We start from the raw sequence: 144179 nt of genomic DNA on the forward strand, positions 1-144179 counted from the left end.
TTGCCAATCTTCCTCCTTTTTTCCTCCCCAAAGCCCCGGTAGATGGTTGTATGTCATAGTTGTACATCCTTCTAGCTGCTCTACGTGGGACACCACCTCAGCATGGCTTGATGAGCGGTGAACAGCTCCGCGCCCAGGATCCGAACCTGCAAACCCTGGGCCACCGGAGCGGAATGCACAAACTCAACTGCTACGCCACTGGGCCGGCCCCTGCCTTTTAATTTTAAACACATTTTTTTTTTTTCTGAGTGGGAAACTGTTGATGGAAGAAGAGAGACTTTCAAGCTGTGTCTGCATAGTTGAAAATCAAAAACTGTGCAATAATTTGGATTTATTTTATTAATTAACATTCATTCATGTAGCCTTCATTCCATGCCAGGCTTGGTTCTAAGGCTTTTTACAATATTAACTCATTTAATTCTTCTAAAGATTCTATGAGGTTGAGAGATGCTATTGTTATTTCTACTTTGCAGAGGAGGAAACTGAAGCCCAAAGAGCTTAAACAATTTGCCAAGGTCCTGTAGACTGTAAGTGGCAGATGTGGATTTGAACCCCTGCAGGCTCTTTCCTACTGTGCCCTGTTGTAATAGGTTGGTCCTTTTAAGGAGTTGTTTGGTCAATGATATCAGTCATGGGAAATGGGAAGGAATGTGGTGCTATTAGATGGTATTAGCTCAAGCTATGCTGTATGTTCTTGCAAACTCTCTTCTACCACCATGTCGTTATCCAGCTATGCCTTTCATTCATCCTATGATGTTGTCTTTTTCTAAGTGGATCATGAAGTGATGATCTGTTTCGTGTGGTCTGGGTCAACCATTCTAGGTCAGACCAGATCATTCAGACTTGCAGAAGTAAAGGGGTGGGTTCTGGGCCAGACATGTGAAGTCACAATGGGAAGCAGCTCCAGAATTCAGCCAGCCAAAAATCTAGAGTGAAAGCATGATCACTATCAATTATTGATATCACTGAGTGCTGAACACTGCAGTAGGAGCTTTTGTTCCACTTTCTTCCTTAACTCTTCCATAACTCTGCAACATAAAAGAAATTGTTCCAATTTTAAAGATAAAGGATCTGAGGCTGAGAGATTGACTGCCTGGTAGATGAGGTCACATAACTATTCGTGGCCCATGTGGGACTGAAACTTAGGTCTATTCAACTCCATCCTCTTTCATCTACAAAACACGACTCATCTCCATCCACCAAGGGGTGTCTGGGGCCATGTGGGCATGTCAGAAGGTCTGTAGCCTTCAGTCCCTCATGATGTGGAAGTCGCTTCTACCTCATTTCCCAAGCTCTGTTAACAATTGCCTGGAGAGACAGTAAGAGGGATAAGGACTTGGAACACCATGTCTCTGGCCTCCTTCCTTTCTCCCTGACAGTGTGATTCTTAAATACTCAAGCAGTGCATAGGGGATTATGCTCCAGAAGAAAACGAGATCCAACAGACCTTTCTTCATCATGGAACAATTAATTTTAAGCTGACTTGTCAAAAAAGGAAGGCCAGAGTGGCTTGCTTTATAACTGTTGGGAAGCTATGCACACTGTGTCATAGTAGAAATTCTGGGTTTTCTTCACATTTTAACTAATCCCTGTAGACTAACAAGCTGTCATAACCAACCCCATAAAATCTACAGGGAAAAGTACAGGTCTTTCCTAACCCCTTATCCCCACATTTAGATTATATTATTTATTAAGGCAGAAACTCGAAACACCTAACAAGAACAATCTTGAAATAGTGGCATTCCCTTTCAAGAAACTGAACCAGTAATATGCATCCATCCACAGCAAGCTGAGATTGATGCTTCTCCAGGTGCCCCAACCTGCAAGGCCTGGAGCAGCCCCTCCCTTGGACCCTTTCCCTCTAGTGCTATGATTCTGAGAATGCATGTGTGCATAACACCTTCTCCCCACTTCCAGAGTAAGGACTATGACTATTTTATGTATGAATCACAGAAACCAAACTCAAACTAGCTCAAGCACCAAAAGAAATTTAGTATGAACTAAGGATAGGAATTTGGCTCTTTGTCAAGAAAGTTCAAATGCCACCAGGACACTCTTGCTCCTTGCTCCTCTGTGCTCTCCTCTGTGGGTTTGCTTTCTTCTCTCTTTCTATCCAATAGCACTCTTAATCCACATGGCAGCAAATGGCTGCCAATATCTCCCAAATCACAAAAACTACAATCCACCATGCAAGAGAATGATTTACCATTCTATCTCTCCTCAGCCAAATGACAGATTGTCAGAGGAAGCCTCCAATTAGTTCAAATTGAATCAGTTTTCCAGTTAGCTCTGGCCAGGGGTACCTTGTAGAAACAGGGCTGTTTCCATGGCAAGCATGTAGCTAAAGATAAAGGGACAATTCCTTGAAAAGGCATTCTCAACATTTACTACAAGACACATCTCATAGGTCAGACTTACTTCTTTAAAGAGAATCAGTTATTGAAAATTGGCCAGTGGCTGAAATCTTGTGTCACCATCATGAAAAGGAAGGAGAGAAGTTGGCATTCTCCTAGCTTTGGTGCCAGACAAAACTCCATCCACCCTTGTAACCTGCTGGATTGATTTAATATTTTGGGAGACGCATGAAGTAATGGGGTCTGAATTGGACCTGGGGAACGTATAACTTCCCAGGGAATTAGTGCTCTCACTAAGATATCAAATGTACTTTACAATTCGTTTCTACATCAGTTGCTATATTTAAAACCGAATGAACTGGAAGTAGGAGAACTGACTTTGTGAACTGTACAGAACAGAGGAAAGAGCATGGACTTTGGAATTCTAGCTCTGACACTCAGTAGCTTTGTGACTAGGGACAAGTTGTTAAGTTCTCCAAGCATCAGTTCTTTTATCTAAAAATTGGTATAAAAATAGTTCCTAATCACATAGGGCTGTCGAGAGAATTAAATGAGATAATGTATGTTAAGAACTTAACTCGGTGTTTTGCTCATAGTATATGTGCAGTGAACAAAAGCCAGTCTTTCTCAACTGGAGGTGATCTTCTCCAACTCAGAGGACATGTGGCAAGGTGTGGAGACATTTTTGGTGGCTATAGCTAAGAGGGGCATCTAGTGAGTAGACTCAAGTGATGCTGCTAAGCGTCCTGCAATGCACAGGACAGTTGCCCCATAACAAAGAACTGTCTGGCTCAAAATGTCAATAGTGCCAAGATTGAGGGACTCTGATGTAATTTATTATCGTACCGTCACTATTGATGTTATGTTCTTTGGAATCTGAGGAGAGAGGATGATCTTAACAAAATCCTATATTTCCTATCCTTGCATGTTAAGGTTCTCTCTAGAAGTAGGAAGGGGAAGTTTCAGGGGACTGCAGAGGCAATTAGTAACAGTTTTCACTCAGTAGAGTAAAAACAAATGCGTAATGTAATTGAAGTGGCAGATTTGTTAGGATAGGGACTTTTGTATACAGAATAAATTAAAAGAACTGTCCAAAGTCCTGAAACTTTGGCTAACAAGTGTTCAAAATAGCATGTAAACTGAAGTCTTAAGTTGGACAACAGTCTTTGCAAAAATGTATCAAAAAGCTTTGGGAAGTATATTTTGGCTTCTATTCCCAGTCTTTCAAGATGATGAAAATTGTATCTTGGGCAGGGGATTTTTTTTTCTTTTGCAAGCTTCACGTTTGTTTTTTTTGGGGGGGAGGAGTGGTGGACTTTTTTAAATTTTATTTTTTTGTAGTAAAACACTTAATGTGAGATCTACTGTCTTAAGAAATTATTAAGTGTACAATGCATTATTGTTGGGTATATGTACAATGTTGTACAGCACATCTCTAGAGCTTACTCATCTTGCTTAACTGAAACTTTATTCCCATTAATTAATAACTCTCTTTTCCTCCTCTCCCTAGCTTCTGGCAACCACCATTTCACTCTCTGATTCTATGAATTTGACTGTTTTAGATACCTCATGTAAGTGGAATCATGCAGTATTTGTCTTTTGGTGGCTGGCTTATTTCACATAGCATAATGTCCTCAAGGTTCATCCATGTTGTCCCATATTCCAGAATTTCCTTATTTTTTAAGGTTGAGTAGTGTCCCATCATATGTATATACCACATTTTGTTTATCAATTTTTTTTTGGTGTCTGCATTGAATAACACAAACTTGTGGTCTGAGATGGAGTAAATCATTAATGTTCTCTTTCTCCTCTCCCCTTACCCACTGTCAGTGGTCTGTATTTGCCATGGCGATAGTAGTAGTTGCATATATTGAAAGCTTTTCATATATATTTTCTAATATAAACTTCACAAATGGATGGAGTTGTAAAGACATTAAATCCTCATAGAAGAGGACACTGAGGCCATGAGTGAGTGTATGGTCTTGAATTGGAAACCAGGAACTCCTTACATTCATGACATTGTTCTCCTAGACTATGGAGTAGACCTAGAGTATGCTTCCCAGCCTGGCTGGGCATCAGGATCACCTTACAGAGTTGGTGAAAACAGAGACCTGAGCCCTATTAGACCTATGGGATCAGAATCTACTGGCATGTAGGGCACCGAGCAGGAGGTTTTGGTAAACAACTTCTAGACAGAGAGACTGGGAAGAGGAACATTCTTCCCTCTCTGTATCAAACATTTTCAGGATGCTGTTTACATTATTCTGAGTTTCTTGCTAACATAAGAACCAATTAGTCACCCATTTGTGATTCATCTCCTCTTGTTAAAAAGGTTCATTTAAGTAAACAAGGAAGAGTGATCATATTTGAAATTTTCTTTGATGATTGGGAGTCTAGTACAGTCATGCGTCGCTTAACGATGGGGATATGTTCTGAGAAATGTGTCGTTAGACGATTTTGTCATTGTGTGAACATCATAGAGTGTATCTACACAAACCTGGATGGTATAGCCTACTACATATGTGGGCTATATGGTACTAATCTTATGGGACCACCATCATATATGCGGTCCAGCATCGACTTAAAGGTCATTATGTGGTGCATGACTGTATTTTACATCTCTAATCTATTTCATTCCATTCTCTTCTCAGTAACTCATTTTAATGCCATTTTTCTTGTTTAGAAAGGGAAACAGAAATATTATTCCTTACTGAAGAATTAAGGAATATCAAGTTTATTGGCTTTAATTGTGTCTATGGAAGTAAGCAGCATGTTTCAGAGAAACATAAAAATCTATATGAAGAGGAAAGGCCCAGTCAATCCATCATTCCCATTAGTTGGTGTGGTAGACAACACCAGTGCTTATCCCCATGTGGCAACAAGGTTTCCTTCCTAGTTTCAAGGAAGACCACACTTCTCAGTCCCCCTTTACAGTTAAGAGCAACCATGAGACTACTTCTGGCCAGTGGGTTGTGGGCAGTACTAATGTGTGTCACTTCTGAGACAAAGCATGGGAGAGTGGGTGTAAGATCTCCAGGCACTCTCTTCTCCCACCATAGTGTATCTGAAGTCCTATGTTGAGGTGCTGGCATCTCCATTACCGTATCTGAGATGCACAGCACATGTCAGAAATGACCTTCTGCTGTATTAAGTCACTGATGATTGTGAATTAATGTAGTACCATGGTGTAAACCAGCCTATATACTTGAGTTTTAAAAAATGGCTATAAGATATATATTTTTTTTTAAATCTTGGACTTGAATTTTGCAGACTGGATTTAAAGTCTAGGCTCACATTTCACACTAGCTTTCAGGCCTAACTTAAGTTACTTAACTGCTTTGACAACAGATACAGATGAAATTTATTAAGCATGTCGGTGTGCCAAGCGTGATACACGGGTTTTGCAGGCATCATCGCATCTAATCCTTTCAGATACTCTTGCACTTGGTAGACACTTATCACTTGGTGGATGCAGAAACAGGCATGATACAGGATGCAAAACTAGAAAATGGGAATGCTAGACTTGAACCAGCTCTGACTGATGCCTGTGACTGCATTTTGCTCATTTCTAAAGTGGAGTTGATTAAAATATCTACCTTACTGGGTAGTTTTAGGATTCTCTGAGCAGCTTACAGAAGATCTGGATGCCTAGTAGGTAAGGTTATTTGTTATTTAGGTTCTGCCAGCATTTGTTGGAGAGAACTTAAGAGTGTTTCCTCTCGGATTGTCATTCGAGTATCATTTACTAACCTTGAAATCCTTGACTTGTTTTCTTTTTTTTTTCCACGTGGTAAATATTTCATCATTATTTTTGTCTCCTGTTTGATTTGACCCTTTCTCTATCATGACATTTGGCTTCATCGTTCAGCCTCTCTCTCTCTCTCTCTCTTTTTTATGGTTCCATGTTGCTGTGAGCAGAACTCATTTTTCAAAAGACAGATGGTGGCAACCCTGTTCTCTCTAAATAAAAGAGCAAAACAGCTGTTAAGGTGCAAACTGAGTCGCGGCCAGCAAATCCTATCTGCTTCAAGTGTTGGCGAAGTTTCCCTTTAGGGAAGAGGAACTATCTAAACAAAATGTGCAGTCTCGGCTGGGCTCTGCCAAGGCCCAAGTATAGAATGATGGCAAATAATGGAAATTTATAGCATGCTATAGATCCAGCACCTTTCTATCTTGGTGGGTGCATATTTAAATGCAGTGCTAACGGAGCTGAAATTTATTGCTCTCTAATAACGATAAAATGCCATCAGAGAGTGAGATAAATCTTGGCCCCAAATTTTAGAATGCAGTTCACATGCTCACACATGCAGACATGCTTGTAAATACAGCCAGATACTGCTAACTCAGGAGTCTGAGTTTGGAAGAAGCCAACGGAACAGAGAAAGTAAAGGAAGTGTTTTATAGATGACTGCAAATTGTTGTTTTCATGAGGCTGAGGTCAAGGTACATTGTGGCCTCGGGTTGAAATGAGTGTTGCTTTGTCTTGTGGCTGATATATACTTGACCTTGGCAAGGAAAGCTTTTTCCTTTTCTGGATGCTCAATAGCTTTCTCTTCACCTTTTCGCAGCCCTGCGACAGGCCGGCTTCCAAACAAATACTGATGAATTATAACCCTCTGGGAGAGGCACATCGTCATCATTTTTTAATGTGTTTTCTTTCTTTGTTTTTTTCTTTCCTTCTTTCCTTTCTTTCTTCATTCCTTCCTCTCTCCCTCTCTCCCTCCCTCTCTCTCTCTTTCTTTCTTTCGTTTTTCTTCCTTCCTCCCTCCCTTCCTATTTTTCTCTCTTTCTCTCTTAGAATTTGGAATCTCAAAGGCTTTATAAGAAAAGAGTGAGACACAAAACAAATTTGCCAAAATGCCATGTTTGCAAATTTCCTGTGACGTGTGAATTAGGTGTGCTCCCCTCCTCTTCAGGCACATTAAGCATTCAGAGAATGAAATTTTACCAAGTACCAATCAGGAGACCGTCATTCACATCTGAAAACAGGGCCTGCTGGCTCCTGCAGTCTCCCTGCATGGGCACCCACCCATCTTTCGCTTCGGAGCATCCCGGATTCATGAAGTGAAGTCCACTTGGCAATCTGCCCAAACTCCTAGCTGGACTTCCATGAGCCACATGTGGGTGGGTCATTTCAAATCAGCAGCTACCTCAAGAAGGGAGGCTCTCTCCACTGGCCCTCATTCTAGATCTTTCCTCAGCTACTTCTTATGCAAGGAGACTTCTAACATTTCAGGCCAGATCTTTACCTTCAAATAGAAACCCAAGCTCCAGGGATAGCCTTAGGTCATCCCCATTAAGAGTTAGATTCTTCTTTCTAGATGTTTCATTGAGCATAATTGTGTGTATGTGTGTGTTCGTGTGTATGTGCATGTGTGTATTTCATGTGTGTTGTCTTAACGGATCCGGTTTTGGAGATGTGGACAATGTCTATAAATTAAAACCCACTCTTGCTCAGAACTGGAAAGACCGTTCCTGGTTTCCTAGGATTTTATAAATGTCTGTGTGTGGGGTGTGTGTGTGTGTGTGTGTGTGTGTGTGTGTGTGTGTGTTTATGGAGGGTATGAAGACTAAGAGGTAATGATACTTGCTGACCTTGGAAACCACACCCATCCTCTTCATGTGGCGTATGCCAGGAATTTCTTAGTATACTTGGTGTTATTTCAAATAAAACTGTTGTCATAAACCCCCTCTTCTTTCCTCTTTCTGTACTGAAGAAAGCTATGAAATAATATAATTTGGTGCATTTACCTCATTTAGGTTTTGTTATGTTGTTTGAGGAAAAAAGCAGGTTGATTTGGGAAATTTTGATGCTTGGGATGAAAGGGGACCTAAGATTTCATACAAAATGAATTTTCTTTGGAGCTTTTAACAGAGTTTCATGGACTTCATGAAAGTGTGTGTGCATGTGTATGTGTGTGTTTGCATATGTATGAGAGAGAGAGAGATTGAGAAAACTTATGCTATTGTGTGTGTGTATGTATGAGAGAGAGAGAGAGATTGAGAAAACTTATGCTCTTATCTGTGTGTGTGTGAGTTACTGAGAGATTTCATAGCTTTTGTTAGGTTCTCAAAAGCACCCTTTTCTGCCACACTCACCCTTGATCATCTTGCTCTTGTGATGGGTGCTGTGGATAGTCCATTACTTTACAGTTGGAATGGCATCTTCAGAGCTAACATGATCCCAGCCTAACTCATTTCTGGGAGGGCGTGACTTTGGCTAGAGAAGAAGTAGAGGGAGTGGACCTTATGCAAACGAGGGATGCCCAGTCCCAAACACCACATCTTTATGGGTTTTGTCCACTAGGTTTAGCTCATAAGAGAAAACTCCCACACCTTACTCCCCATTAATCCCGCACCACTTGAGTCTTTCCAGCTGCAGCCTCCGCCTCCCGTTCTGTGGTCCAGCAATGCTGACCTTCTCTCAGCTATTCCAAATAAACCCCTCTCTCTCACCTCCAGACTTCACACATTTTTTCTCCGCCTGGAAAAGTCTGCCCTTTCCTCTGGCTGACACTTTCTGTTTTTTCTTGTCTCTGATGAAATGTTACTTCCTCCAGGAAGCCCCATATGATGCCTTCTCGACTAGCTTAGATGAACCTTCTATATCTTCCTCTAGCATCCCTAGAGGGATGTCGTCATTTGTCACATTGTCATTTCTCAGGCCAGGAAAGGGTACATAGGAACTTGCCATGCTATCTTTACAACTCTTCTGATAATTTAAGTTTATTTCAAAATAAAATATTTTATAAAAAAGGAAAAAGGACAAAAAAGGGAACATGGGAGAATTTATCTGTGTTTTGTCAAAGCAAACGGAAGACCAGAGATGTCAACATCAAGAGTGACAAGTAGAAAAGGAAATGAAACGGGATATTGCCTATGAGATCACATTACAAAAGGAAGACGCAGAGGAGGAGGAAAACATCCTTCTCCCCCAGACCATAGCTCAATGAAGTGTCTACCTTCCTACCGCCATCATTACTGTTCCCCAGTATCTACCCTAGTACCTGATTTTAGTGAGCACCTAATAACATTTGTAGAATAAATGAATAAATGAGTACATGAATGGGCAACAGGATCTTATCTCAGCCCAGTTGGCTGCCCACTGAATTGCTGTTCTTTCTCAGCATGCACACTTTGGCTCCCATCTCTTGGTTACCACCTGGGGCCCCTTGGTTTCACTTTGACCTTGAATTTCACTCTAAAATGCCCTTGGCTAAGGCCTCACTGGCCAGGCCAGGCCACTGGTCTCTCCTCTTCCTCTGTCAGCACTGGTAGGTGACTTTCCCGGAGGCTAGTCCAGCTTCAGAGTATCCCCCAGACAGGAGGAGGAGGAGGGGGAAGGGATGAGCCTGATGAGTGAAATGAAAAGGCAAGTGAATCTGAATAAGCGTAAATGCTTCTCCCATCTCGTTCTGCCTTTTCCCTGTACTCAGGTTCCTTTAGCGTTTTGGATTTTCCTTCTAGGGCTTCAGGACCTAGAATCATAAAGCAAAATGAAAGAAAATATTTACCACTTGGTCATACTGGTTACTAACAAATATCCAAATCAGTGTGTCCATTTTTTCCCCGTAGCGCATCTTGTGGATCACACCATGGTTTGTCATGTGAATGGATGGTAGTTTTGGCCCAATGATGCAGCCTCAATAAGAATGATACCTCTGGTAATACATAATTTTTTTTTTATGGGACAGGTTCTCCCTGAGCTAACATCTGTCGCCAATCTTCCTTTCTCTCTCTTTTTTCTTTCTTTTTCCTCCCCAAAGCCCCAGGACATAGTTGTATATTCTAGTGGTAGGTCCTTGTAGTTATATGTGAGCCGCCACAGCATGGCTACTGACAGACAAGTGGTGTGGTTCCGTGCCCATGAACTGAACCCATGCCACCGAAGCAGAGTGTGTGAACTTTAACTGCTAGGCCTTCAGGGCTGGCTCTCTAATATTTTTTTTAATATTTTGAACATTTCAGGCATAGGCTAAGTGTGTTTATATTTGTAATATAATGCATAAATATAATGTAAAATTTCCATTTTAAATTATATGTGTACCACCCTTCCATGATCTTTGTAAAAAATTGAAAAGAAAAAATGAGACCTAAAGGAAGTTAAGTGTCACAATTTAAGTAAAGTCTGGTGGCTGGAAAGTGGCCAAGATGGGATTCGAACCCAGATCTTTCAGACTCCACAGCCCGTGCTCAGGAGGATGTGGAACTGCCTCGGAAACGCGGTGCCCACAGGCTCCATCACCAGAGCAGCACTGTGATTTAGAAGAGAGCTCCTTGGGACCCAGCTGGTGCACGGGTTTGTCTGGTTGTAGGGAAGAAGAAGGAAGCCTCGTGGGTGGAAGGACAGAGGAGGCAGCCAGTGGTCCCAGGCTCTCTCCCCTTCTGCCTGGCCAGGCGAGGGAAGTCTGGGAAGGGCCTGCCACCCTCTCCCAAACCCGCAGGGTCTCAGCTGCCAGGGGCGCCCAGGGGGCCCAAGATGATTCCTCTCCTCGCCCAGGGGACCCTCCAAGTGGTGATGGAACTCCAGGCAGGTAGGGTCCCTTGGGTACCAGTGGGAACCCTCCCTGAGGCTTGAACAGGCTGGCGGCAGTGCACAGCATCCTTTAGAAACCAGGGATGCTTTCCAAGGGGTCTGAGACCTTTCAGGATCCTGTGGCCGCATCTGAGTCTGATTCTTCCACTTCGAGGTACATTTTCTTCACACTGGAATCAGTGTGCACCAAGTATTTATCAAGCCTCCCATAAATAATAAAAATAACACTAAAATAAAATAATATAATAATATTATTTTATTGAGCACTTACTATGTACAGATACATTTGAAGAGCCCCCTTTATATATATATATATTTTTTTTTTCCTAATTCTTGAAGGTAGATATATTATCTCCACTCTAAAGATGAGCAAACAGAAGCCAGAGAGATGAAATAACTTGGCCAAGTCATATTCTTAGAAGCGACAGAGACAGTCTTCAAAGTCAGGTTTGCCTGACCCCAGAGGATGTCTTTGTTCACCATACCCCTCCTCTTGTTGAGCTGATGAGGTTGGATTGAAATGTTATGCTCCTCTTCCTTTCTTTATAGCCCAGATGCCCCATGAGGGCAGGAACTATGCCCTACTCATTATAACCCCAGTGAAGTCCCTGGTACAAAATTCAACTAACATTTATTGGGCAGCTGTTATGAACCAGGCACTACAGTAGGTTCTCGGTGTATAGGGCCCATGCCCCCATCGAGCTGACATTTAGCAGAAGAAAGCAGGAAAAAAAACCACAAAACATAGTTAAGTAGGCAAAATGGAAAAAAAAAAAGTGAATACTAACTATGTGCCGAGCACTTTCTTCATGCTCCTATCTGAGCTCATTTAATCCATGAGACGGGCACCGTTCTTCTTATCCCCATTTTATACCCAAGGAAGCAAAAGGGCAGAGACATTGAATAGCTGGCTCCAAAGTTCACATGGTGAGAAAGTTGCAGAACTGGGGCTTGAAGCCCACCGCCTGAATAAATACAGCCAGGACAGAGGCAAGATGGGCAGGGAAACACTTATGCTGGAGGGGGCATCTCATCTGAGGCATGAAAAATAAGAAGGAATCCCAAGCAGGAGTAAGAGAATTCTAATCAGAGACCAGCCTGTGCAAAGGCACTGAGGTGGGAAAGATCTTGGCCAGTTCAAAGAAAAGAAAAGATGCAAGGGATGACTGCAGAAGGAAGGGTATGATGACCCTCAAGAAATAAATGAGAGATTATTGGGCCACAGAAGGAAGACTTCTTGGTGCAGAGGAATAGAGAAATGGAGGATCTATTCTCTGCATCTTTCCATACATATTCTTTACAAGATTCTTTTCTCTCTTTTTTTTTCATGTAAGTGTGGATATGAGGTAACCAAAATGGAAACCAAATAATGACCTTCAGAATGGTTATCTCCCCAGCATACCTTAGAACCCCTCTGTCTAGGTTATCTCCCTTCTCCTACATCAGAGGTGGATGTTACCTGCCCTACGATGACACTTGCATATACAGTGCACACGACAGGCATCGCTAATCGGTCACTATATTCTTTTCCACTTAGTTCAAACAGAGGCTCAGAATCCTTCTCAACACAATATAGTAGGCCATTTTGGATCATCCAGAGATGAAATTTGTTATCCTGGCATGTGTTTCCTGCAAGATCTGAGCCATAGAATTTGGAAAAGGAGTTAACAACAAGAAAGACTTGCTGCTTCGGATACCCATGGGAAAGCTATGCGCCACCATCCCAGGGGATGTTTTGATCAGGCAGCCACTTAAGTTTCTATATCCTCATGATAATCGTATCGTGGAAAAGGCTTTAGGAAGAGGATCATAAAACCAGGCATTTCCTAACAGCAGGCTATGGCGTGGCTTGCTAAGAATGTGCTCCTAATGCACTTTAATGACATGCTGTATAATATCTTATTAAAGATTGTAAGAGCATCTAATAATCATTTAATAAATATTAATGAAGCATTTACAAATTGCACCTTAATTTAAAGCATTGGCACTCAGATCCTGCCCCGGACATTAACACACGGGGGCATGGTGGCTCCGACAGAGGCTGCCACAGAGAGCCTAGCTCTGTGACATTGTGCCAACCTGGTACCATAAGTGATTTTTAAAAATAATAATTCTTGGAGTGCAGTTCAGTGCAATGAAGCTTGATACCCAGAGCATTTTTAGCAATTATTATTCTGTTTGGGGAACATTAAAACATAATCTACCATGAATTTATAATCCATAGCTTCTCTCTCTCTTTTTATTAATAATAGGCAATAATTATAGGCCCTGGTGCAAAAGCTCCTGTAGATGTTGGAAGGTGCTTCCTCACCCAGTAAACACCAGGGCAGGCAGGAGATTGATTTCAAGGGGTAACTGGGGGTTGTCCATTTGGCTGCTGCCATCTTTGCTTGATGTTCAGGGAGACCCCCTACTCCTTCCCGGTGCTTGGATATGAGTGGAGGAGCCCCAGGCACAAATTCCACGGCCCCCCAGTCGCTCCCTTGTGGCTAAGCCTTTTAGGAGTGGATTCGAGATTGAGTTTAGGGCAACCCTCTGCCATTCTCTCTGGACCCTGCTGGTCTTTATCCAAAATGGTTTCCACACTGGCTCGAAGTCACACCTCACAGAAGGCCAAAGCCGAGAGGGCTCTTGGAAATGGCCCTGTCCACCTCCTCACTTTATAGAAAGGGACACTAAGGCTCAGAGAGGGGACGGGACATTCGGAGGCCACACAGTGAGCAAGCAGCAGAGATGGAACCAGATCCCAGATTTGTGATCGCATGCTTCCCAGTCTCGCAGCCTGGGTGAAGCGGGATGCGTTGGGGAGATGTTGGATAGATAGTGGCGCCTCCTCCTCCACCTCGGAGGTCCTGGGGAGTGCTTGGCGTCAGGGCCCTGGTCTCTGCCCTCTCTGACGTCCCAGCCTGGCTGGAGCCAGGAGTGTCCAGGGGCTCCTCCGTACTAAGAGGAGTTGGCCAGCAGGTGGCGCTGCAGGGATTCAAACTGGAGCCGCCACATCCCAAAGCTGCCCGGGCCAGGCTGGGATTCACAAAGCCCCGCAGCCAGGAGCTGTTTGAAAAAAGAGCTCTGGACCCCTGGACCCCTGGACCCCTGGGGCCCTGTGGGGAGCCCCAGCCTTGCTTGGGAGAGAGAGCCAGGTCTCAGGTGAACTGGGTCTTGGATCCCATCCTGGACCAAGCTGTAGAAGGAGCAAGGAGAGGGAGTCCGCTGTGTGCAGATTGGGTGCTCGCTACTTTAAGAGGACTCTTCCAGAGCTCGGGGTGGAAGTGTCAGCAGGATGCGCTCCCTCTGTGTTGGGTCTCCCTAAAACCCAACTTCTGGGGATCCCTTTAAGGAATCTTAAGACCCTCCTTTCTGGGGAGGCAAAGCCCAGCGTTTGTAAGGCTGATGTTTCTCCTTCCCCCTTCACGACTGAGATCTGTTCATTGCTGCCAGGCCACGTTACCTGTGTTTTAATTAATAATTTAGTTTGTGTGCCCAGGACAAAATGGTTTTGCAAAGGAATTTGATTTACTTTTCAAAATTGTGGAATTAAATGAATAAAGGACCATTTAGGGCAGCACTTATGTTTTTGAATATTTTGACTCTCTTTTCCTGTTCTTTCATCTTCCCCACACGCCCCACATACCTCTCATCTTCTCCCTCTCTATCTCTCTCTCTCTCACACACACACACACACACACACACACACACACACACACATTCCTCACAGCAGCACTGACATAGCTTCTCTCCCTCTCCCTCTCCTCGCAGCTATGGCATTTCTACATAGAGGTGCAGGGAGGAAGGAAAGGCCTGATCCTCTGGGCAAGGGCAGGCTGACCCGCCAAGCAGAAATACTATCCCTGTACCTCTCAGGTGGAGTGGCCCATTGTGTCGACCAATTCTCTGTTTGCCCCTCCGTTCTCAGGCTCCACCTCCCTGTTGCCAGAGGCCACTGTGCCACCTTTAAATCAGGTTTAAAGCAAGTTTACACGTGGCGCCTGCTGTTCCAGACATTAAAGTCTGCTTGCTGTGTCTTCGCATTGCAAGGGAAGGATTTGCACAGAGCGGCCTGTGCTCTGTCCAGTGACGCCGGGGCCGGCCGGGTCAGCGGCTGGGCTTTCTCTGCATCGGACATCACCTCCGGGAGTCTGAGCCCATCCCCCCTCAGAGGGAGCAGGGCCAGGGGTCTAGCTGACCTGCAGCCACAGCCCGCACACCCACACACTCCTCTTCTCTCGGGACAGCAAGACACTTGCCGAGAAAGTCTGCTGGTTGCTGGGCGTTGCTTCCCCAACTCTGTCTCCTAAACCTTATCTTTTATACCTTAGAGTGCTGAAAACAATCGGCCTTCCTTAAAAGACTCAGTGTTTCCTGAAGGCAGGAGCAGGATCTTATTTAACTCTCTGTCATGCAGTAGACACTCACACATATTTGTTCAATTAATACACAAGGAAATGAATAGAGAGGATGAATCATCTCTCTGGATGAGTTAATTACATCTGTTTTATTTAACAAGTATTATGTAATACTGTCTCTGTGCCAAGAACAGCTCAATGTGCTTTTTAGATCTAAACTCATATATGCCTAATATAAACCCTATAAGTTAGACGCCATTAATATTACTTTTTTTTTTTGTTTTGTTTATTGCAGTAACATTGGTTTATAACATTGTAAAAATTTCAGGTGTACATCATTGTACTTCTATTTCTGCATGGACTACATCATGTTCACCACCAAAATACTAATTACAACCCATCACCACACACATGTACCGAATTATCCCTTTCACCCTCCTCCCTCCCCCCTTCCCCTCTGGTAACCACCAATCCAATCTCTGTCCCTATGTGTTTGTTTATTGTTGTTATTATCTACTACTTAATGAAGGAAATCATACGGTATTTGACCTTGTCCCTCTGACTTATTTCACTTTGCATTATACCCTCAATGTCCATCCATGTTGTCACAAATGGCTGGATTTCGTCGTTTCTTATGGCTGAGTAGTATTCCATTGTGTATATATACCACAGCTTCTTTATCCATTCGTCCCTTGATGGGCACTTAGGTTGCTTCCAAGTCTTGGCTATCGTGAATAAGGCTGCAATGAACACAGGGGTGCATGTACCTTTGCAAATTGGTGTTTTCAAGTTCTTTGGATAAATACCCAACAGTGGAATAGCTGGATCATATGGTAGTTCTATCGTTGATTTTTGAGGAATCTCCATACTGTTTTCCATAGTGGCTGCACCAGTTTGCACTCCCACCAGCAGTGTATGAGAGTTCCCTTCTCTCCACAACCTCTCCAACACATGTTGTTTCCTGTCTTGTTAATTATAGCCATTCTGACAGGCGTGAGGTGATATCTCATTGTAGTTTTGATTTGCATTTCCCTGATAGTTAGTGATTTTGAACATCTTTTCATGTGTCTGTTGGCCATCTGTATATCTTCTTTGGAGAAATGTCTGTTCAGGTCTTTTGCCCATTTTTTAATTGGGTTGGTAGTTTTGTTGTTGAGATGCATGAGTTCTTTATATATTTTGGAGATTAAGCCCTTATCAGATGTATGGTTTGCAAATATCTTCTCCCAATTGTTAGGTTGTCTTTTCGTTTTGTTGATGGTTTCCTTTGCTGTGCAGAAGCTTTTTAGTTTGATGTAGTCCCATTTGTTTATTTTTTCTATTGTTTCTCTTGCCTGGTCAGATGTGGTGTTTGAAAAGATGTTGCTAAGACTGATGTGGAAGAGCGTACTGCCTATGTTTTCTTCTAGAAGTTTCACAGTTTCAGGTCTTACATTCAAGTCTTTAATCCATTTGGAGTTAATTTTTGTGTATGGTGTAAGGTAAGGGTCTACTTTCATTTTGTTGCATGTGGCTATCCAGTTTTCCCAACACCATTTGTTGAAGAGACTTTCTTTTCCCCATTGTATGTTCTTGGCTCCTTTGTCGAAGATTAGCTGTCCATAGATGTGTGGGTTTATTTCTGGGCTTTCGATTCTATTCCATTGATCTGTGTGTCTGTTTTTGTGCCAGTACCATGCTGTTTTGGTTACTATAGCTTTGTAGTATATTTTGAAATCAGGGAGTGTGATACCTCCAGCTTTGTTCTTTTTTCTCAGGATTCCTTTAGCTATTCGGGGTCTTTTGTTGTTCCATATAAATTTGAGGATTCTTTGTTCTATTTCTGTGAAAAATGTTGTTGGAACTTTGATAGGGATTGCATTGAATCTATAGATGGCTTTAGGAAGTATGGACATCTTAACTATGTTAATTCTTCCAATCCAAGAGCACGGAATATCTTTCCATTTCTTTGTGTCCTCTTCAATTTCTTTCAGCAATGTTTTATAGTTTTCGGTGTACAGATCTTTCACCTCTTTGGTTAAGTTTATTCCTAGGTATTTTATTCTTTTTGTTGCAATTGTAAATGGGATGGTATTCTTAATTTCTCTTTCTGCTACTTCGTTGTTAGTGTACAGAAATGCAACTGATTTTTGTATGTTGATTTTGTATCCTGCAACTTTACCATAGTCGTTTATTACTTCTAAAAGTTTTCTGGTGGATTCTTTAGGGTTTTCTATATATAAAATCATGTCATCTGCAAATAGTGACAGTTTCACTTCTTCCTTTCCAATTTGGATCCCTTTTATTTCTTTCTCTTGCCTGATTGCTCTGGCTAGGACTTCCAATACTATGTTAAATAGGAGTGGTGACAGTGGGCATCCTTGTCTGGTTCCTGTTCTTAGAGGGATAGCTTTCAGTTTTTCACCATTGAGGATGATATTAGCTGTGGGTTTCTCATATATGGTCTTTATTATGTTGAGGTACTTTCCTTCTATACCCATTTTATTCAGAGTTTTTATCATAAATGGATGCTGTATCTTGTCAAATGCTTTCTCTGCATCTATTGAGATGATCATGTGATTTTTATTCTTCATTTTATTAATGTGGTGTATTACGTTGATTGATTTGCGAATGTTAAACCATCCCTGCATACCTGGAATAAATCCCACTTGATCATGGTGTATAATCTTTTACAGGTATTGTTGTATGCGATTTGCTAGTATTTTGTTGAGGATTTTCGCATCGATGTTCATCAGTGATATTGGCCTGTAATTTTCTTTTTTTGTGTTGTCCTTGTCTGGTTTTGGTATCAGGGTAATGTCAGCTTCGTAGAATGAGTTAGGAAGCTTCCCCCCCTCCTCAATTGTTTGGAAGAGTTTGAGAAGGATAGGTATTAACTCTTCTTTGAATGTTTGGTAGAATTCACCAGGGAAGCCATCTGGTCCTGGACTTTTATTTTTGGGGAGGTTTTTGATTACTGTTTCGATCTCCTTACTGGTGATTGGTCTATTCAAATTCTCTACTTCTTCTTGATCCAGTTTTGGAAGGTTGTATGATTCTAAGAATTTATCCATTTCTTCCAGATTGTCGAATTGGTTGGCATATAGTTTTTCATAGTATTCTCTTATAATCTTTTGTATTTCTGAGGTGTCTGTTGTAACCTCTCCTCTTTCATTTCTGATTTTACTTATTTGTGCCTTCTCTCTTTTTTTCTTGGTGAGTCTAGCTAAAGGTTTGTCAATTTTGTTTATCTTTTCAAAGAACCAGCTCTTGGTTTTATTAATTTTACTATTGTTTTTTTGGTCTCTATTTCATTTATTTCTGCTCTGATTTTTATTATTTCCCTTCTTCTACTGATTTTGGGCTTTGTTTGTTCTTCTTTTTCCAGTTCCTTTAGGTGCATTGTTAGATTGTTTATTTGAGATTTTTCTTGTTTGTTGAGATAGGCCTGTATTGCTATAAACTTCCCTCTTAGAACTGCTTTTGCTGTATCCCATAAATTCTGGCATGTCGTATTTTCATTTTCATTTGTCTCCAGGTATTTTTTGATTTCTTCTTTGATTTCTTCGTTAACCCAATCGTTGTTCAGTAGCATTTTGTTTAATCTCCATGTATTTGTGGCTTTTCTGATTTTCTTCCTATAGTTGATTTCTAGTTTCATACCGTTGTGGTCAGAAAAGATGGTTGGTATTATTTCAATCTTCTTAAATTTATGGAGACTTGTTTTGTGGCCTAATATGTGATCAATCCTGGAGAATGTTCCATGTGCATTTGAAAAGAACGTGTATTCTTCGGTTTTTGGATGGAATGCTCTGTATATATCTACTAGGTCCATCTGTTCTAGTGTGTCGTTTAAGGCCAATGTTTCCTTATTGATCTTCTGTTTGGATGATCTATCCGTTGGTGTAAGTGGAGTGTTAAAGTCCCCTACTATTATTGTGTTACTGTCTATTTCTGTTTTTATGTCTGTTAATAATTGCTTTATATATTTAGGTGCACCTACATTGGGTGCGTAGATATTTACAAGTGTTATATCCTCTTGTTGGATTGTTCCCTTGATCATTATGTAATGCCCTTCTTTGTCTCGTTTTACAGTTTTTGTTTTAAAGTCTATTTTGTCTGATATGAATATTACTTTTTTTTTCAGATGGGGTAGTAGAAGTGCAGGGTGGCTGAGTAACTTGCCCAAGGGCAGGCAACTAGTAGACTACAGAGTCGGGATTCAAACCCAGCAGTCTGGCTCCAGAGTGTTTGCTCAAGTCTCTGCACTGTCTTTCCTCTTATCCTGAGTCTGACTCCCCTCTGACAGAGACTAACGTACTTAGACAAACCCAACCGGGGAGGGAACGAGCATGCAGACAATTTAATCCCTGAAGCCCACCTTTCAGAATTCAACTTTCAAAAGACATGAAAAAGAAGCTTTCCACATGGAGGAGGAGTAGTCAAATTATTTGATTTCACCAGGAAAGCGGATAGATTTTCTTTCCTTTTGCCTTTGAAACATACAGACTGCATTTTTGGTGTTGAAGCACAAAAAGAAAGAAGGAAAGGAAGGAAAAAAAAAAAAAAAGAAAGAAAGAAAACAAGCTTTATTTAATCTCCAGCACAGAAACGGTGTTTGCAGCTCTAAGAAACGCGGTTTCTCACTTGCCTGTTGCTTGGCACAGTTTTACCACCCAGAAGCCTGCGGAGATATTGGAAGTCAAGACTCAGTTTAATAATTGGCTTACAGATTTGAAGAAGGATAACAGACTTTTCCATTTCCAAGATTCATGGGTCCCTCTCCCCCCAGTAGACAGGCTGGCTCTGTGTGTTAAGTCATTTTCTAATCAAATTGGCCCACAGTCCGTGCCCTGACTGGGTGTAAATGGGCTGCTCTCAAATTGCTCTGCCTCTGCTTCGGGCTGGAGTTGGATGGGGTGGAATTTTTCTCGCCGATGCTTGATTATCATAAGCTCTTCGCTCAATCACAATAAGGAGCTTCCACCTTTTAAAAAATTTAACCAAACGTCATTGTGACTCCTGTTTGTAAAATACTCCGAAAGGTTGTTTGTATGCTCTTGAGTGTCTTTGAAAATGTGAACCAGTTGTGAGGTATCGTAGGACTTGAGATACCTGGAAAATCTAATGGAGTGGGGAGCTTGGTGATATCCATATGGAACACTTGGAATATCCAAAAGTGTGTGGTCAACAGACAAAGCAACATGGCCGAAGGCTTATGAGAGAAGGTGCTGGCATCAGTCAGAGCTGGGTATAGATCCCAGCTCTAACCCTTAGCCATGTGTTTGTGGGAAAGTTTGTAATCTGAGCCTCGGTTTCATCATCAACAGAATAATGAGAGTTTAAATGACCACATCAGTGAGCAAGCTGTTGGCAAGCCCAATCTCCAAATGAACCTAACTAAGAGTTGCTAATGATGCCAAGGTAGAAGAGAAAAAACCTAAAACAAAATCTAATCAAAAAGAGTCAGGCTGTTTGGGGGCTGATGGAAGACAGTTGATGCATCATGTAGAAGAAACAGAACTCCTCATTGGGTCTTTCATTCTTCTCTTCTCTGTCAAGAAAAATCCTCTTCATTCAGGATGGAATAAACTTGGGTAGGGGTGATGGAGTCAGTATTGGTGAAACAGTCTTAGGAGAGTGTTAGCTCTAAATTAGTCTATTTTATGTGGACTAATATCCCCAAAACAACAGAATAACTTGGACACAAGATCATTAAATATCATTGGGAATGTGTGGCAAAAAGCAGAGAGGTATGAGATAGGAAATGGGAAAGTATCAGATATCATTGCAATTTTCAAAACAGATGGAAGGAAGCTTGTGGGCCCAATAAAGTGCAGGCTGACATCTCATAAATCCTGCACTCAAGTCTGGGGAAGGTTGTGAGAAGCATGGTTTGTGAGTTTATTGAAGAGGAAAGCATGATAGCTAGATTCATAGCAATTCTTTTGTGATAACCTAGACCCAGTGCACATCATTTCTTCTCACTGGAATAGTAGGTTTGGAAAATGTGATAGATGCACTGTGTGTGAATTTCAGCAAGACAGTCAACAAGGACACCTTAGTTGGACACATGTGATGCCTTTGGAGCAAGGTGGAGGATAATGGGATGGATGTGCAGAAAATTAGGTGGAAAAGTAATAAGTTATTGAAAGATTGGTGCCAAAGACTCGTGATGAGTAGATTGGTCCATGATGCCTGGTGGTTTAGAATTGAGTGACTCCAATGATCTTTGTTCTCAGGTCTGTCCTCGTGGTGTTTTTCTAAATGTTTGGATAAAGATAGAGAGGGCTGCTCTTTGGTTACGGGGATAGTATACGGGAAACACTTCTGTCCATTGAGGTCCTGACTTTCATACCAATTTTACAGATGAGGAAATGAGGCACAGGAAGTGTATCAGTTTTCTAGGGCTGCTGTAATAAATTACCACAAGCTGGGTGGCTTAAAACAACAGAAATGTATTCTCTCATGGTTCTGGAGGCCAGGAGTCTGAAATCAAGGTGTCAGCAGGGCTGTGTTTTCCTGTGAAGGCTCTAGGGGAGGCTCCTTCCCTGCCTCTTCCAGCTTCTAGTAGCTCCTGGTATTCCTTGGCTTGTGACAGCATCACACTGATCTCTGCCTCTGTTGTCTCATGGTCTTTTTCCCCGTGTGTCTGTGTCCTTTTTCTGTCTCTTATGTGGACACTGTCATTGGATCTAGGGCCTGCCTCAATCTGCTGTGATTTCACCTCTATCCTTACCTTAATTACATCTGCAAAGACCCTATTTCCAAACAAGGTCACATTCTGAGGTTCCAGGTGGACATGAATTTAGGGGAACACTATTCAACCCACTGCAGGAGGTTATGGGGCATATTTAAGGTCCAGATCTAGGACTTGAACTCACCTCTGTCTGACTCTAAACCCCACATCTTAGAGAGGAGTTTCCCCTTTATCTTAGATGAAATGATCAAGATAGGGAAAGAACTCAAACTCTTGTCATTGAGGAAGAGTTGAAGAAATGTGGGTATTTATCCTGGAAAGGAAAATATTCGAGGAAGGGGATTATGGGAATGGAGCAGAGTGGTCCCGCAGAAAGAGAACTCTTTTGGTCTAGCTTGTCTGGGGCAGGAGAAGAGGGTTCACTGGGTCTTTTCCAGAGCTGTAGCCGGGGCAGTGCCATGGATGGCAAAGTGGGTGCAGAGGGAGTGACTGGCAGCCGTGCTGCAAAAATGTGGCTACAACTTTGAAGGCAGAGAGGCAGGAAGACCTAGTGGTTAAGAAGGTGGACCCGAACCCTTGCTGCCTAGCCTCAAATCCCGGCTCTGCCACTTACTCGCTATGTCAGCTTGGGCAGGGTGCTTAGCCTCTCCAAGCCACAAACTAGGGATAAAAATAATATCAGCCTCATCAGGCATATAAGATGATGAATTATGATGAGATAATGCATATAAAGCCATTAGTTCAATACATCTCACAAAGTCAGTAGTTAATAAATGCTGGTTATCATGATGACTTAAATACCCTACTTCTCTGTTCTCCCAAACAGCATCTCATGTTTTACCCGCTGCCCAGATGCCTGTGTCCTATCTGGCTGTGGTGTTCCCTGTGCACCTGCCTGACACCCACGGACCCCACTACCTCATCTGTGGTGACCTGTGATTCATTTCTTCCTCATTAGTGTTAATTAGAGAGGCTTTCCTTTTATCCAGCAGCCCTGCCAGTGGCTGGTAAGGAAAGTTTCAGCCAAGTTGACTGGACGGGCTTCCTCATTATTTAAGTGCTCATTATTGAGGTTCGCATGGCTTCTTAGATTTGCTCAAGTCTCTGGAAGGAAACTGACTCTCCTTTGTATGTACCTCAGTCTTCTGGTGGCTTCCAGCAAGTTATGAATGACCACAATGCCGCCTTCTCTTGTTTCCCTTAGAATTGGATGGTTTTACTATTTTTTTAAATCAATCCTAATTTTTTTTTTTTTTTAAAGAAAAAATTAAAACCCAAAGTCATGAGCAAATTACAAATTGGTTAGCTCCTGTTTGGGAACATCTGCCCTTCTACAGCTTTTTTTTTTTAAATATAAGATCTGCTAAAGGAGCATTATTTCCCACACCCTCCTCAACCTCTCTAAGTCCTAATTCTCAAGTTGTACATTGTTACGTAGGTCTGTCCTTGAATTTCACCAGCCATTTTGGTGATGGTGATGTATTTTCCTTTCACTCTCTCTGAGGGACCCCAGAGTGGACCCACTTGAACTGAAAATGCTTTTGATGTCTTTAGGTGCCTGGCATAGCCCCTGCACTAAACCTTCTCTGACTTCCAAAGTCTCCAGTTGCTGTGGCTGAGAGCATGCCCCTGCCTGTGGGGAAGGAGGCTCTTCGCTAGTGGGAGAGCTGCTCCAATTGGGAAGATAATGTGAGTCAGCAAGAATAACATCTAATGGCGGGAATTCAGTTCAGCAAAAAGAGCAGGAGCACCTACTGTGCACAGACTGTACACTTTCCCTGTCTTCAGAAGGTGAGAAAAGGACCCTGCCCTCTCCACTTGTCCTCCTGGGTGGGGAGAATGGGGAGTGAGCCGGCTTTTGGTGAGAAGCATCCTAAGGGAAGTAGAGTTAGAGGGTTCTGATAACATAGTGACTGTTGAACTGAGGGGTTGCAGCTAGGCCACCCTCACCCTAACTCTTCCTTGGGAACCTGAAAAGAATGGGAGATATGAACTTTCTTTAAGTCAGCATGAGGACACACGGGATCATAGTAGGTGATATGCTAAGGGCCACTGTAAAGACACAGAATGGCTCCATATGGAAAGACTTAACATAATTATAGAAAAAAAGCAGACAAAGGAGGGAGGTTGGAATGGGGCTTGCGTCAGTGTTGAGTAATAGGAAGGCACTATGGTAGACATTTAATAAATACGTTGATTTCTCTCCATTGTACAAATGAGATGGGATGGCCGGGGGTGGGGCACGCAATGGATGAGGAAGCTCTAGATTCAGGTGGGTCTGGGTTTAAGTCCTGGCTCTGCTTTTTCCTAACTCAGGGTACATAATTTAGTCTCTCTAAACCTCAGTTCTCTCGTCTGTTAAATGAGGTAATAATAATGAGAATACCTGACATGCAAGACAGTAAATATGGAATGAAGGAGGCAGAAAGCTAGGTTGTGCCTGGGAAGGACCAGTTGGTGCTGAAGGAGAGGGGTCTGAGGTTGGAAATAATCCACTAGGGGTCTAGGGGTGTGGAGGAGAGATGCTGAACCCCTCTGCCCTTCCTTCACTTCCTTGCTGGGTTCCAGCTGGTCTTAAGACTGTGATCATCTCCGGGGCACTTCAAAAAGATGGACAGAAAGAGGGAGGAGTGGATGAGGCTGCCTGGGGAGCCCTGTGGCCTTAACTTCCATGAAACATCTGGAGAAGGCCCCTGGCAGCCTTTTGGTCCCCACCACATGTGAAGACACAGGAGCACAGCTATTAGAGGGACCTCCTTATTGGGGGACAAAAGAGCAGAGGTGCCTCTAACTGGGGTGAGGACTCCTGACCTCAGTATTCTTCTAGATTTAGTGTGGATATGAATCACTTGGGGTCCTGGAAAACAGATTCTGATTCCGTTGGTCTGAGGGGGTCTGAGATACCGCATTTCTAAGGAGCTTCTGGTTGACGCCAATGCGGCCCTCGCTTTGAGTATCCAGGTCCCGGGGAAGACTGCACGTGGGACTCTGCACTTCTGTTTTCCTTCCTAACCGCGATTGCCCATTCAACTGTGGAGCTGGCCCATTTATCCTAGTTAAGGCTTCCACCACTCCTTGTGATTATCCCTCATGATACTGATTACATTATACACTTAAATTAAATAAAATGCACCCTATCGAACGCACGGCACACAAAAAGAATATTTATTTGAATATTAAGTACAGATAAGACTTCCCCTGGGATTATCTCAAGAGCGCGTTTGCAGAATTTAATTGCAAGGTTTTCGCACTCAGGTTCTTTCAGAGTGCTACTTGTGAAAATATTTTCTTTCCGAAGGTAAAGCTCTGCTCTGTTGGTTTATTATTATTATTATTATTTTAAATCTGAAGAGCTCTCTGAGCTCAGTCATTACTTCCAGTGTCTAATTAATACTGATGATGACAAAGCAAACAGCCAGATGACCTAGATTTTCCTTGTAAATTGCCTGCAATTTACATGAACGCTTCCTCATTGTTTCGGAACTTTTGTGAGCCTAGTTCTTCCAGTAAAGATTCTTTGAGTTGAGGGTTTTAAGAGCTCATTTTTCATGAAGCATATGTCTTCCAGCGCTCCTTCCATTAAGCTTTCCAGGAAGAGTGTGAACACACACACACAGCAACAATAACAACCACCACCCAGGCAACCCTTTCAGACAACTGAACTGGAAAATTAGAAAATGAATATTCCTCAAACTTCTCCAGCTACAGGATTGTTCCCATTTCTTAAATGATGACATTTTGTAAAGTCACAGAAATCAGGAATGGAAAAGACCTCTTACAGCTATGTCAAGATTTCTTTAGATGCAGAAGGCAGCGTGGCTTAGAAAGCCAGCCTGAGGATGTTCACCTGGGCTGCCTTCGACTGGAAAGTCCTTACGTCCCTATTTCCTTGTCTGGAAAATTGGCCCAATGGGACTTGGTTCATCTTGCTATTTTTTTTCTTTCTGATAGTATAGGGGTTGTTACATGATTTATTTCTGTTGACGTACTCTACGATCTGGAGACGTGAACTTAAAAGTTAAAATGTTGCAGCACAAAACTTCCAGGAGCATCGGCCACTTTTCAAAACCTTGGTTTCCTACGACCGTGGTGTTGTCCATCCAACATCTAAGCACGTAGGTGGGCAGGCCCAGTCCATTGCCAACTTATAAAAAGAACAAATAACAACAACAAATAGATTTTGGATTAAATTCATTTTCTTGCATTGAAAAGGCACTTATGTAGTGCTTTCAGTATGTCAGGTGTTCTTCTAATTGCTTTGCTGATACTAACTCATTCAAACCTTGTGATGACCCTTTGTAGTATATAGACAGGCCCAGGTGAGGAATTTGTCTCAAGTCCCTAAGCTAATAAGTAGCAGAGTTGAGATTTGAATCTTGGAATTCTGGCTTTCAGAACTTGTCCTCTTAACCACTGGTTTTAAGATGCCTCTTGAATGTCTCTCAATTAACATGATCAGGATGACTGCCCAGATAAGGCCATGGCCTGTGTGTCTCTGCTGAATCTATTTAATTGGGATGCAGATTATAAAATTATCAACTTCTGATAAAATTATCATTAGAGCTTTGCAATGTCTAACCACAAAGAAAAAAAAAAAGTCCAGTTAAAACATCTTTAACTTGAAAATGTCTTGAGAACCTATATCCCATCTAAGCAGAGATATACGGGTGGTCTGTAAATCACCCACCTCTGGATGTGGAGAGGGGGATGATGGGAAAATCTGAGTTGAGATCCCCCTGCTATATAATCAGAGTTCCCTGGCTATAGGATGATGATGGTCCCAGGAGACGGATTCAGGGAAGCACATTGAGCCTTTTTAGTTCCTAGGACATTTTGGAGGGTGTTGTTTGAATTTTCTTGGACTGAGCAAGGGGTTGGGGTGGGATTGGGGGCCAATTATAACCCTTGATTATGAAGGAAAGGAATGGTGATGGCTTCTGCACCTGAAACAAATAGAAATCATCTTCATAATAACCACAATTGTTTTCTCCCTCCTTCCTCTGCCTTGCTTCACAAAATATCATATTAAATCCGGAGAAGAAGAATGTGCCTGGGGTAATGGTTTACTATCAGGATAAATAATAGGCAATATGTTTTCCTCCACCTTACAAGTTGTCAGATGCAAAGATGTTTTCTGAGTTCACTGGTCAAGGTGCATCCATGTGTCAGAGCAGCCAGGCTCTTCGTGGCCAGGGGCTGCCCTCTCACCAGCCTCAGGCCTGAAATGAACAACTCCAAGAGACTGCATCCTTGGAGGAAGCAGATGGATGCCGGAGGCTGAAGGAGATCCTTGCCAGGTGCTGCTTGTGGCTGCCACCTCTTTTGGTCTCCAGCTATCTAATCCGTCTGCTTGGACAGCTTTGTCCCAGCCCTGGGGGACTTGTTCTGTTGCTAATGGGGTATTTAACAAGTGGGTGCATGGCAGAGCAAGTGTAAAAAGCATTTCCTCCAAAGAAAACAGCTCTTTAAAACCTGTTATTTGAGGCTTGATCAAGTTCTTCGGGCATCCTGACCTCTGACATCCCTTTAATCAGATAACCAACACTTGAGTCTCCCCAGTGACTTACATCCGGAACAGTGACTCTTGATATAAGTACCAGCATCATCCAATGATACGGTTTTACAAGGAACAGCAGGAGAAGACGTGCTCATCAAATGTTGTGTAGTGCCTGGCATACACCAAACCATAGGTCATTCAAGTGCTAAAGTATTTTGAGATTTCAGGACGTGCTCTTGAAAGTTATCCCAAGCATTGTTAGCCATCAGTTAAATATGTTAGACCTTTCATTCTTTGGGTTTATCCTTTCAAGTTTACATATAACAACAAGCCTATTTTTTTTTTTTTCAATTGGTACTTAGTCTTGGCAAGCTCTTTCCTCCTGTCCATCTCTCATCCAAAGCTGGCACCTTTACAAAATCAGACAAGATTTAAGCAGCAGATTCTGGTTCTCCTTAAGGTTAAAATGAAATTGTCAGGGGCGAGGTGAGTGGGTTCCCCAAGTAGTTTCCTCCAGTGCGTTTTCTTCATTTACACAACATGAGCCAGAATCAAGTTAATTAATCATGACTGACTTGACTCATTGTTGTGACTTTTTGATTTCATTTTTTCAATTGATTATGGCTCACTTCCTTTCCCGAATCCTAAGCACTTACTACTTTCACACACTTTTTTTCTCTCTTATACCAAAAAAACCCCACAGCCACTACAAGTAATGGCATCTATATTTGCTCATCTGACATAAACTATCCTGTTTTCTTGGAATCAGAGGACACACTTCATTGTAGGATACATTTGGAAAAAGCAATGGGTTTTGCTACAATGATATTTATAGCTGCCATTAATTAAGCACCTACTGTGTGCCAGGCCAGGGCTGCATCTGCTGCTCTACATACAGTTTCTCATTTAAGCATTACGATAACCCAAGAACTCAGCTTTTTAAGTTGCATTATTATGAGTGCTGTCCATTTGAATTTACAAAAGCAGTGCACACTCATTGCAAGAAGTTGAAATCATGCAATAGAACCCAAGATTAAAAATGAGAAATAGCCTCGTGACCTCCTCGTCCCCATTATTATTCTCATTCCCAGGACATAATTTTTGTGTTTTTGTTTGGTGTTCATCATTCCAGACTTTTTCTGTGTATAAATGGTATATGCATGGGTGTATATGTACAGCTTTTCAAACAAAAATTGGATCATATTTTAAAAATTCCTTCAACTTGCTTCGTGTTTTTCCTGCTATCATGGACACCCTTCCATGTCGGTACATTTCTAGTGAATCCATAGTGTCCCATATAGATGAAAGGTTGGCAAATTATGACCACAAGCTAAACCCAGCCCATCACATGTTTCTATAAATAAAGTTTGATTGAAACACAGCCATGGCCATTTGTTCACATATTGTTTATGGCTGCTTTCTTGCCACAAGGGCAGGGTTGAGTAGCTGTAGCAGAGACTGGGACTCTATGGCCCCCAAAGGCAAAAACAGTTTCTATTTGGCTCTTTATAGAAAACATTTTCCCACCCTTGTTATAGATGGAACACAATTTATTTAACCATTTTAGTACTGACGGACATGGATATTCTTCCATGTTCCAGATCTGTGCTAGGAGAAGCAGTGCCCTTCCTTCTCCATTCGTCCTTGCATTCTTTTAAAGAGGCTCCTTAGCATAATACCCTCAAGGTCCATCCATGTTGTCACAAATGGCACAACGTCATCTTTTTTATGGCTGAGTAGTATTCCATTGTATATATATGCCACATATTCCTTACCCATTCATCCATTGATGGGCACTTGGGTTGCTTCCAAGTCTTGGCTACTGCGAATAATGCTGTGATGAACATAGGGGTGCATAAATATTTTTGAATTAGGGTTTTCATATTCTTTGGATAAATACCCAGTAGTGGAATAGCTGGGTCATATGGTATTTCTATTTTTAATTTTTTGATAAATCTCCATGCTGTTTTCCATAGTGGCTGCACTAGTTTGCATTCCTAACAGTAGTGTATGAGAGCTGAAATATAATAATGTACACCTGAAATTCACACAATGTTGTAAGCCAATATGACCTCAATAAAATAATTTAAAAACAAACAAACGAAAAAAGAGACTCCCAGCAAAGAAACTGCTGCATGAAAAGAAATGCACATTCTGTGTTGTGTGCACATTCTGCCAACTGCCCTCTAACCAGTGGCACCAGTTTACACCCTGGTCCACGGGGTTTAGGAGTGCCTATTTATCCACTCATCTCAAAGGGATGATATCAGACCTTCCAAAATTTCAAGACAGCTATTGCCTTCATATTTTTTTTTTTTAAGAAAGGGAATCTGAGACTCAAAATGTGTCATTACTTCAGCCAAACTCACACGGCCTATGAGGAGCAAAGCCAGGATTTAAACCCAAATTGTTTGGCCTAGTGCTCCCGCTGAAAACCTCCCTGACTCTCACATTAATTTTTATAGCAATTTCTAGTATTTGTTGAATTATTTAAATCTGCCATGTACTTTGCTTATTACTTTACATGGATTATCTTCTTTTGTGCTCACAACAAAATTGGACACTAGGTAGGCACCACGTTATAGCCATTATACAGATGTGGAAATTGAGAGCAGAGAGATTACACAATGTAGCTAGTGTTCCACGGATGGTGTGCCATGATTGGACTCAGGCAGCCTGATTTCTGAGCCTCCAGTCTTCACTGGAGAGAAAATTGCACCTGCAAAAGGACCCAGTGGGTTGTTATCAGAGAAGTCTAATTTGGTGGAAATTATTCTAGTCTAAAACCAGTCTAAATCACAAGAAGCAAAGTGCAGGTCTATGCATTTATGGAGCCAGACAACACAGTTATTCCATGCTTTGTTGGCGAGACCACGAGCCTGGAAACAGTATCATGTCAGGGCAGAGCAGCAGAAGAGCACCTACAAAGGACAGATGAAGCGCAGATCGGGGGTGGTTAAAAATGCAGATGTCTGTGGTTTTTGTTGGTTTCCTTGACACTGGGAGCTGTGTACTGCAGTGATTCAGAGAGGGACTTGAGTCAAGCCGTCTGGATGGCAGTTCCCTCTTCATCCTTCCTAGCTTTGTGACTTCAGGAAGTCATTCAACCTCTGTGGCTCAGTTTCCCCATCTGTAAAGTGGAGCTAAGGATACTGCCTACTCATGAAGTGGTGGGCATTAACCGAGATCTTCCTAAAAAGCATGTAGCACATTTTCTGGCACACTGTAAACATCTGATAAATTTTAACCTCTGTTAATGTGAAATTTATTTCACTAAAAAAAATGATTAAGATAATTATTTTCCTGGCAGCATAGTTAAAATTGAGGAAAACATAAAGGTTTTGCAAAATGAATGTATTTTCCCTTGCCCCCCCCAATCCAAATCCAGTGTTCTCTCTTACTCTGTCCTACCTTCGACTGTGATGTTTGCAGTACCGTCTTCCCGAATCCTTGGGTAGGTCAGCCCACCCAACTCTCATGCACCCAGTAAGGGTCAGATCAAGGGCTCCATCTTCTAAAACACCTGACTGATACCTCCCTCCAGTATTTCCCCCACACAGCCGGCTGGGTTGGCGCCTTCCCCTTGGGTGCCTGTGGTGTCTTATGTTTTCCCTTTCTATCACACTTATGACTCTGCATTACAATCTTCATCTTATTCATCTCTCTGCCCCTCTCTGAGAGTTTTGGGAAATGCACTATGTATCATTTATATTTGCATCTCCTTCCATTAGCACAGTGCTAATCAGATAGTAGGTACTCAGCGTACATGTGTCAAATTATATAATAATCCTGAAATGCATTAAGGAAAGGGCAAACTGGGGCACTCACCTTAGATACTTTGTGGCACGGGTTTATAGGAGAATGCCTTCTTGTTTTCAGAAGAATTTATGATTATGAAAACAGGAATTGAGGAATGTACATGGCTACCAATTGATTTGATTTATTGAGTTCTATGCTGGTGGAGTTCTTTGGTGCTTTTCTTTGGGATAATTCACAATTGTTCTAAAAACTGGAATTTCCAACATTATATTATTACAAACAAGAAAACATGCATATCTATGTATCCATTTATTTATTGTGTCTGCTTATTTCTTTTGATGCCTACTTTTCCCAATTCAAGCTAATCTCTCACCAATTTCCTCTTGCACTTGACTCTTACACCATGTTGAATTACTTGCACTTCCATAATCTTGCTGGGATTTTCACACATTCCCTCCTCTCCTTGAAATAATTTTTTTTCCTTCTTTCTCTGGATACATTTTCTAACAAGCAAAAAACACTATCACTTTTTTCAACTCTCTAAGCCAAGGTTGATGTCCCTCCTATGTGCTGTCAGGACACCTTATACTTTCATGGTAGCAAACAGTTCTTTGTATTGTAACTGTCAATTTACTCATCTTTTTCCCCACTTAGACAATGAGCTCCAGAAGTCTTCTTTACTATTGTATCTCCAGTGCCCTGAACAGTGTCTGACATACAGAAGGTGTTTGATGTATATATATATTTGTTGTTGAATACATGGGCGAAGGAATGGATGGACAAATAAATGGGTACCATACATTGTCCTAGTCTCAAAAATAAGAGAAAACTGTCTAAGACTCAGTCTTTTCCCTTGCAGATCCAGTCTAATGTGTGGGAGGGGAAATCAGATGGATAATAGGGTCAACATAAAGTGGGAAGAAGTGATAAGAGAGAGCTCAAAGTCAGGAGAAGATGAAAAAGGCTGAGTCTGAGAAAGATTCTTTGGCCCTGTTGGCTAGACGAAGATAGGAGATGGGGGAAGATGAATCCCCGCTATTAAACATCCCGTTCAACCGGGAGAGCAAAGGGTCTCATGCTGAAGTTTATTGCTTCAGTTTCTAACCTTTCATAAGTGCTTACTTGGCAGCCCTATCGAGAGTGGTATTTGATTCTCTGGAAGCATCTTAAAGGAGCAGCACCAGACCTCCCACTCTCCCTTTTTTCATTTAGGCTATAAAATATATTAGTTTTGTGCATTACTGCCATGGGAGAAAAAAAGTATATCACGTATTAGTTTCCAAATGAAATGACATTTAGTAAAGTGTACATTTAAGATATTTTTCAAGGCTGGCTTTTAAAGAGTGTACCAGACGGGTGTTTCATCAGAACAGATGATAAAGAGTTGGAGGTGCCTATTTTCCCCTGAACCTCTCCCACAGTGGTTATGGGGAAAAGTTTTAAGAGCCTCATTATATCTAGCAATAACTTGGTGAGCCTTCAGAGCATCGTAACACCCTGTTTGGGGTATTGTGTGATAGGCACAGTTGCAACGGAAACACAAACTCCTGATGGGAATTGGCCATCTTGCATAACTGGCTATTTGCACTTGATCCCTAGTTGAAGAAGAAGTGGTCACTGGCCGCCTTACCCTGAAGCTTTGGGCGTTACTGAGTTGATGTCCAGCCAAAGAGGTAATGGCAGATGTAGGCTCTATTAGGCATCAGGTAGAGTGTGGTGGCGATGACATCCAATTCACAAAGAATTTATGGGATTGGGCAGCACCATGGCACAACAGGAGAAACAGGATACTGTTCTTAGAATATGGGCAAAACGCTACAGGACGCTGTGGGAAAATTTCAACACATAAAAAAACCCAAAACAAAAAAACACCACAGAATCCACTATAGAGATTACTCAAAATGTCCTTTTTTATAATCTCCAAATCTCATTTTCCTTAATTAGCTTCATTGGGAGGACAAAATAGCTATTTTTATGACGACTGTTGAATTTTGCATTTGATGTGCTTTGTAATAGGAACATTATAACGCGACTTCACATTGTTTAGGTCAGTAGGCCACTTGTTTCTTTAAATGTTATCATTGTGCTTCTGAGTCTGACAAATGCTTGTGATTTTTGAAGAGGGATGTTAAAAATATTAATCTTGTTATTAGATAAAGAATTTTATTTAATTAATGAAAATGAAAGCTATCCCTAGTACAATAACATTTTTAAAAACACCTCCTATATTTCTGCAAGGCACAGATATTAAAATATTTTCTGATTATAAATGCCCTACATGACATAAAGGATAATTTGAAAACTACAGAAAAGCATTAAGAAAAAAGTAATTGCCATCACTCCTTAATTGCATCTCCCACTTAGTTTTATGTTTCACATTTAGATATGTGGTCCATTTTGAGTTAATTTTTATATAAAGTGTGAGGTTTAATTCAAAGTATATATATATTTTTCCTGCGGAAAGAACTCCAATTATTCTAACATCATTTGTTTTTGGGTATATCACTTTTTGTAGGTTTTTTTTTTTTTTTTTGGTAGTTACTCTAGGGATTACAATACACATCTTCACTTCTCTCAGTCTACGTAGAATCAATATTTTATCATTTCAATTGGAATGTAGAAACCTTATTGCTATATATATCCCTCAGCCTCCTCTCCTTATGTTGTGTTTATCTTATGTATTGCTTATTCCTACACTAAAAACCTCGTTAGACAAGTTGGTGATTTTTTTGCTTTCAGCCATTAAACACATTTGAAAGAATTGAAGAGGAGTAGACTGGTCTGTTACATTTATATTTACACATATTTTCACCATTTCCTTTGCTCATCTTTTAGTCTTAATGTTCCAAGTTTCCTTCTGGTATTATATTCCCTTTGTCTGGAGAACTTCCTATAGTAATTCTTTTAGAGCAGGTCTGTTGGCAATGAATTTTCTTAGTTTCCTTAACATTTCACCTTCATCTCTCCAGGATATTTTCATTGGATTTAGGATTCTAGATTGACACTTCTTTTCTTTCAGCTCTTCAAAAATCATGTACCACCTTCTTCTGGCCTCCCGGGTTTTTGTTTGTTTAAATGAGAAATCTACAGTTATTTAGAAATGCTACTCCCTTACAAATCTTGGATCATTTGTCTCTGGCTGTTTTCAAAGTTTTATTTTTTTCTTCCAGTGTTAGTAATTTGATTATATCTGTATGTGAATTTCTTTGGGTTTACCTCTTTAGGGTTTGGTGAGCTTTTCGAATTTGTGGGTTTATGTCGTTTGCCAAATGTGGGGAGTTTTCAGCCATTATTTCTTCCAATAATTTTTTTTGCAGTGAACTCTATCTTTATGTGAGAATTCCAGTGACATGAATGTTATATCTTTTGCTATTATTCTACAGGTTTCTGAGTTTCTTGTTTTTTATCTTCATTCTCCATTTGAACTCATTTAGTGAATTTATTTTTTAAATTCAGGTTATTGTTTTTACAGGTCTAAAATTTCCATTTGGTTCTTCTTTATAGCTTCTATTTCTTTTCCAGCACTGTCTATTTTTTCATTTGTTTTAACTGTGTTTTCCCTTACTTATCGGAGCATTTTTATCATAGATACTTAAAATCTTTATTTGATAATTCCAGCATCCATATCATCTCAGTTTTGCTGTCTGTGACTGTCTTTTCCCATGTGAGTTTAGATTTTCCTGTTTCTTTGCATGCCAAATAATTTTGGTTGTATCCTGGGATGTTGAATATTATCTTATGAGACTCTGGTTCTTGTTTAAATCCCATGAAAGTTGTTGATATTTTTGTTTTAGCAGGCAATCAATCCAGTTGGATTCAGGCTGAAAGTTCCTACCTTCTTTCTGTGGATTTTGTTTCCAATATCAATTCTGCTGTCCAAGCCTTTGCATTAATAGTTAGATCTGTCCCATGTGTGCACATCCAGTGGACAGTCTGAGACCTGAACAGTGGTCTATCCAGTTCAGTTCTCAAAGTCTATGGTATCTGTTTAGAGTCTGCACACACATGTGGCTGACGGGTGAGTGTGGAGTTCATAAAAGTACCACATGGTGTCATTTACCCAAACTCTTTCCTTTCCAGGATCCTCAAAATATTTTTGGTTTTCTAGGGCTCTATGTGTTTGTCCTCCAGCCAGAAAGCTGGTTCTTTTTTACCCTATTCATGTGCTTCTACTACTGAGCCTGCATTTGGGGCCAAGTGGCAAGAGGACAGAGAGAGAAAAATCAACAGGGGTTTGCCCTACCTTTTGGGACCACAGCTTCTCAGATCATAGAAGAGGTTTCCCTCCCTCAGAATGTTGGGCATCTCTATCTGTGTGTGGACGCCCAATTCTGGGCTCTAGGCTGCCTTGAATCTGTGCCGGGGGATCCTGGTGAGAGGAAGGGGGGGAACTCATCACTTGTCTGTTGATTCTTTGAATTCTGGTCTTCTTCCCCACTCCCTCTGCTACTATTTACTTTTCAGAGACCTCAAATAGTTGTTCCATGCATTCTATCCCAATTTTATAGTTGCATTGAGTGGGGGAGACAGGGTGAAGTGTGCTTACTCTATCTTACCCAGAACCAGAACCCTGTCACCCACTTCATTTATTTCATTGTGAGAAAATACACATAAAATAAAACTTACCATTTTAGCCACTTTAAAGCATACAATTTAGGGGCATTAAATACATTCATAATATTTCGCAGCCATCACTGTCTAGTTGGAGAATTTTTCATCGCTCCAAATGGAAAATCCAAACCCACCAAATGATCGCTCTCCATTTCCCTTCCCCCAATCCCCTGGCAACCACCACCCTGCTTTCTGTGTCTATGGATTTCTCCCTCTTCATTTCGTAACATTTTATGGAGATATAATTTACACATCATAAAAGAGTCACCTATTTCAAGTGTATAATATTGTGTGTATGTTGTTGTGGGGTTTTATTTATTTAATTGTTTACTTATTTTTTGCATTCTTACAGCGTAGTCTCCATTTCCTTTTTAATATTTTGGAATATTTCCTCCCAGTCCTTTCCATTGTTTTTTCTCTTGTCTTTCTTCCTTTTCTTTAATGATCTATTTCACTTTATTTTTAACACAAAATGGGAATCATAACATTTGTGCACTTTTGTAGCTTCTTTTCTTACAAAATAAAAAGTGCCTTTTCAGCATTTCCCATGTCTCTGTTTTACAAAACCATGGTTCTAAATGCTGCACATTATGTCGTCGTATCAGTTTACTGTAATTTATTTTTAATTTTCCCATTATTACACATTGTAATGTTTACTGTATCTTCCTTGCATAAATGATGCTGCAGTTGATGCATAACTAAACATTTGTGTGTATCTCCACTTGTTCTCTTTGGAGCTGTTCTTAAGGGGTGATATTTCTGGGCCAAAGGGTATGGCAAAGCAGCGATTTATGGATTTTGGGCTCTGGCATATCCTAAATAAAGATTCCTGTTTTGTTTTTGTTTTAGAGAAAGTAAAAAGAAACTTTCACTACAAAATACATAAAATATACATCAAAAGTCAGTTTCTAAACCTTCTTATCCTTTAGTAAAAGTTTCAAAAACTTGCTGCCAGGGATTTATTCATTGGTTAAAAAAATACTAGAAGTACGTGGAATAAACTGTGAACACAGACCTAGATTTTATTTCAGCTTAGCTGTTTGAGTTGAAGGGAGAGTAAGCCAGTCCCCATAGAGGCAGGGTGTCCCTATGTCCCAGTTTGCCACATCAGCCCCACTTCACATCTGCTGTTCCTGCCATAATCATTATTACCATCCCACCTACTCGTTTAACTCACATATATTTTTCCTGTTAGGACAGTAAACTACATGGTCACTCTAAAGAAGCTTCCTTGATTTTAAGAAGCACATTTTCATAGGGCAAGGATAATTAAGCTTATGGCAGATATCACAAATTGATAGGCTTTCTTTCTCTGATATAGTCATTGACCTCAGAATTCTCCCTAACACAGTCCTATGGGGACTTCCTCCCATGCAATTAGAACTGGACCGCAAAATGTAACCCATTGCCAAGGCGTGTAGGTGACACTGCCAGCCCTTAACTTCAGCATAGACACTGTGTCATGTCCAGTGCCCATTCCCAACCATCTTGAGTGGCCTTTGGGGAAGAAGGCCTGCACCTGTTAGGCAGGGGAAAAGGGATTTTCATGCCAAGAGGGGATCCTTCACCCTGGACAGATCTTGCCTCCCACACCCTCTACTGCACCTCTCTCCTCATCCCTTCTAAGCTCTGGCTCATCCCAGGTGTGTTTCTGCATCACACAATTGAAACTCCATGTGAAGCTTAGCCTCTCTAGACCTAAATAAAAATTAAATACATAAATACAATTAATTAATTCTGCATCTCCTTTAAACCAAGTGATTAGAAGTAACTTTCCATTTTTCTTTCATGTTATTTTTATGCAGAAACTTCTGATTTTCCCCCCTTTTTGTTTTCTTTGTAGGTTTCAAGACAACAGATGAATTGTGAAAGAGAGCAGCTAAGGGTATGTGCACCCGCTTGTAAAATACTTCCTGGTTATCATTTCTGTGTGATAAGCAAAATTTCCTTGTTTCTCCCAAGACACAAGGATCTAAATAGCGGGCTTCATCTTAAGACTGGTAGAGTTGAAAATATTTATCCCAGCTAATTTAGTATTGATTGAGCTGGTAAATACAGTATATCTTCTTTTGAAATGCCATTGTAGTAGATATGGATTTTTTGATTTAGATTCAGCAATAAATACTTCTCTTCTGGAATTTGTTTGACATCATTGTACTCTTTTTATGTACAACACGAGGTCTAAGTAATAACAAAAGTCAAAAGGATATCTTGCTGCCTTCTTAATGTGAATACCAAGCTGTTTGCTGAGTGGCTAAAATGCTTTCTTGCTGTTAACTGAGGTGGGTAAGCCACTAATATGTCAAGGGCATTTTCTAAGAGAACCGAAGTCCTCCATAGACATTTTAGTTTTAGTGGTATTTGTGTACATAGGAGAAGGAGACAGAATTTTAAACCTCATGTGCTATTTACCTTCTTAAAAAGGAAACTCTCTCAATGCTCAAGTACATTAGTTGTAAAAAGTGTGCCCTAGTTGAAGAGAGAACAATTGCTTATAAATGGAGCTTGATGGCATTGTTCTGCTTTCATGGTGTCATGGTTGATATCCTAAGAAATATCAGGATTGCCTCCACCCCATTTGTATGTTTTAAAATTCATTCATGATTTGAGTGGATGAGTTTGAAGTCATAATTTGCCTATCTTTAATGTTGCTGATGGAAATTGGCAATTTTTACTGGACAATGTGCCTTATCATCATGTTTCCACATTATTATAAAATCTAGAGGAATCTGCAACTTTTAAAATCACAGCAGTGAGATCTGGGGTTGGGGGGACCATTGTGCTCAAAGGGATCTAATAAATCAGAATAAATTATTAAAGCAGTCTAATGCCACTTATACACTGCCTTGTAACTTTTCAGAGCGTTTACTTAATGCCGCTTCCGAGATGACAATGATTTGTAGAGTTATTTCCATTTTACAACTGCTGTTGCCATCAGGTTTGTTAAATCCCTGTGTAACAAACAACAGAATCCAGTTGCATGGAACCGAGAAAGCGAGTTGAGGTTTTTTTTCTTCTATGCATATTTATTTTGTGTGGTATCCCGGCATGGCTCTCTCTATTAACCTCTCATCTCTACCCACTTCACTCCTAAGTACTTGTGTCTACATTCGTTGCGACTCTTTCATGAAACAGCCTTCAAGATGTTTTAAGCTTTCCGGAGCTCTCTTATTGCTTTTTCCCTGCAGTCTGAATTACTGGTTCATCCTAGTAAATAATGTATCACAACTTCAGATTTCTCTCCCTGTTTGGGTTGGGACGATGGCCAGAACTGGGTCAGAGCTGGATAAAGAAGAACGCATGCTTTTGTCTCCAGGAGTCCGTGATAAATTAAGATAATATTGCAAATCTATTGCAAATAATCTCTATTGTAAATCAAACTCACCTAGCAAATTAAGGATGCAGGAGGTAATGAAGCGCTTGTGTGCGGTTTGAGAGGTTTATTATTTCTCGTTGATGATGACATTGTCAACAGAGACGTGGTTTAGGAGCAAGAATGGAGCCCTTCCCTCTCTGTTAAATAAATTCATGCAGTGGTTTGATATCATGGGTCATATAGTTTAGTCCAAAGTGTGGCTGCAATAGCTGCATATAAGACCATCTCTAACATCGTGAACAGGTGCCTTGTTTATTGTTGCTGTTGTAGTTGTTGCTTTTACATTTTAAACTAATTTGTGTTTTGAATCAATAGATAACACATTTAAATCCATGGAGTCACATTTAAGTGGTTCAAAATTTAAATGCTACCAAACGGAATACAGTGAAGATTTCCCTTCCCATTCAACTCTTAGGCACCCAGTTCCCTTTTGTGAGACGCCCAATGTTATTATGCGCTGTCTCACCTTCACCATCTATGTCTCATCTCTGGATACTTCCTCTGTCCCTTCCTTTTCTGTTCTCTGTCTCTCTTTCTTCCTGATTTCCCTCCTTTCCTCCCTCCCTCCTTTTCCTCTCCTGCATGTGTGTCAGCCCCTCTACTACTTGAAAAGGAAACATCTTCAATTAAGGTGATTGCTTTCTGTTTGTCTTTAGGAAGACATTCTTTTTTTAGCGTTTCTGAAAAAAAATTTGGTTATCATCTGAAATGCTAATACCTGGTCATCTCAGTGAATGCATTTTCCTTAATATCACTTTTTTTTCTTAGAAAGATATTTTCTTAATGTCATTTTTTTTTCTAAGTAGGAGAAAAATAGATATCTGTTTAGTTACCACCGTCATTTAAGGATGTCTGCCTGCCAGCCACACTTCTTAAAATATGTTTTAAATACAGCAATCAAACTGCATTTCCAGATTTGCTGTGCAAGATGGTTGGACTGTGGCCATGTTGTCAAGCTTATGTTCCTTCATTAGTATATTCTGTTACATTGTCCAAATTGGGGGATACAAGTGGGTAGTTATAAAATGTATTCCTTTTTCTCGGCGTCCTGGAAACAGCAGATAATGCAGAAAGATACAGCTGCTCTTTGTTCTGTTCTGTGGACACCGTGCAGGTGTCTGCATATCCCACACCTGCTCCTTCTGCTCTCCTTTCTTTTTGTCACAAATTCTAAATTAATTTTTCCAAAATGGACTCTGTGAGGTACTTGTTTTACAAGATATTACAAAGTCTAGGAAAAAGATTCTCTGGTGAATTTTAGGAAATACAAAGTTAAAGAAAGTCAAACTGCTTTGTGTTGAAACTGCAGGACTTCTCAGAGGCTTTAATGTACCAAAGTGAAATACGGAGAGATGGATATAATACACGTTTTTTTGTTAAACATCGGATCACAGAGGATTTTTGGATGGAGAACACACACTGAGAAAAATTCTTGAAAATTACATCAGTTTTTTTCAGTTAGCATGCTATTGTCTGCAAGTTATAGAAAAGCTAAGCATTTTTAAAAGATAAAATCATTTCATCACCTCCCAGTCCCAGTGTTGATTCCATGGATTTTTGGTGAGAGGGCAATGGTTTGGAATCTTTGTGCTTCTTTTGGTGTTTCTTTCCATCTTCCAGGATGGCTGCCTTGTTCCCAGCATCACTTCCTCACATGACACAATCTCATCAGGAGGGAAGGGGAAGAGGAGGGTTTTTTTTTTTTCTCAGAGCTCCTGCATTTGATTGGAGGAAAATCATTCCCAGAAGCCTTCTCTGCAGATGTTCTCTTAGAACATCTCAGTTCTAAGAGGTGGCCAATCTCTATGCCAATCACTCCTACTGACGTGGGAGCTCAGTGATTGGCTACAGCAGCCATGATTCATCCTGAGGGACAGGCACATTGTCACCTGAACAAAAACATTATTTGCTTAAACAGGAGAAAGAGGAGAATATATTATTCGGTGGAATTACCCAATAGCATCTACCACAAAAGGAATCCACATGGGCCATCTATGTCACTCGTGGTGTTGGGTTCCTGTCAACCCCTTTAATTGCTCCCTTTCATCCCACATACATGGCATGCGGGATGTCAAACTGCATATAAAGCCTCAGCAAGTGCCTGTACTCTGGCTTGTGGAATTCTACAGACATGCTTTCTCTGCCAGATCTCATCTCCCCATCCTAACCGACTTTTCTACCTAGCTTGGCACTCTCTTTGTATTTTGCGTTATGTTCTTTGGAACAGTCCTGGCTGCAGTCTTTGCTAATTTCCTCCCCGCATCGGATATCCACAGAGGACATGAGGCCCCTCACCCCAGTACCCAGCTCAGCCCCAGAGATACTGTCCATGAGCTTCCTTGCCCCTACCCTTCCCAAGAGAAGGACATCAGCCAGCTACTCCTAACTGATGATTTGCCTTCTCAGAAGGCTATTGGGATTGCCCCTGTTCCCAGTGAGGAAACTACAGAACAGAAAACCTGTTTATTCCTCCATTGCAAGTTTTCTCAGTCTAGAGTAGACCGCGCCTTCTTCTGAGCTTGTGTTTCAAATTGTTGCTGGATCCTATTGAGGAGATGGTCCACAAGAGCTCACCATGAAATCTGGACGTTAAGTGCCCCACCTCTATGGGCTGTACTTACCAGCTTGTCCTGGGATCACTGCTGACAGGTTGAGGCAGTGCTAGTTGTGTGGTCATTATAACCCAACCACCAACATTTACCTCTCTGGCATCTGGAACCAACAAATGGACAAATAAACAACTAAGAGAGAAATTTCATGGACTCAGTAACCCTTTTTCTCCCTCAGCAATCTACCAACTGGAAAGATGGTGTGGTCATAGGCTCGGGGATCCAATGACCACTTTTATTAGCATTCACTTAAAATATTTGGTTACAAAGGGATCTTTTGTGCTGTGAATATCAGATGTTGGTTTTGGGGCTGTTTCATAGATTTGGTCAGAACACTACTAGGCAGGCGAAGGTGTGGCTCCCAGGTGGGTCAGAATCTGTTCATAGACTGAAACCCTCATCAGCAATATGGCAAATGGATACCACAGGAGTCAGCATAGTATGAGGGGCGGTTAGGGGTGGCCAGGAGCTCTGCTTCTGGACTTAGGTTCATATCTCAGTTCTAAATGCTCCTTAGTCTCTCAAAGCTTAAGTTTCCCTGTGTGTAAGATGGGGATACTTTCCTCACAGGATTGTTGATTGGATGAAAGGACTTACATGAAGCACTTCAAAAAAAATATGTGCCCCATAATCAGCAATGTTAGCTCTTCTTAAAATAGTATTATTCCCAATGGTTCTTTCTCTCTTCTTCCTACTAGGAATATCAGGCCAGAGAATACCGTACAGACCATAGAGACATTGCCAGCATACCTGCTCCCACCCAACTCTCTACATTAAAAAACAATTCAAGGGGCAGTTTCCACAGTTGATGACACAGTGGTGTATTCAGAAGAAAACTGCCTCTCAGTTAGGCAAATGATAGTGACTGATTCAGGCTCCCTAAGCAGGAAAGGCAGGCAGCCAGGCCTCCTAAGGAGCTAGAATCAGAAAGCTGTCAGAACTCAGGCAGCTCTCTCTTATCTCTCATCTCTGTTTCTCCTTGTGGGCCCACTCTGGATTTTCTTTTGAAAAGGGCTCTCTTTACCTTTTTATGCACAGGACACCTTCCAGCTCCTAAGATTTATGCTGCATCAGTTCCCGCAGGTAGATGGACTAACTGTGAATGCATCCTGGTTACAAATTCCTGATTGGCCCAACCTGGGTCAGTTGTTCGTGCTGGTCCAATCAGCTGTGCCCAGGGAAGCAGTATAAATAAACCTAGTTGTCCAGGGCCAACTGCTGAGGGAGGACTTGATTATCAGGGAAAGAGAGCCATTGCCAGCAGAGTAAATACGCCCCAGGATGCCCGCTATACTCTCCAAACCTGGAATATCAGAGCTGAGCTAAGGATCCTGGGAAATAGGTGTGTTACGCCCAGCCTGGAGCTCAGCATCCCCCGAAGCGTAAGACACCTACCCTGCCGTACTCATAGCTTTCGGGTGGTGAAGGTCAAGGCAGTCAGAAAGGGTGAATCACTGAGAAAGGGATTCCTTTTCCATTTCTTTCTCAATTCTTTTCATGTCAGTGAGAAACTCTCAGTTTAAACTAAAGTTATCTTTAACAAGTTTCTAACAATTTTCAAGCTCTCTTTTTAACAGAATGGGAGCATGCCTCAGGCTTAGAGCCTGCAGCAGCCAAAGCATCTATCTAGACTTTAAAAACATTGTTTGCAAAATATAGTAGTTAAGAACTAGGGGCCTGGAGCTAGGCCTATTGAGATAAAATCTAGACTCTGCAGTTTAGTACTTGTGCGTGTTACTTAAATCCTCTGAGCCTCAAATTCCTCCTGTGTATCATGGAGATAATAATTGCACGTATTTTATAAGTTGTGTGTTTGTGTGTATAAGTGTGCGCATGCAAACAAAGATTAAAATAATTAATGCATGTGAGATTCTTACAACAGTGTCTGGTATAGAAAAAGTCCTTAATAATTGTTAGATATTAATGAGTTTTTTTGCATTAACTTTTATTTATGACTACTGATATTGGTTTTCCGTTTACAGTGGCAATACAAAGTTTCCTTGGCAAATACATCTATTTAGGTTAAAAATGAGTCACTTTAAAGATAAAGATTAACTACATAATGTTACAGATTGCCTGCGGTTATGATAAAAATTGTCACACTGGAATGCAAATGACTGAAGTTTTAGAAACACTGGAATTATGGTGCCAGCCTTGTGAAAGATGTTATAGAGCAGATCTGCATTATCAATATTTAATTTGCCAGTTACAAGCAATTTTCTCATTTCTGCTAGATACAGGAGCCATATGGATTGCAGAGTGCACATTGCTAATGATCATCTTGGCTTAAACCCATTGCCTTCATCCAGGCATCAGATAATGAAACTTCCCAACTGCCTTAGAAGTGAGCTAAGTCGAGCTCTTCCTCAGTGGTTCTTAGGGCAGCAGGGAAAGAAACGTAAGCCCCCCACTTCTTGGTGAGACCTCCCAAGATTCACGTTTCTTGGACTACAGTTGTGGGATGGCTCATTGCAGGAGTGCCTGCTTCCATTCAGTTATTTTTTCAAGACACATTTTTTGAGTATGAGCCGTATGCCAATCACTGTGCTAGGTAGTGGAGATGTAATGGTATACCAAAACCTACAGAGTTCCCGTTCTCCTGTACCTTACAGGCAAGTGGAGAAGATATGCATTTGTCAAATTACCATGACAAAATTGTACTTGTGAAACTGATAAATACCTGAAATGGGAGATGGTATATAAAAGGACATGCATGGAAGAAGCTCACCTAATCGGCCTCCACTTATCAAATTTACCAGATTAATACATAGTGTCCAGTCCATTTATAAAGCACATTGACAGATGCCCATGGCTTCCAGTGAGGTGACTTTTGCACAACCTTACCTTTCTCTTCACCCATTCAGGTGTCTGCTTGCCAAGAGTTGGTTGTATTTATTCACAGACCTGCTTCTGCCAGCTGCACTTGTTACCGTAATTACATTATTTAGTGGACTATTATGTAAACTGATGAAAAATGAGTACAATAAGAAAAAGAGCTGTTTCTATGAAAACTAAGTTAATGCTTTGGAAACATTCTATGAAAGCAAGCCTCAAAAATTATTTTGATTAGCTGTGAGTGAGAAGACTGTAAAATGTTAGTGGAAAAAGAACCCTCAGAAATCGGGAAAGATTCTGTAGTCAGAATCTTTCACATGTATGTTGTGATTCTGACTCCACTTTAAACAAAACCAGAACTGATAGTATAGATCAGAGGTTGGCAAATTTTTTCTATAAAAGGCTAGATAATGGCTATTTTAGGCTCCACGGGCCATATGGTCTCTACTGCAATTATTCAACACTACCATTGTGGCACTGAAGCAGCCATAGACAAGGCTGAGTTTCAATAAAACTTGATTTATAAGAACAGGGGGTAGGTCAAATTTGGCTCCTGGGCCATAGTTGACTGACCTCTACTGGAGACTATGAAATGTGGATGAGGTTTGTGTGGAAAGGATGAGGGATTTCGATCGACAGAGAAATCGCTCAAAGAAAAGACCTTGGACTCACATCAAAGATCAACAAATTAATGCATATTAATATGTTACATTAAAACAAAAGATTTAAGATATCTCTATATCACTTTAAAAATGATTCCTTGCTTTAAAAGGCTTCCAGTCAACTATCTTCCCTCATTCCCAGTGAGATGGCTTTGAAAGTATAGATGGCTGATACAAGGGCTTGGAACATAAAATAAAATTATGCTTATCTTTATGTGCCAACCCTAATGACTTTGAACCCCATCAGTCTAGAATAAAGAACAAATTTATCCTTTTTCTCAGGACTTCCCAGCAAGTAATTTCTGGAACTCCCCAACGAGGGTGACATTTTCCATGTACACATTCCTGTGCTTGTCCTCTGTACACTGTGGTTCAGCTGCTCCAGAATGCTCTCTTTCCTTAAGAAATGTCTGGTAGCTTGCTCGTCTAGACTGATCTGTCTTCAGAACTAGTTTTGTGGAAGGATGAGCACTATCCTCCATATTAACATTCCAAATTCTCAGCCAAATTCAGATTTTAGTGATTAGCAAAGCCTTGCTGAATGCTCAGGAGGTAACAGAAATCCAGTGTGCATGATGATTTACAAAGAGGACCCTCAAGGTATCAGCCTTAGATCCCCACTGTCAACATCCTTGCCAAATTCTATGCAGGTGCCATGTATTTTCGTGTGTGTGCACACATGCAAGAAAAAAACTGGTGGATGCTTGCTTTGATCTTATATAACTAATGGTCCCATCTTAGTGATTCTCCCCAACCAAAGGGAGTTTATCCCAAAGTAATTAGCTCTCTACTTATAGAAACTTCAGAAACTCAGACCATCAGAAAAATCTACAAGGACAGCTTCCCTACTAAAATAAGAAATTCATAAAAATATTTTAAAAGAATATTGTCTTCACAAGACCTTGTATTCCACACTCTTCCTTACAGATCTCATCTGCTCCCCAGTATTTGCAAGGCTATTGATTGATGAGCACAAAGGAGAATGGATCAAGAAACCAGCCAACTAGTTACAGATTTTAATTTCCCCAACTTTTGTGAGACCTGGTTAAAGAAGGAAATGCAGATGTAGCCTCTTTCCTACATCTTTGATACTGAATCCTATAATTCACATGCATGCTAATTATCTCTCCTCCTTTGAGTCTCCCCAGGCATTTGTTTCAACACTTTCTGTGGGGAAAACTCCAAAGTTATCCCATTTAGGACACTTGACCTAATATTCATTCTCTCTTTCCCTTGCTTTGATTTTAGCCCATTATCCCTAGTCGTCATCCCACTTTCCAGGGCAAATCCATTCCATTTCTTGTTTTATCATTAAATCACTATCAATTAGCTTCAAGCAAAACCACTAATAATGCTGACATTTCGATTTGTCATAGCTGCTCCTCATTTCTATGACTGATGCCTCAGCAAGGACTTGTCTTCCTGTTCTGTTCTTCTGAAAGCTAAACACCATTCCAGGAAAAACAAACAAACAAACAAAAAAAACAATTTGATATGGAAAGGGAGTGGGGCCAGAAGCAAAGAAATAAGGCATCTCTAGTTTCCCTTACTTGGGGGCAGAAGGAGGCAAGGTTCATTGCAAGGCCTCCTGCCTCCCTCATGGCCTGAGAGAACCCGTACTCAGGCTGTGCGTGTATGCAGATAAGTAGTGGGTGTAGTGGACACATGTTTCCTTGTTGTCAGCAGCCAGCAAACATTCCTACCCTGAGGTAGCCAGCGCTCCATTGTCCTTTTGGGGCTAGTTCCCTTCCCTCATGTGTTCAGTCTTGGAAAGACAATAAATCAAGCCAAGGGCTGTAGATACAGCCAAGGAAGCCAACTGGATTCTCTCTCCTGAGACTTTGGATGTTGTCTTAGTCCTTTTGGGCTGCTATAACAAAATACCACAGACTGGGTAGCTTATAAACAGTGGAAATTTATGTCTCACAGTTCTGGAGGCTGGAAGTCAGTGATCAGGGTGCCAGCATGGTTGGTGAGGGGCATCTTCCAGGTCAAAGACGTCTTGTTGTGTCCTCACATGGCAGAAGGGGCAAGGGAACTCTGTGGGGTATCTCTTATAAGGGCACTCATCCCGTTCACGAGGGCTCCATCCTTACGACCTAATCACCCCCCAAAGTTCCCACCTCCCAATGGCATCACATGGGGCATTAGGATTTCACTGTATGAATTTAGGAGGGACACGAACATTGAAACCATAGCAGATTTGAGTGTTGTGATACACAATAGGGAAACAAATACAATAAAAAGCTGGAGTTGACTCATTTCAGTGGTGATATCGTAGTAAGACTGAGTGAGGAGATGGCTCCTGGGGCTAGACCTCCAGATCCATCTGATTCCTCTTGTTATATTTAAGCCTGGTTCTCCATCTCTCCCTGGGGCTATCTCATATCCTTCCAGTGATCTCTTTTTCTACTGAAGTTAGTCAGAGCCCATGCCTTTTTCCTGTGATCAAAGAATCCTTACTGGTACGCTGGGGAAATATGCTAAACTTGGGAGAATTGCAGAGCCAAGAGTTTAGTTAAAGGTTTGCTAAAAGCCAACTCTTGTATCATTTCCCCAAATGCTTCCCTGATGCTTCTGTGGATTGGCACTGCCTTTTAATATTGGCAGGCCAAGGGAAGGAAACTATTGGTTTATGTCACACACAGGGCTAGATGTTTTACCTACATTTGCTCATTTCCTTGAGTCATCATGAGCCCAGGAGGCATGGGAAAAGAAGTCTATGTTTCATGGTAATTGGAGCCCTTCCTTTCTCTGCACAAGTAAGATATTCTCCCTTTCAGTCACTAGTCATCCAGATCCCTGTAGATAAGTGAGGGGAAATATGAGATCATCACACATCCCTCAGTTAATGCTTCTCAGAGTACCCTCCAAAGGCCATCTAGAGTATTTATGAAAGGAGCCGTTTTCTCTTTACCTAGGTGGTAAAACATTTTGATGTCCTAGCCTCACCAGAGAGATACTGAATTATCATGTCATTATGAGCTGACTTGTGTCCCCCAAAGTTCATATGTTGAAGTCCTAACCCCCAGTACCTCAGAATGTGACAGTGTTTGGAGGTAGGGCTTTTAAAAAGGTAATTAAAGTAAAATGAGGTCATATGGGTGGGCCCTAATCCAATATGATTGGCATCCCTATAAGAAGAGGATGTAGGGACACAGACATACACAGAGGAAAGACCATGTAAAGACACAGGGAGAAGATGGCCATCTTCAAGTCAAGAGAAGAGGCCTCAGAAGAAACCAACCCTGTGGACACCTTGATCTCAGACTTTTGGCCTCCAAAACTGTGAGAAAATAAATTTCTGTTGTTTAAGCCACCTAGTCTGTGGCACTTCATTATGGTAGCCCTAACAAATTAATATCCGTGTCTTGTGAGGCCCCAAACTAAACAAACCCAAAACTTTATAGTTGATTCTGATATGTTTGGGTACCTTTGATGTGATTACATATTTTGTACCCTATTGGTATGCAATTTAAAATCAGATATGGTGTCATATTCCTTATGTGTGCCTGTCTGCATGTGTGTATCTGTCTTATTTACTAGAAAAAAAAAAAAGTCCTCTCCTGGAGGGCAGGAATTCTTTCCGGGGCTCCTAGGCTTCTTCTGTGTGACCTCAGTGTACAAGTGTATCAGATGGACTTAGCACATCCTTGATTGTCTGATGCAGACAGAGAGATCAACAGATGACCTTGTGAATCATGGCCTTGCTATGTGGTCCTATGTCCAGATTTTACAGACTCCTGGGAAGCCACTTCTCTATGGAGACTCACTTGTAACCTTATCTAAATGAGCATGCAAGAAGTGTTTGGAAGAATGTTGGCATTCTAATCTTCCATATTTTAGTGTTTCCTGAAACTTCCTCTGCAGCGTGACTGTCTTCTGTTCTCAGACCCTGACCCTTGTGTTTTTCTCCCACAGTAGCCTGTGCAAGGCTCTGTACCCAGGGAATAATAGATAAGTATTATGGACCAATTGAAGTGGCTGTTGTTCTTTTTTAGGGAAACAAAAAACAAGGTTTCCCGAACGTCTAAAACACTTCAGAATACTCGATGGGACTTCCTCGAGAACTTTAAAGCCAGTAGTCATTGGCCACATCACATGAATTCGCAGGTGGATTCTCCTTAAATCCCCATTTACAGAGGAACAATGAGAAGTTAAATGTTAGTCCCAAGAATTACAGCTGGTGGTGGAACTGAGAATTGACCCCATGCCTGTTTTCTCATTTCAAAATTTATGTTTTTAACCACTATGGGATGCTTCTTCAATGTCCACTTGGATCATCTGAACTCAAAGTAAGCGTGCCTCCACTTTTTGGAAATGAGCAAAAATGCTCAGTGCCACTGCCAGGTTAAGATAGGAGAAGGATATGGCATTTTATCTTTTTGGAGTTAGAAAGGTTAGTCTTAGAAATGAGGCCAAGTCTTTGTAGATTCCATGTACGACAACTGGAAAATGTCTCCGGGTTAGCTAGAAATGAAAGTAGCTACCAAATGAACCAAGTATTTTATGCGCAAGAGTATTTTAAGTTCCGGGTGCTACTTTGGGTAAATTTCTTTGACAGCTGCCTTCCTGACCCTGACTTATAAAGGGGGGAAAGTTTTTGTAAAAAGTGGAGACATTTTCCAGAATAATAGCTGCAATCTTAGGAATCCATGTGTTCTAAGTCTCGGATCCCTTCCACAGTCAGAACCTCATTCATTGAGTGGACCGTTGTTGAAATTGTTTTTCTTTGTGTACCAGAGTAGTCCATGAAGAAAAGGAAATAAAATGCAAAAGCTGGGTTCAGCAAGAGGAAAATTTGTGATCAAACCTGTCTTCTGAGCTAGTTAGAGTTAAAGAAACCCTTTATCTTTAGTTGCTTACCAATTTTGAACTCAGACCACTGATTTTCTAAAAATAGACTAGTCGCATAATGCTTTCTATACTAAAGCTGTAAAATTTCCCTTTCCAAAGAGATGTGAAAACGTTCCTTCATGCCTCCAACAAACAATGACAGAATAAGCACACAGAGCATCTATTATAAGTTAATAATAAGTTAAGCTGAAGGAACACACAGAGAATCTATACCAGGCATGGTGATAGTGGAGCTCCTGTGTCATCTCTCAGCCTTCTGTGTCTCTGAGACTGGCCTGCCAGCTGACCAGGGGCTCCTTTCTCCCAGACTCAGAAGGTGACCTTAGAAGCTTAATTTAAACAGAACCCTTCTAGGAAGCCAAAATGAGTATAGTAGCCCCTCTTATCCGTGGTTTCACTTTCCGTGGTTTCAGTTACCCGTGGTCAACCACTGTCTAGAAATATTAAATGGAAAATTCCAGAAACAAACAATTCATAAATTTTAAATTGTGTGCCATTCTGAGTAGCGTGATGGAATCTCTCACTGTCCTGCTCCGTCTCGCCCTGGACATGAACCATCCCTTGGTCCAGCATATCCACACTGTACATGCTACTCGCCCATTAGTCACTTAGTAGCCGTCTCAGTTATCAGATCCACTGTCTCAGTATCGCAGTGCTTGTGTTCAAGTCACCCTTATTTTACTCAATAGTGGCTCCAAAGCAGGAGAATGGTGATGCTGGCAATTTGGATATGCCAAAGAGAAGCCATAAAGTGCTTCCTTTAAGTGAAGAGATGAAAGTTTTCGATGTAATAAGAAAAGAAAAAAATCATACATGCTGAGGTTGCTAAGATGTGTGGTAACTTTTATCACAGTGTATTGTTATAATTGTTCTATTTTATTGTCAGTTATTGTTGTTAATCTCTTACTGTGCATAATTCTTAAATTAAAGTTTATCATAGGGATGTATATATAGGAAAAAACATAGTACTGTATATATAGGGTTTGATACTATCCATGGTTTCAGGCACCCACTGGGGGTCTTGGAACTTAACCCCCATGGATAAAGGGGGACTACTGTAGATCAGAGCTGGTACTCATGTAGAAATCTGTTTGTATTAGTTTTCTGTTGCTCTCCTAACAAATGACCACAAAAATAGTGGTATATACAACCCAAATTTATTATCTTGCAGTTCTTTACATCGGAAGTCCAACATGGGGCTCACTGGGCTGAAATTAGGGCATTGGCAGGGTTGTGTTCCTTCTGGAGAATCTATTTTCCTTGCTCATTCCAATTGCTGGCAGAATTCAGCTCCCTGCAGTTGTAGACCTGAGGTCTCCGTTTCCTTGCTGGCTGTGAGCTGAGGGCCATTCCCAGTTTCTAGAGGCCACCATATTCCTTAGCTCTTGGCTGCCTTCTTTTGTATTCAAAGCCAGCCATGGCAGAGTGAGTCTCTTTCATGGGTTGAATCTCTCCTGCCTCTTCTTTCATTGCATCTCTCTCACTGATTACTCTTTTCCTTTTAAGGGTTCATGTGATTACTTTGGGTCCACCCAGATAATCCAGGATAATCTCCCTATTTATGGCTCATAATCTTAATTCCATCTGCAAAATCCCATTTGCTATGTAACATAACATATATAGGTCTAACACCAGTGGACAAGGATCACATGGTCCAAAATCCTGTCACACTATATCTGCATTATCCCCTACTCTAAGTGGACTGATTCTACTTGTGCATTTACACATTGCATACATTTTCTCTGTGATCTAGGATTAGCCACCTCCATTTTCGTGCAGAATTTCCAAAGTCAGAGGTCAGAGCATCCAAAACCACCATCCAAGATAGTCAATGGCACCTATGTCTTCCTTTTGAACCTCTTCTTTCACAGTTGTCATTGGCATTTGGTTCTTCCCCATTTAAGTCTATCAGTGTCAAATGAAGTATTGTGGCAATGTCTGTCTTTAATAGCACTGACCCTTTGATATTGTCTTATTATCTAATTGTTCTGTTGATTTCTACTCACAAAGTATATGAAGTAGGTAAGGAAAATGTAAAAATTATTTAAGCAATAATCATTTATATATGTCACCTAAGTGTTGAATAAACCACATGAATTAATGAGTGAATGAATGATTCTAAAGGCTCATGGGAATGCCTATTGCAGGTGCTTTCAGAGCCCTGATGTTTCCTCTCATCACCCATCCTTATGTCCCAAAGACAGCTTACTGAAAACACTGATGGACCTCTTTATAGGAGCTGCTGTTCTGGTTACAGGATGCATTCCACTCATGCGTAGAGCAATCCGGAAGCTTCTGGGACTTAATACACCTGGAAGAAGCCCTTGACTCAGGATGGACAGGGGTTTGGTGGATCAGTGCGCTAGCTTCCTTAGCCCTTGGGTGGAGTAACTCTGAGGTGTGTTCCACACCGTCTCCCAGGGATTAAATCTCAAAGGGATTAAGTGCCTGTTTCCCATGGTGCTCACTTGCATGTGAACATACCCTTTGGCTTCCTTCCATTCCATGTCTCACTTTCCCATTCCTCTACTGATGTTTTCTTAGATCGTCTCCCACATGTACTATTTGCACTTAAGTTTTACCCCAGCTCTGCTTCTGGGGGAATCCATCCTGGAAGAGTACCATAACCATATAACCATAATAAGAGACATCATAGCTTAACAATTCCACAAGCAAGGTTTTCTGACTAGTAGATTTTCCAACACGCTGGCCTTTATGAGATCATCCTTTTCCCCATCCCCCTCTTTTTCTTCCCTTTTATAATACATCACTGCTATTCTGGAGGGAAGTCTTAAAGTATTGGATAGATTCGGAAGCAACTGCAGCTTGATCTTTCACTCACATTGCATTTCCCAACAGTTGGGAAACTTGTTTTGAGCTGACAGGGTAACTGGGGCGCTCGATTTTGACAAGACAGTGTCCTGCTCATGTGTGAGGGGACCGATGCATTTTCTGCTACAGTGTGCACATTTATATTTGCTCCAATGTGATTTCTCATTTACGGGTTGCTTTTAAGAATATTGAAACTTTCCTGGATAGAAAACTTGGGGTCATGATTTCTGAAAGCTGGTCTGCCTAAGAGGCAGCACATGCATACATGGATATACACACTCACAGAATATTCTGCCGAAAATGACTTAGAAATTTAAATATTTTTGGCAATTTTTATAGTGTTATTTTCAATGGTTGTATACCCTTGATCTTGACTCCATATATGCTTTGACATATTTAAGCCAAAGTCATGTTTTTATGGATGTCTGAATTAAACATAGAGTGCTTTGCAAAATAGCTGAGTTAACGTTCAAGTGATTTTGATTAACCTGTTTTTGCTTATTTGCTCCTAAATATTCTAAAGCAAAGCCATCTCCTTTTGCATAAAATGATTTGGGAGCACAGCCCTAGGAAACATAATTTTCTAAATAGCTAAGAGCATCATGCCCAGAATATTTCCCGAAAGTTGCCTCAAACTAAAGATTTGAGATTTAGCCATTTTACTCCCTCAGATACTCAGGTGGTGCAGATTTGGAAATTGGAACCTAACTATACAGATACCAAATTGAGTAAGGTCAACAAAAACTAGAGCGGACAAGACTGTGGTTAAGGCGTGGTTTAGGAAGTGAGCAGGACTCAGCTCAGAATTTGGAAAATCCTTAGTGCATGCTGTTTTGCCCAGAGTGGCATGTTGTCATGTTTTCCTCTGGCTACATTTCCCGTTAAGAGAAATGAACTCATAGTGAGCAGGATAGCCCTTCATAAGCACACCTTTATCCTGAGCATGGAAAATGTGAATCCCATTTGGTTTAACACATCATAGGTTCTTCACAGGCTAAGCTAAAGCTTCCATCTCGAGAAGTGTTGGTTCCTTGGCATCATAAAGTTAATTATGTTACTCTAAAAGCTTGTATTGAGCATCTACTATATACACCACCAGGAAAGTAGATATCCTACCTTTAAAGCAAAGTAAGTAGATATCTTGCCTTACAGGGCTATGCAGTCTGCTGGAAGATGTGAAATGTAGACACAAGTAATGATAATGCAAGGCAGAAGAAAACGCCATTTGGTAGCTATGAAATGAAATATTATGAGAGCTCAGAGGAGGACATTATTATTCCTCCTAGCTGCAGGAACTGGGACAGATCTTTTAAAAGAGATTTTTTTCCCCTCAACTTTGAAATCTCTGAGCTCTAGGTGTTTATACTCCAAAAACTATTGTTTATTTCAACTTAAATATTACTTAAACATCTTAAACTCAATATACTCAAATCTACGCTCATCCCCACCTCTACCCACCATACAAAGTCATTAATCTGGTCTTCCTCCCTTCTTCTATCTCCTCGTAAGAGTTCCTAATTCATTTCCTGAGGCTGGAAACCAAGGTGTCACCCTTGACTTCTGCACCTTCATCACCTCTACCCCCTCCTTTAGATTTGAGATCCATAATGTCTCTCAAATCTGTCAATCCCTCTCCAAATCCACTCTCACAAACATAGTTGAGGACACCATGATTTCTTATCTAGATTGCCCCTACAGCTTTCAGACAATTTGACCTGTTTTCCAGTTCTTGTTCCCTCTTAGGGTAAACATGTATCCTGGCTTGCCTGGAACAGTCCCAGTTCAACGGTTGTCCTGGTGTAATTATGAATAACACTTCCATTCATCCCAATAAAATTTCAGTTTGGACAATCAATTATGATCACTCAACATTCCATTCACTCTTTTGGGCCAGAGTGACCTTTCAAACACTTAATTAATGCTACTCTTACTCTTTATTTTGTCACCATGCTTATCACTCTCATTATACTTACCCACAATCTATAATTATCTAGGTTATTTACCTGTTTACTTGTTTATGGTCTCTCTCTCCTGCCTTCCCATCCTTTTATGTGTAATCCTCCTAGGGCTGGGTCAATGCTTATCTTGCTCATTTGCTCTACTCTCTAGTGTCTATATCATAGTAGGAACTAAATAAATGTTTGAAAATACTAGATGAATATTACTATTTATTGTTAATGCAGTGAAAGAAAGCAGTATGTACACCAAACAGCATAATTTGACCCAAATGATAACCTATATCCCAGAGAGCTGCTCTAGGACTAGATATCAGAATGTATCAGGGAGGCCTCTGCTTTTGGCCACAGAACAATGACTTCTTCTTTAAACAACTTTAAAACTGGGTAAAATATGTGAGACAGCAGTTTTCAGGCATTGGGCACAAGGCAGCGTAGAGACATGATCCTTGAGAGTATAGAGACATGTGAGATGAAACTCACACTTGACCCAGCTCTATGCCTGAGGGAAGTATCTCAGCCATACATGCAGGGAAGTGGAACCCAACTACAGAGCAGAGGGTTCACTGAGCTAAAGAGGCAGAGAGCATTAGTTGGGGATAACAAGGTGGCTGGAATTTGTGGAGCAGGGTACTGGAGAGGACAGAGCTGTGTAGGAGGCAGAAGTCTCCATGCCCTGGCTTCATGGCAAGAGCCAGGCCATGTACATGAAGAGCCAGGCTCCATGAGTCCTAGCAGAGAGGAATAGCTGTGGTACTGAGGTCTGGATGGACATATTGGATGTTGTGGACATTCAGTCAAGACTCCAGAAAGATCACACTTTAGGGATAGGGAGCATGTCTTAGAGCAGAGGTCAGCAAACTATGCCTCACAGACCAAATCTAGCATGTGGACTGTTTTTGCATAGCCCATGATCTAAGAATAGGTTTAAATGTTTTTAAAGGATTTAAAAAAATAAAAATATATGACTGAGATTGTATGTCACCTTCAAAGTCTAAATTTTTACTATCTGGCCCCTTTTTTGAAAGAGTTAGCGAATTCCTGCCTATATTAAGGGCCATGTCTTAGGACTATGGGCAAATACAAAGTAGACTTGCCTTAATCAAGCATAAAAATGAGCCTGATGGGGTCAAGAGACAATGCAAATTACTTAAGTACTTCCAAAGCAAAACTCAATTATTGTTTAAAGGAAGAAAACATAATTCAGACTCCCTATAAAGTGTCAATTAAAATGTCCAACATAACAATAAAAAATACCAGATATGTGTAGAAGAGAAAATTTTGATGATAATCTAGGGCAAAGATTGGCAAACTGCAGCCTGTGGGACAGCCACTTGCTTTTGTACATAAAGTTTCATTGGGATACAGCCATTCCCATTTGTTTACATATTGCCTATGACTACTTTTGTGCTACAATGGCAGAGCTGTGTAGTTTCAACAGAGACCAGATGGCCCACAAAGCCTAAAGTATTTATTTTCTGGCCCTTTAAGAAAATGTTTGCTGACTACTGATTAGGAGAAAAAATAGTCAATAAAAAAAGACTACAAGGTGACTCAAATTTTGGAATTAGTAGATATGTTATTTTGTAAATAACTATTATAAACATTGAAGGATTTAAAGGAAAAGATGTACACAATGATTTTATGGATGGGAAATCTCGGGCATGAAATGAAAACTATAAATAAGAACCAAGTTGAGATTCTAGAACTGAGATATATGGTATCTGAAATGTAAACAGAAGATTAGAAAATGCTAAAATAAAGAAATCCTTAAACTTAAAGATAGAATAGAACAATAGGACTGAGGAACAGAGACAAGAAAAATATTGAAAAAGAATTGAACAAGGCCTCAGTAATCTGTGGGAAATATCAAGCATTTAAATACATGTAACTGTAGTTTCAAATGAAAAGGAGAGACAGAAAATGGGACAGAAAAGTATTAGAAGAAATAATGGCCAAAATTTTTCCAAAATTTGCTGAAAATATCAACCTATACTTCCTGAGAGTGCAGGAAAAAACAAACAGTCTAAATACAAAGAAAAGCTATGCCTAGGGACATTATAAAGAAAAGCTCAAAATCAAATATACACAAGCGCATCTGCTTTTGGAAAGAACGTCTATATTTGTCTATTGTGCAACATCTCATCTTTGCAATCTAAATATAGATGACTGAGACCCATAAAGCCAACCACCAGTGAAACACTGTGCAAACTTCTGGTATTGGAAATGCTGAGAGCAGCGAAAGGTAGAATGAGGACTCATTGATAGCAGCATCAAAAGGAAGTCAAAGAGGGAGAATTAAGGAAAAAGAAACAAAAGAGACAAGGGACTCACCAAGAGGGAGCATATGGCAAACTCTATGGTAGTCAAGATGTAGTCCCAACATTATTGGAAGCATATCACTAATGGGGCTGAAGCTTTGGGGTTGATCTCACTACAGATAGTCTTGTTCTGTTGTATAAGTGCATATATAGGGAGTAGCTGGGATTGGCTAAATAGTGGGAACAGTTGTTACATAACCCCTGTCCTGGACACACCAACAGTAAAAGTGCCTCATTGCTTGGTGATGACCAAAGTCTTCAAATGCTAACAGTATTTAGTTTAGTTAGTTTAATTTAGTTTAGTTTTAGTTAACAGTTTTTTATATAGCATTGAAGGTTGCCAAAGAGAACTCTAGAAGAGGATTGTGGAGTGGAAGACTTTTGGCTGTTTTGTTGCTTTGGGAAAATATTTTAGCATACATAATCACTGAAAAAAAAATAAAATGTTTGCCAATATTTAAAAATCTGGACATTTCACACACATATCCAGATTTCTGGCTTCTCTTTAAAAGACCAAAATTTTTTTTAAAAAAATAAATAAAAATCTGGGAAGTTTTGTGCTTGCATTCCCACATGAAAACAATTTGTTGAGCCTGAATAACTGTTGCTTCATTTAGATGGCATATACACTATAGTTTGCCAATTGCTATTTATTTTAACTCTCATGCTGTTTTTTTTTTTCTTTGTAGAGAGTTAAATGGAATGGAAAAAGTTGCCTTTACTCAAGTCTTTGTTAAAAATGGAAAATTAAAATATAGACCAAAAAAGAATCACATGGCCCATAAAAAAATAAAATAGGATATATAAAATTTCCTTGTGAAAATGTAGAATATTTTCAAATGTTTAACATGCAAAAACTGTGTAATATACCCTTCCAGCTTCACTCAAATGCATCAAATATGTGACCCCCTGCAAACATTTGAATTTCTTCAATGCTCCCAGTAGAAGTAACAACACAGAAAGTGTAAACACTTCTAAATGCCACCTTCTCATTGCCAACCAAGATACTCACTTGTAACAGTTTATATACACATTATGGATTCACTACTTTAAATTCCCATTCCAATGTCACGGTTGATATGCCCACTCATATACCTCTTATGAGCCCTAGGGATAATGACAGTTTCTTGTACAGCTTTAATGATGTCACCTCTCTTGAGACCAGAGAACAGACTGCTGGTTGTTGTCTTAGTTAAACACTTACTTTCTAATAATTTTCTAACATTGCATTTCTAGAACAGCGTAGAAGTGTGTGCTATTAGTGGGTGTGGGTGAGAGGGGTAGGCAATACATCAGTCTGATGTCTTGGGGCAGGGCTGTTTAGTGGGTAAGACCCCAGAGGTTTTCCTTGTGCCGACTTCTCCTGATGCACCTATAATTTTCTGCCCAGAAATCTCTTCAGTGCCTGCAGAGTTTTAGCTCTGGGGGCATTATTCCTCTGAGCAGGCAGCTTCCAAGTGGCACACATGGCACTCCAATCAGGCTAGTCCTTGTTCAGACAATGCAATGAGGGGATATCTTGGCATTGGGTGGCAAAGTACCGCCAGCTCCATAGCTTCAAAATATATCGATGATCCCCATGTTTAACTGACCAAAGTAAATGCTGTTTTGCAAACTGTGATGAGTTTTACATGATGAATTTTCTTAAGAAAGCCAAAATGAGAATTTTAGATTCATGTAGGCGGCAAAGCCAGTGCATTTATTAGCATCAAGGGTGCAAAGTCTCAGAGATTAACTAATCTGTGAATAACTGTGCCATTTGTAACATCATAAACACAGGCTAATGGGGAGATGGTGCAGTGGAATGCAAGTATTTGCAACCTGTCATCATATTAGTACAAGGATCAAATTTGCTACTGAGTTCCTCAGCAAATATTCAGTATCATGTTTGTGCCTTCTTGTTATAATTTGTACTATATTAGTAGCATCTCACCATATTAGTGACATTAAAATGTTTTTAAAATTATATCTCTTGGGTGGATGGAAATGGAATGTTCTGAGGTTGTGTGAGGATTAGTCATATTAAACTTGCCCTGTTAGCAGCTTTCCCTTGAACTGACACTTAAATGAGGTTTTAATATAAACAAAATGTACTTTTGGAAAGTGCTTCCAGCTATAACCAATTTCTCCCTGTCCATTAGCTACTTTGCATCCCTTTTAAGAAACTTGAGATTGTGCTTGTATTGAGGAGCCAAAGTGGTTGCTCAACTCATTAAGTCAAGTCGTGAGAAAGTGAACACAAGGGCTAGGATGTTTCCTGAGTTCCTCTGGGTCCCATGGTTGTGTCATTACCGCCACTGCAACTAAGATAGGCAAGCATCTCATGAGATTTTCCTGCCTGCACCTTCTGTACCACTTCACCCCTTCCCTTTGACTCACGCAAGAGGTTGGTAACTCTACTGTTGTCGCTTTCACATCTTCATGCTCTTTGGATTTTAGCAGTTACAGTTTTCTTGCAGAAAAAGGGGAAAGGAGCACTCAGAGCTTTATGTCAAAGCACTTCATGTCCTTTACACAAGGTTTTATGGTATCAGTGAAGCCAGTTTAGCAATCACCTTAGGAAACAACCTAATCCGGGTATGGTTTGGCTTTGTGAAATGGCTTTTTCTGTTGTTTATAACCAACCACAAGGACATTCTTGTTACGGAGCTTTAGAACCCCATAGAGAGCCATTGTATCCGTTTTCTAGGGCTGCCTTAACAAAGTACCAAAACTGGGTAGCTTAAAACAACAGATATTTGTTGTCTCGCAGTTCTGGAGCTAGAAGTCTGAAATCAAGGTGTCACCAGGCACATCCTCCCTCTGAAGGTTCTAGGGGAGAATCCTTCCTTGCTTCTCCTAGTTTCTGATGTATGCCCCCAATCGTTGGTGTTCCTTGGCTTGTAGATGCCTCACTTCGGTCAGATGGCCGTCTTCTTGCTGTATATCTTTGCATCATTTTCCTTCTGGGCATGTCTGTTTCTGTGTCCAAATTTCCTCTTTTTATAAGGACATCAGTCATATTGGATTAGGGCCCACCCTACTGACTTCATTTTAACTTGATTACCTCTGCAAAGACCCTATTTTGAAATAAGTCACATTCTGAGATGTTGGGCATTAGGATTCCAATGTATCTTTTGAGGGGGATACAATTCAACCCATAATAGCCAGACTTCTCTCTTCTTGTATGTTTCTGCCATATAGTGCCTTAGTCACAGCAGCAGGGGCCCTGCAGTGTAAGTTGCTGCCACCTAGGATGCTTAGCTATCATTGGTCCTTAGGGAACATGAACATTTGTTAGGAAACCCAGGCCTCTGAATTCCAGAGATCTTCAGACCACTTCTTGGGTAGCATCGTGGCGGGAGCAAGGGGTGATCTGAATTCTAAATCATGACATTGTTTACTTTGTTTATAGAAAACAAATATATCTATTGAGAAAAGAATGAGAAGAAATAAGAGGAAGAAATGGGAGCAGGATCAAAATTTAAAAACAGGAATTACATGGTTATGTAATTTTTAGTTTTGTTTACTAAGGATCCATAATGTGTCAGATACTGGAAATATAGAAATAAATAAGACAGAATTCTTGTCTTCAAGGATCTCACAGGCAAGAGGGGTATCATTTTAGTCCACTTTAATATAAAAAATAAAAATGATTAGTTTTATGCTAGGATGAATACTGATGCATACAATTTATTGAGTACATACACTATGCTACGTGACATGCTCATGATTTTACTTTTGTTATCTTGTTAAGCCTCGCTACAGTTCATAATGTGGGAATTGTCTCCCCCATTTTACCACTGTTGTCCAGTGGGGTTCTCTAACACATCCAAGATTGCACAGCTCTTGGAGGTCAGATGTAGGATCAAAACCAACTTCACTGACACCTCTTCCCATCTTTACAGCAACCCCCATGGCCGGAGGCTGCCTATGTTCATTGGGCCAAGCCCAGTTTCACTTGCCCACCCGTGCATCTGGCTCAGCCATGACTGGGTCACGCACACTGAAGGTTGTTCAGAGGAGGTATCCTAAGGGAAGACCAGCATCCGCTCCTAGAAGCAGGGTGGGTGTGGACAGTGGGTAGGCACACTTAAAACAACACACACGCACTTCATATGGAAAGTTCTGCATGAGCAGAACTATACTTTATACTTTGTACTCCTGCATTTCCTCATGCAGCACAAGTGCCAGGCACAGAAGGAAACATTAAGCAACTCAAAGTCTTTCCTTGTCAAAGTCAGGTTGTAAATTCTTGGAGAATGTAGAGATGGTGTCACATCTGTTTCTCTCCTTCTGTATAAAGAAAAATAAAATGCCATAGTGAATAAGCACCTCATAAAGCCTTTTGCATTATGATGGAGAGAGAACCAGGAAGATGAGCGAGAAATATAAACATTGCCAAGTTTAAGAGGGAGACTTCTGGGCTGCTTGATATGTTCAGACTCTTGATCTGGGTGGTGGTCACACAGGTGTGTGTTGTGTGGGAAACTATACTCTTAAGGTTACTGCACTTTTATGGTTGGCACAGGCTGGAAGAAGAGGGGAATGGGGAGTTATTGTTTAATGGGTACAGAGTGTCAGGTCTGCAAGATGAAAAAGTTTTGTGGATGGATGGTGATAATGTTGATATGCCGATAATTCACAACAACGTGAACGTACTTAATGCAGCTGAACTGTACACTTCAAAATGGTTAAAACGGTAAATTTTGTGTTATATATTTTTCCACAATTAAAAAAAATTAGTGTACTTTGTTGTATCAATGTTATTCCTTAATGAAAAAGTAAAACTGAAGTAAATAAAACAAAACATTCCATTTCCATTTAATTTTGGGAGGCACCGGAAGGGTTGCATTGATCTCTGATAATTTCATGCAGAGTGGACAAGCAATTGCAGAAATCCTGATTGCAACATTTCAGCAGACTGTTGAACACTGGTATAAATAGATTGTTTCCCTCCAATGCCATGCCCCTCTTCCTGTAGTTTCTTCTGCCGCCCAAGTCCTCGTAATGAGTAACCTGTCTTTATCCCGGCAAAACTGCCTTCACTATGATTTCAATGCCAAGGAAATGACTCTTTGTATTGAACAAATTTAACAGAGCTTTAGTCCCCAGGAAATGTGTATTTTTCTCCTTCATGTTTGTTATAAAGTTTGCAGATCACTATCCCTCTGGTTATCCAAGCTTTCCGGCCAATTCAGAGACTCTTCAGTGATATCCTGTCTCAATGTCCTCTCATCCTGGTCCATGTTCCTTTGGGGTTCACTCACAATTTCATTTTGTCCAGCTGCATGTCAACATTTTGGAATTGCAAACCACAGGTGTTAGGGTATGTTTTGCATCACTGTTTACGCTGTGTAGTTCAACTCTCTCCATCGCCACCTGGCCCAGGCCACCATTGTTTGTTGCCCAGAGAACTGCAACAAACTCCTAACTGGTCTTCTCACTCTCACTTGGCCTCAACACCACGGTCCTTTTTCAGTGGCCAGGGGCACCTTGGAAATAAGTCATTCCCCAGTTGAATTCTCGGGTGGCTTCTCATTGCTCTTGGAGCAGAACCTAAGCCCCACCCTGTGATGACGAAGGCTCTTTGTTAAACTGATCCTGGCCTCCCTCTCCAACCTCGGTTCTTGCCAGTCGCTGGCTCCAGCCACACTAGCCTTATTAAGGTACAGAACATGGGTATAATTTCCATTCTATTACTAAAGTGTGTGTCCTAAACCTTGGCCAGTATAACACTGGCTGTTCCTTGTGAGGAAACCAAAGGGAGGATGTGCCTGGCTTTAGAGAAATTCATCTCCAAGGCTGGAAAAATAAAAGCACTCATTTTTCACTAATTATGGGAATAGAAGTAGTGCAGCTTTTAAATGGAGGGCAATATTTATGAAGTTATTAATTAATTGTTCATTCATTCAATACATATTGAGCGCTTCACTACACCCAGGTTCTATATCCGAAGCAAGGAGATGGGTAATTAAGTGCTGGCTTTATTATTGTTCATATTTCATAATGATTATGTATTTTAAATATTTCATAATAAATAATTTTAAAAAAATCATACCGGTGACCTTGGCCTCATTCACATGGATGATTTGAGGAATACCTACTGGAGAATCCAGGAATAGGACCGTCCTTATTGATGAACTAAGATATGTCTAACCATCTCCTTGTCAAGGTCAGTCTTTTTGGTGGCCTAAATATCCCTTGAAGGCACTAGACTTTGGGATAATATAGTAGGAATTGCTGGAACTTCTATTGAAGGGAAAGAATCTACTTTTGCCCATGTGGCCAGAGAGATCAGAATTGGACATGAGCAATTTTAAGGGGAAGGAGAAGTGATCAGATTCTTCTCGCCTTATCTGGTTAATAGTGATGGTGGTTACGTGTCTCTAAAGGATGCTGAAGATCTACTCTGGGGTCATCCATTGGTGTCCTAATGCTCTGTGGACTATCTTAGCGGCACACTGGCCTTATGGCAGGATATCGTAGTTTCTACAAAAATGAACACTTCTGGCTCAGAATGGATCTACCTACTCGGGACTTCCATTCTTGCAGAAAATAGCGTTAAATAAAGGCATCGTAAAACCTTGTTAAGTAAAGGTTCCAGCACTGATTAAGTTGGGTTTCTCAAATCATTTTTTACATTCAGTTTAGTGTTTAGTGATTCAGCTTTTTAATGAAGACTTTCACAAAGTTGAAAGTCCAGTGCTGATTGTCCTATATCATCTGGTATTTCACAGTAGTATTCAATTTCTGTAGCAGATTAGAAAACACTTAAACAGATAGGCCACTGGTAGCTTAATCAGTGTTACTTTTAAGCTATTGCTTTGCTATTGATTAATTTTGGTGTTGAGCTGATTATTGATAACTGGATTGATTATTTAAAAATCATTTCTATTTGAGCGTGAGAACAAGGAGCTTTTAATGTATCCACCATAAAAGCAGCTTCTGGCCTACCAGCCAGGTTGCAAATAGGGGAAAAATTGGTTTTGAGTTGAATATTTGAGTATGTTTACTTTGTTATTAAAATGATTTAAAATGGAAGTTTTGAGAGTGGCAGTAAATAGAAGATGTCAGTCTGCTCATTTCAAGGAATAATGTTTGAAGAATTGATTGAATAATCAATTTGGTTATGAGCAGAATTTTAAGCATAAAAATAATTTGCTGACACCCCCTGAGGGGCGGCCCACTGAATGTTATGTTCCGTCTGTTTAACCTCTGGACTTCAGAGTAGAAGAATTGTAGCACCTCCCAAACTTGATTTGTGGGAAACAGCTGTCTCCTGCTTGTGTCACAGTGATAAAATGTTTCACCATCTTGGGTGAATTGCATTCTTTGCAGAGGTGCCACATGTTCAAGCAGGTAGGAGAATGAATGGGTGCAAGCCGAGAAGAGGGAGAGAAAGCACAATTAGGGGAGTCCTTTATTCTAACAGAAGCTGAAGACTAAATGTAAAAAAAAAAAAGAGACATAATAGATACCAATTCCTTGATCTGTTATAAGCTACCAAGTCTAGACTGCGTATGCACCTTTCCACAGTTCAGATGTGTTTCTTTGTTAGCTTTTTTAGAGCTTGTATGATAAATCAGTTCATTAACTCAGATGTGCAATAAATAACTTATTTCATGATTTATCTTGAATCAACTTAATTTTGAATCCAGTCTCTTATCTCACCCGTGAGGCAAAACTTTCACTTACAGCTGTGTCACGGCCCTCCCTTTTCATAGGCATGTGCAAAGGTCCGGGAGTTACAAATTGCAATACCAAGAATGCATTGGGCATGGGTCATAGACCATCAGTTGAGAGTGGTTACCATGGTAACATCTGGTCTCTGATACCCATGGTTTCCTTTGGCATGGTAGCTCAGTTGCTTCTCCATCATCCTTCAGAGTGACAGCTCTGTAGTCAAGCTGGGAAATCTGGCACTTAGAATCCAGCCTGCTTAGGGGCACTGTGCAACCACCTTCTTCTTAGGACCCAGAGATGTCTGCCCCACTTGCAGTCTTCAGAGCTCCTTCTCCCCATCCCATTACCTCTCAAAGGCACTCTCACTCTCCCAGTCACTTTTCAAGTCACCTGTTTTAATCTCTTCTGTGGGCTTCTGAACCAAATGTCATTAACTCAAATACCTACAACACTTAGGCAAGTGAATGAACAAGGTCCACCTGGTGTAATATAATCAAGACACATGGGGACTATAGTGAGCAGGAGAGCATAATTCAAATATAAAGATATTCAGATACAATTAAATAAAACACAACACTCTACTAGTCAAATAGACCACCAATACATATTACTTGACTTAGCCTTTAGCTAAGGAAAGGAAAAAAACATTAATCTCAGATTATGTCTTTGTGTTGCTATGAAAGGGAGTTGGGGGATAGCATACGTGGAGGGAAGAAAGAAAAAATGTGGAGAGAAAAAATATATTCATATTTGAACAACTTATCTTGCTATGCACACCTTGAAGAGGAAAAAGGAAGCGTGAATTTGCATGAATCTATCACCTCTAACTTAAAGAGACCCATCGTTTCCGTTAGTTGATTGCAGTGGAGCCGCTTGTATGAAATAGAGCTCCATGTGATGATTACCTGACTTCAGGGACCGTGTGAGAAGCCAGGGGATTTTGGAGGTGACGATACGTTTCTACAAGTTGGGGGTTCAAAGACCAGAGCACTACTGGTCTCCAGAGCTCACTTGTCCTAAGTGAAATGAGGTTTCTCCCGAATGTAGGATAGATAGGTGCCCTGTAACTCATTGTGGAAAATGAGCATTAAGTGAATATAAAATATAAACACACCATAATATATTCTCTCTCTCCAATCTGTCTGTCTTTCTATCTAATCTATGTACCTATTATGTATCTATTTATTTATGTACCTCTGTATTTATCTATGTATTTATCTATGTATGTATCTATGTATCTAATTTTCCACTAATGTACCAATATCTTAATTCAGATTAGGAAATATTGAAGAAAAAATAAGTATTAGATTTAATTGTTAATGTTCTATATGAACTGTATACCTGAAGTGTAGTGTGTGTGTGTGTGTGTGTGTGTGTGTGTGTTTGTTCTCACATCCCAGATTAGATCAAGAGACATGTACAAAGTTAAATGCCTACAAGGGCCAGGCCCATAAGGCAAATTTGTGAATCCACTTGCCAAGTAATGTCTGATCCCAGGGATAATGGGGAATGGTGGAGACTGTGGAGAATTTGTCATTAGCCCACTGTTATCCTTGTGAAAATGTCACTCACGCTTACACTGCTGGATCATTCAATATTTCCAAAAAAGTTTTCTAAGTTTTCATTATAAATCTCCTGGTTTTTAAATACTGGCAAATAAATTACATTAAAAAGTATTTTGGCCCAGTGAAGTGCATCTTCAGGCTATTTGCTGTCCACCGATTTGAAGCATCTGCATCACACATTCACCTCCCCTGCATTCAAAGTACCTACATGGAGATTGATACAGAGCAGGTGTTCAGGAGAATATCTGTGGAATGAATGAATAAGCACACATGTAAATATTAAAGATATTTCCCACCCAAGTTTTGCTATCAGGAGGAGCATATTTTGTCCTGTGCAAATCTAGAATCAGTGGAGATCATGCATAGAGATGATCTCCATCATCAAAGATAATGAGGAAAATGGATTCCCTATTTTTCTTAACTGTAGTGACAAAGTGTGTCCAGGACTTCTCCCAAGTAGGGTGATCAACCCTTCTGGTTTGCTTGGGGCTGTCCTGGTTTTAGCATTAAAATCCTGCATCCCAGTAAACCGCCTGGCCTCTGTCAAACCAGCACAGTTGGCCACCCTACTCCCGATCTTATTTGCTGTGACGCAGGGGTCTCTAAAATGCCGTAAGCAAATTGGTCAATGTGCATGCATGACTGACGTTTTACCGGTTGGTGGCTGTATGGTTAATTTCTTGCCACTTGGAGGTGGCCAGCTCTGAGGATCTCTCTCCATCACTGTTTGTTTAATGGCATGGCTTGGCATTGGTTCTCCCCAAACTGCTTGGCCATTATGCATCTTGATGGGACTGTCTATGGGTCATTTTAACAGGTACCTTGTCACCTGCTCAGGGCTACAGATGATTCCACAATTTAGCTAACGCATTTTCATTATTTAGGTGACATTTTGCCTTGTGCAGCTTTAGGTAGAAATGTAAATCACCTAGGGGCTCAGTTAGCAGTTTCTCTGTGTGATGTGTAAATATATAACTAATGGTCAAAACTCAGACCCGAAAAAGAGATCGTTTTTTTCTCCTTCTCCCATAATGTACAAGATGTATTTGAATATTAATTCCTCCTTTATCCATATATCAATAATTGAGCACTGCATCAATTAACATGCCGAGCAAATTGCATTCCCCATCCTCTTGTTCACGATGTATTTCAGTAATGGAGATAATTTTCAAGATAAAGTGTACAATTTAAAATGGATTAAAAAGAACAACTAATAAAGGAGAATTGATTCAGGGAAGAAAAAAAATGTGGATAATTTCAGGAAGTCTTAGCTGTACATCCAAGCCTGTGGATTTTTGTAAGGAGAGCCCATCGAAATGATCAAGTTTTATGCACACTGCAAAATTGCCCAGGTCTGCAATTGCAAAGGATGAGGGAGAAGGAAAAAGAAACACATGCACACTCACACACACACGCACTCACAGGCACACACACATCTGGTCTCCTAATGAGGGCATATGTATAATCTCCATCCGTAGGTTAGGAAGGCGAAACATTTGTGCTAGCAAGTCTTTTTGAAGCTTTCCATTTGCTCGGTTTAGTTGGTGGGGTTTGGTTTTGCTTTTGATTTGCTGAATTGGCACAGAAGCCTCAAGAGCCCATCCCCCTTCCCCTCTTACTTCCCGGCACACACACTGGCTGAGAGCCCTGCACGGGGAAGCGGCCGCCCCTGCACGGCGATGGGCAGGCGGCAGCTGCAGCGCAGGCAGCAGGCAGCACTCTGAGCCCGCAATGACACGGCGGAGTCGGTAGATGGCTGTAGACAAGTGTGCTGAGCCGCGCGGTATAAAGAGCAATGCGTCTGGGGAGGCCTTGGCTGACTGGATGCTGCTTTTATCTGAAGTACATTTAAAGAGATAAAGGGGAAGCCGGCTTGCTGCACATGTTCCTTTCTCTGCGGCTGGAGCTTTACTTTGAGTTTTTTTAAAAAAATTCTCAGATGCTGGCCTCTCAGAGTTAGATGTGCCTCAAGAGGATCGGCCGCCTTCTTGTAAATTCCACCAGTGGGGACTTCCGTGAACCTCCCACCGGCCATCAGGAAATGGTGTAGCGCCCGCCTGTTTATGATTACACCATCGCTATTATTACTCATACTACCAGTGTCCACAGTGTTTGTTTCTGCCACTGTTGCTGGCTGCCTAAACTGTCTGGATTTGCTCATTAAGCAGCCACACCAAGAATTTGTTACCTAAGCAGCCTTGACAGGAAAGAGAGGAAAGGCAAGAGTTAGGAAGGAAAAGAAGAGAGAGAGAGAGAGAGAGGCAGCCTGAAGCAAGTCACATCACACACAGTGCCACTGAAGGAATGCTGTCCTCATAAACTCATAAACAAGCACACCAAAACTTGTTGTAAGGAAAGAAGAGGGACTCTAAGGACTTGACAGGAAAAGGCAAGATTTTCTACCCTACTGGTTTCAGTTTTTCTTCCAGATACTCTTGGTGAAGTAAGGAGACTTCTGTTGGCTGACAGAGAGCCCTTGGTTTCTCTTTCAAGATGATGATGTATTTGTGGGTAGGTAGCCTCTCCTCTCTCTCTCTCTTTCTCTCTCTCTCTCTTTCTCTCTGATTAATAAATTGACTTTGGGGATAAAGATTGCAGCCCAGAGTAATCGCATTTTGTGTAAGGTGATTATGCTTGTGGCAGAATAATCTTGCACTGCTACAGAACATGTGCTTGTGTTTCCAGTGGGAGTTTAGGCAGGACCTGGTTCATTAGCATTAAGCTGCAATTTTATTTTCAGTTGCAAAAGGGAAACGAAAAAAAAAAAAACGTGTGAGGGAATGTATGGCTTTCTTTTTTCTTGAAACACTGTGATGGTGAATTCAGAAAAAATAAATAAATGAAAGGTCTGGAAAAGCCCGTGCAGGCATGAAGCAAATCCTGCCTCACTTGTAGCTGTGCGGGATTTCATTTAATTACCAGGAACGAACTGCTTGGAGTCGTGACGGCTTTTTTTGTGTGTTGGCTTTGTTTTGTTCTGTTTTCTCTCACAAGTGACTACTTATTTGTCATTTTGGGGCTGAGTGGGGTCGATGGGAGTAGCGTGTTTTATTTGCTTTAACCAGGTGTGTGGTGTGTGTGTGTATTTTACAAGGTTGCTCTTGCAAAAGGTGGATTTCTACGTACTTGTTCTGCCTTACTGATACATATTATATAGTTATTGGCTGGTTTGTTTTTTTCAGGAGATGGAATTAAAATAAAAGCATCGAAGTGGTAACCTGTAGTTATCAATTATAATATTTAACTGTTGAGGCAATTAAAAAAAATAGTCATCTAGCATGAAAGGCTTAGAAAAATTCCTTAATCATGTTTGTGGTGGGGGGGTGGCAAATATATGTCCTAGTTTAGTTTGTCCACTGAAGGACCTGTATGCATTTATCACCCCAGTAACCATAGACATAGCTCTGTGATTTCGTGTTAAAGATGGAGTGTTCTCTGCTTTTCCAAGGGAGGGAGGCATTTGCGAGGTAAAACTCTACCTGTCTTTTTCATCAGCATCATCATCATTGTTGTTTTGTGTTGTTCAGCATACTTAGAAAAACCTCTCTTTATTCTCCTCCCTCCCATCACTGTTCTAGTTCGACTCAGATCCATGAACTTGTCTTGGCTGTAAAAGAGAAAGCCTCTTTGTTGAATTCTTTGTTAATCACATCAGTTCTTTGACCTCTGCCGGTGTCTCAGTGTGCCTTACCCCTCAGTGAGCTTTGCGATTTAGACTTTTTCTTTTTTCCCCCTTCTTTTCTTTTGACCATTTTCCTTTGTAGTGACTTTAGCTCTGTTTCTACCTGGCTTATTTTTGCACAATTCAGTGCAATGAATTCTGCCAGTTGGGGACAGTCTCTGTTATTATTTTGTTTTCATCTTACAGCAAGTTTCCTCTTTAAACTTGCCTGTCATTAAAGAGGTGTTTGGAAATATAAAATCACTAAACAGCATAAACTTAACAGAGATAGTGTTACCTAAAAACACTGAATTTTCATACCATTTATTTTTGACGGAGGAGTTTGAAACCATTAAAATTTTGACTGTTTACAAATGTTAATTTTTGAGCACTAAGAAAATTTGTCACATGGTATCACAGTCTCACTTATTAAGGAAATAACTATGCTAGTATTTCAGGGAAAGGAGTCTATTTTGGTTTTTATTTTGTGAGTGGATTCTGGTTAATTGTAAACAAATTTCAATTCCTTTAGGCCGCGGTGAGTAACAGTTTATTGGCCACACTTTTTCTCTGACTCGCTAAGCAGTGTTGTTGATTTTATATATGAAGTTTGCTGGCTCTTACACACATACGTGTTTGCAACTCAAAGCAGGCAGAAAAGCATCTCATGTCCCAGGCCCTCTCCCAGGTCCTAAAAGCTTGCTAACCTGATTCCTAGTAATTAGTCCTCGACTTTTAAAAGCTGTGTCCCTCAATTCCAATTTTCCTCTTTCTGACCAATGCTTTTCAGAGCTACATGTTTTTATTAGCTGCATTTATCAAATTGAAAAATGGTTACTGCCTTCCTGCCCCATGCTCAAGTATTCTATTTACATCTTTAATTCAAATTTTTTGTTCTGCATTCAAAATATGGCAGGACTTTAAATGAGAACAGCTGGATCCATGCTGTTTGAGGAGATATGAATTAGCAAGCTAGCATTAATGCTGTGAGGTTGGAGGGTTTTTCCATTCTTTTCTTCTTTTTTAATGCAGAGGCTCTGCTGTTGCCTTCTAGTCTGTAAATAAAGATACTCTAAATGTGGCTGATATCTCTTTTAAGAGCTCGTCTTGCTTTAGGAAAATGAGGCTCAGCTACATCCATGTATGAAAATAGTGTTTGCTGCTCTCTCATGGATATAAAAATGAAAATGAAGAGACATGGAGATACAGTAAAACAGATTCCGTGTTCAGTTTATTCCTTTCTTTGTTTCTTAAATTTGTTAAGTAGGCTCTTTATATGCACCTGCCTGTGTTAATGGCACATGCTTTCAGAGGAGTATATTTTTATTAAGATTGAAAACTTTTTGTTGGGGGGAGGTGTGAGAGCAGGCGGGGTAGAGTCTTTCTTTCCCTCTGTGCCCACTCAGTCATTTCAGGGTATCGAGATTGTCTTCTCAGGCAATGGGATGCTTTGGAATAGGAACAATTAAAAATATGGTGTACTTCCTGTAAGCCAGTCTGATAATATCATTGCAGACGTGCAAGATTAAAATCTTTCAGCCCCATCTAACATTTGTATATTCTTCCCTTAAATTTCTTTAAGAAGTTTTTCCTATAAAAAAAATAAGATTGCTAGTTTTCATGGTAGTTCATTTCCGCTGGCTGAGGACAGGGCGGTGTACGGGGAAAAGACAGTTGAGCTCTCTAGCACTGACTGTTTGTTAACTTCTGGGCAGTTTTGATTCACCCAACTCAGGTACAGTGGAAGACAGAAACAACTTTTCCTGGGGACTTCCAGAAAAAGAAGGGAGTCATTTTTACTTTTACGTGCCCTAGAAAGCTCTTTTGGCCAGCACAGCCTCCAACTCAACTGTGGTTGTTTAATTTCACAAGCATTAGTCTTTCTTGGAATACATTTGAGCTGTGTCTTCCCAGGGCTGGGCAGAACAAGCTGGCAATTGACACTTGCTCATCTAATTCAGAGATAAGATACTATCATCCCTAATCCCTTAGGTCCTGGACCCAATGGTCCCCAACTTAAACTCCACTGCGATGGGTGTTCTTTTTTGACTTTGGAACCTTTTCATTTCTCTTTAGTTCTTATCTCTCTGATAATAGAGAACCATTCTACTTTATTATTTCTACTCAAATTTCTTCATTTATGTACCAAGAGCTCTTCTTCTATTCTTTTTATTTGTAGTTAAAAGACTGCAATTTTTATTTTAGCTTTCTTATCATTTTCTAATTTTCCCCTATCTTGTTATACACAGAGTTTTATACATATATATCTGGGCTTAAAATGGGTGGAGAGGAGCAACAAGTAGAGAATTTCTGAGTGGTGTCGTAAGGACAGGGGAGAGAGAGTTAACCCGGTAGGCAACATTGCTGCTTTTGCCAATGCACTTCAATTACTGTAAGAAAAGGAATAAATAAAAACTCACCATTCTTTCCACAGGATCCTGGGAGTCCTATATCTCCCATTGTGCATTACCTTTGGCAGAAACTCCACCAACCAGAATATTCTATTCTCAGCCTGCTCCTAGCAAACTGAAGAAGTAGCCGAACTTACCTGCAGCCAATCTCCTGCGTTTTTATCCCATCCCGGGTATTTGGGGAACCTCCTCTGAATTCTCCATGTTCTTTCCTGAATGCCTAAAGCTTTTTCTGTCCTATGCTCCACATTCTAGCACTTCGTAATAAACTGATTATAGATCACTTGATTTATAGATTCTGTATAGATCAGAGATGATGCATAAATTACAGATGCAGACTATAGTCGTTTTATATTCTAGGGTCATCATGCCAATTTAATTTAGAGTCCTTTAGGACGGAAGAAACATCTCTTCCTTTTATTTTAACATTTGCCTTCCTCCTTTATTTCAAACAAATAATACGCATGCCCCTTGTAGTAAAATTAGTCAACGAGAAGAAAATAAATAGCGCTAACTCTTCTAGCTCCTCAGATATATACCTAAATATTAACACTAGTTAATTTCTTGTATTTTTCTAACACACACACATATATACACACACATTTATTTTCTCAGTTTGGAAGCAACATTGATTATAAGGATTGTGAGGCCATTGACTTATTAAGAGGGTTTGTTGTTTGTTTCTGCTGTGTGTGTGTGGCAGCCAAAATGCTATCACATTAAAAGGCCATATCAATTGTAAAATATATCTCCAGTTCAGAATCTCCAGTTCATATCTCCAGCTTCAGAAAGCCTCTGAGAGGGAATATTCTGTTTGAAAAAATGAGATCATACAGTTTTACAACTTACTGTTTTGTAACCTGCTTTTATCACTTAACATTTTGTGCCGTGAACTATTTTCCACAACAGCATTTTTAGTGCTTGCATAATGGTGTTCCAGTGTATGAATATTCTATGATTCAACCAATTCTTTAATTGTTGGTTGTTTCTGCTTTTTAAAGTCTTTCCTAGCACCTAGCATGATGTTAATATATTCATTAAGCATACATACATTCAGTTTGTTGATTATTTATTAAGCCTTTTTTGAGCACAAACTGTATGCCCGTCCTTATACTGGTCCCTGGGGAATATACAGTTAAGTAAAAGACATGCTGAGACTTAGGAAGAGCTGAAAATGGAAGTTTTATTGTTAACATTAATCACCTGTTGATTACAATTCACAAATTTGCTAATTATTTGTTCCTGCTTCAGATATTTGCTCCCCTTTGCCAAATCCAACCCTAGGACGTCCTCCTTTTCAGTGTGATTCCTACCTCCACTTTGGTGCACCAGAGGCCTGAGTATGGTCTACTTTTTTCAAGTTAGTTGACCTGTTAATTGAAGGGTTCTTTTTGTGGAAACATGTGCTAGAGATTGCAGGTGGCAACCAAAGAAAATATTTATTTTGTTGTGGGAAGAAAGATTTCAGTGCTTTATCCCAAACTGAGAATTTCTATGTTTTCTACGACTGGACTGCTTTGTAGAAACGCCTCAGGAATACAAAGATGACTCCTTTTCCGCCAAGGAATTCTGATTCGGAAATTCATTTCTATTGACCTGGCAAGTTCATTTAGTACTCATACTGGTCCCTTATATCTTGGTTAGGGGCTGAGATAAACGGACCCAGTGACTCTGATTACTGTGATGAAGATGCACAGCTTTACTCATCTCTTACCTTTCTATTTTTTTTTTCTTTTGTGAGGAAGATCAGCCCTGAGCTAACATCCATGCCAATCCTCCTCTTTTTGCTAAGGAAGACTGGCCCTGGGCTAACATCCATGCCCATCTTCCTCCAGTTTATATGGGACCTGCCACAGCATGGCCAGACAAGTGGTGCGGCGGTGCGCGCCCGGGATCCGAGCCCGGGCCTCCAGCAGCGGAACTCGCGCACTTAACCGCTTCGCCACGGCCGGCCCGATCTCTTACCTTTCTTGACTGTAATTTATGCTGAAATCCCCTCTATTGTCTCTACAGGGGCAGCTCAGAGCCCCAAACACGCTTTGTTCTTTCAAACACTTCAACCAACATTCTCTTACTCCATACCCGGCACCTCCTCTTCTGCGTTCCAACGAGGGAACATCTGTAAGGTTGCTTAAAGATATTTTTAAACATTTGGACAGGACTAGTTTCCCAGCATCTTTAAGTCAGAGGTACCCATTTGTTCAGATACTCTTCAGGTAGAAGAAGGGCGATTGGCCTTCATGAGCAACTCAACCTTCTGGTTGATGAGAGGAAAATTGATGGACTGAAATTTAATGAATGGGAGCTCATTTATGAGTTACATCTTCTCCCCCTCTGGCTTAACCATTCATGGCCTCTACTCTCTGCAGACTCTCTCTGGCAGAGGGAGTAATACGTTATTTTCCGCTTGAGCACCCAGAAGCCATTGATGTAAATTGATTGGTACTTTTTTTGTATTTTTCTGAAATTCTGTTTACATGCACATTCCTTTTTGTCTGTAAAGTGATTTGTATCATAAAGCCCCATCCATTTTTCTTTCCAATCTAATCACAACGCTAAACTCATGGAATTCTTGTGTCTAAAGATTCTCGCAAAAATAATGGTTCAACTATATAGGGCAGCAAATACATAGCATTGCATCAAAGGAAACAAAATAAAAAAATGGGCCAATGCTTTCTCTCAGTAGGAAATTCTAGGCTCTAGGTTTGTATTCCTTCCTGATATATTTCTTTAAGGCAAAATCTGGTGAGTATTAATATAAGTGTTACGGAGGCTTTATGTTTAAGTTTTAAATGTAGACGTTGGCCAACTCTGCAGGTTCTTCAGCTCTGGAGAATTGTAAAAAGCTAACTTAATGGAAAACGTTCCTTCTGTTCTTCATTTTACATTTTGAGTAGTGTTTTGTATACCTTTAGAAAATTACACAAACCTCAGACAAATACTTATCAAACGATGCAGGTTTGAACGACATAAGCAAATTAGTTTCTGTACAAACCGTGTGTCCCCATTCAGAGAAGAACAAATTGAAAAATTGATATTCAATACCAACAAGATAATTTCGGGAAGCAATAGAGCATTGTTTTGACAACTAAGGAACATGAAGCTTTTAGGACAAGTAGAGAGAGAAATGCACATTGCGCTTTCCATTTATTATCTGAAGACATCTTAGGTGGAAATTCAAGAAAACAATTGGGAAGAAGAGGAAGGTATAGGAAGAGGAAGATTAGGAGATGATTGGGAGAAATTTAATGCCATTTCAAGTGGGATTGGATAGAATACACCATGGCAGTCTTTGCCTTCTGAATCTCTTGTTGCGCATAGTTTTATTGCTTAGAGTCAGACTTTCAAATTTTATATGTTGGATTGACACTCCTAGGTACCTTGATGAGGGGATTTCTGTATTGCTTTTGCAGTTTTTATTATTGATATATTGTTCATCCTACTCCAATGTCTTGCCAGTGGATTAGGTGGTATGGCTCAGATGGGAGGTGGCCTTAGATAAGTGCAGAACATAAAAAAGTATGTGTGTGTGTCCATGTGTTGAGAGAGATTGAGACAGAGAGCAAGACAAAGAGAGCTCTCTGCTTACATTTAAATAACTTGCTATGGATAACATTTGGTTTATCTGCTCTCTTTGATAACCCAAAGTTTTACCTGTATCTCTTAATACCTACAGAACAGACTTTGCTTTTCCAGTACATCAAAGACAAATGTTCAGGGCCGGCCCCGTGGCTTAGTGGTTAAGTGTGCACGCTCTGCTACTGGTGGCCCCGGGTTCGGATCCTGGGTGCACACCGACGCACCACTTCTCGGGCCATGCTGAGGCCGCGTTCCACATACAACAACTAGAAGGATGTGCAACTATGACATACAACTATCTATTGGGGCTTTGGGGAAAAAAAAGGAGGAGGATTGGCAACAGATGTTAGCTCAGAGCCGGTCTTCCTCAGCAAAAAGAGGAGGATTGGCATGGATGTTAGCTCAGGGCTGATCTTCCTCACAAAACAAAACAAAAAAAAAGACAAATGTTCGTTGCAGAATAATCTTTTTACTACTAAAGAGTGTCCTGCAATTCTGTTATTTGAAAATCTGTTTTTATTTTATTGACAAAGTTCATAATTTGTTCTGGCTAGAATATTCTGTCTTAATAGAACCCATGACAAAATGAAAATTTGGCTAAATTTTTATCAGTAATGTGGACTTGCTTCCTCTCTTATATTTGGCTGTTTCTTTTCTATGTCTCTGAATTACATTGTGAGTCTTTTCACATGAGGAAGTGCCTGAGGCTTCTCTATCCTTGGATGTCATGATATATACCAGGTGGGTGCTCAAAGTATGTTTATCGATGACGGTCATGTTTACAAGTTCTCAGTGCATCGCCAGACAAATAGAAATTTGTCTTTTAATCCATTTATTTGTTCAAAAATAATTACTGAGAGTTTCCAAATGTGTCAGATGCTGTGTGTGCTGAGTGTTGGGGACTCAGGGAGAATGATCCTCATGGAACCGGTATGTAGTTGAGGAGACAAATAAAACAAAACAAAGCAAAGGGGGTCAAGATGGAGTAAAACCAGTAGATGAAGGGTTTTAGCTAAGACTCATGGTTGCAGGACTAAGTCGAGTTGAGGGGGGATATATGGGCTCACATGTCTGAGAAGCCAAAGATAGACTTTCAAGGCCAGTGGATGCAGGTAGTCAAGACAGGTCGTTGGGACTCTGACTCAGTTTCTCAGATCTACTTTCCTTATGTTCTCCCCACGAGGTGGCTGAGGTGGCCACTTGTGGCTCTGAGCTGATATCCACTATGATGGAAGCCAACTGGATGGACCACACTCATCCAGGAAGCAGCAGGTTCTGAGAAAAGTTCTGAGACCAATTCTGTCGCACCTGCATTGGGTCACCTACCTACCCCAAACCAATTCCTGAGACTGAGCGTGTACATCTTGGTAAAATACTCACTGTTCAGAACCTGAGAGTAGGCTCAGCTCCAAAAACACACAAACTGAGAGGAGAGGAGAGGTGGTTTCCCAGGAAATATTAGCTGTTACCAAAAGGTGAAATGAATGCCGGTTAGGTAAGAACAACAGATGCCTACTATGCAAATCAATACACATTATGATTACAGCTTGAATGAGGTCTAAGACAGAAACAGAAAGAGTGCTTGTTTAATAGAATAATGGGAGAGGTGTTAGGAATGTGACATCAGGCAAGACTTTTCCAAGATGGAGTCTTCTCAGCTGGGACCAGAGGGCTAGGGGGCTGCTATCGGGGAGGAAGCTGCTAGGTACACATGGTAGTGAGGAGGACATTGTGTGCAAGGAAGTTCCAGAAGGCCAGGTTGGCCACAGCTCAGAGTGTGAGGGTTCGTGGCCAGAGAGAGTTCTGAGGTGGGCAGGAACCAGGCCGTGTTGTGAGAGCTGAATTGCACTTCGCCCACTATCAGAGATCCACATCCATCATGCAACACCCCAGAAGTAAAGCAAAGGAGGGAGACCCTACTGAGAGTGGCAGAGAAGGCTAATGGAGTAAGCTTCTTTCTTTCCTATTCTGATTGAGAAGTGTTAGAGAACCAAGTAGTTATTTTCCTCCTAGGATTTTAAGCACCTCTCCATCTGCTACAAATAACCAAATTCCAACCAATTTGACTTTGCTATCATTCATAAAAGGCGAGTACCCATATGTACGAAACCCACTGCCTCTCTGCATCCAGCTCTGATCCATGTTTTCAAAGAAACCTGATGCTCAGACCTCTACAGTGACTCCTTCACATGTGCTGAATCAGCAGCCTTCTCGTGCTTATTCACCAAAAAACTCTGATGAGAGAGGAGGGGAGTAAAGGATAAACTGAAAAAAAGGGAAATTGAAATGTATTGAAACTCCGAGGTCTCCTGCAGAGCTGGAGGGAAAAGGATGGGAAATCCTTGAATAAATCCCAGTGCTTTACACAAGGGCCTGCTCTGTCCAGTCCCTGAGGACTTTTGGTTGGTGATCAGAAATACAAAACAGTTTAATAATAGTGAGGGTTGTTAGGAATTTCAAGTATCTTCAAGGGCATTTGACTTAAATGAGCTCAGTGATGGAGTATTCAAGTAGAGTGTTGTTAATGTGCTAAATTAAAAGGCTAATCAAAGAGGCAAGTGCTACAAAGGAGAACAGAACACAATTAGTTAATGGAGGATTGAGAGTAAAATGGGCGAGAGGGATTTTTTTTCCCCATAGGCGTGATAGCTTTACATTTTCCCTGAAGCCTTCAATGTTTTAAACCAATGAAAGAGAGAAAAACTCTTATGCCGTGCTTTCATTTGTAAAATTAAGCCAAAGGTAGCAACTTTATTAAGAGATACAAACTTCTTGTTATAAAATAAATAAGCCATGGGGATATAATATACAGCATAGGGAATGTAGTCAATAATATTTAACAACTTCATAGGGGGACAGATGGTAACCAGACTTACCATGATGATCATTTTATAATGTTTATAAATATTGAATCACTATGTTGTACACCTGAAACTAACATAATGTGGTATGTCAATAATACTTCAATAAAAAAGTAGCATACTTTATGAAAGAAAAGAAATTTCACATACACACACACTCATGTGGGCATTCTTAAATATATATATGTTAACATTTTTCTTATGAGGATATAGGGCATTATAGACGGTTAAGATCACGGACTTTGTAGTGAGGGAGAAATGTATTCAAAATCAAGCCCTTCCACGATTACCTGCATGTAACCGTCAGTTTCTCCATCTTTAAAATGGGGCTAATACTAGTGCATGAGGTTTCTATTCAGCCGGTATTGGTGAGTGCCACACCAGTTGCTTACAGCCAGCAGCCTTTTTGATTAATTGCTGCTTCCTTCTGGTGGGTCATTGCCCAAACTATATCATTTGTTTAATATTTTGCACAGCACCCTTGCATAGCGTAGCACTTTTCTTAAAACATTGTGGTGAAGATCAAATGATGTATTACAGGAAAGGTACATAGCATCATACATGGCAGGTAGTAGGCGTTTGGTAAAAGTTAATTATAACCACTATTATCATTATTATTATAACAAACAACATCTCCTGCATGTATGTAGGTGAAGGATGAGGGAGGGTATGCCAGTAAAGGGGTGACCCCTCCATCTAGCCGCAGTGGGAGATAGTTCAAAGAGCGAGGGGTTTGGAGCCAGCCAGGCGTAGGTTCAAACTCACTTTGTACCAGGTTCTTACTGGGAGGCCTTGGGCATCTTATTAACCTCTCTTTAAAATGGGGGTAATACATGAAGAGGCATAAGGATGAAGTGACAGGACCGTCTTTAGTCATTTTTTGGTGAGACTCTATGCTCTTTTTTTCCCTATTACTAAATAAAACTCTCAAGTGGAGGAAAAAAAGCTTCAGAGAGGGATGAAAAGAAAAGAAAATAGAAAATGAAAGCAGTTTTTAAATTTGGGCCCTAAAGGAAAGAATTAATGGAGTCCTGGTATCAGCGTTCTGAAAAATGCGTACAAGAAAATGCCCATGAAAAGTGTACTTTTAAAGAGAATAATGATTACTTTTTTTGTGTGAGGAAGATTAGCCTTGAGCTAACAACCGATGCCAATCCTCCTCTTTTTGCTGAGGAGGATTGGCCCTGGGCTAACACCCATGCCCATCTTCCTCTACTTCATATGGGACGCCAGCACAGCATGGCCTGACAAGCGGTGCCTCAGTGTGCGCCCGGGATCCGGACCTTCGAACCCCTGGCTGCTGAAGCGGAGTACGCAAACTTAACCGCTAAGCCACTGGGCCAGCCCCATGATTACTTTCTTTATGAAAATAAAAATAATATTTTGAAATTATAAAAAATTGGAAATATGAATAAGAACATTAATCCTCCCAACCTATCACTCACTGTTAATATTTTAATATATTTCTCCATCTTTTAAAATATCAATATATCTGAATTTTCTTGGGTATCCTTTCCCCTCCAAAACTGGCATCATACTGGAAATATATTTTCATACAGATAACTTTAGAAATATTTTCTGATGTTACTACATTTTTTTGAAAACATGAGTTTCTAAAGTTGGTATCACTTTTTAGCATTTGAATGTACCATCATTTTGTTACCCATTTCCTTATTGTTGGACATGAGGTTTTATTATTTTTTAATTTTTACATAGCTCATGGTAAATATTAATGAAATGAACAACAATAACTTAAAAATGTACAAAGTGGGCAGAAGAGAGTGAACAGATAATTCAGACGGAAAAAATAAAATGGACATAAATATAGGACATTATGTTCATACTCCCCAATGTCAAATAAGTGCAAACTAAAACAAATGTTTTGTCAAATGGAGACCAATTTTTAAAAGGATAATATACTAAGTGCTTGCCGGAGTTTGGAAATACTGATTCTCGTACAATTTTGGTAGAAATCTAAGCTGCTAAACATTTTTTGAGGCTAGTTTGCAAGTATAAAGATTTTTGAAAAGAGAGAGGCTGTAATTGATGACCTGACAAAGGATTATTTCCCAAGGAAATAATCATTGACACACAAAAAAAATATTATGGACAAGGGTATCTGATACTAAGTATTTAAATATATGAAATATTTTCTCAAGTTTTCGTTTGGAAGAGAATAAAAGCCAATAACCTCATGATACAGTATTTTTTAGAGAATAAATGATGACTTCAGTGTGTCTCCAGTATTAAGATGGTGTATAAAGACATTCCTCGGCCCATGTAGGACCCATTCCCGTGGCTAGGCATTTGTTCTTTCTGCACCAGCATGACACAGATAGAAACTAAGCCAGCGCTGCGCCAGCTCTTCTTTAGCCTGGAGAAATTTATGATGTACCATTGTGCATGAAGAATGTACTATTCATGAAGGTAGGAGGGAATTCAGGAAAAAATTAATACTCCTATGCGATGGCAAGAAATTGCTGAGTTACATTCCCGAGTAGTGGTAATAGTAATCATAGAATATAGCAGTGCATATATATATGAGTGACATCAGAGAATTTTAGATGGAGAAAGGGGTTCAGAGAGAGAAATGATGTACCCAAGTTTGTACAGTCTAAAGCAGGTGTGGAAAGGAAGCAGATTGCATATTGAAAAGTGACAGTTTTTGAAAAGATCATATGACAGTTGTTAAGATTAAGATGAAAGTTGATTGTAAGGTTATTAGAAGATGCATCTTGTGAGAGCAACACTTTAAGCTATATAGAGTAGGCATTGTGTATGACATATATTTTTAAATGAATTTGCTTCTCACCAAAGACAAATGCAGATTTTGCTCCCAAGCCTGTCCCTGTCCCCAGCCCTCCTTGATGTCAGAACTTGGCTAATGCCCAGCAATCAAGGGGTTGAAATTTCTGACTTCTAAACCAGTACTGTTTGGCTCTAGTCTGTCTGCATCCCAGGTGCAGGGATTGTACAGTTGAGACAAGGGTGAAACCCAGTCTTTGCTCTGCTCGCCAACCCATGAGCCATAGTTGCAAGCTGCATCCACCTAGAGGCAAAGTTGCCTCTTTCACAAAGACTATATAAGCTGCCCATTCTTGCACTCTGGGTTGGGCCTGCTCAGAATAGTGTGCCTTTTTTTGTGTGTGAGGAAGATCAGCCCTGAGCTAACATCCATGCTAATCCTCCTCTTTTTGCTGAGGAAGACCGGCTCTGAGCTAACATCTATTGCCAATCCTCCTCCTTTTTTTTCCCCAAAGCCCCAGTAGATAGTTGTATGTCATAGTTGCACCTCCTTCTAGTTGCTGTATGTGGGACGCGGCCTCAGCATGGCCAGAGAAGTGGTGCCTCGGTGCGCGCCCGGGATCCGAACCAGGGCCGCCAGTAGTGGAATGCGCGCACTTAACCGCTAAGCCACAGGCCCGGCCCAGTGTGACTTTTTTAAAACTCACAACAAAACAGTGTAGGCAGGCAAAGGCCTGCCAGAGTCTACTCTTTCCCTCCTCAAAAAGAAACACTCCTCTCACTGTTGGCCGTTGGATCCCAGTTCAGCTGCTTTCCCCTGAAAATTCAAATTTGAGCAGGGAGATGAAAATATCTACCTTGATTCTAACTTTGTGGAGGAATTCTATTCTGTATATTTCCATAGACTATTGGATTCCTTTAGCCTAAATGTGAAGAGGGATCCAATGTTGAGCCTAAATCTTACTGAAAGCCTTAGAATTGTCTTTAGTGAAGTGTTAAATAGTGGTCTTCACGCATTCACTTTTTTAGGTGTCTTCACAGGATTTAAAGGAAGAATAAAACATGCCAAGATATTTATGAATCATGAGATTTAATAGAGACCAAAGTAGATCTTATTATTGATGTGCTTACTGCTTCATTAAATTCCCCTTAAGGTTTGCAGCATGGATATGGATCATTTGCAATAATAATTATGCAGTGATCGATTGATTGGGTCTGACATTGCACTTGTCACCTTGAAATGCAAAATCCATCTATTTTCAACAGTGTGAACATTCCTCGCTAATCTTGCACACCAGCATGCAATAGTTTATTTTATGGAGAAAGTACAATTTATAAAGTTTAGAGACTTAACATTAACCTTTTGCTAAAAAATGAAGTATCACTTGTCATTTCACAAAGAAATGAAAATCATCCAACCAGCAATTTTTTTGAGATTAGAAAACACATTCTAATTTCAAAAGAACTTTTCAAACCAAAATGTGCATATACTTCAGTTGAGTGCTACAAGTATATAGTGAGTATTGGAGTTGACTGAGCCTTCACATGGAGCACAGATGATACAATTGCAAATTTGAGCCTAACTCTGCTTGTCTGTACACACACACACACACACACACACACACACACCTATTTATCTATCTATCTACTTAGTTATTTATTTTCACGTCTAATTCTCTAATTCTCTCTGCACCTGAAAAAATAATGCAAAACTGTTTTTGAAAAGTGTGGGTGTTTTCCAAGCCTTCTGCACAAGATATCACTGCATTTTATACCATTTGAGGATTCACCCATTTCTTTCTAAGTTGTGATTTCTAAAGAGAGGGTGGACAACCAACGACCTCATTCTCCTGCATTTGTATAAACTTTGGTTTCCGGAGCTTGAACTGTCTTGAGTTTATGACACGCCCAGTCGCAAGTTAGTTTAGCAGTGAAGAATCATTTATAGAGTTGCTTGTTAAGGGCCAGGCATTGGGCCTGATGCTGGAGATAAAACAGCAAATGAAACTGACGTGGCCCTTTACCACATGGAACTTAGATTCTAACAAGGAGGCAGTAGCTTGTCTTCAGTCCTACTGAATTTAGAAATGCAGTATAATAATTAGTGTGAAAGATATTCACAACATTTGGTAAGTTAATAAATAGTGGATTAAAAAAGTACAATAAGGTCCTATTTGAAATATATTAAAAATAATATCAGTGTGAAAGAAGGTGTGATTATTATCCCCACAATGCGTGTTATAACACTGAGGACTCCAGAGGTTAAAGTTCCTAAAATTTGTAAGTTAATAAGTGGCAGAGAGCCAGGGTTTGAACCCAGAACGTCAGTCTTCAGAGGCTATGTTTTGCAAAAATTCATTTCTAAAGTGTGTATAAATACAAAGATGGTAACAGTGGTTGGCATAGCTGATTGCTCCTTTCTTCTTTCTGCCTCTCTGCAGTTTCTAATTTTATCTATTGTGTATTTGTGGTAGTTACATAATAAAAGTAATTTAAAGAAATATAACTAAATAAACAAATATGCCCCATACAGGACATACTAACTAGCAAGCATGATAGTATCAGAATTCATATAAAAAGACCTCCAAGGTGCTGAAGAATGCTTTAGGAGTCTCCAGTCCTGTGACCTAGAATGCATTTAACTCTAAGCCATGAGAAACGACCAGTACCTAATGACATCATTTGCAAAAGCTCTTCACAAGTGTGAGAACACTCAAACAGCTGTTTCTATTTGCTGACCTGTGTCTCTCTTTCAGACATGTGTGGATGCTTAGAATCTGCCAACCATCTGCTGGTTAGGAAAACTTTGCCCCCTATTATATAATAACAACAAGAGGAAAAACAGAATTTAACCTTTTCTTTTGTGTTTTTCACATAAAATCTAAAATCATTTGTTAAACAAAGCAATCCCATATGTTGACAGAATAGCAATTTTAGGATGTCTATATATATATATATATATACTAAATTTGTATATAAATAAAGCCCAAGTTAAATAATCAAAACAGCATTCATATATTGATTGTCAGGTGCTATATTGCAGGCTTCGCATTATTAACCTCTAAACTCTGTCCCCATCTCCCTCCCACACCCTCCAACAGAATTAAGGGTATAACACAGTACCAATAATTACTATGGCTTCTCATGGGAGAGAAGCAGTGTAGTTTGAAAAAGCTTCTAAATGAATCTGGCAGCTTGCCTCATCCCCATCAGGAGATTTTGCCCCTCTGATTACGATAGACTGTTCTAATCCTGAGATGGAGGGAAAGTGTACCTAAGTCATAGACGAGGAAAGTGAGCTTTAGAAAAGTAAAATAACTTGCCCAAGGTCTGGTTTGCCTGGATTTAAAATTAATGGTAAAAGGAGGATGAGAATTTTGGGCTTCTATAGTCAAGTCAGGAACTCTTTCTACTAGATTGCTGACTCCTTAGTGTGGATATTTAAACTAGGACACCAAAGACAAGTGTTTTTCACATTGGTTACTTGTTCATGGTTAATGGAGATAAGAACAATAAACCAAGGAAATCTAATATTCACTTTTTCCAACCACTTGCTCTTTTATTGAGTACCTCTCTGCCTTCTTTCAGTTGTGAGTGGCAGGAATAACCAACTCAAATAGGCTTAGGCAAAAGCACACATAAATGGGGAATCTACTGGGATACAAAATGGAAAAGTCCAAGAGGTAGATCTCAGACACACCTGCACCCAGAAATTCAGAAAATATTCTCAGAAATCTCTCTCTCTTTCTCAGCTCTATTTTCTTTGATGTGGGCTTCAGTCACAGACACGCCCGTCTTCCAGGTGGCCACTAGCAGCTCCAAGCTAATGTTCTTCTAGGTGAAAGAGAGCATTGTTGTCCCCAAAGTCTTTACGTGAAAGTCACAGGACTGCCTCTCATTGGTTCAGCTTAGGGTATATGCCCATCCATTAGCCAATCACCTTGGTCTGACAGTATACGGTGATTGGCCAGGTCTGAGTCTCATGACCACCCATGGAGGCCAGAGCTTCCATCTTCTCCTCTACAGTCATGGAAGAGATGTGGTTCCACTCAAGACAAGTGAATGTGGGCAATTGATGCTTGGCAAGGCATGTCTTTGCCTTTGCTAGTGACAGCTCTCTGAAATGACTCTGCCTGGTAGGATTTCTTACTACACAAATCCCTAGTATTCAAGGGACTAACAGAAAGTTCAAGAATATTTAGAACTATTTAGTATCCCCCTGTTGAATTCCTCCTCACTCCATGAACTCCTTTGCTGAGGAGCTAGTGCACATGAGGTGGTCGGAGAACAAGGTGGCGGCCTTCCTTCAGGGACTGAAAGACCTTCCAAGTGCAGACAGATAGGATGTATAAAAGCTTAGCACATTCTGGAGATATTAGCTCAGAAAGAGTTGGGAAGGCGGCCACTCCAGGGTAAGAGCTACGCCTCACCTTAGAACTTCTCGGTTCTTGTACATTATCCTCCTTCTTCAGGAGAGCTATTATTTTTTAAAACAGTTTTATTGAGAAATAATTAACATATCATAGACTGCACATATTTAATGTGTGCACTTTGGTAAGTTTTGATGTATGACACACCCGTGAAGCAATCACTACAATCCAGACAGCGAATGTCTCCACCCCCAGAAAGTTCCCTCCCACCGCTTTGCCGTCTCTCCCTCCATCTCTTCTCTTGCCTTCCCCAAGGCAACTGCCGATCTGCTTTCTGTCCATATACGTTAGTTTGTCTTTTCTAGAGTTTTATATAAATGGAATCATAGAGTAGGTGGGGTTACTTTTTATAGCCGTTAAGCCCACACAGAATTCGAGTCTTCTAATCTTTTTTCCATATGTCTTTTGTGTCTGAAAAGGATCTTAAGAGTCATTTAAGAATAATCTCTGTTTCTATAGTTAAGTCCAGCACATGTGTTTGCTTGACTTTGAAGAGTTGAGGGATTTTCTAGCTTGAAAGTGTGGAGTTTACCTCCCCTTTTCTTCTCTTCTGTATTATTTTGGAATATACAGTTGACCTAGAAAAGATAAAGGGGGATGAAAATGACAAAAGATCAGGAAAGTGGGGGCAGAGTGATGAAGAGGCAAAACAAAGGAAGACGCTGTTTAATCATTCTGATCCCAGAAACAAGATGTGAGGATGACCAATTTGCAGCTAATTAGAATGAAATATAAAACACATTTCACTAAAGTTGTGCTGGACATAATTTAATCTCTGATGATTCAGAACAGCCCCGGGGTCATCGGGAACATCAACTCTGGAATCAGAATCATGGGGAAGAGGGATTAACAGATAACTCACGTTTAGGGACCACGAGTGTGTGTGCTTACACAGATATGCTCACAGTCTCCTCTAGTAACCGTAAAGAGCTCTGTATTCATATCTTATTTGTATACAATTGTTCTTTGCTTGCTTCCCAAAGAATTTGAAAGCACTCACAAGTTGCAGAGCAATGTAATATATGACTTTTAGATGTTAAACTATACATAGGCCGGGTATAAAATATATTTATCCATCCATTTATCTAGTAAACACTTAGTAAGCACCTATTATCTCCAAGATATTTTTCTAGGTATTGGGTATCTGGTGGTGAACAAGATAATTTCTTCATTCTATGTATTTTCCTGTATATGTTTGTGTGTTGAGCAGTGTTCACTGGGAGTTGCTAAATATAATATTAATGAAGTATAAAATATGAAAGCCGACCCTGTGCATAGGATAGGAGTTTACGTTAATACAACAGTTTGGCAACAGCCATTGCAATTACAAAAAGCTCGTACTCTTTGATCGTCTAATTGCACTGGTAGAAATTTATCTTAGAGATATACTCACCCATGTGTACAAAGATACATGTATAATGAGGCTCATGTCACCTTGTTTGTTTTTTCTAAATGCCCATCAAGGTAGGACTGGTTAAGCAAGTCATGATACATGCTTATGATGGAATACTATGTATTTATGAAAAGAATGAGGTTGATTCATCTGTGCTGACGTTGAACAAACTCAGACAAATGGGTAAGTGGGAAAAAAGCAAGAAGCACAATAGCTTGTGTGGTAGGCTTCCATTTGTCAATAGGATGGAAAAGGGGCAGTATATGTGCTGTGTAAAGAAACACAAGACACTGTTAACTTTTGAAAAGTTGCTGCTGATCAGGGGAGCTAGGATGGGCAAAGAGTGACCTCTTTGAATTATTTTAAATATAAAAAAAAGTCCATGCATTGGATTTTCAGTTTTTTAAAAGTAGACAAATAGACAAAATAAGTAAAGGATACACATAGGTTTTCTAATATTTAGCTTGGGGCATCTTATAATTATTTTATGCAAAATTCTCCTCAGGTTGCTATTCTGTCTCGCTTCCCTCTTTACCATGCCCTGAAACAAGCAAACAGAAGGGAGTGTCCCTGGAAACAAACCCTCCCATCAGATTTCTCTACTGCCAATGAAGTTAATGGTTCACTAACTGCTTCTCAGAACCCTAAAGCAATGTGGAACCCTGAAGGAAGGTGGTGCCTGCAGGTAGATACACTCCACCCGGAAGGTGATGCTCCTTGGGCCTCTGAGGGTGGGCATCTGTGCACCAGGTGTGGGACGGGGTGACTCAGTTCAGAAGAGGAGGGTCTCTGTGATTAGAGGCTGGAAGAGGGTGGAACTTTGCACAACTCAGAGATCTCCAGCCCAGACTTAGGAGAAAAGACTTTAAGAATAGAGACAGCCATATAGGGGCAGAACTTCCTCCTCTCTTTCATAATGCTAGCAGGTTCAAGGAACGAAGGGTCTTTAGGTAGAAAAAAGAAGAGGGGGTGATTCCAAACAGAAAAAATTGAGATAAGCCCCTTGGGCAATTTCATTCATTCATTCATTCATTCATTCATTTAACACATATGAATGGATATCTTCTTTGGACAAACACTTTCTTGGCTACATGCTGGGCATGTCATGGGGGAACATTAAGACCAAGCCACTGCCTTCACTGAATCTTCCATTTCATGCTAGGGAGAGAGCCATGTGTCAAATAATCTCACAGACAAATATATAATTATAAATTGTCATAGGGATTATTGAGGAATCTTGGAGAGTGAAAGATATGGCCCTGATCATGTCACAAGATCAGAGGAATTCTCATTAACCTGTTTATTTAGAAGCCTGCTAATATTAATATTTAATGCATCATACTAACTTTACAGCTGAGGACATTGAGGGAGAGAGAAATGAAGCTGCTTGCCCATCACAGCAAGTATGGGTGGAGTTAAGATTTGAACAAATTAACACAGGGCTCGGGCTTAAAGAGAGGCTGAGTATGGCCACTTGGCTATTTTAACTATAAAATCCAAGACCTTCACATGTTCAGTGGTTAATAGTGAGCACAGATCTCTAGGCAAGAAGATTAGTCTAGTTGCTTTGGTGACATTTGGAGTGTTAATTTGAGACATGAAGGACACTAGACCATGTCTTCTCCCCATAGTTAAATGAGGCAGATGCCCAATGAAATAGATACTGGCGTTAATAGTCTAGACACAAGACTCAAGATTTTTTTTTTGTCATTATAATAATAAGGTAACAAAATGATAGTGTCACAGGAGAAAAATTAGTGACTAAAGACTGAAATATCTGTCTGTATTTATTCTAGCCCCCAAAGCAGTAATGGTTGGTAAAGAATGTGTGTTTTTCCCTGGGGGCACTGGTGATATAAAATTAGGTTTATTGACCTTTGATTGCGGATGGACATGAGGGTATTGATGTACCCTTGAGATGGGGTAGTGAACAATATTCCTGGGGGAAAGTCTTCATTCCCTTCTTATTCTTCTAAAAAGGAATGGTACAACAACAACAAAAAAAGGTTAAGAAAAACTGCTCTTCTCAAAAAGCCAAGGAACTGTAGTTCCCTATCTTGAGACATTTGGCAAATCTCATTTTCCTACAGATGTTGTTGGACATAAATTGATGATTTCAAGAAGAAAATAGAATATTCTGCAATGCTCAGTATTAAGGAGTTCAACGTGATCAGATGGGGCTTTGTCAAATTGAAGTATTTGAATTAACTTACACTGTAAAAGTGAAAGTGTATGGCTTTGCTTTTTTTCCAAGCTAATCAATGAAGATTAATATTCTACGGGAACCTGATTTTGCAGATGGAGCTGAGCTGCACTATTTCCCTACCATTTTTTTCCTCATAGTAAATAAATCATTTTTATTATACTGTATGAATTTACTTAGCTCTTTTAATAGCCTTTGTAAGAATAATGCTTCCTTTGATTATATTACATTTTTAAATGTGTGCAGTGTGTAATACAATTCTGCTGTTGGGGGGAGGGGTAGTGAGGGATGGGAGAGTTGCTGAATAGATCAGCTTTGCTGGCTTATCCCCTGTGTTTTAAACCAGGTGAAGAATTGTCTGGGTATCCTGGGAGTTTTAGGAGTAAATTACTAAGTATTTGCTTGGATAAAAATGGTTCATACCTGTGCCTCGTATAAAACTTCTTCTGTTGGGGGAGATTAGATTAATGTGAAAGGACTTGGTCTTTAGAAAACTCTTCTGGTTGTTTTTTTGTTCCTTTTTTATCTTCAAGGTGCTGGCAAATTTATTTGATTTTTTTTTTTTTTTTTTTTTTTGTCCCTGAAGGAGGGAAATAAACTTTATAATTTCAGGGCTCATAGCCACATGTAGAAATTGATCAGCTGAATTAAAAACCTGCTAATGGGTTGCCTTAGCATGTCCTGCAAGTAGTCTCATTCACAATTGGTAAGCTGACTTCTCACCCTGCACTCTTGGAGGTTTAACCCTTGAAGGACAGATACAGCTTGACCTGTACAAATTGTACTTCACACGAGACAAGAGAAGAGAGAAAGGCAGGGAGTGAGGGAGGGAGAGAGAGGCCAAAAAAAAAAAAAAAAAAAGAGAGAGAGAGAGATTTCATTAGAGGTAAAAACACAGTATGATTTTATGCATTAGACGAAATCTTAAATTGTTAAAGTTTCTGATGAGAATAAATCAGAACCACCCAAACTTTACCTTGTCTTTATGTGCCATTTATCTTCGACAGTCAAAAAATTCATCTTCTTAACGTGTTTTGTCCATCAGTTCACTTTCATGTTCAGAACCTTTAATAGCTCCACACACAGTTATGGGATTAAAGAAAATGCTGGAGTCTGATCACTTCAGGTTCTCTTATATCTAGCCTCAATACATAAACTCTGTGCGTGTGTGTATGTACATGTGTCAAATGAGCTCATGAGACTTTGATTCAGAAGACCCAGGTTTGAGCTCTGTTTCTGCAATTTGTTAGCTGTGTCACAAAGATTGCTCATCTTTTCTAGGTCTCTATTTTATTATTTTTATTACAGGAATAATAGTAATAATAGCGATAATAGTGATGATAGCAATTCTAACACCACTTAATTGATTTAACTGATGTTTTTTGGGAAAGAATCTAATCAGAGACCGTATCTACTAGTGATTCCACCCTCTAAGGGGTTGCCAATGTTGTTGGTTGTCATTACATGAATCAAACTAATCTAACCCAGTAAAGAGTAGGCTTGGAGAGCCTGACAGGATGGATGAGTAAATGTCTCTACTGCTTGTGGCACATGCCAGACCACAGTCAATGCAAAATTGAGCTCTCTGAGGAGACCTCGGGTCCTGATATTCTATGGAGTTGATTGGAATGGAGATCCAAGAGCATAGCTTCCAATCTTTTTGGATAAGAGTAACATTCCATAGCCCCCTACCTTTTTTGGACTTTGGTGGCTTCTTTTATCACATAGTTAAGTGGAAAAGACCGTGGTAAAATATCTAAATAGTAAGGATGCTTACAAAGCAAATGGTAAAAGTCCTTCTTTCCTCACCCCCAACTCCTTTCCATTCCTGTTGACAGTGTACCACCAATACACTATCTAGATATGTATTAGCTATCTATCAATATCTATCTAGATATATATTAGGTGTGACGATATGTCATCACTGATATTTGACCATTCAGAACTATAAAAACAGCTAAGTGTTATGCTTCAACTGAATACACACCCACATTATGAATGTATAAATGCATATTGCTTTAGCCTAGAAGAACATCCTATACATCTTTTCTGACTCAACATCCTTCCACTTAAGGAATCCATTCTGGAGATCTTTGCATTTCAAAATGTGTAGATCTTTTTTGTTCTTTTTAAGGCTACATTCTCCTCCATGTTATGGATGTGTCCTTGTTTATTTGCATATTTATTCCCTTATTGATGAATATTAAGTTTTTCTCCCCCCAAATGTTCACTGTTATCAGCAATGCTATGTGACCATCTAAGGACATGCACCTCTGTGTGCACGGTTGAATTCTTTATAGGATATATTCCTAGAAGTAGAGCCTTGAGCCTTTTAAAAAAATCACCCATTATGCCTTTTGCATGATGAGAGCTTAATAAATTTGTAATTATATGACCAATAATGAATGTACTCTGAGCTTTATGAGCAAAAAACTCTCACCTCAATTTTGGCAAAATGGTCTCTGCCCTCAGACTTGGGCTACCTTAAGAAAAAAAAAAGGAAAATCCTTTGAGTTTTAAACTCTTAATTATACTTAAGAAATTAGTTTTTAGAGGCAAAGCATTCCTTTTTGGGCATTCAAAGAGTTGCAAAATTGGGAAAGTGATGTGTGTGCATATATGCATACACACATTTTGGATATTTTATGTCCAAGTCATTGTGAAAAAATATGAATGCTCTGGGGAGCTGCCATTTTGCTATTGAGGTCCAAGGTCATATATCTAACAGCTCTAAATTTCTACCCATGGTAAGGAAGTATATGCTCACTGTCCCCTTTAATAAAGGCGTAGAAATGGATCATGCAGTCTGCATCAAAGCATGAGTGAGTGCCATTCATTTTAAGAAGCACTCAAGCACATGAAAATTAGCACTGGAACATGGTTCCAAATGCAAGCGACGCTGTGAGCCTAACAAGAAGCTGAATACCATATATTCATCTCCTCTAGCCCAAGATCTTTCTCTTCTGTCGTTTGAATGGTTCTGAAACGCCTTCTCCTCCTGGGCACAGTCTCTTCAAGGCTGAGATGCATCTCTCACTTCCTTCTCCTGCCTGGCTGGAAATGAGAGCCCCAGTAGCTTTTTCCTTTCCACTCTCCACCCCAATTTGGGGTTTAGCTACATGGAACGCCCTGATATTTGCTTCCTTTCTGTTTATGGGCCCATTTCTATCTTTCTTTACTGTTGTCTTTAGTTTTTTTTGTATTAAATATTGCGGTTTGCAAAGAGACAATGCTGACTGATGAATACACCCAGTTTGTTCGTTGGTTTGCTTTTGAGCAAACCCAAATTTGGCAAATTGTCTGGGTAGAAAAATGTCACTTGGCCATGAAGCTAATGCTGTTAGGAACTGGAGAAGGGGTTTGAGGTTGCAAACAGGATGAGGGTTTGAAGACTGGACCAAAGCATTCACTTAAAAACCATGTGTTACATAATGTTCCTCAAATAAGGCTCCAACAGAAATTTTCTTTTTAGCATTTGGGGCCATGCCTTCCATAAAGAAAACTGGTATTCTTCCTTTACATTACTGATGGAAAGCTCCAGATGAGGGCTGGGCATTCCCATGTTAATGAATCTTTAGAATGGCCCCCAATCCTTCATGGAAGAATATTTTTTGAACACTTGCTATGTGCCAGGAAGCTTGATAGATGTTAGATATATGGCGGTGAATAAAATGGAAAAACGTCCTACTCATGAAGCTTTCGTTCTAATGGAAAATAAAAGCTAATACTAGTCTAATAGTTATCTATTGCTGCATAACAAAGTACACTAAAACTTAGGGGCTAGAAACAGCCCACATTATTAACTCATAGTTTCTGTGGGTTAGGAATATGGGAGTGCCTTGAGTAGTTTTGGTAGACATTGGCTGGGGCAAAAATCGTGTCAACGCTCTACTAGGGGAAGATCCCCCTCTGAGCTGTCTCAGGTGGCTGTTGGTGGGCCTCAGAAGGTCTGCTGCCCAACTCACTGACATGGAACTTTCTAGAAGGCTGCCTCATAGAAGGTTTCCGGTTCCCCCAGAGTGAGCAATTCAAGGGAGAGTCAGAGAACACCAAGATGGAAAACAGTCGTTTTATTACATCATCGTGGAAATGACATCCCATCACTCCTGCTTTATTCTCTTCATTAGAAATGTGTCAATTAATCTAGCCCACCCTCATCGGGAGGAAGTCATACAAGGACGAGGATAACTGGAGACCATCTTAGAGGCTTCCTACCACATTTGTTAAATGTCTACCCTGGGAAACACTGAGAAAAGCATAAAACAACAATGATGGTAATAATGGCCAAGGACATTTATTGAGAACTTAATATTGTAATAGCTTTGTGTTAAGGATAATGATAATAAAAACTCACATTTATTGAGCAACCACTGAGTGCCACACACAGTGCTAAGTGCTTCATGTGCCTCTTTTCGTTTGATCCTCACAACGACCCTCAGTCCGTGGGTACTATTATATGCCCATTTTACAGACGAAGATACTGAGGCACAGGCAGCAAATCTAAAATTCCCTTATCCGTGTGATACACCATAGGTCCACATTTTTGTCCCATTCACCAACTACATATTAGGTCTAAATTCATTTTCACCCCTTTGAATATCTGGACAGAGAGAAAACTCAGACAGCCAAGCAATGGAGTCCTCACTATCCCCACTGCTCTCTCTGCCTCTGAAAGCCTAGGGGTAAGGGATAATTGCCCCGAGCAGGTCACGAGGAGTCATCCAAAGTGCTTTTGAAGCAAAGATATTATATTTCGTGGACATGGGTCACATGCACCAATGTCTCTGCTTGCCCCAACCTCTCCTCCCAAGCACTTTACAAGCAAATAAATAGTCAATAAATAGTCAAGCCCTGGATTTGTTGCTGCTCTCGCCCACTGTAAAATTCCATTCAATGAGTCCATTAATGCTTAAAAGTTAACCTTTTAGAAAAGAAAATGAAAACCCACAACACCAGTCAAGGGCTGTGGGAATTAGAAATGCAATTCATGTGACTTGGTGGAATGCCAGTGAAGCTGCTGTTGGAGGATTCATTAAGCAGCACTACTCGCTTTTAAGGAAAATGGAGACCAGAGAGGGCTCCAGAGATGCCCAGGGTGCATTTGGCTGGTGGTTATGACCTCCTCCTATGTACCAGGCACTGTGCTAGGCATTGACATATGATGGCACACAGGACATAGACCATCTCCTCAAGGCTTTTACAGTCTGCTGGGAGTAGTCGACAGATGATTTAAATAACATGTGGTATGTGTTAGGCAGAGGAAGTTTAGGATTCCATGGGAACACATAGTCTTGAGAGGAGTAAAGCAGAGAAGGCTTCCTGGAGGAGAGATTGTCTAACCTGAGAGCTGTAGGCCAAAAAAGTATTAGATAAGTGAGGGCAAAGGAGAGGACAGTTGGCCAAACATTAAGTAAAACTACCCAAAGTCAATTGAAATCATGATACAACTGCAAGTAGTTCAGTATATTGAAGGAAAGACAGCAAAGTGAGGGCTTGAAAGAGAAGACAGAGAGGTGACAGGTTGGAAAAGTAGCCAGGGTTCAGATCATGATGGGGCTTTTACGCCTCACTAAGTATTTTGGGTTTGTAGCAAGTGCATTGATGTATTTTAAACCAGTGGGATAAAGCTATCCTCTTAACAGCCTAGCCCTTTTTTTTTCCTTTTTTTTTATTAGAGAGTTTGGGGAATAATTTGAACCAATGGTAATGAGTTAACGGCCCTAATATTCTTTGTTTCCATAAGCCGTGGGGACATGGAGGGAGGCAGTATGACGCGGTTTCTGGAATCAGGGATATATAAGTTGGAATTCTAGCTCAATCCTTTGCTTAATGTATAGGTTTGTGAAAATTGCTTAGCCTCTACGAATCTCCATTATCCCATCTGAAAAATGGGGATAATAATAATACTTACCTTGTAGAGCTTTTGTAAGGATTGTATTCATTTTCTATGCTGCATAACAAATTACCACAACTTAGAGGCTTAGAACAACACACATTGATTATCCCACAGTTTCTGTGGGTCAGGAATTTGGACATAGCTGAGTTGGGTCCTCTGCTCAGAATCTCACAGATTGCAGTCAGGGTATCAGCCAGGACTGGGTTCTCATCAGAGGCTTGCCTGGAGCAGGATCTCTTCCAAACTCCCTTAGGTGGTTGGCAGAATTCATTTCCTAGTGGCTGTAGAATTCATGGCAGCTCGCTTCTTCAAAGCCAGAAATGGAAAGAATGATGTACAGAGAGAAAGAATGAAAGAGTTGAGCCTGAGGCCTGGTACACAGAAAACTGACTCATATCTATTAACTTTTGTTATAGTTACCATATGATGTGAGGACGATGTGATGGACTGTTTCTGTGTCTTGGATAACAAACAGGTATTGGATGTACTAGATTGTTCGGGTCCTGTTGGCCAAATACCAGTGAGAGAGAGGTCAAGGTTACCTTTCTCAGGTGGGGCATTTTGTGGATGAATAAAACCCACTTTCTGTAAGAGTAAGCCACACCAGGAAGATAGCTTATACATCATTATACTCTGGCTCTGAGGATATAGTGGTAAAATGTATACTAGAAAATGAAGAGTAAAGCAGATGGAATAAAGCAAACAGAAAGAAGGAAGTACTAAATATAAAAACATAAATCAGTGAAACTTAAAATGGAAGAGTGGTAGAGAAAATTGATCTAACAGTAAACCAATTCTTTCAAAGTATAAAAAATTGGTAAATCTCTAGTAAGATTGATAAAAATATGAGATGACAAAAATTATAAACGTTACAATATTAATAAGATAATAAGGAAATACTACAAATAATCTATGTATTTATCTGACAACTTAGAACAGACTAATCCACTAAAAATCATTATCAAAACTAACCCTAGAAGAACTAGATAGCCTACATAGTCCAAAAGCTTTTAAAGAAATTTAATTTACTTAAAATATCCCTTTAAAACAGAAATTTATAGATTCAGATGGTATTGCTCGCTATTCTAACAAACATTGAATGTTGAAAAAACACCACCTATACATGATTTCTTCTAAAAATAGAAAAGGAGGTGGGCCAGCCCGTGGCAGAGTGCTTAAGTGCACATGCTCTGCTGCGGTGGCCCGGGATTCGGTTCCTGATTGGAAACCAACGCACTAAGCCATGCTGTGGCGGTGTCCCATATAAAGGGGAGGAAGATGGGCATGGATGTTAGCCCAGGGCCAGTCTTCCTCAGCAAAAAGAGGAGGATTGGTGACAGATGTTAGCTCAGGGCTAATCTTCCTCACACACACACACAAAAAAAAAAAAAAATAGAAAAGGAGGGAATACATTCCAACTCATCTTATGAAGCCAGCACTAACCTGATACCAAAAACAGGCAAAGGACATATAAGAAAAAGAAACTATCCTTCACAAAGACAGACAAAAAAATCCCCAACAAAATTTAATAAATCAAGTCCAGCAATATATAAAAAGAATAATATAGCACAACCAAGTGGAGTTTACCCCAGGAATGCAATTTTAATATTGTTTATATTAAATATTAAAATGCTGGTTTAATATTTGAAAAATAAATGTAATTAACCATATTAACATAATAAAGAAGAAAAATAACACATGACTCTATAAACTAGTGCTAAAAAAATATTTGAAGAAAATGGGGCCGGCCCCAAGACATAATGGTTAAATTTGCATTCTCTGCTTTGGTGGCCTGTGGTTCACTGGTTCGGATCCTGGGCACGAACCTATGCACCGCACATAAAGCCATGCTGTGGCAGCATCCCACGTACAAAGTAGAGGAAGATTTGCACAGATGTTAGCTCAGAGACAATCTTCCTCAAGCAAAAATACAAAGATGGGCAACAGATGCTAGCTCAGGGCCAATCTTCCTCACCAAAAAAAATATATATATTTGAAGAAAGTGAATATACAGTGACGGCAAAAAATCTCAACTAACTGTGGATAGAAGGAAATTTCCTCAACCTGGTAAAGGTCATCTATAAGAAACCCTACGGGTAACATCATACCTAATGGTGAAAGACTGAATGTTTTCTCCCTTAGAGCAGGAACATGAAAATGAGCTTCACCCTCACCACTCCTCTGCAACACTGTCCTGGAAATCTTACTCACTGCAATAAAGTGAGAAAAAGAAATAAAGGGTATACTGATTAGAACAGAAGAAATAAAAGTGTACGCATTCGCAGACAATATGATTATCTATTTAGAGAATCCCAAGAAAGCCCTAAAACCATCTTAGAACTAATAAGTGAGTTTAGTAGGTTTGTAGGATACAAGGTCAAAACACAAACATCAATCATATATCTGTATATTAGCAGAGAACATTCGGAATCCAAAACTTAAAAACAAATTGGTTACAATAGTTTCAAAAAAATGAAATGCTTGAGCATAAATCAACAAACATGTAAAGGATCTTTCTGCTGAAAACTATAAACTGTTCATGATATTAATTAAAGCAGATCTAAATAAATAGAGAGACATACCGTGTTCTTGAATTAGAAGCCTCAACATAGTAAAAATATTCTCTGCAAACTGACCTAACAGTTTAACACAACACAAAACAAAATCCCAGGAGTTGGTTTTTTTTTTTTTTTTTTGGTGAGGAAGATCAGCCCTGAGCTAACATCCAATGCCAATCCTCCTCTTTTTGCTGAGGAAGACTGGCCCTGGGCTAACATCCGTGCCCATCTTCCTCTACTTTATATGTGGGATGCCGCCACAGCATGGCTTGATGAGCAGTGTGTAGGTCTGCGCCTGGGATCCAAACCTGTGAAACCTAGGCCACAGAAGCAGAGTGTGCGCACTTAACCACTACGCCACCAGACCGGACCCCAGGAGATTTTCTGCAGGTATAAACATAAGGATTCTAAAACTTATATGGAAAGACAAAGGAAGTAGAATATCCAAAATAAAGAAGAATAAAGTTAGGTGAATATTTTATATATATATATATATAATTTTATATAAATATATATATTTTATATAAATATTTTATTTAATATAATCTTAGAGCAAACAAGGTAGTGTGGTATTGGCAAAGGATAGACATGTGGATCAATGGAACAGTATAGAGAATCTAGAAATAGACTCAGACCAGTATAGTTAATGGAATCTTGAAAAAAGTGCAAAATCAAGGGAGAAATGATTTTCTTTTCAACAAATGTTATTGGAACAATTGGAAATCTATATGCAAAATGTATCAACCTCACCCTAGATCTCATACCTTATGTAAAAATTAATTCAATATGGATTATAGAATGTAGAACTATAAAATTTTAGGAAAAAACACAGGGGAAAATATTGATGTCCTAGGGAGTTAAAAAAGTGTTTTTAGACATGACACCAAAAGCACAACTGAAAAAAAAGGATCAATTTAACTTAATAATTTTTTTAAAATAACTTATCTGCAAAAGATCTGTTAAAAGAAGGAAAAGACAAGGGAGAAATTGGGAGGAAATATTTGCAAATCACCTTTCTGACAAAGGAATGGTATCTAGAATATATAATGAACTCTCAAAACTCAAAAGTAAGAAAAGAAACAACCCGATTAAAAAAATAGGGAAAAATTTTAAATGAACAATTCACCAAAGAAGATATTCATAAGACAAATAAGTTCATGAAAAGATAGTTGATATTAAAAGCTATTTGGAAAATGAAAATTAAAACTGGGATGGGATACCACTAAAACATCTAATAGAGTGCATAAAATTAAAAATACTGACAATATCTAGTGCTGGCAAGGATTTGGAAAAATTGGATTTGTCATATATTGCTGGTAGGGTTGTAAAATGGTACAGTCACTTTGGGAACACTTGGCAGTTTATTATAAAGTTAAACATGCACTTATCATGTAGCCTAGCAATCTATATCCTGAGTTTTTACCTAGAGAAAAGAAAAATTCCGTTCATACAAAAACCTTTAAATGACTGTTTATAGCAGCTCCATTAATAATAGTCAAAAGGTGGAAACAACCCAGATGTATTCAAATAAGTGAATGGGTAAACAAAACATGGCACATCCATATAATGGAATATTACTCAGCAATGAAAAGGAACAAACTATTGGTACGTATAACAAGATGAATCTATTTCAAAGGCAATATGCTGAGTGAAAGAAGCCAGTCTCAAAAGATTACATACTACACAAATTCATCAAATGACATCTTGAAAAAACAAAACTGTAGGGACAGAGAACAGATCAGTGGTTGCCAGGGGTTAGGGGTGGTGGAGAGTGACTACAAAGAATTAGCACAAGGGAGTTTTTTGGGTGATGGAATTGCAGCCATGCACTGCATAACAACGTTTCGGTCAACGACAGGCTACATATACAATTGCGTTCCATAAGATTAGTACCATATAGCTTAGGTGTGTGGTAGGCTATACCACCTAGATTTGTGTAAGTACACTCTTATGATGTTCACACAATGACAAAATTGCCTAACGATGCATTTCTCAGAACATATCCACGCCGTTAAGTGACACATGACTGTATTCTGTTTCCTAATTGTGGTAGCAATTACAAAAATCTATATGTTGTGTCCAAATTTACAGAACTGTACACTAAAATGTTGTTTATATTAACTTAAACAATAATGTAAATATAAGCCCCCAATCAATAAACTATATGAGAATAGAGTCTTTATGTGTTTTTTATTGTTGTATCACCAGCCCCTAGCATAGTTCCTGGCAAAAATTACACACTTAAAAATACACATGGATTGAATAAATGAAAGAATGAAGAATTATTATTATTATTATTTTTAGGAAGATTAGCCCTGAGCTAAAATGCATTGCTAATCCTCCTCCTTTTCTCTTCCCTTATGGGACCCTGCCACAGCATGGGGGGTCCGCACAGATAAGCGGTGCCTAGGTCTGTGCCTGGGATCTGAACCTGCGAACCCTGGGCCACCGAATTGGAGTGCACGAACTTAACTTCTCGCCCCATAAAAAATTATTTTTAAAAAGCCGTATGTTAGGAGGTAGTCTGGGGAAATAGAGTGCCTACTTGGGCATATATATTTATATTTATGTAATATTACTTTGCAGCAATAGAGTGCTTATCGTTAAGAAGGTGCGCTGTTTTATATTTAGAATTTGCAATATAAGGAGGCCACTGATGGGTTTTACACAGGGGCAGTGGGGTGGTCACTTGGTGCGGTCTCTGTTTAAGATTGCATAGCCTGCAGTGGAGAATGCAAAGGAGAGGGGCAAGAATGGAAGCTACATGTTTTAATCAATGCTACATCAGTGAATATTCTTCTACATACATCTTCGTGCATATGTTATGTGTCTATCGCTCAATCTAATTCTAAAAATGGAATTACTAGGTGAAAAGACATGCATAGTTAGAAATGTTATACATACAACCACATGACCCTTCAAAATGGCTATAATGTTTTATACTTTTACCAAGTATCAAGAGATTTTTTTATTAGACTTGTAGACATGTTGTTACAACATCTGTAATTTGAAATATGACTGTATACTTCCGTATTGCTTCTTTCTTTCTTTCTTGTAATAATAATAACTTGTGGATTTTTAAAGACTTCTAATAATGTCTTCTCCAACAGGGTAGAATATTATATCCCTGACTTCCCAGCACCCCATCCCAAAAGCTTAACATCAAAATGATCCAAAAGCCCCCATAAGAAACAAACAAACAAACTCCCTTCTGCATAAAGAGACGGCAGCTGGCTTTAGTGCAAAGGTTGCCAATGGGGAAGCTGCATTTTCCAATAAAAATAGCCAGTGTAGAAACAGTCCGTACCCCATTTCTACTGTATGTCTCTGATTCATAAATTACTAAAGGGTATTCCTGAGAAATAAATATTTCACCAGCCAGTGACAGACTTATGAGCTAATTAAAATCTGAGCCCTGGAAGAAGTGGTGCCATTAGCTCGATTCACAGGACTGGAAAGTGTGCGGCTGCTCCTTGCCTCAGAGGTAGATGTTTACATATGGAAAGGAGGGGGCTGGATTATTAAGAACAACATTTGGTTTTGGATGAAGGGAGCTCTCCGTTGAAGCTGAGATGTTTAAAGGAAACCAGAAGTGACAACACCAAGGTTTTCTGCTCATGGGAAGAAGGACGCATAACTGCATAGTGGTTAAGTGCATGGGCTTGGAGGTCAGATTGCCTGTGTTCAAATCCCAGCTCTGCCACTTAACAGATGTAGGAATTTGGGCTAGTTGCTCAGCTTTCCTAAACCTTAGCATCCTCATCCATACAATGAGCATAGAAATACCATCTTCCTCATAGGGGCGTGAGTATTGACTAAGATAATGTATTTAGATCATTAGCAGTGTGCCAAGCAAATAGTTGCTCAATAAATTTTGGATTACTGTCACCAACTGTTTTATTCATGAGAAGTCATGTTTAAATGTTCAGTTTTCTGTTAAAAATTCACAACCCCTTGGATCATAAGCACTTTTCCAGTACAAAGTGTTTCGTTCTCTTGGAAAGTAACACAGTTTTGAGTACTTATGATGTGCCAAGTTGGGGATGGTTCTAAGCACTTTATGTGCACTCTCTCATTCACTCCTCACAATGGAAATCATTAATTCCACTTTACAGAGGAAACAGACGTAGAATGGTGATAGATTATTTGCTCCAACGTTCAACCTAAGTTGGTCTTTTAAAATTTTTATTTATTACAGTTCCAGACTCAAACAATTATAAGAAGTGGCCTTGGATTTTAATTCCTAATTCCTGGGAGAGAGAATCTGATTGTTCCTTCCTGGACTCCTTTGGTTTAAATAGTTATAAGCAAGGAGAGTGGTTCATGTGGTCATATATGGTGACCAGTGTCCCACCCCTCTAAGTGGGATTGCAATTTCAGAGAATGAAAATCTCTGTGAACTGGGGACAGATGTCTCCCAAAAGCATAAAATCATTATTCAGCATTTTCCACATTTTCTTTTATTCATGGTGTTGTCAGCAATATGTAATATTCTCTATAGTACATATCACACTGTGCTTGTTTGGTTGCAAGAAAGGAGATAGGGTTAAAAATAACAGTAACAACAGTAATATTAAGAGTAGCTCATACTGTTTCCTGGATGTCAGGTTCAGTTTTAAGCATTTTATGAATAATATCTTATTTGATACTTACTGTATGGGATTCAATACTATTATCATCCCCATTTTATAGATACAGTAATACCAAGGTATGGAAAAGTAAATATTTTCTTATTAAGAAATAAACAGAGCAGTTTTTGATGACAGGGTTTTATTTACCAGTATTCTAGGGTATAGTATATACTGGTGTGTGTGTGTGTGTGTCTATGTGTGTGTCTTGGGGATGGACGAATCAGCACTTGACCAGAGTTTGGATAAGGTGAGGTGAGAGTCGGGAATGAGTGAAATGACAATTCTGGTGTGCTGATGGTTTCAGGTAGGTGCATAACTAAGGAATGTATGACCTTTTTTTTCAGTGGACTTTGGGTTGTATACTCTTCATGAATGGGTCCTGGTCTTATATATTCTTCTTTGTAGCCCCACGGAGACTAGCTAAAGCCTCAACGCATCTTGTTAAGATGACCTGACTTAAAAGAAAGGTAGTTTGCAAGAATATAAGGACTTTATTAAGCAGCATGTTAATCAGGACACTTTTGGTTGCAAGTGACAGAATCACAACTCAAACAGGCTTAAGCAGAAGAGAGAATTCATTGGCTTACATATCTGCAAAGACCAGGAAGAGACTGGGTTCAGGTGTACAAATATATCACCTAAAATCTGTATCTTTTCTGTTATTTTGCTCAGCTTTTCTCTGTTGACATTATTCGTGGGGGCTCAAGAAGTACAGTAGTTCCAGGCTTCTTTTCCACCAAATAGGTAGCACTAGTGGAAAACAAATGCTTACTTCCTAAAGATTCTCACTAAAAAAATGAGAATTTTCTTTGAAAGAAATATAGCATCTATTAAAGGCCAGTCAGTTTTCTAAGCACTTTATATATAACTGTATTACCACCTTTAGTCTTCACAACAATCCTGTAAACTAGGCACTCTTATTAACCCCATTTTAAGATGATAAAATTAGGTTGTGTCAGTTTGTTATCATTGTGTAACAAACTAGCCCCAAACTCAGTGGCTTTAAAAGGTGACCACTTGTTGTTTCTCATGAGTTTTCAAATGGTAGTTCTGGTCCCAGCTCTGCTTGCTCATGAGTCTGCAGCTGTCAGGGCAAGTGGGACCTGGATCCTCTAGTGTGCCCTTGGCTGAGATGGCTCAGTTCTGCTCCACGTGTGTCTCACATGCCCTCGGCAGGTTAGCCGGGTTCTCATAGTAGGTATAGAAGCCACAGTGAGCTAGCACAATTGTACAAGAAAAAAGGGCAGAAGTGCTCAAGGCTCCCCCCACGAGCTTGATTGAGATCTAATTGACATATAACATTGTGTAAGTTTAAGGTGTACATCATGATGATTTGATGCATGTATGTATTATGAAATGATTACCACAATAAGTTTAGTTAACACATCCATCACCTGACATGACTACTATTTGTGTGAGTGTGAGAGAGAGAACATTTAAGATCTACTCTCTTAGAAATGTTCAACTATGTAATACAGTACTGTTAACTATATTTACCATGCTGTATATTAGATCCTTAGAACTTATTCACCTTGTAACTGGAAGTTTGTACCCTTTGAACAACATCTTCCCATTCAATAATGAATAATGCTTCAATAAACATTGAGGTGCACGAATCTCTTTGAGATAGTGATTTCATTTCCTTTGGATGTACACCTAGAACTGAGATTGCTAGCTCATATGGTAGTTCTATTTTTAATTTTTGAGGAAACCTCCATGCTGTTTTCCATAGTGGCTGTACCAATTTACATTCCCATCAAGGGTGCACAAGGGTTCCCTTTTCTCCACATCTTCACCAACACTTGTTATCTCTTGCCTTTTTGATAATAGCCATTTTAACAGCTGTGAGATGATATCACATTGTGGTTTTAATTTTCATTTTCCTTATGATTAGTGATATTCAGCATCTCCTCCTGCACCTGTTGGCCATTTGTATGTCTTTTTTGGAAAAACATCTATTCAGTTCCTCTGCCTATTTTTAAATTGGATTATTAATCTTTTTGCTATTGAGTTGTATGAGTTCTTTATATAATTTAGGTACTAATCCCTATCTGATATATGGTTTTCAAATATTTTCTCCCATTCTGTATGGTGCATCTTCATTTTGTTGATTATTCCTTTTGCTGTGCAGAAGCTTTTTAGTTTGCGGTAGTCCCACTTGTTTATTTTGGCTTTTGTTGCTTGTGCTTTGGTGTCATATCCAAAAAATCATTGCCAAGACCAATATCAAGGAGATTTCTCCTTATGTTTTCTTCTAGGAGTTTTACAGTTTCAGATCTTACACTTAAGCCTTTAATCCATTTCAAGTTAATTTTTGTGAGTAGTGTAATATAGGAGTCCAATTTCATTCTTTTGCATGTGGATATCCAGTTTTCCCACCACCATTTATTGAAAGGACTATCCTTTCCCAACTAAGTATTCTTGGCTCCCTTGTAAAATATTAGTTGACTATATATGCATGGGTTTATTTCTGGGCTCTTGATTCTGTTCCATTGGTCTTTGTGTTTGTCTTTATGCCAGTACTGTACTTTTTTGATTACTGTAGCTTTGTAGTATAGTATGAAATCAGGAAGTGTGATGCCTACAGCTTTGTGTTTCTTTTTCAAGATTGCTTGGGTATTTGGGGTCTTTTGTGGTTCCACATCAACTTTAAGATTGTTTTTTTCTATTTCTATTAAAAATGCCCTTAGAATTTTGATAGAGATTGCATTGAATCCATAGATGGCTTTGGGTGGTATAGACAATTTAACAATATCAATTCTTCTAATCCATGAACATAGATTGTCTTTCCATTTATTTGTTTCTTCAATTTCTTCATTATCTTATAGTTTTCAGTGTTCAGATCTTTCTCCTCCTTGTTCAGTTTATTCCTAATTATTTTATTGTTTTTGATGATATTGTAAATATCTTATTGTTATACTTATTTCTTTTTCAGATAGTTTGTTTTTAGTATAGAAATGCAACCTATTTTTGTATGTTGGTTTTGTATCCATCAACTTTACTGCATTTGTTTATTAGTTCTAAGGGTTTTTCTTGGTGGAATCTTTAGGGCTTTCTCTACATAAGATCATGTCATCTGCAAACAGAGACAGTTTCACTTCTTCCTTTCCTGCGTGGATGCCTTTTTTATTTCTTTTTCTTGCCTAATTGTTCAAGTCCTTTTGAGGCTTATGCTTGGAACTGAAACACTGTCACTTCTGCCACATTTCTTTTTTTTTTTTTTTTTTTTGCCAGAGTAAGCCACAAGTCCAGTCCAGATTCAAAGAGTGGGAAAATAGATTATCACTCCATGGGAGGATATTGATAGTCATATAGAAAAATGGCATTGATAGATAATAGGGTGAAGAATTGGAGTCGTTTCTGTAATCAGTCTATCATAGCGATTATGAAACATGCCCAAAGTTACACCTCTAGAAGGAATCAAACCAAGTTTGTCTGGCTCCAGAGTCCATGTTCTTAACTATTACAATGTTCTTTATTTTTATATTGTTTTGATTGACTTAGCTTTGGATAATGGCCCCACAGCTGAACCAATCATTTTGGCCAAGACAGTGAAATATTCTCATCGATTAGGTGTGGGTCCCGTCTGCACCCCTGAGGTGAGGGGGAGAAGTCGACCACACCTGAACCACAGGTACTAGAAGTAGGAAAGGGCAGTTGCTTAATGGAAAATCATCTTCAGAAGGAGAAATGGATAGAGGTCAGGACACAAAAATAATGACCCCCACAGAGAGGGATGTGATAGTTGCTACTAGGGGTAAAGTTTGAGGGGAAAGTCATGACTTAAATTATAAGTGGAGATGACTCTTAGATTATAAGTGGAGAGATGTTGCATTTGCTCTATTTACTAGGGGAAAAGATTGAGGAGTTTCAGTGAACTTTAAGTTTATGCATCTCGTGGATAGCTGAATGAAGATAAGGATGATATGGGAATTAGGAAGAGATGTTTTGCAGGAATGGGGTAGAAATACCAAATTTCAAGTGTCTTGAAGAGTCCAAATGGAGTTGTCTGCACTGCTTTTGAATTCCCAAGGGCTAACACAACTCCTGGCTTAAAAGAGATACTTACCGTGCTTTGAAAAAAGGGGTGGATGGTTAGATGGATAATGGATGTATAGATTAATGGCTAGATGGTAGATAGCTAGATGGATGGATGGTTGGATGAATGGATAGATGATAGACAACAGATGAATAAATCAGCAATGAATGAATCTCTAGATGATAAGTTGAACCCTATATTGCTTTCCACTTTTTGCCTAGAATTCTGTTTGTCATAAATACCAAATTGGATATACATTCCTTTACTTCCACCTATACCCGGCCTCTATGCCTTAGCCCATATGGTTCCTTCTGTATGGAATCTGTACTTTGCATGGTCTAATCTTCTCATTTTTCGAAGGGTCATAATTTTGAAGCTAGCTGAATGGGTTAGGTGCCTTTCCCTTGTGCTCCTGTAATTTTCTGAGTATATTTATATTACTACACAATACTTTTTATGATAATTATCTTTGAAAGCACTTATGAGCGCCTCAAAGTCTGCATCGTTGTCTTAATCATTGCCACACCCCAGTGCCTAACATAGAGGCTGACCAGAGAGAATGCATAGTAAGCGTATTTTGCATGATTAATGAAAGGATTGTTAGTCAATGTACAAATAATGTGCACTGATAAGAATATGTAGGACCTAGGATAGATATGTAGATTTTTATGGTCAATGACATTTCCTGTGCTCTTTTCCTTGATAAATATAAGACTGATTTAAAAGCAAAAAAAAAAAAAGCAATATTCTGGAAGCCCATCCTCATCAAAATTCTCCCCTTTGAATATTGTGCTCAAATATTGTCAGTGCATCTAAAAAGAGTAGGAGAAAGCTAGAGTGGAGACCAAGAACAATGCCAGTCTTCTCGCCTTACTAATCACCTGTCAGAAATTCTGCGAGGTCATCAGGAAGAGATTGTTAGAGGACAGTGGTACAGCAATGACTGTCTTCAGTTTTAGGATCGGTCCTCTATGGGGAAGACACATTGCCTATAAATGGGAGTGATCAATTCTTTTATTTCTAATCAGATGGATATTTTAAAGGTTAGAAATTCATGACTTTAAATTGTCTTTTTTTATCATAAGAATAATAGCTTCTGCTTAGACAGTGTCTACTTATGTGTCAAGTACTGCTGGCTACTTTCTGTTTATCACTTCTGCTCAGGTAGGTTTTATAATATCCCTTTTATAGCTGAGGAAGCTGATGTGGAGAAGGTTGAAGAAACTCACTGGAAGTCACATGACTGGCAAGTGATTGGAGCTGAGATTGGAACCCAGGTTCACTTGACTCTGAATGCTGCAATCTTCCCTGTGTACCGTACCACCAGCAGAGAGCTGGGCCCAGTTGAGATGGGCAGAGCATCCTTCAGATCAGATCAGTCTTTTCTTTCTGGCAGGAAGTAAGCCAGGCAGTCCCTCCTACATCTGACCCGAGGATCTTGTACAAATCAGCTACTCAGCCTCTTGGAAGGAGTTTTATTTGGGGTCTGTTAATGGTCCTGTGAATGTTGGGATACACAAAATTTAAATAATCCCTATTTCTAAGCTTCCAAATGGCATAACTTTCCCAGGGCCACATCTTACTACTAGGGGTGAGGGGCTTCCTATATCTTAGAACAGTAGTTCTTAACCCTACCTGCCTATGAGTCACCTGAGGGTCTTTAAAAATACTAATACCCAGCATGCCTGTATTCATTGCAGCATTATTCACAATAGCTAAAAGGAGGAAGCAGCCTAAGTGAGCGTGGATAGATGAATGGATAAAGCAAACGTGGTATACACATACAATGGAATATTATTTGGCCTTAAAAAAAGAAAGATATTCTATTATATGCTACAACATGGATAAATCTTGAGGACATTATGCTAAGTGAAATAAGCCAGTCACAAAAAGACAAATATGACATGATTCCACTTATAGGAGGCACTTAGAATAGTCAAACTCATAGAAACAGAAAGTAGAAGGGTGGTTGTCAGGGGCCAGGGGAGGGGGAAATGAGGAGTTATTGTTTAATAGGTGTAGAGTTTCAGATTTGTAAGAAGAAAAAGTACTAGAGATATGTTGCACAACAATGTCCATATAGTTAACACTACTGTACTGTACACTTAAAAATGATTAAGATGGTAAATTTTATGTTTTGTGTTTTTTACCACAGTAAAAAAATACTGGTGCCAGGCCCCTCACCAGACCAATTAAATGAAAATCCTTCGATATGGTACCTGGACTCACCCCATTAGTAAAAGGTCTGTTAATGAAATAAGCATCCTGAGCTAAGAACCACCACCTTAGAGCAGTTCTCCATTAGATCAGCTGATCCTCAGAATCTCTTGGGTGCATACAAAACATTTGGATTCCTGAACTCCACTTAATCTTGGGGTGAGTCCTGGAATCTCCATTTTTAACAAGAGACTTTTATTCCTTTCTGATTCTGATGAATTTGCAGACTAGAGTCAGAAAATAAACCATTTAGTTCTCACGTGCCCTGGCATTTTCTCGGCTCTCGGGAGAGACCTCATTATTGCAAAACTAGGTTTTGATATTACGATTTGTATGCAGGAAGTAGGCAGATTTTAATACCAGAATTTATGACCTAGAAGAGGGTTTAGTATCATATTCCCAAGGTATGGGGGATAGAGGGCAAGAAAGAACATATAATTAAAAAATCATATTCAATATCATGAAAGAAATGTATATTTTGGTCAAAATATTATTTTATGTATAAGCCATGGAGGGTAAACTTGACAAGTTTTGCATGTTGGGATGTTCAGCCCAACATGTAAATCTGTAAATTTCAATGTGGGAAGAGACTGCTGGGTAAAGATCGTTGCAATACTCATGGTTTTCAAAAGAGAAGTGGTTAAAATGCTTGAGTGCTATTGGAATGAAAGCAAGATTGTTAAAGGAAATTCAGTAATTTTGGTAGCTTTTGTTGCAATAAGCAAAGATTCACTGACAGGAGAGGGAGAAGAGAGAAAACAACTCTTGTCTTAATTTAAACCCAGAAGAGATACACATGATTAATGCCAAAGAAACCTTCCATTTTACTCACGGAATAAAAATATAATTTTAAAAATTATTTACATTGGCGGAAGGCAAAAGGCAAAAATAAACTGTTTCTTTTAAAAATGACATTTTCCTGAGTTGTGCTCACATTTTCATTACACCTGTAATAGCACATCATTAAGAAAAGTAATAATTGATCTGCCGTGAAAGAAAAATAATGACCAACACAGCTTCTCTGCTGTCAGTCCTCTTGTACTCCGAAACATAATGTTCATTTTGAAATATCAGAGCTAATCCAAAAAAAATACAGCTAAACAGAAAAACAACATCAGTTCCAAATGTGAATACATGATCTGCTACTTAATATGTCAGTGTATTTGTCAGGTTGATAACATTAGGCTCCGCGGCATTCAATTCTAAGCCTTGCAATATTTGAAGTCTGATATTGTGCTTCACTAAATTTAATACATGGGCCTCAGTAATGGAGGGAATCGCGTTAGCACTTGGCAGTTTGTTATGCTGTATAAAATTGACTGCCCTGCAAATACAATAGCGATCATACAAACAGTGGTCAGCAGAGGGGGTGTAATGCATTTTTGAGGCTTCAGTAAAGGTCCAGATGAAATTTATTGAGATTTTTGCCATTTGGGTGATGATCAATAGAGCTGTGCTAATAATTTGTTGTGAGGGTGTTCTCCGGGGATGTGACATTTTGCTGTGAAACTTTGGAAATTCAGAAAGTAGACTAAATGATGATACTGCCCCAGTATATATAACCGTCAAAGACTTGAACATCACTCTGAGAGAGGATTCACAGTGACGGTGATTACTTCTCCGGGCGTGGAGGATGCGATGCGCTCAATTATTGATACATTCTCATGCATTTCCCAGTTTGAACTCACAATCATTTGATTGCATTGCTGTTTCAGCCCCGGCTTTTGTGGTAGGTTTGCTTTTAATTTCATTCACAGTTTCCAAATTGCTAGCCTATTTTCTTAATTATGTCATTGATTTCCACCCCCCTCTTCTTCCTGGCCAGAAAATGATCTTCTTTGAAGAAAAGAATTCCAGTTAGCTAGCTTCATTGACATCAACAGAGCCTACTTAGAAATCCCGTGTATTAAAACGACTTTTCTTGCCGTGTTGCGATGACTGGCATACACGGCTCGTATGCTGGGCTAAATTTGCAAATGGGGCTTCTGAGTTAAACGGAATACGTGACATGCAGGTAGTGTTTGTGATCATTACAGTTTTAATGCACGTATGTCAGGGGACCTGTTAAATCACCATGAGGCAGCATTCTCTTGCTTTACGGTGGTTGCGTTGGGTTTATCTTTTTTTCCATTTTGATTAGCTGCGTTCCAAGAGAGATGAATGATCTGATCTTTATCAGGTTAGATTCCTCTGCTGACGATGCAGAGATATCATTCTGAGAAAAAAAAAATAAAAATAAAGATTTTAAAGGTTTGCATTTGTAATATAGGCTTCCTCTATGCCCGTTTTAATGTCTGTACAGTGAGTATGTTAGAAAAAGAAGTTTCAGTTTGAGGTTTTGTTTATTTCCCTAACTGCCACATTGTTCTATTTCCTTATGGTATTTCATTAACCTGACCAATTAGGTTTCAGCCGGTTCTCCTAAGGAATTTTGTCATTGTTGCTCTTGGATTAACATGATAAAGTAACTCACCGCTTACATAGGTTTACAGACACGCCGATTGCTTGCAGAGAAGTGGAAATTTGTCAGCACTTGGTGGAATGAACACTAAGACTAGGCGCAGCAGAAGAATTTATTTTCAATGAGCATGCACAAAGTAAGATTTATGACTTTGCATCATCGATGACATTTCTCACATTGTTACTGAGCTACAGCAAATTAAAGGGATCTGTGAATACTAAGGGGTGTGTTTTTGTAATGAGAGAAAGGAGACAGAGCAATAAGAAGATAATTAAGGTAACAACTTGTGAAAAATTAAAGCATTTCTCTCTTTCATTTTTGAATCTCTGAGCATAAACTTTGTAGTTGTTAATGTAATTGCTGCTGTTCGCTGCATCCCTAAAGAATATTGAGGATTAATCATCTGGTTCATTCCAACAAGAGATAAGCCCTAAGTGAATTGAAATTTTACCAATTTAACCCTGTCTTCCTCCTAATATGACATGATTAACATTTTTCAATTAACAACGTGTAATTATTCTGAAGGCCTCATTCCCCTTATTTCAGTCTTTTTGACTGTAAATTTGCCTTTTCAGGTAAAAGGCAGGTACGGACCTAGAGGAACGCAAAGAAAGCTCTGTTTGTTCTGTTTGGTATCTGGCACACATATCCATCTGCATTAGGGCTTTAGAATTGCCTTTTGATCTAGAAATAAGCATCCATAACAGTTGCATGCATTTTTGCTTATGTGCACTTTCTGTAAATTGTAGTGCTGCCCATTTGAAGCCCGGAGAAGTAACACGATATTGTTGGAGCAATATTTGTGACTGAGTGAGTGAGTGACTGAATGCCTTCAAGGTGAGAGTTTCAAAGGTAGAGGCTGGCTGAAGATGGTTTTCCATAGCAGGTGGAAAGACCTCAGGATTCGGGAGAGCTTGGCTTTTTCAAGGAACAGAATAAAGTCTAGCTGTGCTGAGCTGGCCAGGGTGGTAGCTATTTACATCTAAATTAATTAAAATTAAATAAACTTTAAAATTCAGTTTCTCAGTAACACTAGCCACATTTCAATGGCCGCATGTGACCAGTGGCTGCCATATTGGACAGTGCAGATGTAGAGCATTTCCATCCTCACAGAAAGTTCTGTTGGACAGCACTGGACAAGAGGATAGCCATCAAGTGGGTGAGTGGTTAGTATTAGTCAGGATGTACTACATTCTGAAACGGCAACAGCAGTCCCTGGACTACATGGTTAGCGCTGCAAAGGTTTATTTCTCTCTCACACAAAGTCCACTGGGGCCCTGGACAGCAGGAGAAGAGGCAGCAGAAGGGCCCAGCTATGGTCCTTTTTGCTTCTTCTCATGGTCCATTGGCCAGAACTGGTCACAACAGCCCCACTCCCTGCCAAAGGGCTTATATTATAATTCAGTCTTCTGTGTGCAACTGGCCACTGACTTACAATTTTTACTTCCACAGGCTATTATTATCCCTATTTTTACAAATGAGAAGCTGAGGCCCACAGAGGTTAAGTAATGTGTCCAAGATTGATGAGTGATGGAGCAGGATTCCAGGCACATCTGAGTCCAGCTGCAAAGTCTCATCTTTACTCAGCTATGCTGACTCCTCTGGTGTGTACTGGGAAGTCATCAGAGGGTTTCTGGCTTTGGAAAGCCTATTCTGACCACCACAAAGAACCTGGAGGAAGCTCAGGGACAGGCTGCTTGGCTAAAAGCTTGATATATGAGAACAGTGTCTTAACCCAAAGGGATAACAGTAGGAAACTAAGACAGGTAACATGGTAGACAGTATCCTGCAAGGACCTTAAAGAGTTAGGATCTATTTCGTCTTCACATTAATGTGCACAGGCTCAAAAGATATTTTGGATAGGCAACACTGGCTAATTTTTATTGAGCATCTATTATTTTCCAGATCATGTTCTAAATTTTAGCTTTCTACGTATTGGCTATTTTAATGCTCAAAACGTCTCAATGAGATAGCTTCTCTTTTCGTGGTTTTAAAGATGAGGAAATGGAAGCAGGGAGAGGTTAAGTAACTTGCCCAAGGTCACACAGTGGGAGAGCTGGGATTTTAATCAGGTAGTCAGTCTCCAAAGCCAACAGTCTTCCTCAAGAAGAAAGCAGTGTTTGGAGAGAGGGATGACTCAGAAGTTTGAAGTACAGCCTCCAACGGAAGAAGCACTATTCACTCAAACAGGGTAACCAGATAATGTACTTCGAAAGATTAGGATGTAAGGATCAGACTTGGCAAGGAGGATCGAGAAATGGACACCCGAAGTCATGAGACATAGTAAGATTGCTAAGAGACAGAGAGAACACAAATGGAAAAAAAATAAGAGGTTGTCCATGGGGTCTTTGGCAATGTGACTTAGCAAGTGAGGTCAAGGGTTTTGCTGTTAGACAATCTTCTTTACCTCTTGGTTTTGCCACTTTGTGGCATGGGCAAGTCAGGTCACCTTTCTAGGACAACATTCTCTTATTGGTGACCTGCAGGCAAGGATGCCAACAGCACAGGATGCTGTAAGGATTAAAGGAGAGAATGCACGTGTGCATCCATGCCCACAAACTCAATTGTGCAAGAAGGAGCTCATTTCTGTATTATTTTAAAACCAGGTTAATTTTATCCTCATTCCCAATTCCACTTCATGGGTGGGAAGTATAACCCCCATTATGCAAACGATCCAGACTCTCACCTGGTGCCTAGATTGCTGAGGGGCAGAGGGAGAACATCGCCTGACCATCACCTTGGTTGTCTCCCAGATACATAGGCTGCATTTCTTCAGGCAGTAAGCTTGAGGCTCGAATGTTTGGTGGAAGCTAGGGCCACATACCCATTTCTCTTTGGAGGTTTCCGCTGCTTGTGAAACCTGTAAACTGTGATCCTGATACCAGTGTCTGAGAATCTCTGTTATAATCTGGATGAACTCTCTCTCTCTCCCTCCCTCTTTCCCTCTCCCTCCCTCTCTCTCTCCTCCTCTCTCCATCTGCCTCTCTAAATCTCAGTCTCTGTCTCTCTCTCTCCCCTTCCCTCCTTCCCTTTTCTCTTTCTCTTCCTATCTTTCTGTTTCCATCAGAGGTACCCCTCAGTCTCCATGCAGAACCTTCAGCATAAGCACCCCGAAAGGCTTTTGGAAAGCAAAAGGTTCTTACAGGCAGCATTGCCTTTCTGCCACGGTTGGGTCCATCCCTCCTCTGACTCCTTCCCTTTCCCCTCATTTCCTCATCTTGAGACCAGAGACAAAGAGTGTCCTTCCTACCTGAGTGATGAAAGTCAGAGGAGAAAATACAGGGAGAAAAATCCTAAACAGCTCCAAATAGTTTGCAGCCAGATTCATAAAATACTCAACACAGCGCCCGGCATGTTGTAGGGACTGAATAAAGAGTAAGAGTAACTTCTACTGCCTCTGTTTTTATCGGCAGTTGAGTTTGGGTTGCTGACTAGATACCCAAGTGGAGATGGCAATGGGGCACAGAATAAGATGCCTGCCTGATGGAATAAAATGACTGCCAGATGGAATAAGATAACTGCCTGATGGAATAAGATAACTGCCTGGACATTAGGGGATTGGAAATGTTAGCCAGAGGAAGCTCTTCCCTGCCTTAGTCTTTCCTCATGCCCTTCCCTCTGCCTAGAACTCTCTATCTCTCTCTGCTTCTCTCTCTCTCATTCACTGAATGGTAGGTTCCTTCTCATTTTTATAACTTAGTTTAAATGCCATCTCCTCTCCACCTTGTCTTAGTCATCTTTCCTGACCATCTAATCAAGTGCTTACCACCCCCCAACTGTGTTTTAGGACCCTCATCATTTTCTATATGCCACTTACTGCAATTTGCAGTTATATGTTATTGCTCTATCGTCTATCTTCCCAACTAGATAGTTTTGTGAGGAGAGGGCCCTTGTCTGTTTAATTCATTGATGAATACTGGACCAGGCACATAGTATGAATTTAATAAATTTTTTTTTAATGTATGAATCGATAGATCAGTGAATTTGGGGACATCTTTCTATTTTTTAATGAATGAATGAATTTTGTGGCGTCTTTCTATGTAGTCTTTTGTAGATATCTGGATCAATAGTTCTCCTCCAAAAACTTTAGAGCAGAATTTCTCACAGTGGTACTCCATGCAATAGTTATTAAAATTAGGAGTGGACAACGGAGACCCGGACCACAGATATTTATGGGAAAAGTAGCATTGAACTCGCCGGCATGTTTCCTTTGTGCGTTCATAATGGAGTCCTTTTGTGAAATGCTCTCCTAAGGAACTGGCATTTCCAAAAAGTGTTTGAGTATGGTTTCTAAGTGTCTCAAAGCCTAAGGTGGAAGTGGGAGAGAGGAGGGATCGAGGATGAACTCCAGTTGGAAGGAACTGCTTCTGCTTTGTAGAGCTCCGCAGGAAGTCACCCTAAGCAAACCCTGGAAACTCTCAATGATTATCTGTGGTGGTTCCATGAGTCATTGTGTTCACTGTGGCTCTGGCTTTATGGGAATGGTGTGTCTAGACTTGCAGTCGGCTGGAGAGGGAGTGGGAAGATCCGTGTGAGGGGACTGGGAAACAGTCGGTGGATGTTAGTACTGGGCTTAGATTGCTTCCTGTCCTTCATCTTCTGGCCACTCAGAGAGTTAATTTCAGGGCATCTCTTCACATCCAATATTTATTCGTTTCACTGAGCCCACGGGATGCCAGATACAGTGCTTGGTTTTGGGAATATAATGCTGACCAAGACAGATATGAGCCCTGCTCTGATGGACCTCAGAATACAGCTTGGGAGACAGCTGGTATACCTTATCAGATGATTATTTTATGAAAGTTGCGAGAAACGATGTAAGGGAGAAGTATGCAGGCTTCAATGCAAACATAAAGCATGGAAATATGATTTTGTTAGAGGAAGTCAAGGATCATTTTTTGGGGGAGGGGAGATTTGTGACTTCCTGATTTGATAAAGGACCACATCTTAATAAACATATTAAGGCCACTTTGGATGAGTTAAACTGATCTAACTAGCGTTTCCAAGTGTTTAAAAGAGATGGGCTACTATAGTCTTCCTGGATCCCTCCTTCTCCTTTAACTTGACATCCAATTCACCAGCAAGTCCTAAGGCAGCTTCCCCTCTCCATCCTCACTGTCACCAGCCTAGTCAGAGCCACCATCAACTCTCACCTGGAGGACTGTGCTAGCCACCTGACTAGACACTTTGCTTCCACTCTTGTTCCCTCCTTGCTATTCTTCACGCAGCAGCCAGAGTGACCTTTTAAAGTAATAAATCCCATTGTGTCATCTCCCACCCCATCCTTAAAATGCTTCAATGGATTTCCATTTCTCTTAGGAAAAAAATCCAGACTTGTCACCATGACGGCGAGGCAGGATCCAGCTCCTGGACTCCTCTTTGACTCATTTCCTGTGTCTCTTCCACCAGCTCCCATACTCCACTCTTGCTTTCTGACAGTTCCTGGAACTTGGCAAGATTTTTTCTACCTCCATGTATTTGTGCTTGTTCTTCCCAATGCTATTCTCCGTGTGCTGGCTCTTTCGTAGCCTTGGTCTCTACATCAATATGATTTCCTCATTGGGACATTCCTACATCTGATCACCTTCTCTACTATCAATAAAAACGCATTGATTCCTAAACCATAATCAGCTATTTTCTTGTTTACGTATGTGTGTCTTATTATCTGTCTCCCTCACTTACGCTATTGCATTTGGGCAGCGACCACCTCTATTCTTTTATATGTTGTATGCCAACAACTAATACCATTTGGAGCACACAGGGTTGCTTTAAAAAGTGTTTAATGAATGAATGAGTGAAAGAAAATGGTCAGCCCTGAGTAATTTTCTTTTATTTTTCTTCTCTCTTCCTTAAAATCATCTCTTGACACGTTTGGAGAGTATTTTTTCGATGAGAATCCATCTCTACTATGGATATAGCTGGTTTCTGACCCTTGAGATAAAACTCCAAAATTGGAACTGGGTGGCAGAGAGTGCTTTAGGAGAGGTAAAATTTGTCATTAGTATTATTGTTTATGTGTCCAGTGTCCTTCATATTTTTCCTTTTATATAGCATTTGACATTTGCAAAATGTTTTCCATTTATTTTTATGTAGGGGAAAGAAAAAAGCTCTTTTTTTTTTAAGTGAACATAAAGGCAAGGCATCTGATTCAGGGTACTATTTGTATTTTGATGGGGGCAAATTAAAAGAAAGAGAGACAGACAGAAAGAGAGATGGAGACAGAGAGAAACAATGACCAAGAGAAAGAGAGAGAGAGAGATGATAATGCCTCAAGGTGCCTTTCAACCCCCATCCCACCTGACCAAGCTCTCAGGGAAAGAAGTGAGCCACTGTAGAAGGGTGGGGACATTAAACAACCAAAGAAAATGTGAAATGGTGTGGGGTGTGAGATTTCTTTATTAGTCAGTTTAAAATAAAATGTAGCTCAGTAATTTAGAGTGTGTCTGGAGTCAAGCAGAAAATTAGCCATATTCTCATATGCTCTCCCCTCCCCTGAAGGCATTAGAAGCACCAATAAAAGTAAAAATAACAATACCTTGTATTTATGGGGTAGCTTTCTCCCAGTACTTCTTCTCACTCACCCTTTTATCTCTTCTGTGCCCTTGGAGGCGAGAAAGGACCTGGACCCTGGGAATACAGCTCTGCAAATATTATCCTGATCATTAAAACTTCTTAGAAGACCTTCATTTGACCATTCATTCATTCATTCATTCATTTATTCATTCATTTATATTATTCAACAGGGTTTATTGAGCATCTGTTGTGTATCGGCACTGTGATAAGTCTGGGGAGATGGTGTGTAACATGTGAACCATTTAGTAATAGCACCTTGCCTCTAGGATCTTACAGAATAATGTTTTTTTTTGTAAACTTTAGAACAATTTTGTTAGGTCTTCCTAAAAATCACTCGTGACTTCCTTTAAAGCATGATATTATCTTCAGAACGTTCCTTTGTATTTTGGTTCCTGTGTGCCCTTGAATGGCTTTCAAGTCTGAGTTCAGGGTTGATATATCTGTAAAGTTTCTCCTTTGGGGGAAAAAATCTGCCCCTCTGGAGATAGCGCATGAATGTCTCTCTAATTTGCTAAGATAATTGTTTTAAGAAGGGCGAGGATAGACTCCTTTCCCGATCTTGAAGATATCCTCATTTTGGGAGTGTTAGAATCTAACGAAAGTGAATAAACTTTTCCCCAGAGAAGTGGATATGTGCATAAACGCAGCATTTTGCACCATTAGTTAGTGTTCTCAAGTGCTGATGCCCATCCTTGATCCACAGTTACCAGGTTAAAAGCTCCTGATATAGAGGAATGGAGACGTATTTGGAAATTCCACATGTAGGCATTTAGAGGTGCAATGGAGAGCCCTTCCCTTGAGTGCCCCTTAAATGACGGCGCCACTCTGCTCAGCAGCCTCACCCCACTTTCCTCTGATAAACTCCCTCCCACTTACATCTGAGAAAATAAAATGTTTTTCTGCATCACTATGTAAAAGAGGCTTAAATCAATTGCAAATCAAGCCACAAAATAAAAGAGTCTTTATGGCCCGAGAAGGTGATTTCTGAAGGTTGTCATTTAGCAGCATTGGGTTTGTGTCTCCCTGGGGGTCTCCAGCAGTGCAACGTCTCTGATCTGAGGTGCCTTTGCCTACACAAAAGTCACCCACTTCCTACCTCCCCCAGTGGAGGGCAAGGAGATAAGCTTTCTGGATGGCTCAGCTGGCATCTTCTCCTTTAAGTTTTTCTTCTCGGCAAACCCTGGGTCAGATCAGGCTTGTTAGTTCATTTGACAGTGATCCCTTTCCAAATGTGAGTGTGTGCAGGTCTCAGAAGGATTTTCCTATAGCCAGGGACTCTGCTCCCTGCACCCCAATTCCCCTTCTGCCGTGTACCTTTTTTTTTTTTGCACTTAAAGGGTGTTCAGATCCTCATCTTATGACCTGTAAGAAACTGTCATGTTTCAATTTTCCTGGGTTATGTTAGGGAGAATATTTAGGAGCCATGTTCATTTTGTGGATACTTCATTGCTAAGTGTGGCTTCATGTAGATGCTCGTGCAGATCTTGGAATAAACAAGCAAAAACGTGTCTTCAAGCTTGACGTATCCCAGTGGCGTGGCCCCATACTGGGAAGACATAGGAGCATGTCTGCATCTCTCTCTCTATCTTTCTCTCTCCATCCCCACCAATGCCTCTCCATAGCTTATGCATATGGCCAGTCTTCTTCATTCACATATAGCTGGGTTCTCGGAGGTGCCTGTCTCCTCAGGTCTACAACCCCCATGTGGAGCAGCGGCAGTGGCCACGTGCTCGCCTCCATCGCTATTTGGCAGCCACTTCTTTCTTCATTCCTCCTATGCAACCACCCACCCCATCTGTTCTGCTGCTGTTTGATTACCTGGCTGGGGGCTAAGTGTGCTGTGATTAAAACTGCTAGCTCCTCTATTATTCTGATGGTTCCAAAGGGGGTAAAAATGAGTTTTAAAATGAGACTTGAATGTTTAAGCATATCTAGATTGGGGAGAGGAATGGCATAGCGTATGTACCTGAAAAGATGAACTGCTGGTCCTAGTTCAAGGTCCTTCTCCATTTCCCCTGTGACTGTGCCTAAGACCCCTTGTAGTAACTGCAAATGTCATGTATTGAAATTCCAAGTTTCTCTGGCACTAAAAATGATAGCTCTGCTTGCTTGTAATATATCGTGCCTTTGAAAACGTACTTGCAGTAATGGTCTTTCCCAGGCAAAGGCAGAGAGGGAATTGCAGTGTCCACATACCTAGCTGAACCAGCTGAACCTCTCGCCTACCCACCACCTCTTTCACCCCCACAAAGGCTGACTTGCTAGTGATTATGAGCAAAAGTGGTCCTCAGCTCTCTGAAACTAGAGAAGGCTACACTACATAGGCCATTGGGGTTAACTTTTGTATTTCTTTCAGCTCTTCTTGAGCTCCTCGTGGAAACAAAGCAAGAGCAACATGCCTGTGACACAAAGCTTGTTCCCCAGTGCTCCAGAAACTCTGAAACTGGCAGAGAGCATAAAGGGAACAATGCCTTCATTCCACAGTTGGTTCTAGTGTATATTTGCATTCTACTTTCTCCTGGATCTTCACTTTATTTGAAAGCCTGCCCTGAGATTTCCACTGTGGTGGGTGTGATGTTTATCATATACAACCCATTATTCTATTAATTCACCAGCCAAGAGCCATAAAGTTGAAGCCAAAGTGCTCCCGCTCTTTGCCTTAGGTTTTACTCTTTATTCATCTCATTGCCTCTACTTTGCCATTGATGCCGTTGCTGTGGGTGGTTACATAGTTTGTTCCTCAGGAGAAATCTGATCAAATAGCATGTTGAGTTTGACAGCCAACAAGAAGGACCATGCAGTCAGTGACTTGTTATAGGACATCCATGGAAGCCATTATTGGAATAAGGCTGAAGTGTGACCAGGAGCACAAACAATGCGGATATTTTTCTGAGTGGCTTTCCCAGGAATGATTTCCTATCCGGCACCTCTAGTCATGTGGGAGGTTTACAAAGATAAAAACTGTCCCTATAAGATCAGAGGCCAAGTGAAAAGGTTGCTCTTTAGCAGATGGCCAAAGATGGATGGGCAAACCTGATCACAGCCAGTCTCAAGGAAACAAGTCACAATCAACTTAGAGAAATCAAAAATTGCTACTTCTCAGCCCTAACTCATAGGATCCAGATCTTTAGAGCTTGCAGTGCCTGGGCTCTGTCAGACCAACAGTTATGATGACAAGAAAATGTTACTAGAAATGGATGAGATTTAAAGGCACCAGGGATATTGTCTATAGAGGAATTTCCCCTTTAATGCTCATTACAGATAAACCCCAAGAAGCTGGATTTCAGCAACTATACAAGCTATTACAGGATGAATTGCTTGCATTCACTTATACCGTCCCCTTCTTTTATTTTCATCTTGTCTCAAGTTCTTCCTTTCTATATTTTCACACCTGTTTTGCTATATGCATCTCTATCTCAGATCCTTTTCACACACCAAGAGGAGGCTGTGTATATTTAATGTTTTAAGGCTGCAGTGCCTAGTCTCCAGAGCAGAAAACAGCTGTTTGATCGAGAGTGGAGATTTTCCAAGTTTGATTTTCTAAGGACTCATCCTTCCCTTCGTTCTTGTGATAAATTCCAGTTGTATAGTTTAAATGGTCATTGAATAGATGTGCTGCTCTGCTGTCTACAGTTTTAACATGCTTGAATGATCTCAAAATGAGGCAATCGTTTGAGCAGAAACCCAAAGCCTGGGAGGCAGAGCCTGCCTGAGACTGATCCTGAATTCTGCAGCCCCAGGCACTTGCCTGCAGACAGGCTCTGAGTATGTTTGTAGCAGAGTGACCCACAGGTCACAGTTTTCATTCCCCCTCCTGCTCACTCTACTCAGCCAGATGACTCTGCATGTGCCTAAAATCTGTTCAGCCTGATGCCTTTTTGTTGGAGGAGGCATCAAGAAGTAATACCTGGAGCCACCAGTTGTGTTACTTTCCTTGTTTGTAAATTTCTTCAAGGTAAGAGGCCTTCTGGTCTACCTACCCTACACTTGTTCTTGATCTTTCTTTCTAAAAGATTCCCTTCCTCACAGTGGGAGATGGTCTCTGAAGACCCAGGTTTATAGAGATGGAAGAGAGAAACCCAAGTATTAGAAATTATCTCCTGCAGCCTACTTTTCCCAAGTCTCTACTTTTCTATTTTTGAGTCAGAGCCAAGGTTGCTGGACTTCCTGGTGCTGTTTCAATCCGGTGGCAGTAGCAGTTGCAATATGGCCTGTTAAGGAGTTGGCAGTAGTAACATCACTTAAGACACAGGGTAAAGAGTCTAGTTTCTTGGTTTTACCTCCCAGTGATCCCAAAAATACATCCATTGATTCCCCGTGTGTTCTCACTGCTGAGTCTTTGGTTAAGACCACTGTCATCCCTTTCATGGATTGGCACAAACTCCCTGTGGTTCTTTTCACCCCTCACCACACCTCCTCTCCACTCCATCTGCCAACTGCAGCCCTAGTGACCTCTTCATAAGTAAAGTCTCACTACATCACTTCCTACTGAAGACTCCTCAAAGGCTGCCCATCACTCTCAGAAGAAAGCACCTATTCCTTAACCAAGCCCCTCTCATCTGGTCCCTACTCACTATCTCATCTATACGCCAACAGCATCAGGTGCCTTGTTGTTCCAAGAATATTCCCTGTGTTTCTCCCACCCAGACCTGGGACCCTTCTCCACCTCGGTTCTGCCTCACCACTTTTTTTTGTCATTATAGAATCCAGCAGAGATTTTAAATCTCGTGGGAAGCTGTCTGTGAACCTCCTGCCCCAGGCTGGGATGCCTGCCCTTCTCCGCATCTTCCCATGTGTTTATTCTAATCATAGGGCTTTTATAATCTATTGATGTTTCCTATCCGCTAGCCTCCTTCTGTTAGAACACGCACACCTTAAAGACAAGGAGTATGCTTCATTTACCTAGTGGCTGGCACCGAGACACCCTAACCTGTTTATGCAACCTTGACTATGTCCCTTACTCTTTCTGGATCTCTTGTTTTTTGTCTTCTTTATCATATACTTATTAGATTAGGCCCACCCTGTGTTAATGCCCTATGATTGGAGGAGATTATTTATGAACATCATAAACCTAAATTTGTCCCTGGGCTACATTTGAGAATTGCTGATTCACACTCTACTGTATAAAGTAACAGCCATAACAACTTCTACCATTCCTAGCACTTAATGATAATAACAATTCCATAACTGATTACACCATGAAGAAAGTAAGGAATGAGGCTGTTGTTTGATCAACTCCTAAAGACGGTCTCTCTATTAGCTTACATTGCTCACTTCTAGGATGTTTCTGTCTCTGTTCAGGACTTACTTCTTTACAACTGTCATCTCCTCCAGAAAGAATTATTTAAAAGTACAGTAATGTGGTGAAAGAGATAAATCAAAAATTGTTTGGATATCAGCTGTTAACTTTTTGCTTCTTACTTGAGAAAAAAAATAGAGCCAGCAGTGTGCATTGGAGCATGTGTGGGTTATTAATAATTTACTCAATCTATTGATGCTCGTTAATTGCAGTAGCTGAGAAAAGTTAGTTAATGATGTGCCTGCTTGCACCACATTATAATTATGATGGTAGTTCCCCTATTATTAGGGCTGAGTAGGTGTTCCCATTAGAAACCTTAATTTTCGAGCTGATTGTCTTAGCCATTTTAAATTACATCAGGTCACATCTTGGCAGACACTTGCTGAAAGCAGATGCACTTCTTTCCAAAATTATTTTTATGGTGGCACAGGAGTTCTCTCCCTCAAATGAAAGAGGCTGTAAAGTGTGTTGTTCCATTTTCAGGAACTATTTTGTTAAGCCCTAACCAGCGTTCCAGCATTGTCATGTATGAAGTTGTCTAGAGGAAAGAAAGATTTTTGTTGACTCAGAAGTCACCTTGGCCCAAATCAGACCTCTTTGGGAAAGTGAATTTTTAAAGTTCAGCCACAGAGTGGGAGGTGGGTCACACTTTTCCTGCCTTCACTTGGATCATCAGAGCATTTTTTAATTGCAAATACCAAAAACCAAATTCCATTAATCTTTTTTTTTTTTTTGAACAATGAGATGTATTGGCTCATGAAATTAGGAATCCAAAATATATGATGTATTCAGGGAGGGCTGAGTCCAGGGGTTCAAATAATGGCACTAATGTTGTATCTCTTCTCCATCTTTTGACTTTCTTCTGAGTGTTGGCTTCATTCTTGATCAGTTTTTCTTCATGTGGCCAGTTGTAGCCTTGATGCTATATTCTTAACAACTCATGTTTTGAATCAAAACAAGATCCTCTCTCTTCTAGCTTTCATATATAAAATAAGAGAGGCACCAACTCTACTTGGGTCTCATCCTCATCACTGAACTGATCCCTGAGGCTAGAAGGAGAGATAATTCTTTTTTTTTTTTTTATTTTTAATTTTTTGTTTATTTCTGATTTCCAATCTAGACCATGTAGCAACAGCAATAGCACAGGTGAGGTGTGCACAGCTTTACTAAACCCACCATATGGAAAACTTTCTATTAGTGGAAAGAGAAGTGTTGCTACTAGAAGAAATGGAGAAGAGACGGTGAATTAGAAACAAAATATGGATTTACTACTCCGTAGGTGTATCCACTACCTCATCCCACCCCATGGCTGAACTGTTAGGCAAAGAATGTTGCCACTACCTTTTGAAACCCATCACAGTTCAAAGCCCTGTTAAAGCTTTGATTTCAATTTGAACCCTAGCTTCTTTAAAAATCGTGCCCATAAGGTCTGGTAATACCAAACAGCTGGTTATGCAGTCTTTGTAAAGATGTGCAGTAAGGTATTTGGATTCCATTTACATCATTGCCAGTGGTCTCTCTATTGTGTCAGTGTCATGGAAAAGACATGAGTCTGGTATACGTCTATGTCAAGGAGAAGGAATTAATTTCGCTTTGGAAATGCAGCGTGAAAAAAATAAATTGTGTCCTGGTTAGTTCAGCTTCTGCAAAAAATAATTTAGATGAGTCCTTTATGGGCTATGGACATGAGACTTTATATCCAAACATGGTGGACCATTTTTCCTCCCTAGAAGATGCAATAGGCAGTGAGTGACACAGAACCTGGCATGAAGGAACTTAAGTTTTTGGAAGACTCAAGAGGACGTAAGAGTACAATAGACAGAGATGGTTTCTGAGAACAAATGTTTGGGCAAGGAGTAAACCAAGGAGTGGCCATTGTCTCTGCATGAGGCATATTTATTCTTATGATCCAGAGTGTGTCCATTTATGATTCTGATGTATATATATTTTTTGGTTATCATTAGGCTAATTACGTAGAACCATGACATAATTTAATATTTTGTATAAGACCTTCTTTTAATGTTATCTATCTGGGGAAAAAAGGAAAAGGAGCTGAATTTCCTCCTTCCCTCCTGTTATGAATATATCTGTGTCACTTGGTGGACACAAACATTTTGTATTCTGTAATAACTCAACTTTGGGGCTGGGTAGAATCCTCTCTCAAATGCATACCTGGAGGCATGGGTCAAAATCTCCTGAACTTTTCCACGTATATTGATTGAAACAAATCAATAAACATGATCTGATTTAGTCTCTATGGCCAAACTATAAATGCAATCTTTTATTTTAGTCTTTCCTCCCCGTCCCACCTTCCAGGAAAATTTTGTCTTCAGGAAGGAGGACATTTATTGGATGGAATGAGCGTCTACTTTCTTGTTGTGCTTGCTATCAACTAGTCATTGTAGGGGGAAAAATACCATGAGGAAGGTTCCCAAGAGAAGGCAGCCATCAGATGTTTTTGCTCTTGATACCAGGGAGAAGGAGATAGATGTAAATTATTCTAGTTGGGCATTAAAGCTGATAAAAATATCCCTTCTCAAGTAAGGGAAATGAAAATACAGAGATGAAAACATTCTATTCACATCTCTGTGGATTTACTTTTCAATTTACACATCATTGCCATCATTGTTGCTGCTTCTGTTATTAATATTTTAACAGCAGATTTGTTTAAATATTCTGTCAGGATATTTAATAGTCCAGAATTTGTAGGGAAAACTTTGTAGATAGAAAAGCACTTGGGATTGTTTTGCAGGATTTATTTTATCATCCAAAAGTCATTCACTGAGCACCAACTCTGTGCCGAGTGTGGTGAGATGAAGAAATAAATACGATCAAGTCACTGCCCTCAAGGATTTCCAGTCAGAGGAAGACATGCTATAAATACATAGTTACATGCTCTTGTGCCGTAAGGGAGGCAGGTAAAAGATACTATAGCTGGACGAAGAATCAGGCATCTCTCTCCACCTGGGAGATTAGAAAACCTACACTGAAGTGTACGACAGGCGTTTCATGTGAATGTGGGAAGGAGCCTGAAAGATAGCCCCATCTCAGAGAGACCCTGGGATCTTTCTTATGACTCATCCCACAAGAGCTCCTTTGCTTGAATGCCCTCCGTGGTGGGACCGTCTCACAAGGCAGCCACTTTTCCCTGGCTTTAATTGCCAGAAGTTCTTCCTCATGTTAGATTGAGCTGAACAACTACTCTTCTTAGACTTGAAGAAGTCATTTAGAAAATGTTGGAGATAAAGGGACAATTGTAAGAAAATGGTAATGGAGAGTCATAAAACTTAGTTTGGTAAATGCCAGACCTTCTGCCTTCAACTGTGTGTGTGTGTGTGTGTGTGTTTATATATACTATATATACATATTAATTGAACGTTACTATTGGATAGACATTTTATCAAATGCTTTATTTGCATTATTTCATTTAATATTTTCAATAACCTTATAAGGTATGTATTGTCATCAAACCCACTTTATAGATAGAGAAACTAGGAATAGAGTTTGATAACTTGGTCCAATTTACATAGTGAGTGGTAGAGAAGAGACTTTAATGCTGCTTTAAATAACTTTAGTCTCAAAATAACATATTGTCTTGAATAGGTGGATCCTTATAATATTAATTACTATAGAGCTGGAATATTGTCTGTGTGTATATGTTCCTTTATGATACTAATGCAAACTTCCCAAAGCCTCTTGTTTTAGAGGGATCAGCAGTTGTTCTCAGCATGCACATTTGTGAAGAGGCTGAGTATCATCATGACATATATTTTTAACAAAATCAGAGCTAAAACAAAGTTTTGGGATTTTTTTCCTGTGGATTCTGAAAAAGTGAACTTAAACAACTTTGTTGAGGTGGAATTTATATACAGAGAATTGCATATATTTAACAGGTACAATTTGTTGAGTTTGGACACATGCATCCACCCGTGGTAACATCACTGCAATCAAGGAAATAGACATATTCAACACCTTTCAGAGTGTCCTTCTGTCCCTTCACTCTGTGTGTGTGTGTGTGTGTGTGTGTGTGTGTGTGTGTAAGAACCCTTAACATGAGATCTACCCTCTTAACAAATTTTTAAGTGCACAATACAGTTTTGTTAACTATAGGCACTATGTTGTAGGGCAGATCTCTAGAACTTGTTCATCTAGTATAACTGAAATTGCATACCCTTTGAAGAACTGCTTCCTATTTCCCCCATTCCACAGTCACCTTTAGACCTCCTTAGAGTAGCAGATCTTGAGAAAGGAATCAAGAGTTATGGAGTCAGAGAAGTAGAAATATTCCCAGGAATTGGTCCATGAAAGATTTACTAGCCACTCGCGGAAAAGAAAAAGAAGAAAAGAAAAAAATTCTAGCCATCCACCTAGTGGTCTAATATTTATAAATAAATGTGCCATATGTAATAATTCCATACTGGATATATAGCATTAACTTATTATTTTTAATAGCTTCATAGTATTCCATTTCATAAATAAAACAATATTTAATAGATTATTAATGCACACAAATGGTTTAGTTTAGAATTTTGTTTTACTATTGCAGACACTGTGTCTATTTATCTCCATGTGTGTGCATGTATATTTATAGGATAACTTCTTAGTTCTGCAAGGATTGGGTCAATTTACTTTTCATAGATATTGCTAAAATTTGCCCTCCAAAAAAGTTTTGATTCATTTACATTCCTACAATGTAGGTGATAACCTGTTTTCTTCACACACACACAAAAAAGGTGCCTTTTAAACAACATTTTCCTTATAATAAACACACAATCTGCTGTCAGATGGTGAAAGGCTAAGGAAATTTGCAAGGATCTCTCCCATTCTGCCCCTATTATACTTGATTATGCTACTAAATATTCAGCAACTTCCATGCTATTGACTGTGGGAGAATGCAATAATATTCTCACAGGAGCAAGTTAATGGAAGCAAACTCACCAGAGCATCTTTTCAGCTTTAGAATTACAGGCTGAAAAGCTCCTCCTTGTGTGTATGTAATGCCTGGCAGTTGGCTGCTGTGAACGCTACCTAGGTTCTTGAAATGGGAAGACAGACCGTACGCTTCATTATTAAATGAATTCACAGGACAAACTATCACAGAAAACATGTGTAGTACAACATACCATTTCAATTTGGAAATGAATGTAGGGTAAATGGAAGGTTGCAGCCCACGCAAAATGCAGTTAGGATATAGTGTTGCCATGGAATCAAAGGAAATGTTATGCCAGCAGTTAGATGCAATTCTGCTTTGGAATGTTGGTACTTTGGGATTGGTTGGGGGCTGATGGAACCCTCCAGAATCAGAGTCAACACCAGCTTACGGGGGTTTGGGGTTTGAGCACAAGTCAATATCAGAACTGTGTCTAGCAACTCTGAATTTCTGGCATTATTCGTCAGCTGATATGAACTGGATTATGATGGTGGAGATGACAATATCTCTACACTCCAAAGTATTTCCATGTATCACCTCATTTTGTGGTCACTGCAGCCTATGTTAAGAGAGTGGAAATATTTTTATGAAAATGAGAATCTAGGCAAGAAATTTGATTTATTATATTTTTTCCCTTTGGTTTTGAAAGCAAATATGGATAAAAACCTGATGATCTACTTCAAGGAAGACAAATAGATTTCAACTTATGTGCTCACTTTGAGCCACTGGTAGACTTCCAAGGGGCCTCCTTTTATTAGTTATTTTATTGAGATCATAATGGTTTATAACATTGTGTAATTTCAGGTGTACATTATTATTTATCAATTTCTGAATAGGTTTCTTCTATTCACTTCATTTAGACTATCACCAGTAGTCTAATTCTTGTCAGTCACCATACATATGTGCCCCTTTACCCCTTTCGCCCACCCCCAACCCCCTTCTCCTCTGGTAACCTCTAATCTGTATCCATGTATTTGTTTATCTTCCACATATGAGCGAAATCATGTAGTATTTGTCTTTCTCTGTCTGGCTTATTTTGCTTAACATCATATCCTCAAGGACTATCCATGTTGTGGCTTTTTTTTTTTTAACTAAACTTTTTATTTTGAGATGATTGTAGATTGGCGGATTCACATGAAACTTACAAAATAATACAGAGACATCTTGTGTACCCTTTACTCCCTTTATTCCTCCAAGGGTAACATCTTGAAAAACTACAATAGCATATCACAACCAGCGTTGATCTTATTAATGCAATAGGATCTGCTGCTCTTATCTACTGATGCAATCTACTGATCTTATTCAGATTTTCCCAATTTTCTTTGTACGCCTGTGTGTGTGTGTATTTAGTTCTATGCACTTTTATCACCTATATAGGTTCATGTGTCCACACCACAGTCAAGATACAGAGAAGTTCCATCACCATGAGGATCCCTTATACTGCATATTGCCCCCCTTCCTCCCACCTTTACCCCCATCCCTAATCTCTGGCAACCACTAATCTGTTCTCCATTTCTTAAATTTTATATAATTTAAGAATGTTATATAAATGGAATGTACAGAATGTAACATTTGAGATTGGCTTCTTTCACTCAGCATAGTGCCCCAGAGAGTCATCCAACTTGTAGCATATATCAATAGTTTGTTTCCTCTTCTCACTGAGTAGTATTCCATGATATGGATCTACCACCCAAGTAGCGAGTGCCGTTATCACCAGTAATGTCTGTCACAAAAACAGGGATGGACAGTGTCAGCAAGGATGTGTCACGAACTTGCCTGGCTTAGATGTATGTGCTGATATTTGAAAGGGAATCAGGAAGGAGAGAGAATTAGCATCTATCTCATGCTGAAGAACAGAATTCAGAAGCCTCATGAGGACTATCACTAATGGAGCTGGTTATAGATTGGAACTCCTGTTCCGTGAGCTAGATCTGGAGCCCCGGTGGAGGGAAGGATTTGAACAGGTGTCTCCAGCTGCTTGTTCAGAGCTTTCTCGACTCCATTCTCTCTGTTGTTTTCTCCCACTTCTTTTTGCTGGAGAGTGCACAATTTGCAGGAGATGGTTTTGCTCAGATCTGCCAACTACAGATTTGGCTACCTGGTCTGTTGGGGAGCCTGATAAACCCCTGAAATTCCTGCCTTTCCTCTCTCTCATCCAAGAGTTGGACTCCTCCAGTGCATACCTCCCATCTGTACCAACAGAATGTTGGTAGTTTGCACAATTGGAATGGAAAAATAATCTTTGTCTTGGCTTTGATCATATATACTAATTATTGCTAATATAGATACCAGATGATTGCATGTTATTATATCTTTGTTTTTCATTAAATGTTTGAATTGCTTCCTTGGGGGAAGTTGTCATACTAATTAATTGTTTTGTGTTTTTCTTGACATATCTCAGCACTATCTGTGCAACTGTAGCCACGTGTCTGTTGTTCTAAACATTTAAGGCATTTATAACAATAACAGAACTGATTTCTCCCCACAACTAAAATATTATCCTTTTTTAATTTTTCATTTCTGTCAAAGGAATTCTGGTGCTTCTAGGTTTCCAAACCTCATGTAACGTTTGAATTTTTTGTCAATTTTGTTCACACTATAAAATCACTTCCTAAGTCTCATTATTGTGTCTTTGGTCAGATTATCTCTCTCTTTTTTTTTGTGTGTGTGTGTGTGTGTGAGGAAGATCAGCCCTGAGCTAACATCCATGCCAATCCTCCACTTTTTGCTGAGGAAGACTGGCCCTGAGCTAACATCCATGCCCATCTTCCTCCACTTTATGTGGGACGCCGCCACAGCATGGCCTGACAAGCAGTGCATCGGTGCGCGCCCAGGATCCAAACCTGGGTGGCCAGGAGCGGAGTGCGTGCACTTAACCGCTAGGCCGTGGGGCCGGCCCTCTCTCTCTTTTTTTTTTTTTTTCAAGTTTAACACATTCTTTTATTGCACATTTGGATTGCTGTAATGTCATCCTCACTTGCTTTCCTTTTGAGAACTTTTTTTTAAATGAACCTTTCAGTTCATGCTAAACCTAGAGCTAACTTCACTTGCCTACCCTCACCCCTACTCTGACATCCAAGAATGGGCTCAACATCTGATCAAGGTTCCCAAAAGTGATTGGTTTAGAGATGGACCATATTCCAGACTGGGCTTCTAGAATATTTTTATGGTTTCTTTGTCTTTTTCAACGAAAAAATAGTTCACCAATCCCCACATCTAACCAATTACCAAGTCCTGTTGATTTTCTCCCCTTAATGAACTACCAGATCCTTCCAAAATTTCCCCATCTGCACCAGTACCACCACCTTTGTCCAAGCTGCCATCTTCTCCCACTTGGTTTACTGAAACAGTATCCTCACTGGTCTTCCTGTTTCCAGCATGCATCCCCACAGTCAATTTTGCTGACAACAACCAGTGGATCTTTTCAAATGGAGATGTGATCATGACTCTCTCCTGCTTAAACTGTTAGTGGCTTCCTGTTTTTCCCGAATCCATAATCTGGTCTATAAGAATTACTATGCCCTGCCTCCTGCCGTCTTACACAGCCTCATCTTCCATAGTCTTCCATAGTCTCTCTCTCTCTCCTCTCCAGCCACAGTGGCTTTCATTTCTTTCCTTAAATAAACCACCATCTCTAAAATTGCACACTCTACCCTAACATTCTCTGCTCCCTTCCCTGGACTACTTTTCTCCTTTATAATGATCACCACTTAACATATTACGTTACTTTTAAAATTTATCTTTTTCATCACATGTCTTTTTCCTCCACTAGAATGGAAGCTTCCTTTGGGCTGGAATTCATTTATGGTTTCTTTACTGCATCTTCCCATGTAGCTATAACTGTAACATAGTTGGCCATAAAGATATATTTATTGAATGAATGAATGAATACTTGCACCCATCAATGAACAGAGGGCCTAGAAGAATGCATTTACACGTAGTATATTCTCAGTAATTGTAGATTAGGATTGCTTAATTATTGCCAGCTGGTCAACCCATTTTTTGGTGGTTGTTGGTGTATTGGTGAAGCCACATGTTAGTGGAAGGGTTGCTTGCAGGCGTAATATCAAGCCAAAGGGAGTCAAGTGACTGTAGTTTTTTGTCACATATCATGTGATAGTCCTGCCCACATATGCTCTAAAGAGAGGGGGGTATTCATAGTGACTGGCCTTGCTTCTCCTCCTTGATTGTTGCACTGGCAATGTGCCTGCTCTTGGGCTCTACTTTTTTTAGATAAAGAACAGCAAAGAGGTAAAAACTATGTGCTTTGGTGGCAGATGGGGCTGTTTTCTTCCTGACTTTGATGCCTGATAGGCAAGTTACTTCACTCTCCCGAGCTTCAATTGCCTTATGTGTAACATGGCAATAAAAAATAAAATAAAATAAAACAAGCAAGAAACCTTTGTTTCTTCTTCTCTCTCTTTTTCATCTTCTCCTTCATCTTCTCTCTCACTTTTCCCTCTTTCATCTTTTGTAAGATTGTATAAAGTAATGTATGTTAAATACATAACATACAGCCTGGAATATGTTTATGGTAAAATATATTACTTGTTATATATTTTTTATAGTTGTCATTAATTTGTTATGTTGTTATTGATTCCACAAAGATTTCCTTCTTATGTTAGCTGGAAAGTCACGATACAAATAATTATCTTACTGCTTTCTGATGTATGATTCACATAGTTCAGCCAACCCTTTTTGAGGTATAATCCTCATCTTAATTTTATTGAAGGGCTTCCTGTAACTCCTGTGCTACATTTTCAGGCAGTTTCTTGGCATAAATAGCTGAGCCAATCTTTTTTTTTTAATTTTTTAAATTGATGAGTACTGCAGGTTTCATCCTTGGAAGCTCTGTTTCATTCCCCCATTCAACTCTGAATTCTTTAGCCTGTCTTTTACTTCTCCCTAGCCAATATCACATTTTGTCAGTCCAAAAGCTTCAATGCTTAGGAAAAAAGAAGCAAGCTCTTTCCTTTCCTCTACAGATATTATGCTACTGCTTGCTATGGTTTTGGCTCAAGTTGTTCCCAGCTACTCAAATGCCTACCTTCATCATGTTTGCAGACGTTTATTTATTACTTCTATCAAGAACCACGTCTGGGATTATAAAATGGTTTTATGTCGCTTTCTATCTCTGAGTGATTGGTAGTCTCTGTCTACAGCAGGACTGTGTAGAGGATTATGGGGTCATAAACAGGTTCATGGGGGAGAGAGTGCCATGATCAATTAATGATATCTGCCATGGTCATGGGATGGGAAAATATAGTACGTGTAGGGTGTATTTGCTTAGCTTCAGCAGCAAAACACTCATTCTTGACTCGAATGCTGATCCCTCCCTTATTTTGTATTCCCTTAGCACTTCACGTGCTCACCTAATTCCCCCACCTTTCAAGAGGGTGGTTTTGCAATAAACAGCAAAGGAGAGTGGAATCTGGCATGAACAGAGGAGTGCAGCACATGTCTACGGTGTCCTGACCCTGCTATCCATGGAGCTTGGAACATAAGTGTTCATCTTCCTCCTCTTGCAGAAAGGAGCTTCTGGAGGCTTGAGGAGGTAGTCTTAGCGTAATGATTAGGGACTTTATATCTGCTCTAAACCTTCTCTATCCCATTTCTCCATAGCTCATCAAGAGCTAGAAATAATTAAAGTACCACATTCTCCTACTGTGTTGGACTTAAACATAACTATTTTAAATGGATATGCTTTTTAAATGTTTTTGTGTTGCTTTAGAATGGATAACAAAATTCATTACAGATTTGCTAAAGATGCCATTACCCTTACTACTATTAATAGGGATATTTATTGCCAAGTGTGAGGCACTTGATAAACTCTTCCAATCATTATTTCTTTGGGTCATTGTAAGAGTTAGAGAGTATTATTATCACCATTGTACAGATACAGCAACTGAGGCACATGGCAGTAAAGTCACTTGCTAAGGTTATACACCCAGCAAGTATCAAAACCAGTGTTTGAACATGGGTAACCTAATTCTGGAGATCTCTATACTGAGGTACTAAAGAAGACAAGGTTTACAAATGCAGAAATAAGTGAATGTTTCCAGGGAGGGTTTCTTTTCTTCGTTTGAGCGGCCACTCATGAGAATCATCTTTCTAGATACTTGAAAGAATACACGCCAGCATTTATAGAGGTGATGTCAGCATGAGTACTGGATGTTGAGAAGTTTCTAGTCAGTCCTAAAGTGGGAAGATGGGACATATTCAATGGACTTCCGTTTGGAGCATCCAGAATGAGAAAGGCGATGCTCACCCTCCCTTGTAAACAGGCTCGAAGGTTTGGGGGCTACCCAAGTTGAGTTTTGCAGGCACTGAACCACTAAAAACATATTTGTTCCCAGAACACAGCCAGCTAGGAAGGTTTTCCCACTGGTGCTGACATTTACTGTAACAAGAGTCTGTTTCCTTCTCTCAGAGTGGCAGCCAGCTCCTCACAGGGGAGTTGGTGTCTTGCCAGAGAAACCCCTCCAAGCTCTAGCAGCCGTGCCAGGGAAGCCAGCACTTTTCTCTTTAGCTGAAATGTGCCAATAATGGAGGAATGATGTCTAGTTTTTAAAATAACAAATTAAAACATTATCTATGGATCATCTATCTATCTGGCTGTCCATCTGTCCATTGTATCTATCTATCTATCTATCTATCTATCTATCTATCTATCTATCCATCCATCCATCCATCCATCCATCCATCCATCCATCCATATACGTGATTCTGTGATGGTAAAATGAATGTGTGCCTTTATTTTAGTATCACAGTAATTCTATAAATATAACTGAGCAAGTTTCATTATGCCCCACTGTGAAAAACTGATACAAGAATCCGGATTTTTCTTGATTCCTAGATAAACAAAAGGCGAAGGTAAATCCAAAACAGCTCTCTTCTTCCTCCTTCTTCCTCTTCTTCTTTTGCTGTTAAAGAATCATAGACTTAAAAGCTGGAGGAATAATGTATGGTATTCTTTGGTCCATCCCCTCAAAAGGCATGTTGAAGTCAAGGCAATTGGGTTTTAACTCCCATTTTGGCCACCACCTGGCACTACGATCTTGGACAAGTGACATAGCGTCTTTACTACTTTGTTACATTGAATGTAAATGCAGACTTTTCTATACTATGTCTAAGATCACAGAGCAGGAATTACGTCCATCTTATTTATCTACCAAGCACACTGATGCACATATAAATAATTCGTAAACTCGTGAAAGCATCTTCAGCTCAAGACTCAGATCTTATTTTTCTTATTTTAATATCAGCCAACTGAGATTCGAAAAGGTTTTGACTTTCCTGAGTTGAAGCATGGGGAGTCTAGTGGCCAATTTCCTTTGAGTATTACCTTATTTGATTTGGACAACAGGGCAGGGAATTGTATAAATGTCACTGCAGAAAGCCCTTGTCCCCTGGTAATTAGTAACCTTATCAATTCAGAGCAAAGAGACATGTTTAGAGATTTTGCTTTGGAAAATGGCACACGGATGAGGGAATTTTATGACTATGTATGAAGTGCCTGGTCTGGTGATGTTTTGCTTTTGCAAGTGGGTGACTGACTTCCTTCACCATCTGATCTGTCGATTTTGTTGCTGGTTCTCCTCTTCCCTTTATTACTCTCTAGAATCTCAGTCTCTCTTCCCCTCCCCTACTCAGAGTCTCCATAAACTTCCTCATGATCTCAGTTTGTAAACAGCAAAATAGTTTGAGGACACTTTTTTTCAAGTTTGATTTTTAATTTTTTTTACATGACAGAAATAATACACGTCTGTTGCAAAAATCTAAAACAGAAAGCATAAGAGCACATGAAATATATGAAAGTTTCCCTTTAAATCTCACACTCTGGAGATAACTGCTTTTAATGGTTTACAATTTCTTCTCTGTGCATACACACACACACACACACACACATATGTGCAAGCACTTTATCATCTTACTAAGCACACCATGTTTCTATTCAATTTTTTTTCCCACCTGATGGCTGTATAGAAATCTTTTGTTAGGGTTGTTGCATAATTTAACTCAAAATTCCCCTTCTGATAGACTACTAAGTTCTCAATTTTTTGCTCTTAAAAACATCGCTGCTATACCTCTTTGCAGACATTTTCAAGTAACTGTAAGAGGGGCAAGAAATCTTAAGTGGGCTGTAAAACAACTGGTCTGCTTCTTGAACTAACCCTAAATAATAAACTGTAATAAGAGACCAGGGATGGCAAGCATATCACAGTAACCCTGCCTGAGGTTGAGGCTCCGAAGAACAAGTTGTAAGAGTTTCAATTATTTCAAAAGGACTCCAGACCATAGGAGCAGAGCTACCATTTCAAATCCCCATCTTTGTCTTTGTCTGCCAAGGATACAATCCTACCAGTATTCACCCATTTCACAGGTACTCGTTGAGCACTAACTAGTGTCAGTTATCTGTGTCATGCATTGAGGATTCGGAGGGGTACAAGTTCTGTTTGGTGCCTGCCAGGATTGTTGCATACAGTTGTGTGGTTTGTATACTGCTCCAAGGCACCCAGCTGCTGGGGGAGACAGAAGGGACAAGGGAGAAGGTGCTCTGCTCACAAGCCATATACGCTGGTGAGGGCTGAGTCCAGCCAGTGGGCAAAGTTGCCTTAAAATCTACCAAAGACCCTGGCCCCCACTCCTCTGGAACTCTCAGTTTTGACTTTGTTTCCTCCAACTTTCAGATCTATGATTCTGAATGGAGTGGGGGTGTCAATTTTGGTTTGTCTTCTTCTAGGCCAAGAATCAAGAGCGTGCTATTGCTCCTTTTACTGTGTTTGTTCTTGAATGGATATATAGTAGGAGATGCTCTCTCTCTATCTCACACACATGCACACACACACTCACCAGATTTCCTCTGAACGAGTGAATAATCAATATTTAAGAGAAAAACCTAAGTCAGCAAACAACTTGTGAGGTTGAAGGTAGGGTTCTGAGAGCATGGGTTTAAATAAAGAAAGCTGGAGAGAGGTCCATGAATGACTGCAATTCAGAGGGGAGGGGGATGGGGAAGAGATTGAGCATGGATAGTCAGGAAGATCAAAGGTTGGAGATTATGGGGCAGCGTAACCTGAGAGAAGCCCAGGGTTGGGGTAGCCAGAGGACGGTTAAGAACAGCCTGATAATCAGTCATAAGTTGTTTGCATTAAGGTGGCAATGGGCACCCCCTCCTTCTGATACACCTTCTGATACTCCTGAATAGTCAGGTGAGAAAGGGGAGGAGTACCTGCCCTGTGCCCCGGTATCCTCTTGGCCGATGTGCTGGGATAGCTCCAACCAGGAGTTCCAGGCAGACACCAGCAACCATGTCAGTGGCACATAGTGCAAATACGAGGAGCAACTGAAAAGTGTGCTTAGGACAGACAACCCACAGAACATCGCTCACAAACGCATGACAACATTCCTCGGGGTGTGGGACATGTCATGGTGGTACAGGACCTAAGCTTAGGCAATGTGTAGACACAGCATCCAGCAGCATTGCTCTTTTGAATTTTCTTTCTGTCCTGATGACATCAAGGAGAAAGTCCCAGACTGATGCATCTGCGTCTTGAACTCCTCTCCAGCACTTGCCAATCCCCACTTTTATCAAGGAGAGGGCATGTTTCAGGCTTAGTGGGTAACTATTACAACAGCGTCCCATTTTCATTGTAGTTGTAGTTGTTTTTCCCTTTGCCTTCTGTTTCAAGCTCTGAAACAGAAAGGAGAGCACTTCTAGACCAGATCTATTGGATTGAAGAGTGTCTCCTCCAAATTTCTGTCCACATGGAATCTCAGAATGTGACCATATTTGGAAATAGAGTGTTTGCATATATAGTTAAGAAGCGCTTCGTGAAATCATCCTGGAATCAGAGTGAGCCCTAAATCCAAGGACCGGTGTCTTTATAAGAGAAAGACACAGAGATTTGGACACACAGAGACACAGAGGAGAAGGCCATGTGAAGGTAGAAACAGATTGGAGTGAAGCTGCCACCAGCCAGGGAACGCCAGAGCCTCCAGAAGCTGGGAGGGGTAAGGAAGATTTCTCCCCTAATGCCTTCAGAAGGTGCATGACCCTGCTGACACCTTGATTTTAGACTTCTACCTCCAGAACTGTGAGAGAAAAAAATTTCTGTTGCTTTAAGCCACCAAGTTTATAGTCATTTGATACTACAGCCCTAGAAAACTGATTCACCAGGGGTCTTCAAAGTCTGAGGGCCAAATCCAGCCTGCTGCCTGTTTTTGTAAATATTACTTATTTACAAAAACACAGTATTGCTCATTCGTTTGCATATTGTCTATGGTGGCTTTCACGCTACAGTGTCAGAGTTGAGTAGTTGCAACAGAGGCCCTATAGCCCGCAAAGCCTAAAATATTTACTATCTGGCCCTTCATAGAAAAAGTGTGCCGACCCCTCTTCTAGGGAAGTGTTTAATTTGTGTACTTCTCTAGGGATGTTGCAGGATCGTAAGAGACTGTCCTTAACAGTGTAGAACCACACAAGGTATGGGTTTTTTTTTTTTTCTTTTAACTTAGATTTCAATTTTTCATGAAGCAGATTTTTTCCTCCCCAGAGGAAAACCATGCAATGCTCTGGAGTAGTTTACGGCATTAGCTATGTTTATGGGATTCAGTGAAGCAAAATGGTCTCCTCTCTGTTGAATCAATCAGCATTCAAGTTCATTTACCAATGACAGCTTTTATATGAGCGGCAGCTTTGTGTTAATATTGCTAACGGGGGCGTGGTTCTCCCAGCAAGCTGAGGTTTGATCTAGAAGGTTTAGAGAGCATGAGTGAGTTTCTTCACACTGAACAGGAAATGGACCAAGGTCTGACCTGCAACTGACTGGTGAGTGAAGGAGGAAAGGTTTTGTCTAATATGTGCTAGGGAGTAAAACTGAGCGAGCAAAGCCGGGCAGAGATGGGGAAGAGTGAACACTAACCCTTAGTGGTCAAATCAGTAAAATGAAAAGGCAATCTATGGAATGGCATAAATATTTGCAAACCACATACCCAATAAGGGGTTAATATCCAAAATATGTAAAGAACTCATAAACTCAGTAACAATAAACTAACAATCTGATTTTAAAATGGGCAAAGGACCTGAATAGACGTTTTTCCAAAGAAGACATTCAAATGGCCAACAGGTACATGAAAAGGTGCCCAACACCACTCATCATCCGGGAGATGAAAATCAAAACCACAATGAGATATCACCTCACACCTCGTAGAATGGCTATTCTCAAGAAGACAAGAGGTAACAAGTGTTGGGAAGGATGTGGAGAAAAGGGAACCACATTCCCTCTGTTGCTGGGAACAAAAATTGGGGCAGCCACTATGGAAACAGTATGGAGGTTCCTCAAAAAATTAAAAAATAGAAATACCATATAATCCAGCAATCTCACTTCTGGGTGTATATCCAAAAGAAATGAAAACAAGATATTGAAGAGATATCTGCACTCCCATATTTATTGCAGCATTATTCACAATAGCCAAGATATGGAAACAACCTGAGTCCATCACAGATGAATTGATAAAGAAGGTATGGTAACTATATACAATGGAATCTTATTCAGCCATGAGAAAGAAGGAAATCCTGAAATTTGTGACAGCATGGATGGACCTTGAGGGCGTTATGCTAAGTGAGATAATTCAGACAAAGAAAGACAAATATTGTATTATATCACTTATATGTGGAATCTATAAAAGCTAAACTTGTAGAAACAGAGAGTAGAATGGTGGTTACCAGTGTCTGGGGGCTGGGGGAATTGGGGAGATGTTGGTCAAAGGGTACCAACTTGCAGTTAGAAGATGAATAAGTTCTGAGGATCTAATACACAGTGTTGTGATTATAGTCAACAATACTGTATTATATACTTCAAAGTCGTTAAGAGACTAGATCTTACGTGTTCTCACCACAAAAAAGAAATGGTAATTATGTGACGTGATAGAGGTGTTATCTAACACTGGTGCGGTGTAACCGTGTAATTAGCAGTGGTAATCATATTGCAATATATAAATGTATCAAATCAACACATTGTACACCTTAAACTTACACGATATTATATGTCAATTATATTTCAATAGTGAAAAATAAAGCTTGATGGTGAGATTGTGAACCCCATTGGCCATCTCAGGAAGGTAGCTGTAGGAAACCCGACTAATTTCATTCATACTGGTACAGAAAGCCTTCAGTTAAGTAAGTTGAATAGAAACAGCCACAAACACACACACAAGAGCAAAACAATTGGAAGGCTTTTACTTGTTCTACTTTACATCTCGGTTGAGGCAATTTTTATGTCCTTCGCATATTTCACTGAGAAGCCTCAACCACTTCTAGCCATAACTTCCTTTCCTTCCTGTGACGTATTTTCTTCCTAGATTTACTCTTCAGTCCCTGAAAATATCTGTCCCACATTATTTATTCACTCCATAATGCATACCATCCAAAGCCAACAATTTTGCCAATAAACTGTTATTCCAATGAATAATTCATGCAGCCTTCATTCTCCTGACATGAACAAATATATTTTCAAATGGGAAGAATGTGGTTCTATTTTAGTCTTAACTCTATTTTTTAACATAATATTTTTTAAAGGTTTTGTGATGTCCTTCCTTGGGTGAACTCCATGGGGAATAATTCTAATACTCTAATTAAAAGAAATAAACCCTGGCACAGAATCATAACTGAATTTATATATAGTGTTTGTTACGCTGACAATAAGGTGTTTGGATGGGGAGGAAAAGGGAGGCAAATAAGCCAGTATTTAAGGGCAGGGGAAGCATGGAGTTCTCTCCTAATAAGAAGGCAACACCAATCATTGTTTCAAATTCTGCCAAAATCCATGGCCATAGTTTCCTCATATTTACATGGACAAGGTGTAATATGGTGGTGATGATGAAAATGACAATTGGAATAACAATTATTATTGTTATTGGTATCATTTTTGAGTTCATGTGAAATGCTAGGGCTAAAGTGCTAAGGGCTTTCCGTGTATTAGGGTTTCTCAAACTTGGCACTTTTGATATTTTAGGTCAGATAATTCTTTTTTGGGAAGGGGGATGTCCTGTACATTTGTAGGATGTTTAGCAGCATCCCTGACCTCTACCCTAGATCCAGGAGCAACACCACTTCCAAGTTGTGACAACCAGAAATGTCTCCAGACATGGCCAAATGCCTCCTGGAGGACATAATCCCCAGTTGAGAACCACTGATAAGCATGATAATTGCATCTTCATAATATTCTTACACAGCAAGTGCATTATTAGCCCCACTTACGAATGAATCAACAAAAGCTCAGAGTAAGTGACAGAACCAAAATTTGGTGTAAGTTTTCCCACCACGCTGATGTTAAGGCTGTTTTGTTGCATGTGACGATTCAGAGCATCAATTTATCTGCCTTCTCCTCTTACACGGATGATATTTTCAGATTAAAAAAATACATAATTGATATAATTAATATTTTGGCATATGTGCACTGAATAATTAATATTATTTTGTGTTTGGCACACAGATATATTCAAATTCCTGAGATCCTTTGTATGGGAAGTATAGATGACATGATTACAAAATTAATTATTGTTGTAACAATAGTAACAATGATAGCAGTTCCTGTGTGCCCTCTCCACCACTATTTATTGAGCACTTTCTATGTGAGGCTAACGAATTAGCCTGGATCACCTGTTTCATTCCCATATCTGGGAGGTACCTATGTTGGTTAGCCTTTAACCGAAGGCAGTGTGATTAAGCTTTGTTTTGTTCTCTGTTGTGTATCCTGAGCATTTAAAACAGTGCCTTGCACGCAGTAAGGGCTTCATACTTGTTGGTTGAATGAGTGACTTATGAGGAGATAGAATCTTAGAGAAAGTATAAAGACGGCTAAGATGGTGATGAAGCTTCAACTCAAAGACTCAGCTGATCTAATCCCAGAGTCCCCACTGCTACCCACCGTGGCCCTGTTCAGTGGTTTCGTCTAAGCTGGCCCTGCTTAGCCCCCACTGAAATGCTGGGTCTGTCTTTCATCACTCTACTTTCAGGTCAAGTTTCTCTCAGTTTTCCGTTGCTGGTGATGGCAATGAGCACGCTCTGCCGTCTTGCTCCAATGCCTTGTTCAGTCTCTGTCTTCCACTTAGAATGTCTCCTTCATTTCTATTTGTCTAAATCATTTCTTTTTCGAGGCCCAGATCAATCCCAACCTTCTTCTGGAACATTCTCTCTATATCCTTGAACTCTCAGGGCCTCCCAGGAAGCTTGCTGCCATTGCTAGCCAACAATTGGTGGAGAGCTATGCAAAACAGATACATCCAGGATTTAATCCCAGATCTATCCCTCCAAGAAGTATGATCTTGGGCAAGCAACTTAAACTCTTTGAAGTCTCAACTTCCCCCACTGTATAATGAGAACAATATTATTACTATACATCTCAGTTTCCTGAGGATTCAATGAGAAAATGTTTAGCATAGCCCATGACACATAGTATGTGTTCTTATAAATTACTGTTATCATTAATGTCACTTTCACACTATATTGTATATTCTATGATTGATCTATATATGTGTGTCTAATCTCCCCAAATAGAATGTGGAATTGTAGAAAGAAATTTCTTTCAGAGTGGATCTTTAATGTGCTATGGAATTCAGCACAACAAGTAAAACTGTGGCCAGGAGGATGCCTCAATGTTCAAAACATAATTTTCTCTCTTTGAGTTCTTAGCTCTGGTGTCTTTATCAATAACATGGAAAAGGCCATTTCCATTTACTCCGCCACACCAGAAGGGCCATTGCAAGTGGGTTTATTTATATGGTAAGCAATCAGCAGTGTTTTCTGAGCATATAAGCCTCGGAACTGTAATAACGCGTTATCAGTCTGTCTCGGTGCTTCATTGAAGTTCCCGAGTCCTTTGAATGTTGGCTTTGCCGATGCCTTTTTTCATCTGTAAAATTTTGCTTAACACAGAGCTTAAAGTGGGGTGATTACTGAGACCTATCTCCAGTGATAAGTGCCACTTACAGGTGGATATGTCCTCAAGCAGAGCAATTTCCAGAAAGGAGATGTGGACTCAGGTCCCAGATCCTGCCTTGGAGACTGTGTGGTGCAGTGAAAAGAGTACAGTATTCACAAAGAGGCTGTTCTCTGGTTCCAGTTTTCTCAAGATTCACATGATTTTGGGCAACTCAGAAAAATCTTTGTGTGCCTTAATGCTCTTATCTGTAAAACAAAGCGTCCAAATCAGATAAGTCATGAATTACCTTTCATTTCTATAATTCTGCATCCCAGAAATAAGTTCATTGGTATGAGCCAATAATTCCATATTTTTCCTATTTTACCTAAAATCCACATACCCCATAATACATTTACCACAATAGGGCTTTCAAATCCCATTAAAAAATCTTCTCCCCTCACAAACACACTCTCTTTTTTTTATTCCCCAAGGCCCCACACATTTTCCTAATAAAGTGTATAATAAAACTACATCTTTTCATTGGTGTGTTTATAATGTGGAAGACATTGTTATTCCCGCCATGGCAGTAGTGAATAAAAAGTACATACTCTTCTCTCTCCTGAAACCACCCTTTGATCCTCAGCCTTTTATCAGCAAATCAGAAGTGCTGCCTTCTGCAAATTAGCACCACCTCTTGAGAAATTGTGCCAAGTTCCATTAAATGTAATTAGCATTCCTGTTGTTTCCGTCACATTGCAAATAACAAAAAAAATAATAATAATTCTCTTTCTGAGTTACCGTGAACACACGTCATCCCAAGTTATACCAACAGTGTTGGCATGAGGCTGGAAGCAGGAGACAGAAGAAGATCTTGACACACAACTAGGAGTTCAGCTTCACGAGGGCAGAAGT

The sequence above is a fragment of the Ceratotherium simum genome, chromosome 26 (assembly GCF_057802395.1).
Source record: "Ceratotherium simum simum isolate JZ-2026a chromosome 26, ASM5780239v1, whole genome shotgun sequence".
Classification (NCBI taxonomy): Eukaryota; Metazoa; Chordata; class Mammalia; order Perissodactyla; family Rhinocerotidae; genus Ceratotherium; species Ceratotherium simum.